General features: G+C 43.6%; 2 protein-coding genes across 3 annotated transcripts; both read left to right on the top strand.

The window, feature by feature from the left end:
* Positions 1–52,765: 52,765 nt before the first annotated feature.
* SCYL2 (SCY1 like pseudokinase 2) lies at positions 52,766–88,802 on the top strand. The gene is made up of 18 exons (XM_080354228.1): positions 52,766–52,915; positions 57,192–57,396; positions 66,001–66,158; positions 69,745–69,889; positions 70,474–70,623; positions 71,198–71,419; positions 72,192–72,308; positions 74,545–74,670; positions 76,149–76,325; positions 79,948–80,070; positions 81,305–81,418; positions 81,900–82,032; positions 83,866–83,984; positions 84,662–84,762; positions 85,516–85,582; positions 85,714–85,803; positions 86,860–86,979; positions 88,023–88,802. The coding sequence occupies exons 2-18, from the start codon at positions 57,220–57,222 to the stop codon at positions 88,671–88,673; spliced, it is 2,790 nt and encodes a 929-aa protein (XP_080210354.1). The 5' UTR covers positions 52,766–52,915; positions 57,192–57,219; the 3' UTR covers positions 88,674–88,802.
* Positions 88,803–102,437: 13,635 nt separating this feature from the next.
* On the top strand, positions 102,438–134,207 carry SLC17A8 (solute carrier family 17 member 8; the record flags this gene model as incomplete). 2 transcript variants are annotated; one of them, XM_080363244.1, is made up of 13 exons in its annotated part: positions 102,438–102,464; positions 105,221–105,447; positions 112,663–112,915; positions 115,944–116,062; positions 121,215–121,329; positions 121,802–121,889; positions 124,715–124,801; positions 125,697–125,833; positions 127,399–127,548; positions 130,250–130,382; positions 131,661–131,771; positions 133,123–133,250; positions 133,869–134,207. In XM_080363244.1, the coding sequence occupies exons 2-13, from the start codon at positions 105,305–105,307 to the stop codon at positions 134,205–134,207; spliced, it is 1,803 nt and encodes a 600-aa protein (XP_080219370.1). In that variant the 5' UTR covers positions 102,438–102,464; positions 105,221–105,304. The 2 variants fall into 2 exon arrangements, with proteins under 2 accessions (XP_080219370.1, XP_080219369.1); XM_080363243.1 differs by lacking the exon at positions 102,438–102,464 and having other exon boundaries at positions 104,874–105,447.
* Positions 134,208–144,179: the final 9,972 nt, after the last annotated feature.

The raw sequence follows: 144,179 nt of genomic DNA, 5'->3' as shown, positions 1-144,179 counted from the left end.
CTTTAGAGGACCTGTCCAACCCAAACCATTCTATGCTTCTATGACTCATGAATTCCAAGACGAGAGACTTTGGCCACCACCAGCAGGCACCTGCTGGCACCTTTCTCAGCTGAGCACATCCAAACGACTGGCAGGTCTGAAATAGACTTCAGGTCCCAATTCAAAAACTGCCTTTCAGCAGTACTCCAAAAGGAAACTCAGTAGCACAAACAGGTCTCCTTAAACTGACGGGCTTGATTTACAGATATGTGCATCAGGCCCCAAGAGTCACCTGAGCGTCGCCTTGACCATTGGTTTGTGTTGAAGCCTCCTTCTTGAGCGGAAGCTCTTCTCTCTCCAGTGCAAAATCCTGAGCGAGCAAGAACACAGACCAACAGACAGTGAGGAGAGGAATCCGCAGCAACACTGCAGCATCACACTGCCTTTCAGCAGCTGGGCTTAAGAAGCGGAACAATTCCGTTAGCTCGGGAAGACAAAGTACCTCATCCAAAGAAGATAAGTCAAAATCATCTTCTTCTAGTGCTGCTCCTGCTGCTGGCAACACACCTACAATGAGGTAAGAAGCGCCATGCTGCTGTCAGTGCTTATTTCACTCTGCTTTTCCCCATCCGCTTCTCTCCAGAGAGGCTTACAAAGGGAACCATTTAAGTCCGTCAGGAAATTACCATTGCGGCGCTCCTCTGCAACAGGATGCGCACACGCTCCTTGTTGTTTTGCATCTGGAAGCAGCACGGCATCCAGAATTTCTGTTAGACCTTCAGAATCCGTCTGTATAAACAGAAAGATATGTGTTAGAACTGGCTCTTCCAAAGAAGGGCAGCGAAGCTGGTAGAGGATCGAGAGAAGAAGTTCTCTGAGGAGCGGCTGAGGAAAGCGGGGCTGTTAGTCAGAAGATAAGGAGGCCGACGAGAGACCTTCTCATTCCCTACAACTACGAGAAAGGAGGTTGTGGCAAGGTGGGTGTCGGTATCTTTTGCCAAATATGCAGTAATAGGACTAGAAGAAAGGGTCTTACGTAGTTCCAGGAAATGTTTAGATGGGATATCAGTAAAAATTTCTTCACTGAGTGAGTTATCAAGCACTGCAGCAGGCTGCCCAGGGGAAGTGGTTGAGTCACCCCTCAACCATACGCTTGGACTCGATGATTTAAGGATCTCTTCCAACCTAAGTGATGCTAGGATTGTACCTCAGAATCAAAAGAGGACTCATCGTCGTCTTCTTGTGCTGCTCCTGCTGCTGGCAACACACCTACAAAGAGGTAAGAAGCGCCACGCTGCCGTCAGTGCTTATTTCACTCTGCTTTTCCCCATCCGCTTCACTCCAGAGAAGCTTACAAAGGGAACCTTTTAAGTCCGTCAGGAGATTACCATTGCGGCGCTCCTCTGCAACAGGATGCGCACACGCCCCTTGTTGTTTTGCACCTGGAAGCAGGACGGCATCCAGAATTTCTGTTAGACCTTCGGAATCCGTCTGTGTAAATGAAAAGACATGAGTTAGAAGTGGCACAGACTCCTTCTGGACCCGTCTCCACGCACAAAGCTCCCGCTTCAGCCAACATGCGTAATGTGGTATCAGGTGATGGAAAGATCAAAAATGCCAAACACAGCCAGCGTGTCAGGCATCTGTGTCGGTCTCTTTTGCCAAATATGCAGTAATAGGCCAAGAAGAAAGAGTCTTACGTTGTTCCAGGAAAGGTTTAGATGGGATATCAGTAAAAATTTCTTCACTGAGTTATCAAGCACTGCAACAGGCTGCCCAGGGGAAGCGGTTGAGTCACCTTTCAACCATACGCTTGGACTCGATGATTTAAGGATCTCTTCCAACCTAAGTAATGCCAGGATTGTACCTCAGAATCAAAAGAGGACTCATCGTCGTCTTCTTGTGCTGCTCCTGCTGCTGGCAACACACCTACAAAGAGGTAAGAAGCGCCACGCTGCCGTCAGTGCTTATTTCACTCTGCTTTTCCCCATCCGCTTCTCTCCAGAGAAACTTACAAAGGGAACCATTTAAGTGCGTCAGGAAATTACCATTGTGGCGCTTCTCTGCAAAAGGACACGCACAGGCTCCTTGTTGTTTTGCATCTGGAAGCAGCACGGCATCCAGAATTTCTGTTACAACTTCAGAATCCGTCTGTGTAAATAGAAAGATATGTGTTAGAACTGGCACTTCCAAAGAAGGGCAGAGAAGCTGGTGGAGGATCCAGAGAAGAAGTCCTCTGAGGAGCGGCTGAGGAAAGTGGGGCTGCTAGTCAGAAGATAAGGAGGCCGACGAGAGACCTTCTCATTCCCTACAACTACGAGAAAGGAGGTTGTGGCAAGGTAGGTGTCGGTATCTTTTGCCAAATATGCAGTAATAGGACTAGAAGAAAGAGTCTTACGTTGTTCCAGGAAAGGTTTAGATGGAATATCAGTAAAAATTTCTTCACTGAGTGAGTTATCAAGCACTGCAGCAGGCTGCCCAGGGGAAGTGGTTGAGTCACCCCTCAACCATACGCTTGGACTCGATGATTTAAGGATCTCTTCCAACCTAAGTGATGCTAGGATTGTACCTCAGAATCAAAAGAGGACTCATTGTCGTCTTCTTGTGCTGCTCCTGCTGCTGGCAACACACCTACAAAGAGGTAAGAAGCGCCACGCTGCCGTCAGTGCTTATTTCACTCTGCTTTTCCCCATCCGCTTCACTCCAGAGAAGCTTACAAAGGGAACCTTTTAAGTCCGTCAGGAGATTACCATTGCGGCGCTCCTCTGCAACAGGATGTGCACACGCTCCTGGTTGTTTTGCACCTGGAAGCAGGACGGCATCCAGCAGTTCCATTGGACTTTCGGAATCCGTCTGTGTAAATGAAAAGACATGAGTGAGAAGTGGCACAGACTCCTTCTGGACCCGTCTCCACGAACAAAGCTCCCGCTTCAGCCAACATGCGTAATGTGGTATCAGGTGATGGAAAGATCAAAAATGCCAAACACAGCCAGCGTGTCAGGCATCTGTGTCGGTCTCTTTTGCCAAATATGCAGTAATAGGACAAGAAGAAAGAGCCTTACGTTGTTCCAGGAAAGGTTTAGATGGAATATTAGAAAAATCTTTTCACTGCAACGGTTATCAAGCACTGGAACAGTCTGGCGAGGGATGTGGCTGTGTCACCATTCCTGGTGGTATTTAGAGGACGTGTACATGTGGTCCTTAAGGACGTGGTTTAATTGTGGAGAGCCAAAAAGTAAACACTCCCAGTCGGACCCCACCTTCAGAGAAGGTACCTCAAAATCGAACAGGGAATCAAAGTCTTCCTCTTGCTCTGCTCCAGCTTCTGGCAAGACACCTTAAAACGAAAGAAGAGGCACAATGCAGCTGTGAGTGATTCTTTTACTGTGCCCTCTCCCATCCCACGGGCCCTGCATTTAACAAAGGGCTCTCATTCTCCTTCAGGCCACAGCGATTTGTCCTCATCACCTCCTCCATGGTGGGGGATCCTACCTGCTCCACTCCGCGCAGGTGCTCCCACGGGAGGGGCAGCAGTCGTCCCGGAGGAAGAGATCTCACGTACTGCTGCACCTCCTGCACCTCCTACAGAGCATTCTCCTGTCCTTTTACTTCTGCCGTATTCCTGCAGTGTCTTAGAAAAACTGCATACAAAAAGGAAGGAAATGAAATTGCTGACCGTACCCCCACACTTGCATACGCTCTCTACTGGAAGCGCAACAGCCATTCAGGAGCCATCGTTCACATATTCAGAGCCAGGTGCACATGGCAACACACACACACACACACGCGCGCAGAGAACTGACTGCAGTCTTATTGCAGACTGAAGTACTCACTACAGGCATGTTCACAGTACAGGTGCCTGTTCTTATTGATGGGGTAACTCACCCCTGCTGGCTACAGTCTCATGTTATAAACCCCCCTGTCCATTTTGGGGGCCAGTGAGACTGACATCTAACTACAAGGCTTCTACCTCAGCGGGATGCTATACTAATGCTGCAGCCACTCTTCATGCCACGCTAGGGTAACATCTCCTGAAACTCCTTCTGGACTTGGAAGGGTTTCAGAAATTCCCGTCCCTATTCTGAGGCCCTGAGAGTGTAGAGAGCTCCTAAGTGGGATGTCAAGAGGCCAACAAAGATTGTGGTTGCATTCCAAGCACTGCAGGGGTTAACTACATTGCACAGGTGCCATCTTCTAACAGCCCTGGCAGAGGGTCAGTTTGGGCTCTGGAGAGAGACCACTTCAGGGTTGCTTCATAAGCACAAGTACAAACAAAACAAAAAACCCCCAAAGAAACAAGAAAATAGTAAAAACGTGCTCCAGGCCAAGACTGCTGTGCAAAATGGTGCATTAGCACAAGACTGATACTGTGCCAGAAGCCTGCAGGGAAGGAACCAAGCTCTTGTTTTGCCAGGGCAATCCCCAAGAATGCTTTGTTCCTAAAGGGGTTTTTACTCCACAGTTTACCATCGCTAGGAGAAAGGGCTATTTCCTTCAGCCTAGCTGTTAAGGACACGTAGCTGACAATGCAGCTGCTCTTAACAAGGATGTAAAACACTTACCCAGGAGTAAAGGCATCAAGATAACCCATATCTGTGAAGCCGTTCTCATCTCGAAGAGAAAGAACAGCACCGTGCTGAAGCAGGAGCCGTGCTACGTTTGTATTCCCGGCATAATCAGCAATCTTAAGAGGGGTCCTAAAGCGTCCAAGAAGTGATAGGAAATGCATCAGCTTCTGCAGACATTGCCTTGCCATTACTTGAGTCCTTCTTTGCTCCTCAAACAATTCATTTCCCCTCCTACTGGCAGAGCGAAATTACAGCAAAACACATGGATGCGTCGGAAAATTGAGAGTAGTTGGACCTCAGGAGGTCTCCAGGCCAAGAGTCTCTCTCCCCAAAGCAGACTCAGGAGGTCTGTGTGTGCCTGTGTTTCTGTGTGCACGTGTGTGCACGCTCACACACGTGTGTGTGTGTTGGCGCCACAGCCACCGCTTGCTTGCAGTCCTCAGTGCAGAGATCATCCCCCGAGGTAAGAGAGCAGCGGAGCGCGGGTCTGCTCTCACCAGTGGCACAGAAGGAGCTCCTTCTGGGCAGCTCCTGGGTCTTTTTCAAAGCTCATTCCTATGGCTCCCATCCAGCCCATCTGAACAACGCTCAGCAGTCCCACGCACGCTTTTGACAAAACTTCACCTTTGATGAATATCTGGAGCGTTCACGTCGGCGCCTTTTTGAAGGAGGAACTCGACCATCTCTTCACGGCGCTCGACGATCGCGACGGCAAGCGGAGTGTATCCTAACTGAAAGGAGAAATCGTCTCCCTTAGAAGGACACGGGAAAGTCCAGCGAGTTTGGGGAAGAGAAGCTTACCCAAAGCCCAAGCTTACGTCATTCCGAGCCTCAATCTGGGCATTGTGCTCGAGTAAGAGCTCCACCATCGCTTTGCTGGGCACGAGGGCAGCCATGTGAAGGGCAGTGTTGCCGCCGGCACCTTTGTGGTCAGGGTCGGCACCGTGCTCCAGCAGAGCCGTCACGCAGTCCTTGTGCTGGTGCTGTACTGCCTGGAAACAAGCCACAAGGGAGGAGCAACTTGCAACGTGTACGTTTCTCTCTGTCAGAACTTCTGCAACTTTGCAACACGGGAAAGTACGAGCGTCTTCCATGATTAGGCCCCTTCCCCGCGGACTGCAACATACCTGTTTCTAGGCAGGCCTGCGTAAAGAATCACGCAAGGCAGGTATCGCTCTGTGCATAATTGACAAGCCCCATGTGCAACAGCGTAACATATTCCACGTACCAGCATCAGTGGTGTTTTCTTAAACATGCCACGAGGGTTCAGCTTGCACTTCTTTCCTGCCAGAAAGCGAACGACATCTGCGTGGCCGTTCGCACAAGCAAGATGCAGAGGCGTCCTACAAATGAAATACATGCAGTTAGCACAGACAAGACGGCTGAAGACATCGTGTCAGGCTGTGGTGCCTACCACCTAGGGGCACAATGCTCAACTGCCAAAAAGCAGCCAAAAGCAAGCTTTCTGGTGCCAGAGCCGGTGGCAGCAGTTGCCCACCCAAAGCCCGGGGCTGGCTAGGCACCATCCTCAGCACATCTGTTTGAGCCAGGAGGCATCTCCTTAGCTGTGACAATGAACAAGCGGACTCCTGTGCCCAGGCACTGGTCCCTGCCTCCAGCCAGGCCTGCCCGGCCACCCAGCACAGCAAAGGATACGGCGTCTTGGCAGCCTGGAGCCTCTGGAGGTGCAAGCCCTCTCTGCTTGCACGAAGGCCTGCGGAGCTCCACAGAAGGCTCACTACAGGGAGCAGGCTGGCAGAGCAGGGCAGAGTGGCGCATCCGCTGGCCGCGCTGTGGAGCCGGCCTGTCCCTAGGGCGCTTGCGATGGTGCTGGGCTTCGCCGGCTCTTCCAGCCAGAGCACGCGGATCTTCGCTATGGGCAGTGCCCGCCTCTTACTGCTTGTTGGCATCCCGTGAGTTGATGCGGAATCTCTTCCACCACCAGATTCCTTGCAGCCGCGCCAGGTCTCCGCGGGCGGCCGCGCTGTGCAGCCCGCCCCGGCCCTTCTCCCGGAGCACCGAGGTCCCGGCGGTGCTGGGCGCGGAAGCGCCGTCGGACGGCGGCCGCTCCCGCACCCTCCTGAGCAGCGCCATGAAGCTCTGCATGCTTCGCGGCGACTGGGCACAGCCCGCTCCGGGGTGAGCTGCTGCAGGAGGCGCCTGGCGGACTCTGCCGAGCCCCGGATGGCAAGGGGAGTGGGCGTGGAGAGGGCAAAAAGAGTCCAGAACCAAGTCCCTGGCGGACGAGGGTAGAGGGCACAGAGAGGGCAAGAGCAGCCCAGAACTGAGCCCCAGGTGAGCAAGGATATAGGGCACGGAGAGGGCGAGAAGAGCCCAGAACCGAGCCCCGGGCGAGCAAAGGTAGAGGGCGTTGAGAAGGCGAGAAGAGCCGAGATGAGGCGAGTCCCGAGCTGGGTCGCAGCTCCCGACGCTCCGAGCCACACACGCACTGCCGGTCCCGCTGCGGCGGCGACAGCACTGAGAGCCGGCGCCTGCAGGGGGCGGCTTAAAAGCGTCAGCTCGGGGCGTCACAGCGGGAGGGCCGGGGGCGTCACAGCGGGCGGGGTGACGCCGGCCCGGGGCGAGCGGGCTGCGGCTCCGGCGCTGGGGCTCCCGCGGGGCCGGGCGGCCGGGGAATGCGTCTGCGAATGTGCCCTTTGCACAGCTGCGGTTGAGGAGCGCAATTGGCGGCCGTGTGCAGGCCGGTGAAGGATGCGTCCGTCTGCGTCGGGCGCGGTTCTGGGGAGAATAGAGCGGCGGTGGCCGCAGCCTGGCTGCTGAGGATGCGCTGAGCGCGCAGCAAAGCTTCACCCTGTCCCACTGTTGCTAGACAGCCCAAAAGACCTGACCGTGAGGCTTACGCGAAAGTTCATGTTCCACTAAGAAGAAATGAGCAGTCCAGCAGTTACTAAGTTCCAATTGCAGAGCCAAGCCTATCGCGGAATTGAGAAGTCAACCGTGGACTAAGGCCTGCTGAGCTGCACGGACGTGTCACTGCAGGGAGCAGGCTGGCAGAGCCGGGCAGGACAGGGCAGAGCGGAGCATCCGCCCGCTCCACCCTAAGGGTGGCCCGCGGGGGGGTGGGTGGCTGGAGGCTGCGGCAGGGGCTGTAGCACCCTGGCCTCAGCAGCTCCCTGTTATCCCTCAGCGCGGGGTCGCGGAGCCTGGTGATGCGGGTCCCCAAAAGTGGAGCTGCAGGCAGCCAGCGCTTCTCTCGGGTGGGCAGGGACCTCGGGAGGTCTCTCGCCCAGCTCTCACTGTCACTCGCAGTGACACCCCCTTGGGACTACTGTGAATGCGCATCATGCTGGTTGGAGTCTCGTGTTTGCATGGCCAGATTTCCTCCAGTGATCTCTTCTGCAAGGCTGCTCAGCTCCTGTGACCCAGAAGAGAATGTGCCTCAGCTGCTCTGTGAATGGTGCTGGGCACGTGAGAAGCGTGACCCCTGCCCAGAAACCGAGGGGGCAGCAGAGGCTCAGAAGGACGGCAAGGCAGGAGCTGGGGAGCTGTCGGCCTGCTCCACGGGCTGAAGTGCTGGCACACCAGCCTGGGGCCCACAGCTGGTCCTGCTGGTTGGCTCCTTTTTGCTGGCGCGTTAGGGTAGCTGTGCCCCGGCAGGCTGCAAGCAGCCAAGTGACTTCTGTGGGAATCTCGAGGTCCGTTGCCACCTGGTTTCCGCCTCCTTGCTTGCCTTGCTTCACCAGATTGTGTCGTGCTGCAACAGTTGGCTCTGACTGTGCTCAGTGCCACCTGAAGGCAAAACCCCAAGCAAGCCTGACCGTAGAAACTGAAGGGCAGGTAGATTTGCAGCCTGCTCCGTTTTGCATGCAAGAGGGGGTGGGCTATTGAGAGGGAGGCCAAGCTCTGTCTTGGCAAACGTGCCATTTACAGCATATGTGCTGTTTAGGAGCTCTATTTGCCTCCCCCTTAGGAACAAAAAGTTGAAGGATGCGTCCCCCTGTGCAGTAAAATGCAGTAGGCGTGGAAACAGAGGGGCTTGTTGACAGCCGCTGTACAGGCAGAAACCCACTTGGTCTGGATACGCCATTCTTTCAATTCCTGCAGCTGTCAAACCACAGCAAGAATCCCCAGTAGCCAGCTTAGGTTGGATAAAAAGGAGTGGCCTGCTTTGACTCTCATGTCAACTCTCACAAGCCGTGTTACTTCTTCATCTTTTCTACTGGTCCCCCTCCTACGTCTGCAGTGATTTCCTACAGCCTTTCTTCAACGCTGCCACAGCACTCGTCCTCACTCTCCAGGACTCCAGACACTCATTTGGTGAAGGATCTGGGAAGGACAGCGGTTGTCCCAGAGCAAGAGCTGTCAAGCACTGCTGGGCCTTGTGTGCCTCCCACAGGATAATCTCCTGTCCTTTTGCAGCCCGCATATTGCTGCAGCTGCTTAGGAAGGCTACACAGAGAAAGGAAGGAAATGCATTTGGTAAAGATACTGTTAACAGGAACAAAAATCTTTTAGAAACCCCTAGGCATAATGTAACAAGACTAGGCCTGGTGTACCAACAGTAGGCATAATGTAGCATACACCTAACGGAGAAACAATAGCTCTATAGAGACTGGACATGAGGCAAAGCAGGATGTCCTTGGCTTGCGAGCTGGGAAAGTGGAAAATTCCACTAAATGAAGAGCGGGGTACCTGACTTTTGCTGGGTAGCAGCACAAAATGACAATATGCTTGCTGAAGAAATTAGGTGAAGAGGCTGACACCGGGGCGGGGAGCCACACCAGCTGCCAAGGCCACTGGGAAGCACTAGAGACCCCTGATGAAGACTCTCCAATACCAAAGATGGACTTCCGGGAATGGGTGAGGTTATGTAAATAATTTGTGTGTAATGTATTAACTAAGCGGTAGAGACAAATGAATATGCAACAGGTAAGTGGAATAAATAGCAAAAAGCGGAAGTCACACGCACACTCGATTAGAGCAGCAATCCTGCGAGCGTCTGGCGTACTGTAATAAAAGTGCCTGCTTTTTAGCACTTTCAAAAGAGTGTGAAAGAGACTTTTTTGCCGACTTTTTGGTATCAGTACCCCCACACTTGCATGCACCTTGTACTGGAAGAGCAACAGCCGTTCATGAGCCATCCTACACATCTTCAGAGCCAGCTGATGAAGAGCGAGGCACACACATGCACACGCAGAACTTACTGCACTCCTGCTGGAGACTGAAGCGCTTGCTACAGGCATGTTCACGGTGCAGGTGCTACTTTCCAAGCACCGCAGGGTTTATCTGGGTTGTGTAGCTGCCTCGCCTCGTGCTAAGGGCAGCTCGGGCCTCTCTCCTCTGCGAAGGAGCGATCCGCTTTCGTCTGGAGCGCTGAGGTGGAGGCAGCAGTCCCACGTCTGTGGGAGAGAGAGAGCTGGCAGCAGCTGTGGGGTGGACAGGATAGCAAGCAAACAAAAGATTCCCTTGCGCTTGATTGCTGTGCTCTCGTCAGCTGTTGCTGCCAAACATGGAGGGTGGCCGGGGCAGGGATGGGCCCAGAGAGTCTCTCGTGTGGAGGAAAGACCCATGTGCACCCTTTCAGTGGGTGCTTCCAGCACTGACGCTCGCACACTGCGGGGAACCAGTGCAAGACATGCAGGAATGAACAGAATTGCATTCGGTCAGATGGGCTGCGTTCCCTGACGCTACCTATTGCCAACTAGAGAAGAGATGCTGAGTCAGGCTTTTTGTAATGCCGGTGCTGGAGTTCAGAAGCTACATACCGCCTAGCAGCGACCTGGTGGTGGACAGGAGGAGGGAGGGCCAGACCGGTTCTGGTGCTGTCTAGTGCTCTCTGTCACTGGAGCTGTCTCTCTCCCTGCACACCCCCAACATCAGGGCAAGTGCTGTGCTCAGCTGTTGCAGAGCGGTCGAGCGGACTGCTAAGCAGCCAGATTTCCTCTGCCTACACATCACCACAGAGCTTACTGCTGCTGTGTCCTTGGCCTTCATGGGGAGTTCACAGGACTGTTCCTGGGTGGAGGTCCCGTTGCCAGTTATGTGAAGAGGGGGTGCTGTTTCCATTTGGAAGATACATTTGGTATCTTCTAAAGGCTGGTTTTGTTTTAGAGCCAGGAGATCCCTTAACATTCACCAACGTGAAAGGTTCTTGCCTGGAGGGGAAATGGAACCTAATTTCAGTCTTGTTTTGCCAAGTGTGCTTCGGCATCTTTGTGAAGGGTGGCTTCTCCAACTTGTAATGCCTAGCTGTCTGTCTGCTTGCACTTGAAGTGATGAGGCCTGGGCCAGGTGGACCTCCAGAGCTGGCTGCTTCCACTGCTGCCCAGCCGGACCTGGAGCACGATGGTTCGTCTGCACTTGCAGGTCTCAAAGTGGGGGTTACAAATCAAGATTCCCTTGGCTAACTCTACGGCTGTTCTTCACTGGTAGCCAGCATCTCCAGGAACAAAAATGGCAACAGCATCCTCAGACACCAAGTCATGTTTTAAGGAGAGCCACAATGTAGGAGTTTAGATAACCACTCTCAGCCTTGGCACAGAGTATCTATCACAAGAAAAAAATACAACAGTGTTTACCAATGTTCAGTACAACCAAGTGCCTCCTGTGTCATGGCTGTGAATTAAAGAATGTTTGTTCCATCAGCTCCCTCAAACGCTCCTCATCAGACTTGTGCTCCAGGCCCCTCACCAGCTCCGTCACCCTCTCTAGTACTTCAATGTTCTTTATAGGTTGAGGGGCCCAAAAGTGAACACAGTGTTCACAGTATCACAGTATCACAGTATGTTCTGGATTGGAAGGGACCTCAAAAGATCATCTAGTCCAATCCCCCTGCTGGAGCAGGAACGCCTAAGTGAGGTTGCACAGGAACATGTCCAGGTGGGTCTTGAATGTCTCCAGAGAAGGAGACTCCAGAACCCCCCTGGGCAGCCTGTTCCAGTGCTCTGTCACCCTTACTGAGAAGAAGTTTTTTCTCAAATTTAAGTGGAACCTCTTGTGTTCCAGCTTGATCCCATTGCCCCTTGTCCTATCATTGTTTGCCAATGAGAAGAGCCTGGCTCCATCCTCATGGCACTCACCTTTTATATATTTATAAACATTAATAAGGTCACCCCTCAGTCTCCTCTTCTCCAAACTAAAGAGACCCAGCTCCCTCAGCCTTTCCTCATAAGGAAGGTGCTCCACTCCCTTAATCATCTTGGTTGCCCTACGCTGGACCCTCTCCAGCAGTTCCTTGTCCTTCTTAAACTGAGGGGCCCAGAACTGGACACAATATTCCAGATGGGGTCTCACCAGGGCAGAGTAGAGGGGAAGGAGGACCTCTCTTGATCTACTAACCACCCCCCTTCTAATACATCCCAGGATGCCATTGGCCTTCCTGGCCACAAGGGCACAGTGCTGGCTCATGGTCATCCTGTTGTCCACCAGGATCCCCAGGTCCCTTTCCCCTACACTGCTCTCTAATATGTAATTTCCCAACCGATACTGGAACCTGGGGTTGTTCCTGCCCAGATGCAGGACTCTACACTTTTCCTTGTTAAATTTCATTAGGTTATTCCCCGCCCAACTCTCCAGCCTGTCTAGGTCTCGCTGGATGGCAGCACAGCCTTCTGGCGTGTCAGCCACTCCTCCCAGCTTAGTGTCATCAGCAAACTTGCTGATAGTACACTCTATTCCCTCGTCTAAGTCGTTAATGAATATATTGAATAATACTGGCCCCAGTACTGACCCCTGAGGTACTCCACTAGATACTGGTCTCCAACTAGTCTCCACACCATTGACTACCACTCTCTGGCTTCTCTCCTTAAGCCAGTTTGTAACCCACCTCACTACTCTATTGTCTAGACCACACCTCTGCAACTTAGCAACTAGGATGCTGTGGGAGACTGTGTCAAAGGCTTTACTGAAGTCAAGGTAGACCACATCCACAGCTCTGCCATCATCCATCCACCTTGTAACATTCTCATAAAAGGCTATGAGGTTGGTCAAGCATGACTTACCCTTGGTAAAGCCATGCTGACTGCCCCTAATAACCTTCTTATCCCTGATATGCCTTGAGATAGCACCAAGGATAAGTTGTTCCATTACTTTCCCAGGGACAGAGGTGAGGCTGACCGGTCTATAGTTACCCGGGTCCTCCTTCTTGCCCTTTTTGAAGATTGGAGTGACATTTGCTTTCCTCCAATCCTCGGGCACCTCTCCCGTTTCCCAAGACTTGGCAAAGATGATGGAGAGCGGTCCAGCAATGACCTCAGCCAGCTCCCTCAGCACCCGCGGATGCATCCCATCTGGACCCATGGATTTATGGATGTCCAGTCTATTTAATTGCTCCTTAACCCAGTCCTCATCAACTAAAGCAAGCTCCTCCATTGACCTGGCTTCATCTGGGGTCTCAGGGGTACAGGGCTCCCCAGGACAGCCTCCGGCAGAGTAGACAGAGACAAAGAAGGCATTCCCTAATTCTGCCTTCTCTGTATCTTCCGCCACCAGGGCACCCACCCCATTCCTCAGTGGGCCTACATTGCCTCTGGTATTAGTTTTATCCGCTATGTATTTGAAAAAGTTCTTTTTGCTGTCCTTGACCCCTCTCGCCAGCTGTAATTCTAAGGAGGCCTTGGCTATCCTAGCTGCCTTCCTACATCCTCTAACAGCAGCCTTATATTCTTCCCAAGTGGCCAGCCCCTGCTTCCATGACCTGTAAACTCTCCTCTTCTGCTTGAGCATACCCAATAGATTCCTATTCAACCACGCAGGCCTCCTGGCTCCCTTCCTTGACTTCCTACGTGTGGGGATGCTCGGATCCTGAGCGCGGAAGAAGCAATCTCTGAATGCAATCCAGCTCTCTTGGGCCCCTTTTCCTTCAAGCAGTCTTGCCCATGGGATTTCCCCCAGCAATTGCTTGAAAAGGCCAAAGTTAGTCCTGCTAAAGTCCAGGGTTGCAATTCTACTTGCTATTCTGTTCCTGCCACACAAGATGCTGAACTCCACCATCTCGTGGTCACTGTAACCCAGGCAGCCCTCAACCTTTACTGCTTCGACCAGACCCTCCTTGTTAGTGAGGATGAGATCCAGCAGTGCACCTCTCCTAGTCGGCTCCTCCACCATCTGCATGAGGAAGTTATCATCAATGCACTGGAGGAACCTCCTGGACTGTGGCTGGCTGGCTGAATGGTCCTTCCAGCAAACATCAGGGAAGTTAAAATCACCCACAACAACCAGGGCCTGTGACTGCGAGGCCACTCTCAGCTGCCCATAGAAGGCCTCATCAACTTCCTCAGCCTGATCTGGTGGCCTGTAACAGACACCCACAACAGTGTCACCCCTGCCAGCCTGCCCCTTGATCCTGACCCATACACTCTCAACTCGCTCATCATCCACTCCTGGGCAGAATTTAGTACATTGTAGTTGCTCTCTCACATAGAGAGCAACTCCACCACCACGCCTGGCTGGCCTGTCTTTTCTGAAAAGGGCATAGCCATCCATGACCACATTCCAGTCATGTGAACTGTCCCACCATGTTTCTGTAATTGCCACCAGGTCATAATCTCCCGATGGAACATAGGATTCTAACTCCTCCTGCTTATTCCCCATGCTGCGCGCATTGGTGTACAGGCATTTCAAGGAGCAAGCAGAGCACTCCCATTTCTCCCTAGGAGCATAGGAGGCCACCTGGTCCTCATCAGTTCTAGAATGCTGCCCCACTGGGACAAGCCCAGCTACAACCCCATCCCCCTTCGAGCCTAGTTTAAAGCTCTCCAAATGAGCCCAGCTAATTCCTGCCCCAGCATTCTTTTGCCCCTCTGAGATAAACCTTTCCCACGTGACACTGTCCGGACTGGTGTCTTATAGAACCAACCATTATCAAAAAATCCAAAGCCCTGCCTGTAGCACCACTCTTGGAGCCAACCATTTAGAGAATGAATTTTCCTATTCCATCCCACATCGTCACTTGAAGATGGAAGGAGTGAAGAAAAGATCACTTGAGCCCCTGAGTCTTTCACCATCCTTCCCAAGACCTTGAAATCGTTCTTCATTGCCCTCAGACTACGGGAAGCAGCTTCCTCCCCATCTGTCTGGAAGACCAGCAGCGGGTAGTAGTCTGTCGGTTGCACCAGTCTTGGGAGCTCTCTAGCAATATCCTTGATCCGGGCTCCAGGTAGACTACAAACTTCTCTAAGATGAGGGTCAACTCTGCATATCGGGCCCTCTGTTCCTTTCAGAAGGGAATTTCCTATTACTATCACCCTTCTTTCTTTCTTAATAGAGGCAGTCTTAAGTTGTGGAGTCAACCGCCTCTTCCTATGTGATCTTGTAGGCAGGCTTGGCACTGCCTCCTCACCTACCTCTTCTTCCAGATCCAAGGCCTCAAACCTATTATGGAGGGGCACCTGAGGAGACAAAGCAGGCAGGGAGGGGGGCTGCCCGTGACGCCAAATTGGAATACGCTTCCAACCCTCGTCGTCTTTTAGGTCCCCTACCTCTGCCCGACAGCAACAAGGGTGGGGCCGTCTCAGGACTTCCGCCTCTTTCCGAGAGGGCAGGAGGTCCATCTCCTTTTGGGGGGTACCTCCCTGGGACCTTTCCGACTGGCACGTCAGGGTGTTACTCCACCAGTCAATCTCCCTTTCGCACTCCCTGTGTTCAAGGTGGGGCCTCACCAGTGCCGAGTACAGCGGCACAATCGCTTTTCTAGTCCTGCTGGCCACACTATTCCTGATACCAGTCAGGGTGCTGTTGGCCTTTTGGCCACCTGGGCACACTGCTGGCTCATGTTCAGCCGGCTGTCAATCAACACCCCCAAGACATTTTCCACCAGGCAGTTTCCAGCCACTCTTCCCTGAGCCTGTAGAGCTGCCTGGGGTTGTTGTGACCCAAGTGCAGGACCTGGCACTTGGCCTTGTTGATCCTCATGCAGTTGGCCTCAGCCCCACGGTCCAGCCGGTCCAGATCCCTCTTTAGAGCCTTCCTACCCTTCAGCAAACCAACACTCCCACCCAACTTGGTGTCATCTGCAGACTTACTACGGGTGCACTCAAGCCCCTTGTCCAGATGATTGATAAAAGACATTAAACAGAACTGGCCCCAATACTGAGCCCTGGGGAACACCACTCGTGACCAGCTGCCAACTGGGTTTGACTCCATTCACCACAACTCTTTGGGTCCAGCCCTCCAGCCAGTTCATTATCCATTGCGGAGTACACCCATCCAGGCCATGAGCTGCCAGCTTCTCCAGGAGATTGCTGTGGGATACGGTGCCAAAGGCCTTACTGAAGTCGAAGCACACAACATCCACAGCCTTTCCTTCATCTACTAGGTGGATCATCTCGTCGTAGAAGGAGTTCAGGTTGATCGAACAGGACCTGCCTTTCATAAACACAGGTTGACTGGGCCTGACCGCACGGTTCTCTTGTACGTGCCGGAAGGAGAAGGGAGGAGGCCTCGTCCTTCCCTACCCAACCTGTGCCGTACTGCTGACTCCTGCACGCTGTGCCCACCCTTGAGAGCACACAGAGAACATCTGGGTACCCACCACCTCGCATTTCTAGGTCTTACAAGTTCAGGCTTCAAATTTTGAGATGTTTCCTGCTAAGGCTGGTGCTGGGAAGCAGCCTGGGAATTGCCAGGATGATTGTTTTGGGTACAGTTGGAAGTCGTCAGCCCAGCAAGTCAGGGTATATCTTTTCCACAGCTGTGACGTATTCAGTGTGAAACCTGTGGGGTTCATTATTCTATTATTATTTCTGTGGGGCTTGTTATTCTTCTGGCAACTGAGAGGGAGTGAGGGAACAGATCCTTGCTTGGCTAGGAGGTTAAAACAGCTGCAAGTCTAAAGGTTCTCCCTTCAGGTGGAGTGTGCAAAGGATGTACAAAAGCGGGTATATTGAGGTGGGGGGACAGTGGCAGCATTTAAATGGCACTTGAGGTTGCTCATGCAAATCCCATAGTCAATGCTGGGTTATGCCAGGGAAGGCCCACGTCAGTGGGAGAGATCAGAGTTGCGCGTGTCAGCTGGGAAATGCCCAGCAGGGGTTTCCTCCCAGAGCCCTGCTGAGCTCTGAACCCCACCCTCCGCTCCCAAACAGACCCGGGCCCACACACCAGAGTCAATGATGGTTCTTGCTTCCAACCGAATTTCAGCGTGGAGTCCAGGAAGGGGAGCGCTTTGCTGCACGCGGTGTCCCCAGCTGCCAGCAGGACCACGACCGTGACCACGCTCAGCCCACAGAGGATCTCAGAGCCCCTGGAGACTTCCCCTTTGCTGAGGAGCCAAAACAAGGTCTGGCCCTTTCCTTTCCTTATGTTTCTGAGTCACTTGAAGAATCCATTTCATTTCCTTGACACCGCTCTCTCGACACCCTCACAAGAGAAAAGTGATTGCGGGGTGACAATAGAACCCTGGCAGATGTATTGTTAACCCCCTCTCCCCCCACACTTCCCCCTTTTGCCCCTCTCTCTCCCCCCTTCCTAATCAGGACAGGCGATCGGGAGGGAAAGAAGGACAGAGAGAAGAGAGTTGTAAAAAATTAAAGACGTTTTACTAATGCTACTAATAAGAATAGAGAAAATAATAGAAAATATACAAAACCAATCTTGAAAGTCTCAGCAACTGCAGAGCCGGCAACCGAAGTCCTGGATTGGACTCTGCAGCCACCGGAGCTGGATTCAGTCTGTCACTAGGCCTCAGTTCTCAGGGACGACTAGCAAGGTCCTCTCCTAATGTCAGCCATAAGCAGAAGGGAAAAGGCAAAAAAGGGCCGAGATCCTCGTGATCTCCCACTTTTATATGAAGTATTCACGTGAATGGAATGTTATACACAGTTGGTCAGTTTCTTGGTCACTTGTTTCTCGTCGCCCCTCTCGCGAGATGTCCATCCATGCTTATCAATAAGTTTGCATTCCATTGCTAGGTTTACCAAAACATGTGTCTGGTTCTCCAGGAAAATGCAGTTAATATGAAGGCTTTAGCTGACAGGCAAATTACTAAAAGAGAAACTTCTTTTTAACAAAACCAGGACAAGGTGTTTTCCTTTGGCTGAGGTGCCATTCCTCCGTTCCAGCTTGTGCCCACTTCTTCGCACCTTTTCCCTCGGCGGGCTACACATCCATCAGATCCATCTGGGAACTGCAAAGGTTCCATGGCTACCAGAGGCTCAACCACCACCTTCTGCCCAGATCACCAGGAAGATTGGTCTAGGAAGGCAGGAAGAGTCTGGTAGCTGATTATTAGCAGTAGCTCAGCGCTAGTCCGCGATCAGAGCACAATTGTGGCTCAGGGCTCCCGAGAGGAAAAGGACACAGATGTGTGTTCCCTCTTGGAGACGTCTGCACGACTTCAGAGCTCCTTCAGAGCAAGGGCAGAGAGAGACGTGCTAAGTGCCTGCGTGGGTTGAGAGCCTGAGCGAGCCTTCAACCATAGGACTGTGCTCATCCAAACCAGCAAGGTCCCAAGCACTGCAATGGGGCAGCAAAACGAAGACACGGACTAGACAACACAGTTTATTAAACATCACGCTGCAACAGTACAACTGGAACTAGATGCAGGGCAATGGCTGCACAAGATGCAATGTCAAGGTTTGCAGGCTTCATTCCTCTCTCTTGTGACCACTCTGGTTTCTGGCGCCGGCACTTCCTCTGCTCTGGCATCTTCTCAGTGCTAATGGCGCTGGAGGCTCAGCAGTGGCTGCGGAAGGGTTAGTGTGGGGTGTTAGTTTATACAGCAGGCTGGGCCAAAGGTGGCACTGGAAACTGGATGCTGGAAGTACAGCAGTAATGGAAGGGCGCCAGAGCAGAGGCAACTGAAGAACTCCTGTCACAGTCTGACGATGCCAGTCAGGCCTTCAGGATGAAGCGCTCGGCACCACCAGAGCCCAAGGAACGTCTGCAGCTGAAGGTACCAAATGCCTCTACGGCACAACTGTCTGAAGTGCTGCCTGAGGTCTCAACCTCACAAGTGTTCTAAAGCAGAAAATACTGAAGCCAGTCCCTGAATGCCAAGTCCTTCACAAAGGCGGCATTAGGTGGGACGGAAGTAGGACTGGCTATAGTCTCATGGGGCGACTCTCAAAGCCAGAAGGCTGGGAAACGGGGCAGCAGGACTTGGAGGGCAGCCTCAAAGTAGTCAGTAGAACAGAGGAAATGGTCTCTCCCAGGCTCTCCAGGAAAACCTTCCAATTTTCCCACCTGAAGATGGAACTGGGCTCTGGTAGCTCATGAAAAGGGAAGGTTCTGATTAGCTTACTGAGGCAGAGGCTTGCAGGTCTTGCTGAAGGGCTTCCATGGTCTTGGCTTGTTGGCTTGCCGGGCTGTGGCTGCCAGCCTGGCCCTTCGAACTTGGAGCCTGAAAAAGAAGTACAGGTCTCACCACAGGAGTCCACAAGAGATCAAATCCCAAAGGAAGAGTGTGATAGAACCTCATCTAAAACAAAAGGATCTTTGAAAACCACGTAGTATTATCTGGCTGGGATGCGGGAAGACAGTCCAGCTGTTTTCCCACAATCGCAGAAAGAAAGCCTTGCCCCACTGCGTGACTTGCTTACTGCTGCACGCGTTCTTCCTGCTGTGGGACAGCCGCGGTTCCAAAAGATTTGACTAGAAGTCTCTGCAGGTTCTTGTAAGCAGCTAGCTCCCTCTCCTTATTCTTTATGGCACTCTCCAGGGACTCGGCATAACACTCGGTCTGGATAAGGTCTTTCAATTCCTGCAGCTGTCAAACCAAAGCAAGAATCCCCAGTAGTCAGCTTAGGCTTGATAAAAAGGAGTGGACCCCCAACTAAGACTCCGTTCCTCACTCTGGTTTGCAACAGAAAAGGCCTGGGCCCCCACCAAGAGACAAGAGACAAGAGACAAGCTTTCTCCCTACCTGAGCTTTAGAACTGTCCAGTTCCTTCTGCAGCTGCAGTTTCTGTTCCTGCAGGTCCCTGCTGTGGCGCTTCTCAGCTTCAAGTGAAGCTTCTGCCAGGGAGCACTTCCTGAGAGCGCTGGCAAGCTCCTGCTGCAGCCACCTGACCCATTCCTAAAAAAATGGTGTTCCGTGAGCATGGAGAAGACAGTAAGAAGATGACAACAGGACACATGGGATCATATCATTAGATTGATCTTCAGCATGGCCAGCAGGTGGAGGGAGGTGATTCTCCTCTTCTTCTCTGCTCTTGTGAGCCCCAGCTGGACTACTGCCTTCCGCTCTTGGGTCCCCAGCAGAAGGATGACACGGGCCTGTTTGAGTGGGTCCAGAGGAGGGCCACAGAAATGATCAGAGGGTTGGAACAAGGGTGGTGGGACATTGGAGCAGGCTGCCCAGAGAAGTTGTGGGTGCCCCATCCCTGGAATTGTTCAAGGTCAGGCTGGACAGCGTGTTGAGCAAGCTGACCTAGTGGAAGATGACCCTGCCCACAGCAGGGAGTTGCACTAAATGATCTTTAGAGGACCTGTCCAACCCAAACCATTCTATGCTTCTATGACTCATGAATTCCAAGACGAGAGACTTTGGCCACCACCAGCAGGCACCTGCTGGCACCTTTCTCAGCTGAGCACATCCAAACGACTGGCAGGTCTGAAATAGACGTCAGGTCCCAATTCAAAAACTGCCTTTCAGCAGTACTCCAAAAGGAAACTCAGTAGCACAAACAGGTCTCCTTAAACTGACGGGCTTGATTTACAGATATGTGCATCAGGCCCTAAGAGTCACCTGAGCGTCGCCTTGACCATTGGTTTGTGTTGAAGCCTCCTTCTTGAGCGGAAGCTCTTCTCTCTCCAGTGCAAAATCCTGAGCGAGCAAGAACACAGACCAACAGACAGTGAGGAGAGGAATCCGCAGCAACACTGCAGCATCACGCTGCCTTTCAGCAGCTGGGCTTAAGAAGCGGAACAATTCCGTTAGCTCGGGAAGACAAAGTACCTCATCCAAAGAAGATAAGTCAAAATCATCTTCTTCTAGTGCTGCTCCTGCTGCTGGCAACACACCTACAATGAGGTAAGAAGCGCCATGCTGCTGTCAGTGCTTATTTCACTCTGCTTTTCCCCATCCGCTTCTCTCCAGAGAGGCTTACAAAGGGAACCATTTAAGTCCGTCAGGAAATTACCATTGCGGCGCTGCTCTGCAACAGGATGCGCACACGCTCCTTGTTGTTTTGCATCTGGAAGCAGCAGGGCATCCAGAATTTCTGTTAGACCTTCAGAATCCGTCTGTGTAAACAGAAAGATATGTGTTAAAACTGGCTCTTCCAAAGAAGGGCAGCGAAGCTGGTGGAGGATCCAGAGAAGTTGTTCTCTGAGGAGCAGCTGAGGAAAGCGGGGCTGTTAGTCAGAAGGAGGCTGACGAGAGACCTTCTCATTCCCTACAACTACGAGAAAGGAGGTTGTGGCAAGGTGGGTGTCGGAATCTTTTGCCAAATATGCAGTAATAGGACTAGAAGAAAGGGTCTTACGTTGTTCCAGGAAAGGTTTAGATGGGATATAAGTAAAAATTTCTTCACTGAAAGAATTATCAAACACCGCAGCAGGCTGCCCAGGGAAGCGGTTGAGTCACCTTTCAACCATACGCTTGGACTCGATGATTTAAGGATCTCTTCCAACCTAAGTGATGCTAGGATTGTACCTCAGAATCAAAAGAGGACTCATCGTCGTCTTCTTGTGCTGCTCCTGCTGCTGGCAACACACCTACAAAGAGGTAAGAAGCGCCACGCTGCTGTCAGTGCTTATTTCACTCTGGTTTTCCCCATCCGCTTCACTCCAGAGAAGCTTACAAAGGGAACCATTTAAGTCCGTCAGGAGATTACCATTGTGGCGCTCCTCTGCAAAAGGACGCACACACGCTCCTTGTTGTTTTGCACCTGGAAGCAGGACGGCATCCAGAATTTCTGTTAGACCTTCGGAATCCGTCTGTGTAAATGAAAAGACATGAGTTAGAAGTGGCACAGACTCCTTCTGGACCCGTCTCCACGAACAAAGCTCCCGCTTCAGCCAACATGCGTAATGTGGTATCAGGTGATGGAAAGATCAAAAATGCCAAACACAGCCAGCGTGTCAGGCATCTGTGTCGGTCTCTTTTGCCAAATATGCAGTAATAGGCCAAGAAGAAAGAGTCTTACGTTGTTCCAGGAAAGGTTTAGATGGGATATCAGTAAAAATTTCTTCACTGAGTTATCAAGCACTGCAACAGGCTGCCCAGGGGAAGCGGTTGAGTCACCGTTCAACCATACACTTGGACTCGATGATTTAAGGATCTCTTCCAACCTAAGTAATGCCAGGATTGTACCTCAGAATCAAAAGAGGACTCATCGTCGTCTTCTTGTGCTGCTCCTGCTGCTGGCAACACACCTACAAAGAGGTAAGAAGCGCCACGCTGCCGTCAGTGCTTATTTCACTCTGCTTTTCCCCATCCGCTTCTCTCCAGAGAAGCTTACAAAGGGAACCTTTTAAGTGCGTCAGGAAATTACCATTGTGGCGCTTCTCTGCAAAAGGACATGCACAGCCTCCTTGTTGTTTTGCATCTGGAAGCAGCACGGCATCCAGAAGTTCTGTTAGAACTTCAGAATCCGTCTGTGTAAATAGAAAGATATGTGTTAGAACTGGCACTTCCAAAGAAGGACAGCGAAGCTGGTGGAGGATCCAGAGAAGAAGTCCTCTGAGGAGCGGCTGAGGAAAGCGGGGCTGCTAGTCAGAAGATAAGGAGGCCGACGAGAGACCTTCTCATTCCCTACAACTACGAGAAAGGAGGTTGTGGCAAGGTGGGTGTCGGTATCTTTTGCCAAATATGCAGTAATAGGACTAGAAGAAAGAGTCTTACGTTGTTCCAGGAAAGGTTTAGATGGAATATCAGTAAAAATTTCTTCACTGAGTGAGTTATCAAGCACGGCAGCAGGCTGCTCAGGGAAGTGATTGAGTCACCTTTCAACCATACGCTTGGACTCGATGATTTAAGGATCTCTTCCAACCTAAGTGATGCTAGGATTGTACCTCAGAATCAAAAGAGGACTCATCGTCGTCTTCTTGTGCTGCTCCTGCTGCTGGCAACACACCTACAAAGAGGTAAGAAGCGCCACGCTGCCGTCAGTGCTTATTTCACTCTGCTTTTCCCCATCCGCTTCTCTCCAGAGAAGCTTACAAAGGGAACCATTTAAGTCCGTCAGGAGATTACCATTGCGGCGCTCCTCTGCAAAAGGACGCACACACGCTCCTTGTTGTTTTGCACCTGGAAGCAGGACGGCATCCAGCAGTTCCATTGGACTTTCGGAATCCGTCTGTGTAAATGAAAAGACATGAGTTAGAAGTGGCACAGACTCCTTCTGGACCCGTCTCCACGCACAAAGCTCCCGCTTCAGCCAACATGCGTAATGTGGTATCAGGTGATGGAAAGATCAAAAATGCCAAACACAGCCAGCGTGTCAGGCATCTGTGTCGGTCTCTTTTGCCAAATATGCAGTAATAGGACAAGAAGAAAGAGCCTTACGTTGTTCCAGGAAAGGTTTAGATGGGATATTAGAAAAATCTTTTTACTGCAAGGGTTATCAAGCACTGGAACAGTCTGGCCAGAGATGTGGCTGTGTCACCATTCCTGGTGGTATTTAGGGGACGTGTACATGTGGTCCTTAAGGACGTGGTTTAATTGTGGACTTGGCAGTGCCAGGTGTGCAGTTGGACTTGATGATCTTAAGGGTCTATTTCAACCTAAGTGATGCTGGGATTCCAAGGCTGAGTCGGAAGCAGCAGCAGAAGGAAAAGAGCCAAACAGTAAACACGCCCAGTCGGACCCCACCTTCAGAGAAGGTACCTCAAAATCAGACAGGGAATCAAAGTCTTCCTCTTGCTCTGCTCCAGCTTCTGGCAAGACACCTTCAAACGAAAGAAGAGGCACAATGCAGCTGTGAGTGCTTCTTTTACTGTGCCCTCTCCCATCCCGCAGGCCCTGCATTTAACAAAGGGCTCTCATTCTCCTTCAGGCCACAGCGATTTGTCCTCATCACCTCCTCCACGGTGGGGGATCCTACCTGCTCCACTCCGCGCAGGTGCTCCCACGGGAGGGGCAGCAGTCGTCCCGGAGGAAGAGATCTCACGTACTGCTGCACCTCCTGCACCTCCTACAGAGCATTCTCCTGTCCTTTTACTTCTGCCGTATTCCTGCAGTGTCTTAGAAAAACTGCATACAAAAAGGAAGGAAATGAAATTGCTGACCGTACCCCCACACTTGCATACGCTCTCTACTGGAAGCGCAACAGCCATTCAGGAGCCATCGTTCACATATTCAGAGCCAGGTGCAAATGGCAACACACACACACGCGCGCAGAGAACTGACTGCAGTCTTATTGCAGACTGAAGTACTCACTACAGGCATGTTCACAGTACAGGTGCCTGTTCTTGTTGATGGGGTAACTCACCCCTGCTGGCTATAGTCTCATGTTATAAACCCCCCTGTCCATTTTGGGGGCCAGTGAGACTGACATCTAACTACAAGGCTTCTACCTCAGCGGGATGCTATACTAATGCTGCAGCCACTCTTCATGCCACGCTAGGGTAACGTGTCCTGAAACTCCTTCTGGACTTGGAAGGGTTTCAGAAATTCCCGTCCCTATTCTGAGGCCCTGAGAGTGTAGAGCGCTCCTAAGTGGGATGTCAAGAGGCCAACAAAGATTGTGGTTGCATTCCAAGCACTGCAGGGGTTAACTACATTGCACAGGTGCCATCTTCTAACAGCCCTGGCAGAGGGTCAGTTTGGGCTCTGGAGAGAGACCACTTTCAGGGTTGCTTCATAAGCACAAGTACAAACAAAACAAAAAACCCCCAAAGAAACAAGAAAATAGTAAAAACGTGCTCCAGGCCAAGACTGCTGTGCAAAATGGTGCATTAGCACAAGACTGATACTGTGCCAGAAGCCTGCAGGGAAGGAACCAAGCTCTTGTTTTGCTAGGGCAATCCCCAAGAATGCTTTGTTCCTAAAGGGGTTTTTACTCCACAGTTTACCATCGCTAGGAGAAAGGGCTATTTCCTTCAGCCTAGCTGTTAAGGACACGTAGCTGACAATGCAGCTGCTCTTAACAAGGATGTAAAACACTTACCCAGGAGTAAAGGCATCAAGATAACCCATATCTGTGAAGCCGTTCTCGTCTCGAAGAGAAAGAACAGCACCGTGCTGAAGCAGGAGCCGTGCTACGTTTGTATTCCCGGCATAACCAGCAATCTTAAGAGGGGTCCTAAAGCGTCCAAGAAGTGATAGGAAATGCATCAGCTTCTGCAGACATTGCCTTGCCATTACTTGAGTCCTTCTTTGCTCCTCAAACAATTCATTTCCCCTCCTACTGGCAGAGCGAAATTACAGCAAAACACGTGGATGCGTCGGAAAATTGAAGGTGGTGGGACCTCAGGAGGTCTCCAGGCCAAGAGTCTCTCTCCCCAAAGCAGACTCAGGAGGTCTGTGTGTGCCTGTGTTTCTGTGTGCACGTGTGTGCACGCTCGCACACGTGTGTGTGTGTTGGCGCCACAGCCACCGCTTGCTTGCAGTCCTCAGTGCAGAGATCATCCCCCGAGGTAAGAGAGCAGCCGAGCGCGGGTCTGCTCTCACAAGTGGCACAGAAGGAGCTCCTTCTGGGCAGCTCCTGGGTCTTTTTCAAAGCTCATTCCTATGGCTCCCATCCAGCCCATCTGAACAACGCTCAGCAGTCCCACGCACGCTTTTGACAAAACTTCACCTTTGATGAATATCTGGAGCGTTCACGTCGGCGCCTTTTTGAAGGAGGAACTCGACCATCTCTTCACGGCGCTCGACGATCGCGACGGCAAGCGGAGTGTATCCTAACTGAAAGGAGAAATCGTCTCCCTTAGAAGGACATGGGAAAGTCCAGCAAGTTTGGGGAAGAGAAGCTTACCCAAAGCCCAAGCTTACGTCATTCTTAGCCTCAATCTGGGCATTGTGCTCGAGTAAGAGCTCCACCATCGCTTTGCTGGGCACGAGGGCAGCCATGTGAAGGGCAGTGTTGCCGCCGGCACCTTTGTGGTCAGGGTCGGCACCGTGCTCCAGCAGAGCCGTCACGCAGTCCTTGTGCTGGTGCTGTACTGCCTGGAAACAAGCCACAAGGGAGGAGCAACTTGCAACGTGTACGTTTCTCTCTGTCAGAACTTCTGCAACTTTGCAACACGGGAAAGTACGAGCGTCTTCCATGATTAGGCCCCTTCCCCGCGGACTGCAACATACCTGTTTCTAGGCAGGCCTGCGTAAAGAATCACGCAAGGCAGGTATCGCTCTGTGCATAATTGACAAGCCCCACGTACAACAGCGTAACATATTCCACGTACCAGCATCAGTGGTGTTTTCTTAAACATGCCACGAGGGTTCAGCTTGCACTTCTTTCCCGCCAGAAAGCGAACGACATCTGCGTGGCCGTTCGCACAAGCAAGATGCAGAGGCGTCCTAGAAATGAAATACATCCAGTTAGCACAGACAGGACGGCTGAAGACATCGTGTCAGGCTGTGGTGCCTACCACCTAGGGGCACAATGCTCAACTGCCAAGAAAGCAGCCAAAAGCTGCCCGGCCACCCAGCACGGCAAAGGATACGGCGTCTTGGCAGCCTGGAGCCTCTGGAGGTACAAGCCCTCTCTGCTTGCACGAAGGCCTGCGGAGCTCCACAGAAGGCTCACTACAGGGAGCAGGCTGGCAGAGCAGGGCAGAGTGGCGCATCCGCTGGCTCCTGTCCCAGCTGAGGCAGGTAAGGGCAGCGCTGTGGAGCCGGCCTGTCCCTAGGGTGCTTGCGATGGTGCTGGGCTTCGCCGGCTCTTCCAGCCAGAGCACGCGGATCTTCGCTATGGGCAGTGCCCGCCTCTTACTGCTTGTTGGCATCCCGTGAGTTGATGCGGAATCTCTTCCACCACCAGATTCCTTGCAGCCGCGCCAGGTCTCCGCGGGCGGCCGCGCTGTGCAGCCCGCCCCGGCCCTTCTGCCGGAGCACCGAGGTCCCGGCGGTGCTGGGCGCGGAAGCGCCGTCGGACGGCGGCCGCTCCCGCACCCTCCTGAGCAGCGCCATGAAGCTCTGCATGCTTCGCGGCGACTGGGCACAGCCCGCTCCGGGGTGAGCAGCTGCAGGAGGCGCCTGGCGGACTCTGCCGAGCCTCGGAGGGCAAGGGGAGTGGGCGTGGAGAGGGCAAAAAGAGTCCAGAACCAAGTCCCTGGCGGACGAGGGTATAGGGCACGGAGAGGGTGAAAGCAGCCCAGAACCGAGCCCCAGGTGAGCAAGGATATAGGGCACGGAGAGGGCGAGAAGAGCCCAGAACCGAGCCCCGGGCGAGCAAAGGTAGAGGGCGTTGAGAAGGCGAGAAGGGCCGAGATGAGGCGAGTCCCGAGCTGGGTTCGCAGCTCCCGACGCTCCGAGCCACACACGCACTGCCGGTCCCGCTGCGGCGGCGACAGCACTGAGAGCCGGCGCCTGCAGGGGGCGGCTTAAAAGCCTCAGCTCGGGGCGTCACAGCGGGAGGGCCGGGGGCGTCACAGCGGGCGGGGTGACGCCGGCCCGGGGCGAGCGGGCTGCGGCTCCGGCGCTGGGGCTCCCGCGGGGCCGGGCGGCCGGGGAATGCGTCTGCGAATGTGCCATTTGCACAGCTGCGGTTCAGGAGCGCAATTGGCGGCCGTGTGCAGGCCGGTGAAGGATGCGTCCGTCTGCGTCGGGCGCGGTTCTGGGCAGAATAGAGCGGCGGTGGCCGCAGCCTGGCTGCTGGGGAAGCGCTGAGCGCGCAGCAAAGCTTCACCCTGTCCCACTGTTGCTAGACAGCCCAAAAGACCTGACCGTGAGGCTTACGCGAAAGTTCATGTTCCACTAAGAAGAAATGAGCAGTCCAGCAGTTACTAAGTTCCAATTGCAGAGCCAAGCCTATCGCGGAATTGAGAAGTCAACCGTGGACTAAGGCCTGCTGAGCTGCACGGACGTGTCACTGCAGGGAGCAGGCTGGCAGAGCCGGGCAGGACAGGGCAGAGCGGAGCATCCGCCCGCTCCACCCTAAGGGTGGCCCGCGGGGGGGTGGGTGGCTGGAGGCTGCGGCAGGGGCTGTAGCACCCTGGCCTCAGCAGCTCCCTGTTATCCCTCAGCGCGGGGTCGCGGAGCCTGGTGATGCGGGTCCCCAAAAGTGGAGCTGCAGGCAGCCAGCGCTTCTCTCGGGTGGGCAGGGACCTCGGGAGGTCTCTCGCCCAGCTCTCACTGTCACTTGCAGTGACACCCCCTCGGGACTACTGTGAATGCGCATCATGCTGGTTGGAGTCTCGTGTTTGCATGGCCAGATTTCCTCCAGTGATCTCTTCTGCAAGGCTGCTCAGCTCCTGTGACCCAGAAGAGAATGTGCCTCAGCTGCTCTGTGAATGGTGCTGGGCACGTGAGAAGCGTGACCCCTGCCCAGAAACCGAGGGGGCAGCAGAGGCTCAGAAGGATGGCAAGGCAGGAGCTGGGGAGCTGTAGGCCTGCTCCACGGGCTGAAGTGCTGGCACACCAGCCTGGGGCCCACAGCTGGTCCTGCTGGTTGGCTCCTTTTTGCTGGCGCGTTAGGGTAGCTGTGCCCCGGCAGGCTGCAAGCAGCCAAGTGACTTCTGTGGGAATCTCGAGGTCCGTTGCCACCTGGTTTCCGCCTCCTTGCTTGCCTTGCTTCACCAGATTGTGTCGTGCTGCAACAGTTGGCTCTGACTGTGCTCAGTGCCACCTGAAGGCAAAACCCCAAGCAAGCCTGACCTTAGAAACTGAAGGGCAGGTAGATTTGCAGCCTGCTCCGTTTTGCATGCAAGAGGGGGTGGGCTATTGAGAGGGAGGCCAAGCTCTGTCTTGGCAAACGTGCCATTTACAGCATATGTGCTGTTTAGGAGCTCTATTTGCCTCCCCCTTAGGAACAAAAAGTTGAAGGATGCGTCCCCCTGTGCAGTAAAATGCAGTAGGCGTGGAAACAGAGGGGCTTGTTGACAGCCGCTGTACAGGCAGAAACCCACTTGGTCTGGATACGCCATTCTTTCAATTCCTGCAGCTGTCAAACCACAGCAAGAATCCCCAGTAGCCAGCTTAGGTTGGATAAAAAGGAGTGGCCTGCTTTGACTCTCATGTCAACTCTCACAAGCCGTGTTACTTCTTCATCTTTTCTACTGGTCCCCCTCCTACGTCTGCAGTGATTTCCTACAGCCTTTCTTCAACGCTGCCACAGCACTCGTCCTCACTCTCCAGGACTCCAGACACTCATTTGGTGAAGGATCTGGGAAGGACAGCGGTTGTCCCAGAGCAAGAGCTGTCAAGCACTGCTGGGCCTTGTGTGCCTCCCACAGGATATTCTCCTGTCCTTTTGCAGCCCGCATATTGCTGCAGCTGCTTAGGAAGGCTACACAGAGAAAGGAAGGAAATGCATTTGGTAAAGATACTGTTAACAGGAACAAAAATCTTTTAGAAACCCCTAGGCATAATGTAACAAGACTAGGCCTGGTGTACCAACAGTAGGCATAATGTAGCATACACCTAACGGAGAAACAATAGCTCTATAGAGACTGGACATGAGGCAAAGCAGGATGTCCTTGGCTTGCGAGCTGGGAAAGTGGAAAATTCCACTAAATGAAGAGCGGGGTACCTGACTTTTGCTGGGTAGCAGCACAAAATGACAATATGCTTGCTGAAGAAATTAGGTGAAGAGGCTGACACCGGGGCGGGGAGCCACACCAGCTGCCAAGGCCACTGGGAAGCACTAGAGACCCCTGATGAAGACTCTCCAATACCAAAGATGGACTTCCGGGAATGGGTGAGGTTATGTAAATAATTTGTGTGTAATGTATTAACTAAGCGGTAGAGACAAATGAATATGCAACAGGTAAGTGGAATAAATAGCAAAAAGCGGAAGTCACACGCACACTCGATTAGAGCAGCAATCCTGCGAGCGTCTGGCGTACTGTAATAAAAGTGCCTGCTTTTTAGCACTTTCAAAAGAGTGTGAAAGAGACTTTTTTGCCGACTTTTTGGTATCAGTACCCCCACACTTGCATGCACCTTGTACTGGAAGAGCAACAGCCGTTCATGAGCCATCCTACACATCTTCACAGCCAGCTGATGAAGAGCGAGGCACACACATGCACACGCAGAACTTACTGCACTCCTGCTGGAGACTGAAGCGCTTGCTACAGGCATGTTCACGGTGCAGGTGCTACTTTCCAAGCACCGCAGGGTTTATCTGGGTTGTGTAGCTGCCTCGCCTCGTGCTAAGGGCAGCTCGAGCCTCTCTCCTCTGCGAAGGAGCGATCCGCTTTCGTCTGGAGCGCTGAGGTGGAGGCAGCAGTCCCACGTCTGTGGGAGAGAGAGAGCTGGCAGCAGCTGTGGGGTGGACAGGATAGCAAGCAAACAAAAGATTCCCTTGCGCTTGATTGCTGTGCTCTCGTCAGCTGTTGCTGCCAAACATGGAGGGTGGCCGGGGCAGGGATGGGCCCAGAGAGTCTCTCGTGTGGAGGAAAGACCCATGTGCACCCTTTCAGTGGGTGCTTCCAGCACTGACGCTTGCACACTGCGGGGAACCAGTGCAAGACATGCAGGAATGAACAGAATTGCATTCGGTCAGATGGACTGCGTTCCCTGACGCTACCTATTGCCAACTAGAGAAGAGATGCTGAGTCAGGCTTTTTGTAATGCCGGTGCTGGAGTTCAGAAGCTACATACCGCCTAGCAGCGACCTGGTGGTGGACAGGAGGAGGGAGGGCCAGACCGGTTCTGGTGCTGTCTAGTGCTCTCTGTCACTCGAGCTGTCTCTCTCCCTGCACACCCCCAACCTCAGGGCAAGTGCTGTGCTCAGCTGTTGCAGAGCGGTCGAGCGGACTGCTAAGCAGCCAGATTTCATCTGCCTACACATCACCACAGAGCTTACTGCTGCTGTGTCCTTGGCCTTTATGGGGAGTTCACAGGACTGTTCCTGGGTGGAGGTCCCGTTGCCAGTTATGTGAAGAGGGGGTGCTGTTTCCATTTGGAAGATACATTTGGTATCTTCTAAAGGCTGGTTTTGTTTTAGAGCCCGGAGATCCCTTAACATTCACCAACGTGAAAGGTTCTTGCCTGGAGGGGAAATGGAACCTAATTTCAGTCTTGTTTTGCCAAGTGTGCTTCGGCATCTTTGTGAAGGGTGGCTTCTCCAACTTGTAATGCCTAGCTGTCTGTCTGCTTGCACTTGAAGTGATGAGGCCTGGGCCAGGTGGACCTCCAGAGCTGGCTGCTTCCACTGCTGCCCAGCCGGACCTGGAGCACGATGGTTCGTCTGCACTTGCAGGTCTCAAAGCGGGGGTTACAAATCAAGATTCCCTTGGCTAACTCTACGGCTGTTCTTCACTGGTAGCCAGCATCTCCAGGAACAAAAATGGCAACAGCATCCTCAGACACCAAGTCATGTTTTAAGGAGAGCCACAATGTAGGAGTTTAGATAACCACTCTCAGCCTTGGCACAGAGTATCTATCACAAGAAAAAAATACAACAGTGTTTACCAATGTTCAGTACAACCAAGTGCCTCCTGTGTCATGGCTGTGAATTAAAGAATGTTTGTTCCATCAGCTCCCTCAAACGCTCCTCATCAGACTTGTGCTCCAGGCCCCTCACCAGCTCCGTCACCCTCTCTAGTACTTCAATGTTCTTTATAGGTTGAGGGGCCCAAAAGTGAACACAGTGTTCACAGTATCACAGTATCACAGTATGTTCTGGATTGGAAGGGACCTCAAAAGATCATCTAGTCCAATCCCCCTGCTGGAGCAGGAACGCCTAAGTGAGGTTGCACAGGAACATGTCCAGGTGGGTCTTGAATGTCTCCAGAGAAGGAGACTCCAGAACCCCCCTGGGCAGCCTGTTCCAGTGCTCTGTCACCCTTACTGAGAAGAAGTTTTTTCTCAAATTTAAGTGGAACCTCTTGTGTTCCAGCTTGATCCCATTGCCCCTTGTCCTATCATTGTTTGCCAATGAGAAGAGCCTGGCTCCATCCTCATGGCACTCACCTTTTATATATTTATAAACATTAATAAGGTCACCCCTCAGTCTCCTCTTCTCCAAACTAAAGAGACCCAGCTCCCTCAGCCTTTCCTCATAAGGAAGGTGCTCCACTCCCTTAATCATCTTGGTTGCCCTACGCTGGACCCTCTCCAGCAGTTCCTTGTCCTTCTTAAACTGAGGGGCCCAGAACTGGACACAATATTCCAGATGGGGTCTCACCAGGGCAGAGTAGAGGGGAAGGAGGACCTCTCTTGATCTACTAACCACCCCCCTTCTAATACATCCCAGGATGCCATTGGCCTTCCTGGCCACAAGGGCACAGTGCTGGCTCATGGTCATCCTGTTGTCCACCAGGATCCCCAGGTCCCTTTCCCCTACACTGCTCTCTAATATGTAATTTCCCAACCGATACTGGAACCTGGGGTTGTTCCTGCCCAGATGCAGGACTCTACACTTTTCCTTGTTAAATTTCATTAGGTTATTCCCCGCCCAACTCTCCAGCCTGTCTAGGTCTCGCTGGATGGCAGCACAGCCTTCTGGCCTGTCAGCCACTCCTCCCAGCTTAGTGTCATCAGCAAACTTGCTGATAGTACACTCTATTCCCTCGTCTAAGTCGTTAATGAATATATTGAATAATACTGGCCCCAGTACTGACCCCTGAGGTACTCCACTAGATACTGGTCTCCAACTAGTCTCCACACCATTGACTACCACTCTCTGGCTTCTCTCCTTAAGCCAGTTTGTAACCCACCTCACTACTCTATTGTCTAGACCACACCTCTGCAACTTAGCAACTAGGATGCTGTGGGAGACTGTGTCAAAGGCTTTACTGAAGTCAAGGTAGACCACATCTACGGCTCTGCCATCATCCATCCACCTTGTAACATTCTCATAAAAGGCTATGAGGTTGGTCAAGCATGACTTACCCTTGGTAAAGCCATGCTGACTGCCCCTAATAACCTTCTTATCCCTGATATGCCTTGAGATAGCACCAAGGATAAGTTGTTCCATTACTTTCCCAGGGACAGAGGTGAGGCTGACCGGTCTATAGTTACCCGGGTCCTCCTTCTTGCCCTTTTTGAAGATTGGAGTGACATTTGCTTTCCTCCAATCCTCGGGCACCTCTCCCGTTTCCCAAGACTTGGCAAAGATGATGGAGAGCGGTCCAGCAATGACCTCAGCCAGCTCCCTCAGCACCCGCGGATGCATCCCATCTGGACCCATGGATTTATGGATGTCCAGTCTATTTAATTGCTCCTTAACCCAGTCCTCATCAACTAAAGCAAGCTCCTCCATTGACCTGGCTTCATCTGGGGTCTCAGGGGTACAGGGCTCCCCAGGACAGCCTCCGGCAGAGTAGACAGAGACAAAGAAGGCATTCCCTAATTCTGCCTTCTCTGTATCTTCCGCCACCAGGGCACCCACCCCATTCCTCAGTGGGCCTACATTGCCTCTGGTATTAGTTTTATCCGCTATGTATTTGAAAAAGTTCTTTTTGCTGTCCTTGACCCCTCTCGCCAGCTGTAATTCTAAGGAGGCCTTGGCTATCCTAGCTGCCTTCCTACATCCTCTAACAGCAGCCTTATATTCTTCCCAAGTGGCCAGCCCCTGCTTCCATGACCTGTAAACTCTCCTCTTCTGCTTGAGCATACCCAATAGATTCCTATTCAACCACGCAGGCCTCCTGGCTCCCTTCCTTGACTTCCTACGTGTGGGGATGCTCGGATCCTGAGCGCGGAAGAAGCAATCTCTGAATGCAATCCAGCTCTCTTGGGCCCCTTTTCCTTCAAGCAGTCTTGCCCATGGGATTTCCCCCAGCAATTGCTTGAAAAGGCCAAAGTTAGCCCTGCTAAAGTCCAGGGTTGCAATTCTACTTGCTATTCTGTTCCTGCCACACAAGATGCTGAACTCCACCATCTCGTGGTCACTGTAACCCAGGCAGCCCTCAACCTTTACTGCTTCGACCAGACCCTCCTTGTTAGTGAGGATGAGATCCAGCAGTGCACCTCTCCTAGTCGGCTCCTCCACCATCTGCATGAGGAAGTTATCATCAATGCACTGGAGGAACCTCCTGGACTGTGGCTGGCTGGCTGAATGGTCCTTCCAGCAAACATCAGGGAAGTTAAAATCACCCACAACAACCAGGGCCTGTGACTGCGAGGCCACTCTCAGCTGCCCATAGAAGGCCTCATCAACTTCCTCAGCCTGATCTGGTGGCCTGTAACAGACACCCACAACAGTGTCACCCCTGCCAGCCTGCCCCTTGATCCTGACCCATACACTCTCAACTCGCTCATCATCCACTCCTGGGCAGAATTTAGTACATTGTAGTTGCTCTCTCACATAGAGAGCAACTCCACCACCACGCCTGGCTGGCCTGTCTTTTCTGAAAAGGGCATAGCCATCCATGACCACATTCCAGTCATGTGAACTGTCCCACCATGTTTCTGTAATTGCCACCAGGTCATAATCTCCCGATGGAACATAGGATTCTAACTCCTCCTGCTTATTCCCCATGCTGCGCGCATTGGTGTACAGGCATTTCAAGGAGCAAGCAGAGCACTCCCATTTCTCCCTAGGAGCATAGGAGGCCACCTGGTCCTCATCAGTTCTAGAATGCTGCCCCACTGGGACAAGCCCAGCTACAACCCCATCCCCCTTCGAGCCTAGTTTAAAGCTCTCCAAATGAGCCCAGCTAATTCCTGCCCCAGCATTCTTTTGCCCCTCTGAGATAAACCTTTCCCACGTGACACTGTCCGGACTGGTGTCTTATAGAACCAACCATTATCAAAAAATCCAAAGCCCTGCCTGTAGCACCACTCTTGGAGCCAACCATTTAGAGAATGAATTTTCCTATTCCATCCCACATCGTCACTTGAAGATGGAAGGAGTGAAGAAAAGATCACTTGAGCCCCTGAGTCTTTCACCATCCTTTCCAAGACCTTGAAATCGTTCTTCATTGCCCTCAGACTACGGGAAGCAGCTTCCTCCCCATCTGTCTGGAAGACCAGCAGCGGGTAGTAGTCTGTCGGTTGCACCAGTCTTGGGAGCTCTCTAGCAATATCCTTGATCCGGGCTCCAGGTAGACTACAAACTTCTCTAAGATGAGGGTCAACTCTGCATATTGGGCCCTCTGTTCCTTTCAGAAGGGAATTTCCTATTACTATCACCCTTCTTTCTTTCTTAATAGAGGCAGTCTTAAGTTGTGGAGTCAACCGCCTCTTCCTATGTGATCTTGTAGGCAGGCTTGGCACTGCCTCCTCACCTACCTCTTCTTCCAGATCCAAGGCCTCAAACCTATTATGGAGGGGCACCTGAGGAGACAAAGCAGGCAGGGAGGGGGGCTGCCCGTGACGCCAAATTGGAATACGCTTCCAACCCTCGTCGTCTTTTAGGTCCCCTACCTCTGCCCGACAGCAACAAGGGTGGGGCCGTCTCAGGACTTCCGCCTCTTTCCGAGAGGGCAGGAGGTCCATCTCCTTTTGGGGGGTACCTCCCTGGGACCTTTCCGACTGGCACGTCAGGGTGTTACTCCACCAGTCAATCTCCCTTTCGCACTCCCTGTGTTCAAGGTGGGGCCTCACCAGTGCCGAGTACAGCGGCACAATCGATTTTCTAGTCCTGCTGGCCACACTATTCCTGATACCAGTCAGGGTGCTGTTGGCCTTTTGGCCACCTGGGCACACTGCTGGCTCATGTTCAGCCGGCTGTCAATCAACACCCCCAAGACATTTTCCACCAGGCAGTTTCCAGCCACTCTTCCCTGAGCCTGTAGAGCTGCCTGGGGTTGTTGTGACCCAAGTGCAGGACCTGGCACTTGGCCTTGTTGATCCTCATGCAGTTGGCCTCAGCCCAAAGGTCCAGCCGGTCCAGATCCCTCTTTAGAGCCTTCCTACCCTTCAGCAAACCAACACTCCCACCCAACTTGGTGTCATCTGCAGACTTACTACGGGTGCACTCAAGCCCCTTGTCCAGATGATTGATAAAAGACATTAAACAGAACTGGCCCCAATACTGAGCCCTGGGGAACACCACTCGTGACCAGCTGCCAACTGGGTTTGACTCCATTCACCACAACTCTTTGGGTCCAGCCCTCCAGCCAGTTCATTATCCATTGCAGAGCACACCCATCCAGGCCATGAGCTGCCAGCTTCTCCAGGAGATTGCTGTGGGATACGGTGCCAAAGGCCTTACTGAAGTCGAAGCACACAACATCCACAGCCTTTCCTTCATCTACTAGGTGGATCATCTCGTCGTAGAAGGAGTTCAGGTTGATCGAACAGGACCTGCCTTTCATAAACACAGGTTGACTGGGCCTGACCGCACGGTTCTCTTGTACGTGCCGGAAGGAGAAGGGAGGAGGCCTTGTCCTTCCCTACCCAACCTGTGCCGTACTGCTGACTCCTGCACGCTGTGCCCACCCTTGAGAGCACACAGAGAACATCTGGGTACCCACCACCTCGCATTTCTAGGTCTTACAAGTTCAGGCTTCAAATTTTGAGATGTTTCCTGCTAAGGCTGGTGCTGGGAAGCAGTCTGGGAATTGCCAGGATGATTGTTTTGGGTACAGTTGGAAGTCGTCAGCCCAGCAAGTCAGGGTATATCTTTTCCACAGCTGTGACGTATTCAGTGTGAAACCTGTGGGGTTCATTATTCTATTATTATTTCTGTGGGGCTTGTTATTCTTCTGGCAACTGAGAGGGAGTGAGGGAACAGATCCTTGCTTGGCTAGGAGGTTAAAACAGCTGCAAGTCTAAAGGTTCTCCCTTCAGGTGGAGTGTGCAAAGGATGTACAAAAGCGGGTATATTGAGGTGGGGGGACAGTGGCAGCATTTAAATGGCACTTGAGGTTGCTCATGCAAATCCCATAGTCAATGCTGGGTTATGCCAGGGAAGGCCCACGTCAGTGGGAGAGATCAGAGTTGCGCGTGTCAGCTGGGAAATGCCCAGCAGGGGTTTCCTCCCAGAGCCCTGCTGAGCTCTGAACCCCACCCTCCACTCCCAAACAGACCCGGGCCCACACACCAGAGTCAATGATGGTTCTTGCTTCCAACCGAATTTCAGCGTGGAGTCCAGGAAGGGGAGCGCTTTGCTGCACGCGGTGTCCCCAGCTGCCAGCAGGACCACGACCGTGACCACGCTCAGCCCACAGAGGATCTCAGAGCCCCTGGAGACTTCCCCTTTGCTGAGGAGCCAAAACAAGGTCTGGCCCTTTCCTTTCCTTATGTTTCTGAGTCACTTGAAGAATCCATTTCATTTCCTTGACACCGCTCTCTCGACACCCTCACAAGAGAAAAGTGATTGCGGGGTGACAATAGAACCCTGGCAGATGTATTGTTAACCCCCTCTCCCCCCACACTTCCCCCTTTTGCCCCTCTCTCTCCCCCCTTCCTAATCAGGACAGGCGATCGGGAGGGAAAGAAGGACAGAGAGAAGAGAGTTGTAAAAAATTAAAGACGTTTTACTAATGCTACTAATAAGAATAGAGAAAATAATAGAAAATATACAAAACCAATCTTGAAAGTCTCAGCAACTGCAGAGCCGGCAACCAAAGTCCTGGATTGGACTCTGCAGCCAACCGGAGCTGGATTCAGTCTGTCACTAGGCCTCAGTTCTCAGGGACGACTAGCAAGGTCCTCTCCTAATGTCAGCCATAAGCAGAAGGGAAAAGGCAAAAAAGGGCCGAGATCCTTGTGATCTCCCACTTTTATATGAAGTATTCACGTGAATGGAATGTTATACACAGTTGGTCAGTTTCTTGGTCACTTGTTTCTCGTCGCCCCTCGCGCGAGATGTCCATCCATGCTTATCAATAAGTTTGCATTCCATTGCTAGGTTTACCAAAACATGTGTCTGGTTCTCCAGGAAAATGCAGTTAATATGAAGGCTTTAGCTGACAGGCAAATTACTAAAAGAGAAACTTCTTTTTAACAAAACCAGGACAAGGTGTTTTCCTTTGGCTGAGGTGCCATTCCTCCGTTCCAGCTTGTGCCCACTTCTTCGCACGTTTTCCCTCGGCGGGCTACACATCCATCAGATCCATCTGGGAACTGCAAAGGTTCCATGGCTACCAGAGGCTCAACCACCACCTTCTGCCCAGATCACCAGGAAGATTGGTCTAGGAAGGCAGGAAGAGTCTGGTAGCTGATTATTAGCAGTAGCTCAGCGCTAGTCCGCGATCAGAGCACAATTGTGGCTCAGGGCTCCCGAGAGGAAAAGGACACAGATGTGTGTTCCCTCTTGGAGACGTCTGCACGACTTCAGAGCTCCTTCAGAGCAAGGGCAGAGAGAGACGTGCTAAGTGCCTGTGTGGGTTGAGAGCCTGAGCGAGCCTTCAACCATAGGACTGTGCTCATCCAAACCAGCGAGGTCCCAAGCACTGCAATGGGGCAGCAAAACGAAGACACGGACTAGACAACACAGTTTATTAAACATCACGCTGCAACAGTACAACTGGAACTAGATGCAGGGCAATGGCTGCACAAGATGCAATGTCAAGGTTTGCAGGCTTCATTCCTCTCTCTTGTGACCACTCTGGTTTCTGGCGCCGGCACTTCCTCTGCTCTGGCATCTTCTCAGTGCTAATGGCGCTGGAGGCTCAGCAGTGGCTGCGGAAGGGTTAGTGTGGGGTGTTAGTTTATACAGCAGGCTGGGCCAAAGGTGGCACTGGAAACTGGATGCTGGAAGTACAGCAGTAATGGAAGGGCGCCAGAGCAGAGGCAACTGAAGAACTCCTGTCACAGTCTGACGATGCCAGTCAGGCCTTCAGGATGAAGCGCTCGGCACCACCAGAGCCCAAGGAACGTCTGCAGCTGAAGGTACCAAATGCCTCTATGGCACAACTGTCTGAAGTGCTGCCTGAGGTCTCAACCTCACAAGTGTTCTAAAGCAGAAAATACTGAAGCCAGTCCCTGAATGCCAAGTCCTTCACAAAGGCGGCATTAGGTGGGACGGAAGTAGGACTGGCTATAGTCTCATGGGGCGACTCTCAAAGCCAGAAGGCTGGGAAACGGGGCAGCAGGACTTGGAGGGCAGCCTCAAAGTAGTCAGTAGAACAGAGGAAATGGTCTCTCCCAGGCTCTCCAGGAAAACCTTCCAATTTTCCCACCTGAAGATGGAACTGGGCTCTGGTAGCTCATGAAAAGGGAAGGTTCTGATTAGCTTACTGAGGCAGAGGCTTGCAGGTCTTGCTGAAGGGCTTCCATGGTCTTGGCTTGTTGGCTTGCCGGGCTGTGGCTGCCAGCCTGGCCCTTCGAACTTGGAGCCTGAAAAAGAAGTACAGGTCTCACCACAGGAGTCCACAAGAGATCAAATCCCAAAGGAAGAGTGTGATAGAACCTCATCTAAAACAAAAGGATCTTTGAAAACCACGTAGTATTATCTGGCTGGGATGCGGGAAGACAGTCCAGCTGTTTTCCCACAATCGCAGAAAGCAAAGCCTTGCCCCACTGCGTGACTTGCTTACTGCTGCACGCGTTCTTCCTGCTGTGGGACAGCCGCGGTTCCAAAAGATTTGACTAGAAGTCTCTGCAGGTTCTTGTAAGCAGCTAGCTCCCTCTCCTTATTCTTTATGGCACTCTCCAGGGACTCGGCATAACACTCGGTCTGGATAAGGTCTTTCAATTCCTGCAGCTGTCAAACCAAAGCAAGAATCCCCAGTAGTCAGCTTAGGCTTGATAAAAAGGAGTGGACCCCCAACTAAGACTCCGTTCCTCACTCTGGTTTGCAACAGAAAAGGCCTGGGCCCCCACCAAGAGACAAGAGACAAGAGACAAGCTTTCTCCCTACCTGAGCTTTAGAACTGTCCAGTTCCTTCTGCAGCTGCAGTTTCTGTTCCTGCAGGTCCCTGCTGTGGCGCTTCTCAGCTTCAAGTGAAGCTTCTGCCAGGGAGCACTTCCTGAGAGCACTGGCAAGCTCCTGCTGCAGCCACCTGACCCATTCCTAAAAAAATGGTGTTCCGTGAGCATGGAGAAGACAGTAAGAAGATGACAACAGGACACATGGGATCATATCATTAGATTGATCTTCAGCATGGCCAGCAGGTGGAGGGAGGTGATTCTCCTCTTCTTCTCTGCTCTTGTGAGCCCCAGCTGGACTACTGCCTCCCGCTCTTGGGTCCCCAGCAGAAGGATGACACGGGCCTGTTTGAGTGGGTCCAGAGGAGGGCCACAGAAATGATCAGAGGGTTGGAACAAGGGTGGTGGGACATTGGAGCAGGCTGCCCAGAGAAGTTGTGGGTGCCCCATCCCTGGAATTGTTCAAGGTCAGGCTGGACAGCGTGTTGAGCAAGCTGATCTAGTGGAAGATGACCCTGCCCACAGCAGGGAGTTGCACTAAATGATCTTTAGAGGACCTGTCCAACCCAAACCATTCTATGCTTCTATGACTCATGAATTCCAAGACGAGAGACTTTGGCCACCACCAGCAGGCACCTGCTGGCACCTTTCTCAGCTGAGCACATCCAAACGACTGGCAGGTCTGAAATAGACGTCAGGTCCCAATTCAAAAACTGCCTTTCAGCAGCACTCCAAAAGGAAACTCAGTAGCACAAACAGGTCTCCTTAAACTGACGGGCTTGATTTACAGATATGTGCATCAGGCCCTAAGAGTCACCTGAGCGTCGCCTTGACCATTGGTTTGTGTTGAAGCCTCCTTCTTGAGCGGAAGCTCTTCGATCTCCAGTGCAAAATCCTGAGCGAGCAAGAACACAGACCAACAGACAGTGAGGAGAGGAATCCGCAGCAACACTGCAGCGTCACACTGCCTTTCAGCAGCTGGGCTGAAGAAGCGTAACAATTCCGTTAGCTCGGGAAGACAAAGTACCTCATCCAAAGAAGATAAGTCAAAATCATCTTCTTCTAGTGCTGCTCCTGCTGCTGGCAACACACCTACAATGAGGTAAGAAGCGCCATGCTGCTGTCAGTGCTTATTTCACTCTGCTTTTCCCCATCCGCTTCTCTCCAGAGAGGCTTACAAAGGGAACCATTTAAGTCCGTCAGGAAATTACCATTGCGGCGCTGCTCTGCAACAGGATGCGCACACGCTCCTTGTTGTTTTGCATCTGGAAGCAGCAGGGCATCCAGAATTTCTGTTAGACCTTCAGAATCCGTCTGTGTAAACAGAAAGATATGTGTTAAAACTGGCTCTTCCAAAGAAGGGCAGCGAAGCTGGTGGAGGATCCAGAGAAGTTGTTCTCTGAGGAGCAGCTGAGGAAAGCGGGGCTGTTAGTCAGAAGGAGGCTGACGAGAGACCTTCTCATTCCCTACAACTACGAGAAAGGAGGTTGTGGCAAGGTGGGTGTCGGTATCTTTTGCCAAATATGCAGTAATAGGACTAGAAGAAAGGGTCTTACGTTGTTCCAGGAAAGGTTTAGATGGAATATAAGTAAAAATTTCTTCACTGAAAGAATTATCAAACACCGCAGCAGGCTGCCCAGGGAAGCGGTTGAGTCACCTTTCAACCATACACTTGGACTCGATGATTTAAGGATCTCTTCCAACCTAAGTGATGCTAGGATTGTACCTCAGAATCAAAAGAGGACTCATCGTCGTCTTCTTGTGCTGCTCCTGCTGCTGGCAACACACCTACAAAGAGGTAAGAAGCGCCACGCTGCTGTCAGTGCTTATTTCACTCTGGTTTTCCCCATCCGCTTCACTCCAGAGAAGCTTACAAAGGGAACCATTTAAGTCCGTCAGGAGATTACCATTGTGGCGCTCCTCTGCAAAAGGACGCGCACAGGCTCCTTGTTGTTTTGCACCTGGAAGCAGCACGGCATCCAGAATTTCTGTTAGACCTTCGGAATCCGTCTGTGTAAATGAAAAGACATGAGTGAGAAGTGGCACAGACTCCTTCTGGACCCGTCTCCACGAACAAAGCTCCCGCTTCAGCCAACATGCGTAATGTGGTATCAGGTGATGGAAAGATCAAAAATGCCAAACACAGCCAGCGTGTCAGGCATCTGTGTCGGTCTCTTTTGCCAAATATGCAGTAATAGGCCAAGAAGAAAGAGTCTTACGTTGTTCCAGGAAAGGTTTAGATGGGATATCAGTAAAAATTTCTTCACTGAGTTATGAAGCGCTGCAACAGGCTGCCCAGGGGAAGCGGTTGAGTCACCGTTCAACCATACACTTGGACTCGATGATTTAAGGATCTCTTCCAACCTAAGTAATGCCAGGATTGTACCTCAGAATCAAAAGAGGACTCATCGTCGTCTTCTTGTGCTGCTCCTGCTGCTGGCAACACACCTACAAAGAGGTAAGAAGCGCCACGCTGCCGTCAGTGCTTATTTCACTCTGCTTTTCCCCATCCGCTTCTCTCCAGAGAAGCTTACAAAGGGAACCATTTAAGTGCGTCAGGAAATTACCATTGTGGCGCTTCTCTGCAAAAGGACATGCACAGCCTCCTTGTTGTTTTGCATCTGGAAGCAGCACGGCATCCAGAAGTTCTGTTAGAACTTCAGAATCCGTCTGTGTAAATAGAAAGATATGTGTTAGAACTGGCTCTTCCAAAGAAGGGCAGCGAAGCTGGTGGAGGATCCAGAGAAGAAGTCCTCTGAGGAGCGGCTGAGGAAAGCGGGGCTGCTAGTCAGAAGATAAGGAGGCCGACGAGAGACCTTCTCATTCACTACAACTACGAGAAAGGAGGTTGTGGCAAGGTGGGTGTCGGTATCTTTTGCCAAATATGCAGTAATAGGACTAGAAGAAAGAGTCTTACGTTGTTCCAGGAAAGGTTTAGATGGAATATCAGTAAAAATTTCTTCACTGAGTGAGTTATCAAGCACGGCAGCAGGCTGCTCAGGGAAGTGATTGAGTCACCTTTCAATCATACGCTTGGACTCGATGATTTAAGGATCTCTTCCAACCTAAGTGATGCTAGGATTGTACCTCAGAATCAAAAGAGGACTCATCGTCGTCTTCTTGTGCTGCTCCTGCTGCTGGCAACACACCTACAAAGAGGTAAGAAGCGCCACGCTGCCGTCAGTGCTTATTTCACTCTGCTTTTCCCCATCCGCTTCTCTCCAGAGAAGCTTACAAAGGGAAACATTTAAGTCCGTCAGGAGATTACCATTGCGGCGCTCCTCTGCAACAGGATGTGCACACGCTCCTTGTTGTTTTGCACCTGGAAGCAGGACGGCATCCAGAATTTCTGTTAGACCTTCGGAATCCGTCTGTGTAAATGAAAAGACATGAGTTAGAAGTGGCACAGACTCCTTCTGGACCCGTCTCCACGCACAAAGCTCCCGCTTCAGCCAACATGCGTAATGTGGTATCAGGTGATGGAAAGATCAAAAATGCCAAACACAGCCAGCGTGTCAGGCATCTGTGTCGGTCTCTTTTGCCAAATATGCAGTAATAGGACAAGAAGAAAGAGCCTTACGTTGTTCCAGGAAAGGTTTAGATGGGATATTAGAAAAATCTTTTCACTGCAAGGGTTATCAAGCACTGGAACAGTCTGGCCAGAGATGTGGCTGTGTCACCATTCCTGGTGGTATTTAGGGGACGTGTACATGTGGTCCTTAAGGACGTGGTTTAATTGTGGACTTGGCAGTGCCAGGTGTGCAGTTGGACTTGATGATCTTAAGGGTCTATTTCAACCTAAGTGATGCTGGGATTCCAAGGCTGAGTCGGAAGCAGCAGCAGAAGGAAAAGAGCCAAAAAGTAAACACGCCCAGTCGGACCCCACCTTCAGAGAAGGTACCTCAAAATCAGACCGGGAATCAAAGTCTTCCTCTTGCTCTGCTCCAGCTTCTGGCAAGACACCTTCAAACGAAAGAAGAGGCACAATGCAGCTGTGAGTGCTTCTTTTACTGTGCCCTCTCCCATCCCGCAGGCCCTGCATTTAACAAAGGGCTCTCATTCTCCTTCAGGCCACAGCGATTTGTCCTCATCACCTCCTCCACGGTGGGGGATCCTACCTGCTCCACTCCGCGCAGGTGCTCCCACGGGAGGGGCAGCAGTCGTCCCGGAGGAAGAGATCTCACGTACTGCTGCACCTCCTGCACCTCCTACAGAGCATTCTCCTGTCCTTTTACTTCTGCCGTATTCCTGCAGTGTCTTAGAAAAACTGCATACAAAAAGGAAGGAAATGAAATTGCTGACCGTACCCCCACACTTGCATACGCTCTCTACTGGAAGCGCAACAGCCATTCAGGAGCCATCGTTCACATATTCAGAGCCAGGTGCACATGGCAACACACACACACGCGCGCAGAGAACTGACTGCAGTCTTATTGCAGACTGAAGTACTCACTACAGGCATGTTCACAGTACAGGTGCCTGTTCTTGTTGATGGGGTAACTCACCCCTGCTGGCTACAGTCTCATGTTATAAACCCCCCTGTCCATTTTGGGGGCCAGTGAGACTGACATCTAACTACAAGGCTTCTACCTCAGCGGGATGCTATACTAATGCTGCAGCCACTCTTCATGCCACGCTAGGGTAACGTGTCCTGAAACTCCTTCTGGACTTGGAAGGGTTTCAGAAATTCCTGTCCCTATTCTGAGGCCCTGAGAGTGTAGAGCGCTCCTAAGTGGGATGTCAAGAGGCCAACAAAGATTGTGGTTGCATTCCAAGCACTGCAGGGGTTACCTACATCATTGCACAGGTGCCATCTTCTAACAGCCCTGGCAGAGGGTCAGTTTGGGCTCTGGAGAGAGACCACTTTCAGGGTTGCTTCATAAGCACAAGTACAAACAAAACAAAAAACCTCCAAAGAAACAAGAAAATAGTAAAAACGTGCTCCAGGCCAAGACTGCTGTGCAAAATGGTGCATTAGCACAAGACTGATACTGTGCCAGAAGCCTGCAGGGAAGGAACCAAGCTCTTGTTTTGCTAGGGCAATCCCCAAGAATGCTTTGTTCCTAAAGGGGTGTTTACTCCACAGTTTACCATCGCTAGGAGAAAGGGCTATTTCCTTCAGCCTAGCTGTTAAGGACATGTACCTTACAATGCAGCTGCTCTTAACAAGGATGTAAAACACTTACCCAGGAGTAAAGGCATCAAGATAACCCATATCTGTGAAGCCGTTCTCGTCTCGAAGAGAAAGAACAGCACCATGCTGAAGCAGGAGCCGTGCTACGTTTGTATTCCCGGCATAACCAGCAATCTTAAGAGGGGTCCTAAAGCGTCCAAGAAGTGATAGGAAATGCATCAGCTTCTGCAGACATTGCCTTGCCATTACTTGAGTCCTTCTTTGCTCCTCAAACAATTCATTTCCCCTCCTACTGGCAGAGCGAAATTACAGCAAAACACGTGGATGCGTCGGAAAATTGAGGGTGGTGGGACCTCAGGAGGTCTCCAGGCCAAGAGTCTCTCTCCCCAAAGCAGACTCAGGAGGTCTGTGTGTGCCTGTGTTTCTGTGTGCACGTGTGTGCACGCTCGCACACGTGTGTGTGTGTTGGCACCACAGCCACCGCTTGCTTGCAGTCCTCAGTGCAGAGATCATCCCCCGAGGTAAGAGAGCAGCCGAGCGCGGGTCTGCTCTCACCAGTGGCACAGAAGGAGCTCCTTCTGGGCAGCTCCTGGGTCTTTTTCAAAGCTCATTCCTATGGCTCCCATCCAGCCCATCTGAACAACGCTCAGCAGTCCCACGCACGCTTTTGACAAAACTTCACCTTTGATGAATATCTGGAGCGTTCACGTCGGCGCCTTTTTGAAGGAGGAACTCGACCATCTCTTCACGGCGCTCGACGATCGCGACGGCAAGCGGAGTGTATCCTAACTGAAAGGAGAAATCGTCTCCCTTAGAAGGACACGGGAAAGTCCAGCGAGTTTGGGGAAGAGAAGCTTACCCAAAGCCCAAGCTTACGTCATTCTTAGCCTCAATCTGGGCATTGTGCTCGAGTAAGAGCTCCACCATCGCTTTGCTGGGCACGAGGGCAGCCATGTGAAGGGCAGTGTTGCCGCCGGCACCTTTGTGGTCAGGGTCGGCACCGTGCTCCAGCAGAGCCGTCACGCAGTCCTTGTGCTGGTGCTGTACTGCCTGGAAACAAGCCACAAGGGAGGAGCAACTTGCAACGTGTACGTTTCTCTCTGTCAGAACTTCTGCAACTTTGCAACACGGGAAAGTACGAGCGTCTTCCATGATTAGGCCCCTTCCCCGCGGACTGCAACATACCTGTTTCTAGGCAGGCCTGCGTAAAGAATCACGCAAGGCAGGTATCGCTCTGTGCATAATTGACAAGCCCCATGTGCAACAGCGTAACATATTCCACGTACCAGCATCAGTGGTGTTTTCTTAAACATGCCACGAGGGTTCAGCTTGCACTTCTTTCCCGCCAGAAAGCGAACGACATCTGCGTGGCCGTTTGCACAAGCAAGATGCAGAGGCGTCCTACAAATGAAATACATGCAGTTAGCACAGACAAGACGGCTGAAGACATCGTGTCAGGCTGTGGTGCCTACCACCTAGGGGCACAATGCTCAACTGCCAAAAAGCAGCCAAAAGCAAGCTTTCTGGTGCCAGAGCCGGTGGCAGCAGTTGCCCACCCAAAGCCCGGGGCTGGCTAGGCACCATCCTCAGCACATCTGTTTGAGCCAGGAGGCATCTCCTCAGCTGTGACAGTGAACAACCGGACTCCTGTGCCCAGGCACTGGTCCCTGCCTCCAGCCAGGCCTGCCCGGCCACCCAGCACAGCAAAGGATACGGCATCTTGGCAGCCTGGAGCCTCTGGAGGTGCAAGCCCTCTCTGCTTGCACGAAGGCCTGCGGAGCTCCACAGAAGGCTCACTACAGGGAGCAGGCTGGCAGAGCAGGGCAGAGTGGCGCATCCGCTGGCCGCGCTGTGGAGCCGGCCTGTCCCTAGGGTGCTTGCGATGGTGCTGGGCTTCGCCGGCTCTTCCAGCCAGAGCACGCGGATCTTCACTATGGGCAGTGCCCGCCTCTTACTGCTTGTTGGCATCCCGTGAGTTGATGCGGAATCTCTTCCACCACCAGATCCCTTGCAGCCGCGCCAGGTCTCCGCGGGCGGCCGCGCTGTGCAGCCCGCCCCGGCCCTTCTGCCGGAGCACCGAGGTCCCGGCGGTGCTGGGCGCGGAAGCGCCGTCGGACGGCGGCCGCTCCCGCACCCTCCTGAGCAGCGCCATGAAGCTCTGCATGCTTCGCGGCGACTGGGCACAGCCCGCTCCGGGGTGAGCTGCTGCAGGAGGCGCCTGGCGGACTCTGCCGAGCCCCGGAGGGCAAGGGGAGTGGGCGTGGAGAGGGCAAAAAGAGTCCAGAACCAAGTCCCTGGCGGACGAGGGTAGAGGGCACAGAGAGGGCAAGAGCAGCCCAGAACTGAGCCCCAGGTGAGCAAGGATATAGGGCACGGAGAGGGCGAGAAGAGCCCAGAACCGAGCCTCGCGCGAGCAAAGGTAGAGGGCGTTGAGAAGGCGAGAAGGGCCGAGATGAGGCGAGTCCCGAGCTGGGTTCGCAGCTCCCGACGCTCCGAGCCACACACGCACTGCCGGTCCCGCTGCGGCGGCGACAGCACTGAGAGCCGGCGCCTGCAGGGGGCGGCTTAAAAGCGTCAGCTCGGGGCGTCACAGCGGCAGGGCCGGGGGCGTCACAGCGGGCGGGGTGACGCCGGCCCGGGGCGAGCGGGCTGCGGCTCCGGCGCTGGGGCTCCCGCGGGGCCGGGCGGCCGGGGAATGGGTCTGCGAATGTGCCCTTTGCACAGCTGCGGTTCAGGAGCGCAATTGGCGGCCGTGTGCAGGCCGGTGAAGGATGCGTCCGTCTGCGTCGGGCGCGGTTCTGGGGAGAATACGGCGGCGGTGGCCGCAGCCTGGCTGCTGAGGAAGCGCTGAGCGTGCAGCAAAGCTTCACCCTGTCCCACTGTTGCTAGACAGCCCAAAAGACCTGACCGTGAGGCTTACGCGAAAGTTCATATTCTACTAAGAAGAAATGAGCAGTCCAGCAGTTACTAAGTTCCAATTGCAGAGCCAAGCCTATCGCGGAATTGAGAAGTCAACCGTGGACTAAGGCCTGCTGAGCTGCACGGACGTGTCACTGCAGGGAGCAGGCTGGCAGAGCCGGGCAGGACAGGGCAGAGCGGAGCATCCGCCTGCTCCACCCTAAGGGTGGCCCGCGGGGGGGTGGGTGGCTGGAGGCTGCGGCAGGGGCTGTAGCACCCTGGCCTCAGCAGCTCCCTGTTATCCCTCAGCACGGGGTCATGGAGCCTGGTGATGCGGGTCCCCAAAAGTGGAGCTGCAGGCAGCCAGCGCTTCTCTCGGGTGGGCAGGGACCTCGGGAGGTCTCTCGCCCAGCTCTCACTGTCACTTGCAGTGACACCCCCTCGGGACTACTGTGAATGCGCATCATGCTGGTTGGAGTCTCGTGTTTGCACGGCCAGATTTCCTCCAGTGATCTCTTCTGCAAGGCTGCTCAGCTCCTGTGACCCAGAAGAGAATGTGCCTCAGCTGCTCTGTGAATGGTGCTGGGCACGTGAGAAGCGTGGCCCCTGCCCAGAAACCGAGGGGGCAGCAGAGGCTCAGAAGGACAGCAAGGCAGGAGCTGGGGAGCTGCAGGCCTGCTCCACGGGCTGCAGTGCTGGCTAAGGAGCTTTTACGCCACAATTTATCCCTGCACCCTTCTCTTCTCCTCCCCCTCCATATGGGGGCAGAAGACACAAAGTCAAGATCCAGCTACAGGAGGTCACAGGTACGGAGAGGGCAAGAGCAGCCCAGAACTGAGCCCCAGGTGAGCAAGGGTAGAGGGCACGGAGAGGGAAAGAACAGCCCCGAACCGAGCCCTCTTGACTAACCTATGGCTAGTCAAGGTAGGCTCGTAGGTATAATGCCATTCTTTCACCCATCCCTAGACTACCATCACTAGGAGAGAGGGCTAATTCCTTCAGCCTAGCTGTTAAGAACATGTAGCCACCTCACGGAAGGAACGGCCAGGGGAACAAAGCTACACTTGAGATGAGGAAAACCGCTGAAGGTTTTGATTCCTCGATGGACATTGGTTGGATCCCCTCTGCTCCTGAGCAGAGCAACAAAGCTCTGCACACTGCAGGGTGGAATGAGAGCACAGCCCACCCCATGGTGAGCAGCTGCGGGAGGTGCCCGGCAGACTCCGCCGAGCCCCGGGTGAGCAAAGGGAGTGGGTGCAGAGAGGGCAAGAAGAGCCCAGAACTGAGTCTGAGGTGGACAAGACAAGATGAGCCGAGAAGAGGCGAGTCCTGAGCAGGTCACAGCCCCTGACACTCCAAACCACACACATGGTGCCTGTCCCGCTGTGGCAGCGACAGCACTGAACAAATTTGTCCAGAAGAAATCTAAAATAATAGAACTGTAGGGGGTGGAGAGAGAATTGCCTTTGCCTGACTCTCTGGGTATAACGTAATTTGAACTGAATTTAGAAAATGCAAATATTATCTAAGATCCCCACAATCTTATTTTTATCATGGAAAGGTGAAATAAAGATTTTTGAAGTTGCTGCTGGACAGATATAAGTGGGATAATATAGTAAAGGCCAAATGGGATTATGACCTCCCTGTAGTTGTAATCCCATGAGCAGTGCAATCACACTGTCTTTAATTTTATCTTCCATAACAGAAAATTCCTAAAGAAAAAAAACTGGAAAATATTTTTATAAGTTATAACTTATGTAAAACTCAACACTTCTGTAACAATGTTAATATTTTCTCTGTCAAGGAAGAATACATAAAAACTGTAAGAAAAGAGTCTCTTTAGGTACACAGAATGACCTAAATCTCACAAATAGATAGAGACGGCACTGATTTGACAGAAATAAGCATTACTAAAACATACACGAGGAAGACATACCTTGACATATTCATTAAAAGTACATGCTAAGATGAACATCAGCCCAAATACAACCAACAGGAATACTACCAAAACAAGAGAACATTTAAGGAAAAATGCTGATGGAATTCAGCCTCTTTCATTTCTTTATTCTCATTATATAAGCAATCTTCAGTGCAACAACTTAATTTATCTTTTTCTGTTGCTAACAATAGATGCCTTATTGACTTGATATCTTCACAGCACCACCTTCAGAAACTGTGACAAATAAACAAAAAGTCTCAGTATAAATTTATTCAATTTCTAATATCTGTTATAGAGACCTAAGAGTTAAGTGTCTGGTCTAGAAACTAGGAGTGTTTTCAAAACCTGAAGTTAAAAATCTAATGCATACTTAAAATACTCAATGTCCCATCCTATATATGGACTTTTTGTGAATTCCTTTACTACTTCTGAAAAGAAGTCAAAGGGACAAACACTAATGTCACCCCTGCCTACAAGTGTAACAATGTCCATTTTGTTCACTTAACACAAAACTTTCATCAAGATTGAAATAAAGCATTTACTAACAAAAGTATTCTATAGATGTATAACTTATTCACACAAGTTTAAGGTACATGTAACATCTCTGTCCAGAAAAGTATTTGATATAATCAGGTCTTCTTTGCCAAAACAGTCAGTTATTCTCTTCACTGAAGACACCAAAACGTCTTCTAGAAATGGAACATCAATTAACTGCAGTAGTCACAACGGAGTTTGCTGTTTCCAGACATCTTCTATCACTGATGCCATAAACAAACAAAGAAAAACATCATCAGAAGTAAGATACTATGTAAAACACTAACCTTTGTTTTTACTCACTTGAGAATGTTTTAAACATTCAAAGGAAACAACGTAACAGCATAGTGTGAAGTCTCTGTGTTGGGGAAGAAGGGATCAAAATAGGAATGCTAAGAAAGAAGAAAACATCTGGCTTGCCCATCGTATTAGAATTAGTAGTAACCTACTCTAATTTGTATTACATACAAGAAAAGACAAACAAATAGCAAAGGAATCGTATAATACAGATGTATTTAATCTTAAAAACTATTTCCTCTTGAAGTGGTATTTGCCTTAATAGAATAGCACTATCGTGCAAAAACATAATCCTGTTTTGTTTCTTTCAGTTAACTTATTACAAACATTTACCCATTTAGTACTCATTCAGCTATTTTGTCATTAGTGACATATTAAATTTAGGACTCTGAGGGGCAGTGTTTAACAGAAACAAGGTACTCAACCCAAGCAGATACACTGAAGAATGATGAATTTTTAAAAAGAAAAATTCAGTCCTCACCTCCTTTTGAAAGCTGATGAGTTGGTTCATTAACCATGAGCTTTGGAGGTAAAGATGCGTGAACACGTATTGATTGAAGAAGCTCCTCTAACCTCTTTTTATTGGCTGCTTCTAATGCTAAGGGGTTTGAAAGTGTTGTTTCACACTTTTATGCCTAGGGGAAAAAAAAAATCAGATATGTAACAAATATGATCAGGACATATTTATCTTTCTGTCACTTCATAAATTTTTGTTAAATCAGGACTTTACAGCTTTCTTGTATCTACAGTCTATCCTGCTACTAGAAAACCAATCATCCACATCTGCTTTGTAGAAAGGGCAAGGATATCAATTCCAAATACTGTTTATGAGTTCCATTTCTTTTACCAGCTTCCACCAAGTAGGTCATTCACACTAATTCTCAAATTACAGCACAACTGATTGCAAACACAAATGATTCCTAGGCTTACGCTACTATGCCAGACTCTCTTCTAAGTAACAAAGGGCAGATCACAGCAGTTCAGCATTACCAAGAAATATTGAGTAGCACCTGTGATTTAGGCATGACATTTATCAAAACTGGCACACAGTTTTCAAAATTCTCCAATATCTGGGTTAGACAGACATAACTTCATCTACAGTTAACTCACCATAACTTTTAAAAAAGGAATCAGAATAGTTCAGAGTAACTCACTTGGAACGTCTTCTTGTCTTTGGATAGCAGAATTGCTCAAGAGACAAGCCCTGATTGTCTTTATTCTTTTTTGGAAGAAGAGGAGTAAGACTGCTCTTTACAAATTTATAGAGACTAGTGTTTGTATCTTCAAACTCCGTTTCTTTATCATTCTTGAATAAGTAAAGATTTGCTCCAACTGGCTCAAACACCTTGTGATCCATCAACGCTTGGCAAACACAGACTCCCTTCAGCCGAGAAATATTGTTGCAGCTTAGGTACATGCTTTGCATAAGACGGCTCAGTACCACATCAACAGCATTTGAGCCCATGAAACAGTTTTCATATGTTTTCGGATGTCGTCCACGTCCTTTGATTTCCACCTGACTGTGAAGAGCATGAATACTACTATTTCACAGTTGAGTTGCTTGAAAAGGACCATCGCAATCTGCAAAATATTTATATGAACATTTTACAGGTGTTTATAAAGTTTTACTTGAACATTTAAAAATTTTTACTCTAGGAAATCAGTTATATAAGTATATATATTTTAAAATTCTCCAGAAATCAGCTTAATTTTACAAAGACAGAGGAAGATAGTACTTCATAAATCAGTCCTTTTTCTAAGTGGACTCACACCCACTAGCATAGAATCAACAGAAAAGAACAAAAAGGCACTATAAACAGGTGAGGAAGGTCTTTTGCTATTACTATGCAGACTGTATGTATGTACACATATAGGTTAATTCATTACAGAATCAGAGAATGGCTGAGGTTTGCAGGGATCTCTGGGGTCCAGCTGGTTCAACCCCTCCCTGCTCAAACAGGGCCACCCAGATGGTAACCCAGCACCATGTCCAGACAGCTTTTTAATATGTCCAAAGGTGGAGGGCCCACAACCCCTCTGGGCACCGCTGAGAAGGTCCTGGCTCCATCCTTTTTCCACCCTCCCTGCAGATGTACCTGAAGACATTGATGAGAACCCACCCGAGCCTTCACTTCTCCAGGCTGAGCAGTCCCAGGTCTCTCAGCTCCTCCTCCACACATCCCTCCAAGCTCATTAGACAACAAACCAACATTTGCAGTACACTAAACGCGTCTGCCCGCCAGCCTTTCGCTCCCAACAACACAGCTCCACGCCCGGCCCTGGCTGCGGTGCCCCCTTAACCGCGGCCGCCGGGGCCAGGCCCGGGGCCAGCTCCTCTCCCCGCTGCGCAGCTGCTGCCCCCGCCCGCGGGCCCCCTCCCGCGGCACCAGCAGCCGGAGGCACCGGCACCACAGAGCCCACCCCACTCCCCGGCGAGACACGGAACCGCCACCGCCTCAAGCACTGCGGAGAGGAAGCAGCGGCAGCAGAGAGACGGAGACGCTTTCCCCCCCGCACGTCGCCACCCCAGCTCGCTCTGACCACGGAGCCTCCTGAACCGCGGAGTCAAACCCACCGCCAGAACGGCGTCTGGCGGAAGCCGGCAGAGTGCATCACTTCCCGCCCTCTGCCACCTCCTCCGGCCGCCGCCCCAGCACCGCCCCTCCGGGGCGGAAGTGAGGCGCTCCGGCCGCCCCCCGCTCTCGCCGCTGTGCCTGTCGCTATGGAGTAGCTGGAGCAAGACGTGGCCGAGTTGGGGCCGGAGCGAGAGACGGAGCCGGCGTGACAGGCGGCCCGCCGAGCTCCCAGGGCGACGGGCAGCCGGGCGCTGCGCCGGCAGCTTCCCGCGGGCTCAGGTGAGCGGCCTGTCCCCCCCCCGCGCCCCGGGGCAGGAGCGGCTGCCCGTGGCCTAGTGCCGCTGCGCGGGGCGGGCAGGGCCCGCTGGCTCCGCGGCGCGGCGGTCTGGCGTCCCGGGAGCGCGGCGCGGGGGCTGGAGGAGGAAGGGGCCGCCCTGCAGGCGCGGTCGTTGCGTGAGCGGGGCCTGGCGGGGAGCGTTGAGCTGCCCGAGCCGGCGGATCGCTCGCCCCTGGCCGTGGCCGCCGCTCGTCCCGGGCTGGCTCCCGCCTCCTGACCGAGCGCCCCGCGGGCCGGTGAGCGCAGCGACCGGCCCTTCGTGCAGCGGGGAGCTGGGAATGTCCTGCGCGCCGCCGGCAGAGCGCTGCGAGTCCCGCCACACGCTAAATAACAGTAAATAGTTGGTCCGGGAGGGCTGGCCCGCGAGAGACAGTCCCGGCGTTTGTGCGGCATGTGGGTCAGGTTTTTCCTGTCAGCAGGCGAAAAACAGATCCCCGTGCATGGATCTCGTTCTGCCGGGTTTTGGGAGGCTTGCAGCTGTAGCTCAGTACCAAAATGGGGAATAAAAATAATGAAGGTGACTTGCTTTGAGGGCAGCTGCACCGTGCACAGCTCATCAGTGCGTTTGATCCTCCTCTTGTTTTTGTAAAAGATGCAAAAACTTGGTTGTGCGCAATTTTTATTTTTTTTTTAATGTTTTGTTGTTGTGTTTCCTGAGACTTGGTTGTTCTAGCACCTGTTTCTTCTGTGAATTCATCATTATTTGGATCAGATCAGTGGGATGGGAGTTTGGGGTGGGTGGCATGAAGTACCCATGCACCTGCCTGCTGCTTTGGTTCGCAAAAGCGAATTGCTGTAAGTCAGAATTCTGTGTGTATGATGCACTGCTGTACAGTGTGCACCCATGTCCATACATCAGATAATGCTATGAATTAGTTTTAAGTATAAATTAATAGTTTTAAGTCATGTAGTTGTTTTATATGAGTGAGAACTGAAGGGTGGTGAGGAATCTTTGTTTTGGGTATAGTTTTATTTCAACACTTTGAGTATTTTGTCTCATTTCTTATTGCTGTATTGACTGTTACTTATTACCTTGCCAAATGATTAGGTTGTCATTGTGCTGAAGTCTTGTTGCTGATGTGCATCAGCATAAAGACAGTTGTCGATTGTGAGGGAAATAATTGAAATTGGTACACTGACCATACAGGTTTCTTTTTAGGATTGGTTCCAAGTTTCAAGGACTTGGTATCAGTAGCATTAATGTTACTCTTGAAATTAAAACAGACAGAAATCAAAGTTATTAAACATTTATTTCATGTCCTGTGTTGCTTGTCTGAACACTGTTGCTCTTAAGATCTTGTGCTTTTCTTATTTGTTACTTTTTAACTTGAAAGTTTCATTGTGGGTGATACTTACTTTATCATCACATGGTTGTTAATTTTTCTATAAATAGTAGTTTAGTTTGTTCTTTTAAGACTAGTTTTCCTACAGTTGAGAACTAAAGTTGCTTATTTCAGATATGGTTAAATCATCATGATTTGTGGTATTCTAGATACTACCCAGAATACATATATATTTTTTGTTATGGATTTTCTAGGTACATCGTTCCTGTCAACATATTAGATATTTAGATTACAGTCCAAATGCTGACATGAGAATTTCTACAAATTTAGAGTTAGATGACATAAACTTAAAACTGGAGCTGCTTATTGAGGTTTCTCAGTACTTCCTACTCTTAGCTAAATTCATCAGTAGTTTACTTTCTGTTAAGCTGGAGTGGAACAGGTTGGACAGGGCATACCAGGCTTGCCTTTTAAATCCTAACCCTTCAGACACTGGAATGCTGTTAACATTCTCACCTAGTGGCTTTGCCACCCTTCTCCCTGCAGTTAGTCTGTCTCCCACAGCAGAAGGCACTTCTGATGTAATCAATACTACACCATTTTTCCACAGCATGTATGGAGAAGCTTCCTTTTGAATTTATGCAAAGGAAATTGAACACGTGTGCACGTGCATTTTTCTTCTTACTAGCTCTGCAATTAATTTTGCAAAGCATTTCTCAAGTTTTGAGAATTGTAACACAAAGTTGTGTTGCATTGATCCTAGAGATTTGATGGGTGGAAGTGAAGGAAATGATACAAAATGCATAAGATTTAAAAATAAATAAATTAGGTTTTCAGTGAAGTTAAACTCATTAGGATTTATTTTATAGTTCTTCAGCATATAGAGTTTGTCCCATGGAACATCTGCAGAATAAAATCTCGGAGAGTTGGAAATACCTATAGCTCCCATTTAGAGTAATCCATGATCCTTGTTTCTACCTGTTTATCAGGTTAATAAAAAATTCCTTTATACAGGGATATTACACAGTGCTTAATATCTGTTTGTTTTGGGGCTGCACAGTTCAAAATTGCATGCCTTTTTTCCATAGCACAATTAATGAAGTAAAATTAATGGTAATAAAATGTGACATGCTGTAGTTAAATTGCTTAGTAAAGGAATTCCATGTTTCTGTAATTTACTTCCAGCTATGATCTCAATAAAACACAATGCATACTAAGCAAGTACATAATTATTTTTATCTCATTGTATTCAGACTCAGCTTCACATATCTAAAACTCATAGTCCCTGTAATGAAGACCGACTCTCCCCTGAATGTGCTTGTAGTCATATCTGGTTTTGCTCCTCGAGTAGCCCCACTGAAGCCGTAACTACTCTTTCTGAGCTGTGGAAAGGAAACAAACTCCATCTGTGTCTTGAATGTGGAAAAAGCTGTGGCATAAATGCATATATTAATAGATCAGATAATCTATGTAGATCAGACCATTGCCTTATAAATGTACATAATACAGTGGCAAGAGCTTTAATTTGTATAAGCAAGCACCTCACATCTGATGAGGACATTTGGGGTTATTAGTCCCAGTGCTTATAGGTTTATTTGTTAGTGCCTTCTGCTTCTTTTGTCCTTGTTACCATGACTTGGCAAACATGTTATTCATCACCATAGAATTTTGTCTCTTCCATTTGAATATGAACGACATCTCTATTTTTCAAAGAAGTGGTTTTACACAAATTATATGCCTGTGAGTTGAGTATAGAGCAAATAAGGCCATAAACGAAATTATTATTTCTGCAGATTTCACTACATGTGCTGTCTTAGGTTTATTTTACTCTAGGTTGAAGAAATATGCACTCTTCACACCTTGTTTGAAAGAGAGTATAAAGAAATATTGTTGTTTTTTAATATACCGCATGACACTGATTCCAAGAAATAATTTCTTATTGCATTTTCTCTCCATCTTCACTCACATTGATAAGGGAGATAAATGTTTCTTTCCTGTCTTCATTCTTTCTTGTGTATCTATTATCAGCAAGAGAGTTGTATAAATGGGACATAGGCTTCAGAACTTCTGTCTGGCAGAACAGGAAAGTCAATTTTTTTTTGGCACTGATTATGACAACTGTGGAAGTACACATTACAGGGGAAGATGAACTGAATTGTAAGCTACCACAGTCTTTTAGCTCTTAAATTTGGAAGATGTTGTGAAAAAACTTCCTTGTACAATTTTGTTAAAGCATAAAAAGATGTTTTCTTGTGTACTTCCTATCCAGCAGCAAATCAGCTCGTTAGTACTTATGTCATACAAATAGTAATGTCAGCAACCTGATGGGTAAAATACTGAATTTTGAGCTTGTATTTTAACAGGCGCAGTGTAGGAAAGAACAAATTTTTAAATTGACTTCTGTATAATACACATCTATCCTTTTGCTGGTCTGTGATCTTAAGCAGTCCTTCCCTCCAGAAAATAGGTAGTTCCGTGAGCAATGGAATAAAAGGAGCCTGGTTTCCTTCAGATTTGGTTCTCTTTGTTGATTGATATCCATATATGAGTTGCGATGCTTTCCCTTCATGGGAGCACTTTATAGATTTTCTGCTTTATTCAATAGCCTGTTTTCAAGAAATGGTTGAATTTCGCAGTCCTTAGTTGCTTTGTTAGATCTAAGGAAGAATGATAATCAGATTCAAAAGTTTTGGAAGAATAGTAGAAGCAATGACATATAATCCCCAGATACAAGTGCACAGAAATGTGTATGCAGTGTGAATATGTATAACTGAAAAGCCCTGGAAGTTTTATTTCAGTATCCTCTCTGTGGGTTACTCCTATACCCTATTGCATCCTTGGTTAGATGTCCTTTTTAACACTACAGTTTTCAACATGTGTCTTATGTTAATAGAAATTGTGAAAGGGCTGTGAAACTTTTTTCTTGTCTTTGTAGGATAATACATGGGCATACGGTTGCAACAATGGAGTCCATGCTGAATAAACTGAAGAGTACCGTTACAAAGGTAACGGCTGATGTCACCAGTGCGGTCATGGGAAACCCTGTCACCAGGGAATTTGATGTTGGCCGACATATTGCCAGTGGTGGTAATGGTCTTGCTTGGAAGATATTCAATGGAACTAAAAAATCAACAAAACAGGTGGGTTGTCAAGTAGAAACCTGAGTTTATAAGCATTAGGTAACAGACTTATGGGTAGCAGCTGGTAAGTGGCATTTAAAAACAAAATCCAGCTGAGCTGACTAATGCTAAGGGTAGTACTTTAAGTAAAATGAAACAAAGAACTCAAAATTACCTAAATATAGTGTTCTCAGCTACATAGGTGATAGTTGCTTTAAGCCTTCACTGCTGGAGAAAGAAGTGGTTCTGTATTCATAGCATACAACTTGAGAGCAAGACCAAGAGTTAAATCTGAGTTAAGACTGGTCTGACAAGAAGGAAGAAGTTTGTTTTAACGTGGATTGGTTCTCCAATTTGTTTCACCTTGCAGCTTTTCTTGGCAGGAGTACTGGCTTTTTACAGTTTAAAATATTCATGAAGTATGCCATCATTTGTTCTCAACGTAAGAGACTGTAGAATTTTTGCTCAGCTGCCATACAGAAGTTGAGAGGTTAGAAATGTTGAGAGAAGGAGGAGGAGGTTGTGGAGGAAGTTGTGCTTTCGCTGTGCTGCTTGCAGATCAGTATTGTTCGCTTTTAGTTTCCTTAAAATATTAGGGTTTAGAGAACTAGTATATAAACTTCTGACTCACTTGGAATTCACATGTATAAATGGAAGTATGATTGTGATGTTGGAAGAAGGTTTGCCAGAAACAGAGTTTAAGAACTGCTCTTATAGAAAATTATTTTGCTGTACTGGAGAAATGTCAAATCTCTTTTTTCAAACTTGGAGAGGAAATAGAATTTTTAGCGAGTAAACAGAAGAGTTAATTTATGGCCTTCAGTTAAACTTGGTGTTGAAGTGATGTAAAATCACTTAGACAATGAATCATCTTGCTACAGATGTGCCAAAAAGAAATGGGCACAGAGGAATAACTTTGGAAAACGTATAGACAATATGTTAAATGGTAGAAAATAAGCTGTAGCAAACAGAGAAGAAATAAACTATGCAGAATAAATAATCTGTGGAGAACGTGTGATCTGATTGTGACAGAATCTGAATAATGTCAAGTACATACTTTTTCTGTATTCTCCAGCATCTGTCTACCTGTTGCAGGAGTCTATACATCTGTTATTTACTGAGTGTACTAAATGTTCCAATTGTGTAGTTTTGGTTTTGTTGTGGTTTTTTTATTTGTTTGTTTGTTTTCCCCTATTCAACTATGCAAACAAGTGATAACATTGAAAGTATGGTACTTTTGAAAGGTTTTATACAGTCTCTGTGCCCTGTAAGCATTGGAGCAGGTGTAGCTTTGAGGATCTGGAGAATCATAGCAAGTTTCTTTCACTGCCTAATTGACAGAGTGTTTGTAACTGTGTTCCTGTCAATCCTGTTTTTCAAGCTTTGAATGGGTGTTCTGACCACTGATTTTGCAGTTTTAGTTCAGGTGTTACCACATGGGATCTCACGATATCTCTGTGTGTTTGTATGCCATCATTAGTCATTAAAAATACAGCAGCAGTTGTACTGCAGGGAATTTTAGTTGGCTGGAGATTTGACATGCAATTACCGTTCATTATTAATATTTTCAGTTGGGTATCATCATGTTAACATTCAGTTTGCTTATGCAAAATAAAACTACACAACAATACAACAATTAATGTTGTGTTGTATTGCAATGTATCTGTTCTTTAACACTATTTTTATTTCTTTTGCATGTACCTTTTGAATGTTGGCTGGGCAATATGGAAGTGGCTGTCTGTCATTTTCCAAGTGGTAGCAGTGACTTCTGTGAAGTGATGCACATATTTGCTGTATTGCAAGTGTGTATATCTGATGTGAAGCTACAAGCACTAAGAATCTTTTTACAGGAAATGTGTACTGTAATCAGACAAGCAGGATGTAAGGGCTTAATTGCCCATGTTTTTGTCACTTTACAACAACACAAGTAATAATTTAAATCATTGCAGCCAGATAAAATAGCTAAATTTTGAGTTTTAGCATTATGGCAGTAGAGCTGATCATAAATCTCTGTCTGAGAACAAATGGAAGTCAGTCTTACAGAAGCTGGTCAGCTGAAGTTAAGACTTCAAATATGGATTAATTTGGTTCCTATATAAAGTCAGTGGACAGTTACAAATATTCCATCTCTGGTGACAGTAGATATTTATGATTTTATTCCTCTTTTCAGAGTTCTGCCTGCTTCCTGCCTTGCTGGTTTCCCTGGATTTCTGAATATACATGAGGGGGGTTGCTTTGTTTGTTTGTTTGCTTGTTTTTAATATGTCTTGTTTTTTCTTGCTTACTTTGTAGGTGATTGAATAATAACCTAACAGAAAGTGAGGAAATTACTCACCTTTGTGAATATTTTTGTCTGGTGTTATGTGATAGCTGATTTGCTTCTGTTTAAAAGATTTATGAGTCTTTCTGGTTATACACTTATACATGAAGTTACATGTTGCTAATTTTATAGTAGGTACTTCTGCTCATCTTAGATTTGTTAACTTAGTCTTTATGCACTTTTTTTTTTTTCTGGCATAACATGGCATTTGTCCTTTTTTCTGCTTAGAAAGTGCAATCATAAAGAAGTAGATGGGGTAAGGTCACTGAATGTTCTTGTTGATGACAGCTCAGTCATAAAAGCTAGCAGAATTAAGAAGATAATGGTTTGCACTTCAAGCCTACTGTAGTCATAGTTAACTTTTACTGTGGTGGTAGTAAATATATACTAAGTATATACTAAATTTATTAATGTTAGGTAAGTCAGCTTTCTGTTGTTTTGGCTGTGTATACAGTAACTTTGAAATGAAAGCTTCCTACTATTCAAACTTTAAAGGCTAATTTATTTTAAAACTGAAATAGTTGTATTGGATACCTTATGACTAAAACAAACTGTTGGGAAAGTAGAGTTATAAAAAAAACATTGGCAAACTTTTAAAAATAAAACCCCCAAAAGCTGGAGGAAAATCTTTTTCTGGAAGAAGACCAGAGTAATAACTGGAATGCTTTCCAGTATTTTAGTTCAGACACTATTTTGCTTTGCACAGTGGGAGGCTTTGGTAAAACATCATGTGTTTTCATATTGAGTTACATTTGATTATTCATTAAAAAAATGCTTGAGTGCATATGGGTAAAATGAAAAGGAAAATAGGCATAATATTTCTAAAATCAAGCACTCTGCTACCTTAAAATATCTTTTGCTGTTATGTTCATGACTTAGTCTTTAACATGATTACATTTAAGTTTTTTCCACAAGAGCACTATATCTTTTCAGGACAGATAGTGAACTGTAGTTATTAAATATTTTGTGGTTGGTTTGTTTGCTTGTTGTTTTTTTCTTTTTCTTCCTTATTATTCTGTGCTTAGTCTCTGGCATTATTACTCCACACGGTTAAAAACATCATTGAAAAAAAGAAGGATTTGAGATTCTGTAGCATTCATAACTATAGTGCTTGAATGTTTTACAGGTGTTCTTAATGTGCTTTCTCAGTATGCAATGAGATGAATAGGAAGAGGCATTTCTATTTTCATTATTATTACGTTTCCACAGCTTTTAGTCTTTCATTTAGAAATACTTTCTAGTTTTGTTTGCATCTTTTCTGACATGCAAACCCAGTGTGTTTCAGAATTCTTGCCTTCCTCTTGGGGGCAGGAGAGAAAGCATGATATGCCTTGGTTGCCTACTTGCCTTTTTCTGGTTAGAGGCAAAGGACATCAGGAGCCAGAATGGAAGTGATGGGCACAGCTTGCTAGGAAGCACCAAGGCTGGGTGTACTATTACTGTTTCTTTCCCTTGGTCCTGGCCTTTGTTGATGGATATCAGCAGCACTTTTTTTTTCCTTGCATGAGAACAGAGTAGGATTTGCTTTTGATTTAGACTACCTGCTTTCTTAAGATCTGAGGGACTAGAGCGCACTGTCAGCAAGTTTGCTGATAACACCAAGCTGGGAGGAGTGGCTGACATGCCAGAAGGCCGTGCTGCCATCCAGCGAGACCTGGGCAGGCTGTTGAGTTAGGCAGGAAAAATTTTAATGAAATATAACAAGGGCAATTGTAGAGTCTTGCATCTGGTCAGGAACAACCCCAGGTTTCAGTATAAGTTGGGGAACAACCTGTTAGAGAGCAGTGTAGGGGAAAGGGACTTGGGAGTCCTGGTGGACAGCAGGATGACCATGAGCCAGCACTGTGCCCTTGTGGCCAGGAAGGCCAATGGCATCCTGGGGTGTATTAGAAGGGGGGTGGTTAGTAGGTCGAGAGAGGTTCTCCCTCTACTCTGCCCTGGTGAGACCACACCTGGAATATTGTGTCCAGTTCTGGGCTCAGTTTAAGAAGGACAGGGAACTGCTGGAGAGGGTCCAGCGCAGGACAACAAAGATGATTAAGAGAGTGGAACATCTCCCTTATGAGGAAAGGCTGAAGGAGCTGGGTCTCTTTAGTTTGGAGGAGACTGAGGGGTGACCTTATTAATGTTTATAAATATATAAAGGGTGAGTGTCATGAGGATGGAGCCAGGCTCTTCTCGGTGACAACCAGTGATAATACAAGGGGCAGTGGGTACAAACTGGAACACAGGAGATTCCATTTAAATTTGAGAAAAAACTTCTTCTCAGTGAGGGTGCCAGAGCACTGGAACAGGCTGCCCAGGGGGGTTGTGGAGTCTCCTACTCTGGAGACATTCAAAACCTGCCTGGACACCTTCCTGTGTAGCCTCATCTAGGTGTTCCTGCTCTGGCAGGGGGATTGGACTAGATGATCTTTCAAGGTCCCTTCCAGACCCTGACGTTCTGTGATTCTGTAATTATTATTTTCTCTCTTCCCCTCCCCCCCCCCCTTAATTTTTAGCATGTGCATTGGCAAAGATAGGAGGATTTTTGCATTCTCTTGGGTTTTTAAGGTCTTTACATGGACAACTAAAGACGTGTTTTAAACTGTCAGTGTGTGTTTCAAACTTGTATGTGTTTCTTAAGGAATGCAGGATTGCAAATGGACTATGTGGTGAGTTGACCCCGATCAGCAACCAAACACCCACACAGCTACTCACCCACTTCCCCACCCCCAGCAGGATAGGGGCAGAAAATAGGAAGAGGAAAAGCAAGAAAACTCATAGGTCAAGATCTGAAGAGTTTAATAGATGTGAGAAGAGAGGAGGGGAAAAAAGAATCAAAGCAAATGAAATTGCTGACCATGTCCCACAGGCAGAGGGATGCTCATCGAGTCTCCAAACAACAGCCACTTTGGAAGCCAAACCCTCTCCTTGTTATGCCCAAGTTTTTATCTGTGAGCATGATGCTGTATGATACGGAATAGCCCTTTGGCCAATCAGGATTAGCTGTCCTGGCCATGTCCCATCCCAGCTTCCTGCCCACCCACAGCCTACTCGTTGTGGGAAAACGAAAGCCTTGACACCGTGTAGGGGTTGTTACTCAACAGCCAAAAGATTTGTGTGTTATCAACACTGTTCTAGCCACAAGTCTAAAACACAGCATGGTATGGAATGCTATGGAGAAAGTGAGCTCTGTCTCAGCCAGACCCAGTACAAAGGAAAACTGTCCAAAGAAACTGAGAAAAGGAAATTGGGGCATTTAGTGATTAACACTACAAGGATATAAAGCCTTTATGAAGGGATATATTAGTGAATACCAGGTCTTTGAGACCATGGTCAGCAGGCTTCCCCTGAAGTACACGACCACAATCCAAGAGAGCTGATGTACACTTTCCTCCCAGTTAAACCATGTCCTGTGTCTTGCACGCTGTGACAATGCTTATTGCTGTTTGCACAGGTTGGCAAATTCCTTGGCAAAGGCACTGGAGAACTTAAACACTGATCTTTTCAGTGATTCACATTATAAGTTCTAAATTATTGACAGTAACAACAAATGTTTTCTGGGAAGATCTTCATCCCGGCACGTATTTACATGGTACACATCATAATATACAACTGTCTCAGTGTCATCCCTGAGCTTTACCTAACCACTTTGGAGTAAAGCACTTTGCTTAAACATGTGGCAGGTGAGACAAAAGGTGTCAAATAGCTTATGTTTGTGAACAGAACTGAGATTCAAACTTGGATCTCTTGAGTGCCCAATCTAGTCCCCTACATACTTGTGGATACTTTCAAACTCAGGTTCGTAGCGTTACCAGTGCCCTCAGACACATGGTGTCAACTGTGGGGTTGTCCTGTGCAGGGACAGGAGTTGGACTCAATGATCCTTGTGGGTCCCTTCCAACTCAGCACATGATTCAATATACTGTGCTGAGCAAGGTGTGTACGCTTCCTATCACATAATGAAAGAAAAATGGTGTTGTTAAAGATAAGGGTTGTTTTACCTCTACTTTTCTGGTTTCTTTGTGGAGAGCAGTCATTTTTTTTAATTCTAGTCCTTTTATGTTAAATTTATTTTTATATCACAAAATTGGAATTGTGACGCAAGTGCAGAACTAAATAACAAGTAGTCATCTGCAGGAAGAAGCTACTCTTCCTTCAAACCTATGAAATGGAATGAAAAAAAATAAAGTGGAAGCTCCCCTAGAGCTTCCTGTGGAAAGAAGTAGTAGACATGTAAGCCTTTGCAGGCTTTCATCTCAGTAAGTTTCCATGAAAGTATTATAGTTACAGGAAATGGAATCCCTATCAGCTACAGTCAGTAACACTCCTTTTTGGGTTTGAATATCAGTTCTTGCAAAACAGAAAAACAGGAATAACGTGATCGTAGTCAAAGTTTGACAGCGTTATTTGGTTCATGTGGCATAAAACCATTAAACACTTTTGAATGCTTCAAAGCACCGTGTGTGGTTTTAGTAGTTTTGATCCACTGAGAGTGTGTTCTATGGCCTGTGACTCAGCCATCTCTTCATTCTTCTGTACAATAATATCTGGTGACTTATCAGGGTTAAGATATTCTATTGTTGATATGGTATTCTGCATAAAAAAATCAATGTTGACTATGGAATTTAATTTCAGAATGCAATATTTTGAATTATTAATATCAGAACACATTTAATATTTTAGTGTCCATGACTTTCTTCTTGTATCAGATGTGTTACATGAAAATGACAAGTTGTCACACAGCCCAAATTATTTTGATTCTTGACATTCCACAATGTCTAGAAAATCAATGTGATAACAATCATTTTCACACTTGGAATATTACAATTTCATATGCATACTTACTTGTGAGCTAATTTTGGATATGTAAAAGTTCTGACAAACTTCAAACAAACCATGCAGGTTTGCAGCAAGCAGCAACAGAACTTATTTATACCCATCATAAAATATTGAAACTATAGCTGATGTTCCACACTCTCCAATTTAAACATTAACGTTCTGAATATTTTGACTTGTCATTAAACAGAAGTGCTGCATGAATTTGAAATTTTGTCATTGGTCACATACTGCTCAATACATTCACACTTTGTACTGGAAAATGTGTATTTTTTAAATAATTTGTATAGTGTATGCCTTCCATCCCCTATCATTGGTTCCTCCCTGCCTTGTGTCAATGTTAATGTTTGATCCATCACACTTAAGAGCTGGAGCAGGGAGCTGGTATGAATAGCAGCAGGAAAACTCTACTTAGTTGAGCTATTAATAGTTGTAGAGGTTCACCAGGTACCAGCTAAAAATATAAACCAATTTTTTTTGTATTTTACTGATATTTTTTTTTTTTTAATCAATAATGTAACTGTTTCTTTGAGATGTTAATTATAGTAGTGGTTGTAAAATACGCAGTAAAAGAGCACAGACATCTTCTTGGGACTGAAAACAGTATTTTCATATAATTTTATACTGGTTTCTAACCTTTATTATTATTCATAATGCTGTTGTAAGAGAATAAGAAAGTATCTATTTCATTATAAAGTTTTAAATTAATTTTTTCTTCAGTTGATTTATTTTTCTTTAATGACTTCCTAGATGGTGATGTAATCTCATTTTGTATTTCACATCCACCTCTGTAATTTCAGAGTTTCATATAAGTTTCTTCATTTTCTCCCACTCCATTTGCAGAGGTTGTCTGGAAGAACTATTTCATCTGGTTTTAACATCTATGACATTTCTGAGACTTCTTTTTATATATGTTTAAGCATTAACATTTTTTAATGTTTTATCACGTGAATGGTCTGCTAAGATTGATTGATTCCTGTGACTATGCATTATCTTTCGTGAATGTCAAGTTTAATATAGATCATACTAGTTTGGAGCAGATTGCTGAGACAGGGTCTGGTTTAATAAAGCACCACTGAAATATTTAATGCCAAATGAATGCATATGTGCACAGAATATTTTAATTCATAGCTGATGTAAATGCTTTCATCTACTGAAAATCAAGCTGAATTCTGTCCTGCAGATCTACTGCTTTTTCTCTGTATAGATAGTGGTTATAGTTTACATAAAACTGTTTATAAGCTGAGGAGCAGTAGTATGTTAGCTCTTAAAATATATATTTCAGAGGTTATATACAGTTACCTGTATGATTATAACTGGGGCAAAGTAAGGACAATATGTATATATACATATACGTTGAAATACTTATTGCATTGGTGGTATTGTACTGTTCGTTCAAAAAAGTGTGTGTGTGTATGTAATTGTGTATGGACATGTTTTTTGACTGTGTTACATACCAAGTGAGTTTTGTTACTTATTTCTAGGAAGTAGCAGTTTTTGTCTTTGATAAGAAGCTAATAGACAAGTATCAAAAATTTGAAAAGGATCAGATTATAGATTGTTTAAAACGAGGTGTTCAACAGCTAACCAGGCTTCGACACCCTCGACTACTCACCGTTCAACATCCGTTGGAAGAATCCAGGTAAGCTGGAGTAAAGTTGGGAACAGACTTTCTTAATAATTGTTTTGTTATTGGATGTAAAATACCTGGAAAATTCAACACTGCATCTGGTGAAATTCAAGTTTACTATATTTACTTATGTGAGAATGGTATTTATCCCATCCTTAGGGTATTTTTTTCCCCTCAAGCCGTAGGATGCATTTCTGCTGTGAATCTAGTGAATCCAATTAGTAATCTATTGCATGATCTTTGTCCAGTTGCGGCTATAAAGCTACATGTGACCCTTACAACATGAATATTTGGTAGTTAAATTAATTTCACTTTTAAAGAACTCTCTTCAAAATTGTTTTCTTTCAAAAGGTTGCTCATGCATTTGTTCCATTTATGAGATAGTATGTACTTCAGTACATATGAGACTGGAGATTTTTGGTAGATTGCATGTGTTGTGGCCACATACGTGTTTGAAAGATCCTCAAATGCCAGTCAAGGGAGACAAAATTCAGTGTGTTTTTGTAGTGCTTATTTGATTTGTGTAAGGTTGGTTGCTAGGAACAGTAATGGGTTAGTCTTATAGATTTATTGTTCAACTCTAGTGATAACAGCACACTAAAATCTAAAAAATAACATGAGGGTTTCACGTTAAAATAGAAAGCTCAGCCTGATCCTGCTGAGGAAGATCATAAAAGTTTTAGAGGTTTTTTGTTTTGTTTTTTTTTCCAAGGTAGTTTTCCTAAATGGTTGCCTAATAAAGACTCATGTACATTACCTTTCAAACTTCTACAGTTTTGATTGTGTCTGTTAACCTGCATTTTTCCAAATGTACTGGCTCCTAGAAGCTAAGAATACTCTAGGAAAGCTTCTTCATCTTTGTGATGCCTACTTTGGGAGACATTTCTTGGATTGAATGACACTTGCTTATTCATATATATCTTTCCCCCAGTCCTAAACACATCTCGCATTCACAAGGGTTCAAAGCTGTCATTGCCCCTGTGGTTCAGAATGCCTTTGCAAAAGCCTAAGGAAGATTAATTAGGTAACTGAAGACAGCTCTCCGTACTTTACATGAGTAAATAAACTATTACATGCTAAGGGGCCTGGGGTCATCTAAGTCCTAAGTGTCTGCAAGTGAATCCCAGAGTATATCCCGGGCTTCTTCCTAAAATTGTTACAGTATTTTGATTGACTTAGCAACTACATGTGTAATTATTTTGTTCTCTGAACTCTGCCCTTCAGAAGAAAAGGCCAAGTTTCATACCTTGGAGTGCAAAGAAAGCTGTGCTGTTTTCATGAAGAATTTAAGCCTTTTGAATAAAATTAACAGTGTAGTTATGTCAGAATTCTCATTCATGAGTTTTTAGTAATGCCTTAGGCTTTACTCCAGTTGATCTTTCCATACTCAGCACACTTACTTATTGGTAGAAACACCAGCAGCACAAAACCTGTCCAGTTGCTTGCTGTGCCAGAGAATGATGTCACAATTTCTGGAGGGGATTAATAAAAGTTTGCTTAGAATATTTGCATATGTGTCCTTGTGTAAGATTTCTTTAGAACTGCAAGTCTCTCCAGAGTGCTTGTTCTTGAAGAAATCTGTCATGGACAGTTGGTTGAACTACTTGCAAGTCACCTTTTATTCTTCCTTTGAAGCAAAGGGATACTTGGTGTACCTGCACAGCTGAAGTAGATATAGAAAAAAAAGCCATACCTCTCTGACCCTAGTGTGTTGGGAGCTTTTCCACTAATAATAGAATGTTTCTACTCCAAATTATTGGTATTCAGTACAATTGTATTTAATGTATACATCATAATACGTAATACATATTTATCATTTTACATTCATTTATATAATTAATAACTGTATTTATACTAAATATTTAATAGCGATACAAAACATAGAATATATCTACTTACAACTGGTCTTGAATTCCAGTAACAGCACAGATGAGTGATATTATTCTACATTTAACTTTTTACTGGAGAAAAGGATAAAAAAGCCAAATTATAAGTTCACTTATAGTGTCATTATTACCCATTAAAAATAGTAGTAGTGTGAAGAGTCCCAGATATTTAATTTTCTAGACATTCCATCTATTGCAGTTCTTCCAAAGCATATGCATTTTTGACCATCACTTTTATTTTTAACTTGTTTCCTTTTTATTACATTACTCTGAATTTCATTTTGCTATTGTTCAGGGAACTGTTAAAGAAGCTGCACTGCATGGCAGACATCAGCTCCTGCAATATTCAACTGCTTTGATTAAATTTGCTCCATCCTTCTGTTACTCTGGTTTGGGTCCTTATTTAACCTAAAGTAAAAAATGAACAGCCATCTTTTTATTTCCTTAAAACAACGGCAGTCAGAGAGTTTATGTTATGAAGAACAGTGAATAACTGTTCCCTAGATATTTTCTGTCATCTGTGCCTTAGCCGTAACTAAGTGTATAAGCCCTATAGAAAAGTTGAAGTCAGACTGAAAATGAAGGACTTTGTCTGTCTGTGTTCTGCTCCTTCCTTGTGATTACTGCAGAAACAAGTTCCATAGCCCTTGTTGTGTGAATAGAAACATGAAAGGGGTGGTGTTAACAAAGTGGTAGAGAGGAAAGAAAGCAAAAAAATTCTGTCGGGTTGGTTGACACTTAATGAATCTCTATACTTTAATTTTTGTTTGTTTTTACTTCAGAAAAGCGGTAGATAAAACCGAAGTAGAACTAAAATCTGGATGAGTAGTATTTTACTGCAAAGAGCAAGCATGTTAATTGTTGAGATACATGAAAACTGTGTGGTAGATTCATGGTGAGACATCATGTCTTCTGTGATATTTTTAAGGAATGAACACAAAGTTGGGCTTCTGTCTTGTTGCCTGTAAATTTATTATCCAAAAACGTATCTTTATGACTGTTACTCAGTCTTAGTTTTCTGTGTTCATAATGATGCAGTATTTATTGTGTTCATTAATTATTAATCCTTAAACTAGATGTGTGCTACTAGTCATGTCTCAAAAAAAACTTTAAAACAATTAAGAAGTGAGGTGCAGTGACTGTCCAGGGCCTCCAGCACTATGCAGATCACTATGAAGAATGTGGATATAAAGAATAACTATATTATGTCAAGTTTGTGAAGCGGAGACATACATTGTTTTCAGGACTTGGAAATTTGAAATTTTGAAGCACTGTTATAATGAGTAATTTCCACACTTTATGTGTAGAAGTTTGTTTCATCTGTGGTTTTCAAACATTGTTAACACAAAAATGCATAAACAAGACCTGTAGTTTTTTTGTGAAGAAAACAATAGATAAAATAATTTAGGAAGTAGTCATTTCACATGTGAACTGCAGTTCTTACAACAAGCATATTTGTCTTTGCACCTCTTATTTTCTATTCATTTGCTGATTTTTGTATTTGTATTTTTTTTTGATACTTCAGATATTTGTGTATTTTCCTGTAGTATAATATTACCTATAATGATTCAAAACTGGAACTATAACATGTTTTTCGGTAACACCAAGTGCACTGGTAATGTATAATATGGTGTATGTATGCTTCTTTATTTGTACTCAAGAGATTTATTACATTTATTTACAAACAATGTTTGTATGTATTTCCTCTATAGAGATTGTTTGGCATTCTGTACAGAACCAGTCTGTGCAAGTTTAGCTAATGTTCTTGGCAGCTGGGACAACCTACCTTCTCCTTTACCATCTGACATTAAAGAATACAAACTTTATGATGTGGAGACCAAATATGGTTTGCTTCAGGTATGACATAGGTTCTCCTTATAATTTTTGAGTGTTTTTAGTATTAATACTTGTTCTATGAAGTTTATAAACTGCCAAAGTTTTGACTGCCTGTTGTAAATCAAATAATTGGGAAGTGAGAGATGATAGTGCTCTAATCACCATAGGAGAGCGTGGACACTGGAGATTCTGAGTTGTTACTGTTTTTGCTTATTCAGACATGGAAAATAAGAAATGGAATGAATTTTTATTTTCCATATAAATGTCTGTGCTACAGCAGTCTGTCCCATGTGTGAATCTTTACCTTCTGTGGACGAACGGTACCTCGCAGGTTTTATTTGGTGAATATGTTGATCAATTTTGGAAAGCATTTTTGTCTTACGCTGTGATAGTTAATTGGCATTATTAATCTCATCTGCTGATTGACCATCTGTCTTTAATTTTGTCCATACATAATTTTTAAGACATAGCATAAATAGTGCTGAAATCTTGATTCTTAGTTAACTTACCAATTTAACTGTGATCACAGGAACAGAATTTTTGTAAATGTCTTACAGGATATTTGGGGAAATATTTAACTTGAAATAATAATCTTTTATTAACAGGTTTCTGAAGGCTTGTCATTTTTGCATAGCAGTGTGAAGATGGTCCATGGCAATATTACTCCTGAAAATATAATTTTGAATAAGAGTGGAGCATGGAAAATTATGGGCTTTGATTTTTGTATCCAGTCAACAAATCCATCTGAACAGGAGGTAATAGATATTTATATTTATCGTGATTAAATTTCAAATTCAGATCTTTGCCTGAAACCAGTTTCATGACCCTGCATTTCAGTACAGAATCATTCACCTCTGTATTTTTTTGGCAGGGATTTTGAACAGATCTGGACTGAAGCGATGCCTTCGGTCATCACAGAGGAGCCTGAGTTGACTCAGTGGAGTCAAAATAGACTAGTGATGATTTCAGACAGAGGCCAAAGCCTGTGCCGCTTCTGGTCACCTGCATGTTGGATGACATGCAAAGCTACATGATTTAGTCTGTTGCACCCACTCAGTGTCTGGTCGCTACCTCCTAAGATGAATTCCCATCATAGCCCGTGTTTCTCCCTTACAGCAGTGCTTTGATTTTATGTCACACTTCCCTGTCCTAATACTCAGCTGCATCAGCTAATCAGTTCAAGTTTCAAACACAAATTCTTAACAGTTTTGCTGTACTCTGTTTCATTCATAGTTGAATTTGAGTGGATTAATTATTTTTGCTGCTCAAGTTTCTTATATAAAATGTTCTTTAAAAATTCCTAATAAATGTACTTTCTTTTACTTGTAGCCAAAGTTCCCTTGTAAGGAATGGGATCCAAACTTGCCATCCTTGTGTCTTCCAAATCCCGAATACCTGGCACCAGAATATATTCTCTCTGTAAGCTGTGAGACAGCCAGTGATATGTACTCTTTAGGAGCTGTTATGTATGCAGTCTTTAATAAAGGGAAACCAATTTTTGAAGTCAACAAGCAGGATATTTACAAAAGCTTTAGCAGACAGCTGGATCAGGTATTTGTTCTATTTGTGACTATTATTCATTGATTTTCATATTTGAAAACGTAAACAATCTGATAATGGTGTCTTACCTTGCATGCTATCTTTATAACAAGAAGAATCCTAGCAAAATATGGGAAATAAAAATAGATGTAGAGAAGGTCACATATGCCAACTTTATAAACTACAGATTTGATTTTTCACCTGTTTTCTCTGTAAACCTGTTGAATGCTGGTCTTGTGCAATAAATACATGTTGAGGTGAATAGTGTGAAACCCAAGGCAGTGAATGACTTATGTAGAACTGCTGAAGATGGCTGAGTTTAGAGTGATTTGATCACTTGACATTGCAATTGGTAACCACTTGGCTATTTCACATGCTTTGTGGGCAATGAATATGAACAGAGGACAGTTACCTGGGTCAGCTGACATAATGTACATTCATATGCAAGTTTCCTTTGTTGTAACTTCTTTGGGTGCCCATTGCCTTAGTTGTGTGTACTTTATTTTAATGTGTGTAGGCAACACCTCAGATAATAACATGTACCTGTTTAAAAATGCTGAGTTTGTGTTGTCTGATGACCTGAACGAAATGAGAAGCTGGAAATAGGGGGATGTGACCTGGGCAGGTGGGCTGTTGGGAGACAGAGGGAAGACTAAGAGGGATAAGAAGCAAATGGGTTATAAAAAGGGAGAAGGGAGGGATGTAAAGTCCTATTGTATATTGGAAATATTTGTATGCAGGATTTTCTGACTTCATGGTGCATGTGCTTCAATTACTTACACAGCTGAGCCGTTTAAGCTCCAGTACTCTTCAGAATATACCAGAGGAGGTGCGTGAACATGTAAAGCTACTCTTAAATGTAGCTCCAGCAGTCAGACCAGACGCAGATCAAATGACTAAGGTCAGTTCATGGAAAATACAGTACTCGTAGGAAAGAGGGAATATAATATTTGATTTATGGAAACAACAGAGTTATTTTAAAGTGTTTTCCTGTTAATCATTTCTGTTGAAACGTTAAATATTTTTAAACTGTTTTGGAAATAATTATGTTAGTTGATGCTAAAAGTTGTCCTTATGCTGACCTCTCTTAGCATAGAAGAATTGGGTGCTGATACAGAATTTAGAATAATAATTCAGAGTGACACTATTTTATAGCTTTCCAATTCATCTGGAAGCATTTTCTGTGCTCTCTGTTTATTCAGTTCAGTCTTTAAAACTGTATTGGAAGGATTTTAAAGCCATAAAATGATAAAGGACAATATATGTAAGGATTAACTTTTGGCTTATGATTTTCAGTGTATTCATAAAAATGCAGACAAGTAGCTTAAAATATAGTTGGAGCTTACTTGCCATAATAAAGCAAAAATTAATTGCAAGTAAGATAATTTAAGTTTTAATTTGACAAACTCTTCCTTCGCTTTCCTATGTGAAAGCAGATTTTAAAAGCATGCTTCTTCCTTTGTCTTACACCCTATCTTCTCATATCTGATAGCCTTTCAGGTTTCTGCTTATAGATTTGCTTAGCTAAACAATTTTCTTCTTTTCATGTCATATAAAAAGATTATATGGAGAGAAATAAGTGTCTTAACAGTTGGAAGAAATAGTGAGTGAAGAAGGGAGGCAGAAACAGGTAATGGTTCTGCCAACGTACATGCTGAAAGATGGGAAGTGAGGAAATTGTCAAATATTATTCAGGTGTCTACTCACTTGTCTCAAGGACTGCAGCGAATTAATCTGTAAATGGTTGTATTAAGCAGCATAGATGTTAAGTCTCTTATACCATATCTGCACTGCAGACTGAATAGTATGGTAGAGTTATTAGAGCTTTAGTTCTAAAAGTGGTTTGTTATGGCCAGCGTGGCATGAACTGAAATGAAGCTTGACCGTTTACCATATTAGTTTTAACTAGTTTGTGTTAACCTGTGTAGAATTCCATGATCACGTGCATTTTTGTGTGTGATCTAGAAGACAGACTAGTGCAGACTAGCTTCAATTCTCTGCTGATAGTTTCTTTTCTTCTCTTCTCTATTACCCTACTCCAATCTGCTTTTCTGATTCTTTTCTTCTTTATTGCTCTACTCTTATCAGCTTCTCTTTCTGCCCTATAGCAGAGCTTTTTAAAATGCTTTTATATGCTTTCTTTTTGCACAAATTTTTCAACTGAAAACAAGTTTCTAAGTAATTCGAAAGACCATGCTTTGTCTTTAACTGTTGTGAGCCTGTGAGGTTTGATAGATCCCTCCGTAAAACTGAGAGCTAGCAGGAAGGAGGAATCTTACCGCTGCGAGTTTTCAAATGCAGAACTTTTCATTCCAGTCTGTGTAGATCTGGTGTAGGCACTCTTCTACTCTTTTTGTTCATTTGCTAACTCAAAGCTGAATATTTGGGGATGGATTTTTCTATAAACAATCTTTTTATAATTATGCATTTTTATCAGTCTTTCATTAATGATGCAGCAGCTCTATCAGTATTCGTGTCACGTTCCATAGCTATAGATGAAAGCCCCTGGTATTTTTTTGGTCCTGTTTTTGTAAGCCTGGTCTATGTATATATATTGTTACACAAAACTTAAGAAGGCCTGTGCCCTCTTTGCTGAAGTAATGCAAAGATGGGAGATCATGTGAGAAATCAGAGTGGACAGGATTTACAAGAGGATCTGAATACTGGAGAGAAATTTATATAATTACACATTTATTGCATATAAATGCTTGTTGATATGTTATATGTTCCCAGGGGTGGTAGCCAGATCTGGATGGCCTAGTAGGTGATGCCTTTTTGTAATAGTAAATAGCGTAATTATTCCTAGGAGAACTTTTATTCAAGATTTTTACTTCGAATTCAATTTTTTGTAGACAAAACATTATTTCATATACAGTGAATTAACTTAGTTGCACATAATGTGCACAGATTTCTTTAAAATGCTAGGAAAATTCTGTCTTCATAATCAAAGTTTACCTATGAATATTATGCTACTTAGTATGTAAAAATGTACTTTTCTAATTGTTAGTCACAGGTACATCATTGTAAAGGTTTGCTGTAGGGCATTGAGAAGGTAAATAGATGTCTATATTATGGATCTTTGTAACAGTGTCAGTGCTATCTCCCTCCAGGTCACAAGCTTTTAATCTTATTTTTAGATACCATTCTTCGATGATGTAGGAGCAATGACGCTTCAGTATTTTGATTCATTATTTCAAAGGGATAATCTTCAGAAATCACAGTTTTTTAAAGGACTACCAAAGGTTCTGCCGAAACTACCTAAGGTATGTCTGTATGATGTCTTGAAATAGTGGGGTTTAAAATAGGTGAATATCCGTTAGCGTTCTGAATCTGGGAACACTCGACTTTGTGTAGCATTGTACCATAACAGACTGCTGTGAGATTGTCAGAGTAGTAGGAAAGAAGGGGAGATTAGAAAATAATTGCTGCAGAAATATTCCTCAGCTACCAATAATTCTTTAAATGCAAGATGTCAAATTGTGCCACCAGGATGTGTAAGGAACCATCATTTGCATGTCCTCTTATAGTTCATCCCACTTTGAAAGGGAGTTGTTTTCTCTCCACTTACAAGTCTTTCTCTTTGTTTCCAGATGCTATCGTAGCTCTTTGAAGTCATCTCACCACCTTTTCTCCCAATAAGATTGCTTTAAGTTTTTTTTTTTTGTAGCAAGGCAGTTGGAGAGAGTTTAAAATGTTGAATAATGCAAAGCTTCCATCACTCAACAAACTAAGTGCTTTCTTGTGCTAGCCATGCCCAAACATCTCAAAGGCAAATGTCTGGCATTACAGATTTCTCCTGTGTAGTGTTAGACTCTATGTCTAGACTGACTTCCTTTCCTTTTGTGGTATTGTTTAATTTAAATAAGGCATAATACATATGTGATAGAAAAATAATATTAATTTATTACATAATAAAATAGCTGAGCTTCTCAACCATTACATTAAGCTTCTTTATTTTGAATTCTGTTTTCAACTACACAGTGCAGAATTCAGACTTCATGTTTAATATTCATTTTAATTTAGTAATTAGTAATTTAGTAATGATCAGAAATAATTGATGCTTTTAATTCGGAAATAGATGGGATGTATTTAATCTAACTTTAGACAGCCATTGACTGACCTAACCATCTTTAGGGCGTTCATTTTTTTTTTTTCTATCTTGAAAGTATATTTTATGAGGAAAGGGATTGTGCCCTTGAACTGTGTATTTCTCTTTATTGACTTTAAAAGCATTTAAGGATGTCTAGCTCTACAATACAGTGTAAATACCTGTTTTTCAGCAGAATCCCGTTTAGGGAATGTACCTGCAGTTTTACAGGGAGCTGTAGTAGGATCATGTGTTTGGTCAGTAAGTGATGTGGTACTGAAAAACTGATGACTTTTTGGGAGCGGTAGCGTCTTTTTTAAGGGTATTTTTTTTAAGAAAGCATATAGAATAAGGTTTTTGTAATTCAGATATGTGACTAGAAGTCCTATTTTCTGTACAGTTACTTGTTTTTTGTTGACCTTCGCAGTTGTTGCAGTCTCCAGTTATGTTTTGAGTGAAAACAGAGAAAAGTGAGCAAAGTAGCACAGTTTAAATTAGCTAGAGTATATGGTGAAAATAAGAGCTCAAACTTGAAAATTGTCTGTCTGGTTTTTTTGTAAATATCAGGTTAATACAGTAGCTGTTGAGCTGGCACAGTGGTGTGTTACTGCAATGCAGTGCGATGTCATGCGTGCTTGGTTTTTTTCCTTTTAGCGTGTTATAATTCAGCGAATTTTGCCTTGCTTGACTTCTGAATTTGTGAATCCCGATATGGTACCCTTTGTCTTGCCTAATGTTCTCCTAATCGCTGAGGAATGCACCAAAGAAGAATATATCAGGCTTATTCTGCCTGATCTTGGTCCTGTTTTCAAGCAGCAAGAACCAATCCAGGTATGCTAATATTTTTCAGATTACACTTTTTCTCTTCAGTATTTTTTTTTCCCTGAAAAATGACTAATTTTTTAATTTCCCTTTCCAGCTTCACACAGATTGTCCAACCTGCTCTGTAGTTATCGAAGCAGTCAGTCTTGATCCATACATTATTTTTTTTTTCCAGGAAATTCACTAGGCCTCTACCCCTGCATTTTTAGATGGGTTTTCTGAGGGTATTTTTGCTTTTATGGATGAGATTAGATTAGCAAAAAAAGGAAACATTTAATTTACCACTCAATTCTCATTTTGGGTTGGTTGTAGAAGGTGTATTTGTAAGCATTTTATCACTTACCTAGCCAATCTGAATAGGGTAGTACAGGACAATATTTGCACATATTCTACCAGTAGCTGAACCAATTATTTTTTTTTCTTGTATCCAGATTGCTGACTGGGATCATGAGGTGGAAAAGTCGTAACTTGGACACTCTCAGAAGTGCTGTTTATTGATTATAATAAAATAGTGTTTGATATTGTTTACATGCATAAAAGTAGTAAGACAGCGTTACTGTAGAGGAGCAAAACATTTGCATCGTTTAGTCAACAACATGTGCATGAGGATTCCTGAGAATTCTGTCACCAGGTTGGGCACTGTGCCTCCACAGACAAAAGGCAGCTACGCATTCCTTCTAGCTCACCTAGTTTTATTGCTGGATGCTGTTATTTCTCTGCAGAGCACTTCAGGGGCAGGATAGACATAGGAATGAACAAGTAGACCTTTTATTTTTGGGTTTCAGAAAACCAGATCAGAGAACTCTCATTATACTGGGGAGGGGAGAAAGGGGACAATTGTATAATTGAGTATACCTCAGAAATGTTCTTTACTTTTGGATCACTGAGGATTTCTGTTAGCTTTGTTGTTGTCTTGAAAAAATTAAACATCCAACTAACCAAAAGCCAGTGAACATCTTATTTGTGCTGTTTCACCCTACAAGGTAACATTGTCTTTTGCTACCTTTAACGTGAGGTTTGTGAGACAATCCTCACTGCAAAAAGTTTGTTTCAAAGTTATATCTGGAGCACAGTGGACACAAAAACTGTTTTATTTCTTGAGAAATGAGGGAAGCAAAATACAAACTTCGGGTCAGCTCATAAAGAGCGAGCTTTGTGAAGTTTTCCTGTAGCTTTCTAGGTACTGTATATTAAATTCTGATGTTGACAGTTTTAATGCGCACTAAGTACTAGATGACTTGTTCCACTAGTATTTCTGTGGTCTTTTTTGTATGGGAAAGTTTGCTTAAGTAATCTAGGACAGGGTTTCAAAGTTAATATACCAGGAATTGAGGAAAAAAAAAATAAAGGTTCAGAATGCCAGAGGACAGAATTCCATGTCTGACTGTTTTTATGCAAGACAAAAACATCCAGTTCCGCTGTGTTTCTAACTCATGGAGAGGCGCAGACAGGGAGGGTGTCAGTATTTCTTCCAAACACACTCTCAAGATGTTTTAGATTTGTTTGTGGCCTGTTACTTGGCTTTCGTAGGGTACTTAAGTTAGGAAGTAAATGTTTCATAGGGGGGCTCCTGTAATTTAGTATGAAAAAATTGTTATCCAGTGTTCATTATGTGTCTGTATGAGGGAATTTATAATATCAACATGGAATACTTAGGGAAACTACTCATTCTTCTTGTGCTGTTGGAGTTTGCATGGAGTAACTAGTGTACTGTAAATTACCATCCTTACTCTGACATGGTGTAGGCAAACCCTTAATTTAGGGGAATCCACAGAGAGTTAGCAATGAAGTACTGCAGATTCATATTCTAATTCAGTACACCAAAGTGTACCCTGACAAGTACTGTGTTCTGCATTAATGGATGAAGCACATCTTTAGCATTATTGTTGAGTGCATCTGCTGCTACTTGCTTATTAAATGGTGTGTTTGAATCTATGACTATGACATCCTACTGTCTACTTAAATAGATAAAAAAGCATCAAATATGATGTTAAAAAGCTAAAAATAAAAGGGGCTCATTGGAACACCATGAACTACATTCAAGTTAAAGACATGTCGAGAAAGAGATCAAAACCAATTCAGCTTTTATGTTATCTTAGTTTAAAAGCTTTGACAGCCAGTGGAAAACAGCTGAACTGCTTCTGTGAAATCTAAATGACTATACAGTACAGTGTTTAACTTAAAAGCAGTATGTTATATGTTCACATATCTGGTTCTTATTTTAAAGAAGCTTTTCTAGTTCTTAAACAGCAGGTTTTATTCATGTTCTTTTCAAATTTGCAAAAACGATCAAATGATCCTTCTCCAAAAATAGATATTTAGCTAACATAGAGACTGTCATGTATTACATGGTTGCCAGACAAGAGAAAAATGTTACAAGTACATGGATGTTTAAAAAAGCCAAGTTGAGGACAATTAAAAATTCTTTATCCAAGAATAACTATAAAATCTAAGTTTTAATCTCATCTGGTCCGTCTCACCCTAATTCTCCCAAATTTGAGTATATTGAATCAATGTTCATGGAATGAAAGAATGAATGAATGAGTTTCTTTGTGTGAGTGTGCTTACAGTTCAGGTAATTCTAAATATACAATAAGAAAGGTGCAGTTTAAAATAATTTCTTTATCTTCTCTGTAAATGAAGCAAATGAAAGGGGAAACCTGTGGTCTTGGTACACTTGTATTTCTACACTGAGGCTTCTGTTTTATTTGACACACAAGTACTGACTGATACATAATTTTAGACTTGAACATTGAAATATTTTCCTCCTGTGAAATACTTGGCTTTTTATTATGAATGTGATACATTCACCACTATTTATCCATCCAGTCTAACCTGTTTTCTAAAAGGAGTTCACATATCAATGGATAAGGTCACCTGTAGCAAGTTGTCTCAGCTGTCTGAGACGAGACCTGAGTCTTATGAGTTACATAGCTCTGTGTATTGGAGACTGAACCAGGACAGGTAATTTAGAATAGCACCTAACTTTTAGATGGCTGAGCCTAAGCAAGATGAATCTCACTATGTAAATGTGCTACTCTTGTGTTGCTTTTTAGGTTAATGTGATGAGGTTTTTTGTTTGGGATTTTTCATTGTATGATATGTGAAATATTAATAGAACAAAGCTATTTTGTGTCCCTGTAGTAGCTGTAATATTATTTTCATCGTGTCCCTATTTTGGTTCTAGATGCAGATGGAGTGCAGCTTTTATATATGGAATTGTGATCAAATGCTTTAGGGATGGCATTTGAGCCATAGTTTTAAAAGGTTAGCTTTTTCAATACTGATGTGTGTATAGAGATTTTTTGTGGGTGGATTTTAACAAAAAAACATGTTGTAAACAGAAACAAGACTTCCCTCCTTTGCCATTATGGTTTCTTATTTCAGAAGCATTAGCCTAGAACACCCATTATTTTGTTTTATTTGTATTCGCTGTTTTTAAAATGCAATAATATGTCAAAGTGTTTTTTGTCTTCCATGCCTTCAGGCAAGCAACATGGTAAGTGATCACATTTACTGAGTTACAAGAAAACTTCTGGAGTTTTTGTGATATGATAGAACACACTTTAATTTTAAGTGTGTATTTCTGGAGTTAAAACTTTTGGCTTCTGAATTGTCCTTCTTCTAATAGATCTTGTTGATCTTCCTCCAAAAAATGGACTTGCTTCTAACCAAAACTCCACCAGATGAAATAAAGAACAGTGTTCTACCGATGGTTTATAGAGCCTTGGAAGCACCTTCAATTCAGATCCAGGTATAGTAATTGCAGCCTTTATTTCAAACATTTTTTTTTAATGTTTTCTTTAAGCTGATGTGCCAACTTTTTGTATAACCCTGTGTTCGTTTACTTGGAAAAAAAGATAAAGCTGTGTAATATTCCTAAATGTTGAGATGAATATTATATTGAAGAAAATTTGTTTCAGTAAAGTAAAATTTAGTTCCCATATTTTCCCGGGAGAAACCATTAGATTGTTTTTCTAATGCTCTTACCTTAAATTCTGACTTGCCACCATAGCAAAAAGTAAGATGTGCATTTATAAAGCATTGCCTGTGCTGCAGAAACGATGCAGGCATGTGTGCTCTTATCAGCCAGTGAGAGGTGGCTTATTCTGAGGTCCCACTGGTAGGAACATGTGTGCTTGCAGTTACCTCAGAAGACTTGATTTGCTGTAAACTCCTATTAATATACCTTTTGGTGACATTTTCATGTACACATATTTTAATTTTCCTCTTTATCTGCTTTTCTAAGGTCCTTTTTTTTGGAAATCTTTCTTCCACTGGAATTAACTTCCAGTTAGCCAAAGGCATTCAAGAGTGGGAGGGGGGAGATAGACGAAATATTTCTTAAAGAAGGATTTGGATAATCAGATGTGACTTTCACCCTTGCAAAGTCTTTGCAGTATTACAGAGAAAAGTTTTTGTTTCTAAATACCTGCCTTGAGGATTTTCTGTTTGGTTACTCTGGTATTTACTTGCAACCTATACATAATATTGCTGTCTCTTATTTTTTGAGATGGGGCTGAAATTGTGTATTTTTATTTCTCTGTTGCTTATGGATGTTTAATCTTTATATGCTCTTGATATGCTTTCAGCCTATCATTGTGCTGCTGCAGTGTTGTTGATAGTACTCATTTGGATTTGCTTGACTTATGCAGGAAACTGTTACGGTTTGATGTAATAAAAGTTGTTTTTTATATAAAGATGTCTTGTGAAAATTCAAGATATTCTTGCTATCCAAATATTTTACTATGAATACTCTTTTTGAAATTAATTTTCCAGGTTTCTCTCTGCATGTGATGATGCTTTATTATTCCAGCTGTTTTTGAGTAACTTCTATAGATTAAGGTCAGCTTAGTTGAACATGGTATTTCCTTAAAAGGAAAGCTTAAGGAGACATTTTAAACTAATTTTGAGCTTGAGTAATATTAGTACTAATTTTATAAATGTGCATGTTTCTTTTAAACTTACGTGCAATTTTTTTTTTACAGGAGCTTTGCCTAAACATAATTCCCACATTTGCCAATTTGATAGATTACCCATCAATGAAAAATTCATTAATTCCAAGAATTAAAAATGCATGTTTGCAAACTTCTTCTCTTGCTGTAAGTATTCTAATAGTTCTATCTTTCTCAGTCCTCAAAAAATGTTGTTACCTATAATTACTTGGGCTTTTCTGCTGTTGTATCTTTAAAGAAAAACCCATTGGTGTACTTTAATTTCCTTTTGAGATTTTTTTTTTTACTTTTTAGAAATACAAACCCACATTTATTTTTTTTACTCTAACAATTTTTAAAGTTACTAGCAATTTATTGTTGTTAACAATACTGTAAAAATTGTTGAAGTGTGTTCCAGAATAACAGTGTTTGTCCTCCAGAAAAGCCAAGATTTTGTGAGCGGTGTGTAAATATATATGCTTTCCTTTCATTACACCAGAGGGGTTTTTATGATAACTTGTTTGAATTTTCAGATATGAGCATCATAGTTTTCAGCAGCACCTGTTTTCTCCTAAGTGTGGGTTTTGTGTGGGGTTTTCTACATCAGCAAAAAGATAGTAAAGAGTTTAATTCTTGTCGTAATTCACAGGTCCGGGTAAACTCATTAGTGTGCTTAGGCAAGATTTTGGAGTACTTGGATAAATGGTTTGTGCTTGATGATATTTTACCTTTCCTACAACAAATTCCATCCAAGGAACCTGCAGTGCTAATGGGAATTTTAGGTAATTAATATTTTCAACTTTCTCCTCTTTTACTTCGACACTGTAAGTCTGAGAGCTTTCTGTAGTATCATTGGTAATCTTTACATAGTGTGTTGCTACAATGGCCATTAAAAAGTTCCAGTTTCTGGTGCTTCAGTTTGTCCCTGTTCACGTACGTTATATATTGCTGTTACTTCTGAACACAAGTGCATATATTTGTAGCCTTCAAGGCCCAATGCAGTTCTGCATTTCTCATCGCAGTTTTTGGGCTGTGATGCTTTCCTGGGCTGTGTGGTCCCCACAGACAGAGAGGCTGTTTTCCTCAGAAGAGTGTGTGATCTGTCTTTCAGATGCTGCTGGAGCTTTTAAGATGTTACTATTGGCTTCTCTTACCACTCTTGTATGCCAGATGCTATAAATGATTATCTACTATTCTGCTGCTCTTCACAGCAGGTTTTGTTAGACTCGTTTTGTTGGACATTTAGGCAAACGTGGTTGCCCTTGCACTGAAATGGAGCATTGTCTGGGTGAGGTTTCACAAAACAGCTGACAAAACCTGATGGCTTGTTGCTTCTGGAATGGAAGGCTTCACTCCCAGTTGTGCTTTCCTAGTGCCACTCTGGCGTTTGCCTAACTCAGGAACTATGATTTTAACAACTTGAAGGTGACCAGATGACCGAAGTCACTGCCGAGAAAGAGGTGTGACTGCGTGGCCAAGTCCAGAAGACAGTGACCATTTCTCTTACTGATGGCAAAGTAGTAGACAGAAGACAACTTGTAGCAAGCTGAGCTCTACCAGCAAGCAGTCTTTGTTAAACACAGTAATAATATGTGATGGTAGCATTATTTTGATTTGCTGAAAATGAATAAGAGGACGTCTATCAGTACTAATTTAAAGCTGCCTGTTTCCTGTAATCCTTGCAGCTTTGACTTTTGTTTGCTGTCTGAGAATGAGGGACAGAGTATCTTTGACTTTAATTGTAATACTCCTGAATTCTAATTGGGTACAGTGGATAAGTGAAATGTAGTTTGGAAGTGACAGGCTGAAATAAATTTTGTGTGGTTGGTCTCTCCTTTTTTCTGGAATCGTAACACCTTCCATCATGTATGGTGTCTTCTGTGGCCAACTGATGGCTCTGGTTGAATACTAACCGTAGAAAGGAAGAAAAGCTGCTGTTTCTTTTATGCTAATGTGTTCAGCGCTTGTCACCACAGGTAGAATATTTAAGCAAAAAAATACTCCTGTCAGAAACACTATAGAACTTGTAGGCTTGACGCAGTATCCCTTGTGCTTGCCAGACTTCTTTTTTCAGTTATTTTAGAACAGATAAAAGACACTGCATGATTTCTGATCATCTGTGTAACACAGCCCAAAGCATTTGGGTAAGAATCTTTTAAAATGCAATCAGGGAGCAGTATGATAGTTACTCCTAGACACCTCCGTATACCGGGAGAGAATGCATCCTTACTTAACACAGCTTAATTTCTCAGTGACTGTTCATCAGTTTGTGGTACACAACTAAGTTTGCTAATGAGCAAACTAAGTTTGCTCATGATCTGTTCAAAGATGCATGTTCTCAGATAACTGACCAGGACAATACATCACCTCAGGTCAGGTTTCATAGCTGCAAAGTATTTCTTGGGACCTCCTCTTGTTCTGAACTTTAGCAAAGCCTCTTGCTATATGTTTGTGTTATGGATGAATATTTAGCTTTGATGATTCTGTTTGTCCCTCCTTGCTCACAGGGACAATGTCTGTTCAGATGATTTATAAATGTAGAGAGTGACACTTTGTTCACATTGTTTACTAACCTTTTTTTTTTTCTTTTTTTAATTTTTGATGTTCTGTATCAGGTATTTACAAATGTACATTTACTCATAAGAAGTTGGGAATCACCAAAGAACAACTTGCAGGAAAAGTATTGCCCCATCTGATTCCTCTTAGTATTGAGAACAATCTTAATCTCAATCAGGTAGGAACATGACTATATTGCATCCTTTTACTTGATAAACTGGCAGAGAATAGATCTAAGCAGTTGTCAGGGAAAAAATAATACATTACTGTCTTTGTCTGTTGTAAAGGCAAATAAATAAGACCAAAAAGCCATCCAGTATTACTCTATTTGCATTTTTAAAACTTGTTATTTTTCAGTGAATTTAACTAATCTAGTGTAAAGTTTCCAAATTAATACTGTCAGCTTCCAAATATCCTGCAAAAGCAGTTAGCTGCTAACATAATTACAATTCACATTAAAAGCTAAAGTATAATCCTAACATTTCTTCCTGTGCTCTTTTTTTTTGTAAATGTTGTAAATAATGTAGAAGTGCATTTGTAGAGGGTTTGGGTTTGTTTTTTTGTTGTTTGTTTGTTTTTTCATCTGGTGATATTAATCTATAGTTATTTTATCCAGATTGCCCTACATTTTGGATTTGTTGTTTTATAGTAATATAAATTTTTCACTGTTTCAGTATACACTCTACTTGTAGTTAGGTCTCTAATGGAAGATGGTGAAGGTAGTTTATATATTAGCTAAAAATCTGCAGTTTATCTGGCATTGTGTATTGTGAGTTTTATGAGATGCTACCTTTTAAATTATACATGTCTGAATTCCATCACTGCAAACCCCAAACTTGTATATTTCTTTTACAGTTCAATTCTTTTATTTGTGTTATAAAAGATATGCTTAATAGATTGGAGGCAGAGCATAAAACAAAACTTGAGCAACTTCATGTCATGCAAGAGCAACAGAAGTAAGTGTTTATTTACTTGTGTATTAGAGAAGGAGCAAGTGAACAGAGATAAAATGTTAATTAATTTTTTAGCAAATATGTAAAAACTCCAGCCATAGCAACAAAAAATCTAGGTAATTCTTACTTCACTACTTGAGAATTACCTCAAATAAGCACAGTGGTCAGCAAATATTTATTAGTCCTAGGATGATGATTATCTTGTGATGTCAATGGTTTTATAGAGTAAAATCTTCAGTCACAGTTCAGTCACAGTTTATTAATTTGAGTCACTAATTTTAAAATAATTCATTACATGTAAAAGTTATACTGAGCTCCACTAGTACAGTTTATGTCTTGCTTCTATATGCTAACTTTCTTTTCTGTAGTTGTTGCGAACATAAACCATATGGAAAAAAATGAACACTTCTGCCTTTTAGAAGGCAGTGATGTTTGAAGACATTTAGAGCAATTTTATGGAGTCTGATATGAGGTGACATTTCTGAGCCAAACTAACTTGGGCTACCCAAAGTCTTTGTCACCCTGTTCAAAAGGAAGAACTAAGACCATGTGCAATGATCATTAGGAAACTTTACAAGTTAGAATATTAACATTTTCCAGTTTCCTACAGGCATTCTATAAAAATGGCAGTGCTCTCATAATGCGGGGTTTTTCTTATTATTTAAATGCAGAAGAATAATCTGCACTGCTGAATTAGTGTGGTGGATGTGACTGTAAAGTTATCTTTTTGTAACCTGTATACCCTGTACCATATAGATCTTTGGATATAGCTAACCAAATGAGCGTATCTGAAGAGGCAAGATCTAGTAGTACAAGTAATCAGGTAAGCAGCAATATTTTAGTGAGTTACTTACATATAGAAATCTGAATTTTAAAATTGCTTAGTTGATCTTTATGTTACCTTAAATTGCAACATTTCATATAACTAAGTTTTGTTTCTCTGAACTTAAACAGATTGACAAGGTATTTAATACTAGTGGAACCGACCTTCTAACTAGTGGATCTGATAGTAAAGAGAACGAGATGTCATCAAAACAGAAAAAGGTGTGTTTTATGTTGTTTTGGAATCCTGTTACATCTGTCTAATACAACAAGGCTGGTAGGGTTGCATAATAAGAGTATGTGTAAATGTTTAAAGCTTTTAAAGAAAATCTGGTTTTGTGTAGCACAACACCATACATAGTCACATGTGAAGGTCCCCTGAAAAACACTCAAATCATAGCTTTGTACAAAGTAGGCAGCAATGAGGATTATAAATTTTTGGTCATTTTCTTTCTCCTTCATGATAGATTTCAATGAAACTGAAACTTCAGCAGTGGATTTAGATAGGAAAGTCAAAATAGGCAACTTTATGGTAAAATAACAACCAGAGATGAAGATAAAATGTAGAATTTTCATGTAGTAGCAGAGACTAACATATACTGCACAATTCAAAGTTAAGTGAAACTAAACAGTTAATGTGGGGATAAACACAGGAAGCAAAGAAAAAGTATGACCTGACATAGAATATTTAACATAAACATAAACTATTGTAAAATTATTTTAATGCTATTAATTATGTAAATGACTCCCTAGAATCTATACATGTTATCATTTCCATTTCTAGTTATCTGAACCCTCTCACTAATTTTAGACTGAGAGGGAATGATTTTATGATTTTATCCTTCATCATTAACAAAAGTAGAGTTAAAATCCTGAAAAGCCTCTTAAGCAATCTTAAAATAGAATTCCCTTTCTGACTCCGTGGTCACTTGCAGCTCTATATCAAGAGTTAGTTGGTAACCATATAAAAAGAAAAACTGTGAGGAACACTTTTGCTTATGACAAAGCTAAAATGGTTTCGTTGTGATACCTCTTTATTTGCGATCTGCTCAAGTTTCTCATTATGCTACTTTTAATATTGTTTTTATTTGCTGCAAGTACTTTTTGGTGATATGACAAACATAATAGATTTTATGCTTATCCACTTTCTCTTTTGTATAAAAAATATATGTATTGTTCTACCACATGCTGAAACTACAGTGCTATTTATGAAATAAAAATATAAATGTGAGAATAACCATTTCGTGCAACTTAGTGTCAGTGCTTTCCCTTTTAAAGGCATCGCTTACACTTGAAGAGAAACAAAAGTTAGCTAAAGAACAAGAACAGGCACAGAAACTGAAAAGCCAGCAACCTCTTAAACCACAAGCAACTGTAATAACACCTCCAGTGAAGCAGGTGAGAAAGAACAAACTGCTGCACAGTTTCCAGTGGAGCTGTGATGCTTTTTTCCTTTTAAGTGCTGCGTTTAGCATTTTTTTTTCGTCCTGTGACTCACCTTTGTTTTCACTGGTAGTACAATGACACAGCTGAAAAAAGTTAAATAAATTTTAATCTGCCTTCCATTCACATCATTAGCAATATTTCTCAATTTTTAAATTGCAGGAGTTTCCAAAAAAATAGTTATTATTGGAAGGCCATTGTTCTAGATAAGGAGAAAGGATGTATTAAAAAAGGTTTTGCTTGGAAGTGTTTATTAGCTAAATGTTTAAAAAGCTTGGGGATAGGATTGGGGCGTGTAAGCAAATGATCAGAGGGCTGGAACACCTTTACACCTTTCCTATGAGGACAAGCTGAGAGAGCTGGGCTTGTTCAGCCTGGAGAAGAGAAGGCTCCAGGGAGAAATTGCGGTGGCCTTTCAGTACTTAAAAGGGGCCTGTAGGAAAGATGGGGACAGACTTTTTAGCAGGGCCCATTGTGATAGGACAAGGGTTCATGGTTTTAAAGTAAAAGAGGGGAGATTCAGGCTGGACATGAGGAAGAAATTTTTTCCAATGGGCGTGGTAAAACACTGTGCCAGGTTGCCCAGAGAGGTGGTAGATGCCCCATCCCTGAAGATATTCCAGGCCAGGCTGGACGGGGCTCTGAGCAACCTGATCTAGTTGAAGATGTCCCTGCTCATTGCAGGGGGTTGGGCTAGATGACCTTTGAGGGTCCCTTCCAACCCAAAGTGTTCTATGATTCTATGAAGCAAATGTCACAGTAGCACTTTGTATATAGTCTGAGTTGTCAAATTAAAGCTACATAACAATTAGTTCTAAGTAGCAACGGACAAAAGTAAGCTAATTGTTTTTGTGTATAATTACAATTCATCTCCAGTTCCATGCAGTAGATTGTAATTTTTGAAAAATGAATGCCACTTCTGCAGGAGCAATGATGAAGGCTGTTGCTAGAGTATTTGTACAGAAAAAGCATTTAATTGCCTTTTTTGTATTTTGCAGACAAAAGACTTGACAGATACCTTGATAGACAATATGTCATCTTTGACTAGCCATTCTGTCAACAAAGCTAATGTCGCATCTTCGAACAGCTTCTCTTCTGTCCCTTCTATGGGCGTTGGAATGGGATTTTCATCACCTATTGATAACACAAAGAGAAATATCACGAATGGACTAAATACTAATATGGCTTTCCAGACTGCTGGATTCAGTATGGGAGCTGGCCCCACCACTCAGAATTTCTTCAGTGGTCCAACTGCAACAGCAGCAACCAAGATGAACATTGTACCGACTGCCAGTATGCCAAATTACAGTCCCATGAATGCTGCATCTGCAATCTCTCCACTGACACAACAGAACAGACCCCCAGATATGTCTGCTTTAGATAATCTTTTCGGTCCTCAAAAACCCAAAGTTAGCATGAAACAAATGGCTCAACAGAAATCCAGCCAGTGGGTTAATCAGTTTGTACCCCCACAAGGGTCCCCAAGCACAAGCAGTTCAGTCTTGGGACCACAGATGAACATGATAGGACAGCCTGGCTTTGGTATACAGGGTAATCCTTTCTTTGCTCCTCAGAACTTTGTACAACCAGCAAACACAATGACAAACAGCAGCTCGGCTAGTAATGACTTAAAAGATCTTTTTGGGTAAAATGTTTTGTCTCCTTCTTTCAAAGATCAATGAAATTTGGATCATGGGGAAGCTGATGGACATGTTTTTTTGATTAGTAAAAGCATGACTTGGAAACACTTTCAGCCCAGCAAAGTAAAGACTTTTGCACTGGAAAAAAACTTGATTTTGCATTCACCTAGTTCTGCAGCGGAATTGTGTAAGTGCAAAGTCATCTTACATGCTAAAGATTTCCTGTCTCTGTATCAAACAGCAGAGCACTGAAGGTGGGGTGCATATATTAAATTGAAAAAGAAGCAGCTAAGTATTTCAAAATTATTCAGAAGTTTGCTCAATCAACTTTTATGAAATTTCCTGCAAAATTTGGTTTCTTAAATTCTACAAAGATGCTTAAGGAGTAATAACTAGTGAATGCAATCCTGCAGCCCAGTCCTTTCAGTGTCTGCTGAATTCCTATTGACGATTTGTGTTTGGCACAAACTGTCGTTTTGCCATATGACAGTTTGCAAAAAGTAGATTCTTATGCTGCTTCAAAAAGTTTTGTTAGCCATGTTGCATAGAAAGATCTCTAACCAGTAACTGTGCAAGAGGCTAAGAAGAGAAAATATTTTGAATTTCTTCTCTTAAAATGAATGTGGTAGTAAACTACAAGAAGATTCAGGAGGCATAAGAAGTTGGATTAAAATTTTGAGCAAGTTTGGGATGGCCTAAGAACACTATTCCAATGGTCTTGCTGGTTTACAACCTGTTTTATAATGCCAGATCCTTGTTACCAGCCACATAGCAAAAGCAACATACGACTCGCAAGCAGCATTTTAAAATACATGTGGTGACATGATCACATTTATTATGTATTCCGGTGTTTTGGCTAATTTGATACTGCTTCTATCTGGTGGGTGGGAAAAAAAATACAAGTAGTTATGGGATCTCCTAAAAAGAATGTTTTCTCTAAAATTCAGATGTTGACTGCCCTGACTGTGTAACTAAGCAGTTCTGTGTAACTAAACACACACTGTTTACTTACACAGAAATATCTTAGATTACTTCATAGATTTTTGGCTCCATTGGGAAGATGGAAAAGGATTGCCAGGTTCAAGTTACACATGGTGGTATGAAAAAGGGCACTGCCATAAATTGCCTTGACTAGAATAAACTATTTCATTTTAATTTTATTTTAACTCATTATGAAGGATATGTGAATATGAAGCGAGTTCTCAAATACAGATTTTTAAGTTCTACAATATAGGGTAAATACAGAGGTATATCAGATCCTTTTTATTGTATTACCCCAAATTTAATAAAGCTCTCCAGAAAATCAAACAGTAGTTTCTTCTGCTTCCCAGAAGGTGTATGTTCAGCTTGCCCATGTTAGAATCTCTGCTCTGTCAGATACTACCGTTGGGTTTTAACTTTTTCTTTCCTAAGAATTTCGGGAGCTTTCTTACATGATATTTTGAAGACTATACCTGACTATTTTGAGAAGGAAAGAACTAGTTACCTTTTTATGGAAAGCCTACATGCTTTATTTTTCAAAGCCTTTCACTGAAGAAATTGTTCTTTCATTTGCTGCTTAAGAAACCAAAGGGCCTTATGCTGTAAATGTGACTTATATTTTGTTATATTTCCATGGTTCTAAGCGGTAATAGCATTAAGCATATTTCTTAAAGAATTATTTATGTATTATAGCTGCTGCCTTAGTCCTATGATTTTAAAATACCTGGGACCAGTGAAATTGTGGTTTAGAAAACAATACCTAACACATTGTGATGCTCTTGTGCTGTTAATATTCATGGAAAACATTGTAGGTTATGTTAAGATATCTGTGTAAACTTAAGTACAATACTAGAACTGTTAAACTATTTAAGTTCATTTGTGGTTACTAGTATTCTATACTCTCAATTACACTAATGTCTTCTTTTATGTCAACTTTTGAAAGCAACATTTTGTTAGGGTAGCAAGGTAAGCCTTTGAAGAATTATTTGAATCTGTATTCCTCTAAATTATTTCAAAAATGAGTTTATATTTAAAATAACATATCTTAGGACTATACAATGTATTAAATTAATACATCCATGGTGAAGGCAGTCTTAAATATCAGTGTCCTGATCTGGAGTTTCATTCACTGATCCCTCTGAACTGGAGGCTTTTCAGAACTGGATTTTAACTTAACCTATTGGAGGGAAAATTAACTGAAAAGTTTTGATCTGATTTTATATACTGGACCTCCTAAACTGTGGGATTTGGGGTGTGTGCTTTTGGCATGAGCTATCTGAGAAGATAATCTGGTTTGTAAGAACAAAGTAAAAAAAATCGTACAAGTTCAAATTAAGAGAGTCTCTTCTATGCAGTGGTAACGTGATGGAATAAGATCTTTATCTGGCTCAAGTAATATGGTTTGTTTTTTCTACTTATATTTGAGAACGTGATTTCCATTTCTCTCGTTTGCTGCAATTTTCACAATGACCGAAGTGGAAAAAAAGCAACAAAGAAAAACCGAAAAGAGTGCTTATGAAAATTGTAACAAAATTTCCCAGTTATTTAAGAATAAAAAAGAAAAATAACTTGTAGATTCTTCCTGCTTAGCATGTCAGGAAAATGGTGGGGGGTGAAGTTCTCTAATTATATTTCTTCTTAACTTAAAGGAAAGAGTAGTTGCCAGAGGTAAGTCACCAAGGCCATGTGTCACTTGGCTCCTGCTACAATAATTTTTCTTTAGGAACCTGTATCCAGTTGATTTCTCCACATACAAGTCATCATTCTGAGGCCCTGCAAGAGGCTTTTGTTGTGGCCAGAGCGGATACTGTTGTCTGAGAGCAACAGTTGTACTTCATGTCCACGATGTTGTTTGGGAAAGAGCAGGAGGAAGGGACAGCATTACAAAATGTGGCCATTCCGTGGGCCTTCTGTTCCTGAATGTGGGTGGAAAGCAGCGTTACATCTACCTTGGCCCAAAGCAGAGGGACTGTCTAGTCCTAGTGCAAAACAAAATGGAGAACACAAGTTTGAAATTGCTATCTGATTCAGAAATTGCAAATTTTGTTGCTGAAAAAGTAACCTGGTGTACAATAAGTTCTTATTACAATGCCTTGAACAATACTGTAAATTACACAGAATTTCTGCCCTTTGTATTCAACGTAATTTAAAGGAAAAACGATGGAAACCTGGCAGGTTATATCATCACCCTACAGCATCCACCCTGTGCACCTGCTGTGCTCACCCACTGCAAGCAGATCTCACCATGGAAATCAGAGCATGGTCTGGGCTCAACTGTCCAGCCCACCTGCTTTACTTCTCATTCATTTGAAAAGAAGGGGTAAAGAGGAGAAAGCAGTAATTTCCTATTCCTTGACTGATTTACTACAAAAGGAGAAAGGAAGAGAAGTGGAAATAGCTGCATATCTTAATGACAAGCACGAGTTGTCCTTTGGCTGCTCTGGTGTATGCTGAATGAGTGCTCTTGTGCCAAGACGGCAATCTTTTCCATCTTAGAACAGTTGGTTCCATTTGGTTTTAAATTTGAAAGTCTGAAGCATCCTCTGAAAACTTAGAAAACAAACTAATCCTGCCAGATGGAAGGACTGAATTAAAGAGGCTTGAAAAACCTTATCTACTGGAGCTAGTGGAGAGGGACCTTGAAAATCCTGAGTTACAGATTAGCTGAGAAGCCCCTGAGTCCGCCTCCCTCAAGAGGAGGGAAATGGGGAGCAAAATGACACAAGTGTCATTTTGAGGATGGAGGAGGGAGCGGATTTTCTGTTCCTTTTCATCACATGAGTGTCATGAATAAGGCACAGAACAGCCTGTGGAACCTACTTATGCAGGAGGACAGCAGTACCAGAGGCGTCTTTGGCAAGGGAAAGGGAATCCAGCAATTATCTGGGAGATGGGGACAGAAACTTTACAGAGAACATGCGTAGAATATGTAGTTTGTTCTAATGAAGATACTACGTCTTCCTCTCTTGATGGTGATGTGAATTAGAAATGTCCTGGGGGAGTTGTGGCCTTGCAGGTCTGCACAGATGCCCAAGTAAAAGGCTGAATTTTTGGATGGATGGGTGCAAAACATTTCAAGCCTTATTATTTAAAACTTCCTGTTAAGTTTTATCTTTTTAGCAAACCTCTTTCCTATTTATGTGGAACTTTAACAAGTGCCCTGATGGCCTTTTAAAGTAAGAAAAACGTGTGTTAACTTTTGTATCATAACCCCTCTTATAATATAATCTATGTCTGTAGATAGATAAGTAAGTGTGTATATAGAAGACAGGATTTTAGATTTTTCAGTTCAATTGCACCAAAAAAGCGCAATGATTAAATGAGAAGATAGATTTGAATCAAATTCCACATAGCTTCCATACAGGCTAACAGTTATATGATGCTTTTCTTATGTATTATAAATTCACATGCTTTGTCTGCTGATATCTATGTGACTTGAGCAGAACAGAAAGTTTTTAAAATGTAAGTATATGAACACTGGATCTCTCATTACAGATGAAGTTATTGGACTTTAGAGTGACCTTTGTTTATTGATTAGGAGTTTTTTATTGGGAGTGGGTGGGATATTGCTGATTTGTGCCATTTCCAATGAAAGAAATACAGGAAGGGGAAGTACAGGAAAAAACACCCTGTTGTATATGTGACCCTTTTATGTTCTTTGTTAAGAGATATGCTGCATTTTATATACTCGTTGTGAACTTTTACTCTGAAATAGCTGTGAGGAAACCTATCTGGAGAATTTCAGATGAGTTGGTTGATATTCAAGTGAGGTCCTGCCTCGTACCTGACTTTCCATTAGGTTTTGACTGCTTTACAAGGAAATTACACAAGGCAGTAAAACCTTGGATTCATACACCAAATCTTCTTGCCTTCCAGGCCTCACACTTTTATCAAGAGAACAAATAAGCTCCTGAAGTTGTATTGTCTTTTAAGTTCTTCAGAACAGTTCTAACTGCTGTACAGATTTCTGAGACGAAGTTGTAAATTAAAATGTGTTATAGTGAACTCAGGCCTTGTGCAGAATATTTAATACTTGTTTATTTGTCTAATCGTACAGTCTCTGTACTAGTGGCAGTTTTATGTTTTGATCGTAAAACATTAGAATTCTCATGAGATTTTTAAAGTGATGTTACTGTAGTGTCAGCTGTGATTCATAATTAGAACCGTCATAGCATGGCATTAGTGTGTAACTGGTTTATTGGACAGCTCTTCAAAAACAAATTTATTCTTGTATCAACTTTTAGATCAGCTACTTAAAAAATATGTAAAAGGTACGATGACAGTTTCAAGAAATCCATATCACTTTGTACTGTGAATGAGGTTGCCTATGGAAATAAATGAACTTTTCATATTTTCATGTTGGAAGATATTTTTATTTAAAATTTCCATAAAATTAACTAATGGTAACTAATTTAGGAAACTGTATCACTTTGTATTTTGTTCTAAATACGTTTTGTCTCGCATAATTTTGAGTCAATTTCTTAGGGTGGTTGCTGTCCAGACATCTGCAAAACACGATGACGTCTTGCTGTCATGCAAGGAATAAAAGTCCTGGGGAAAAACTAACGCACTATATGTCTTTAAAATTAGTGTTACTTTTTCTGAACGCACACTAAGCCCACGTCAGAACCTGAGTTTCTGATGTTGCAGTGATCTCAATTTGCATATTCACTCCTTGACCCAGAAACCAGGCCTTTCTCTAAGCCTCGGTGTCAGGCTGTGCTGCTTTGTCAGGCTTAAACTTTGCCAGCCCTCTGAAGGATGCTACAGCTCAGCTTTATGTAAGGTATAAATTGATCAAGTGTGAGACATCTGAGATCCTGATCTGCTTAGAAGCACCATTGTTGGCTGCAGGTGGTGTGGGAGAAGAGGGTAAAAGGAGAGATGGATTAGGACTTGAATGTCCTTTACTGTAGTAATGTTTTCTTTGTCCCCTCTGTCTCTGGACATGGGTAGGATCCACAACTGGTCCCTGTTTCTTAAGCAGGAAAGTCTAAGGTGCTGAAATCCAGATGTTCTGGATTGGTTTATTGTGGCTTAAAATTGACAAGTGTCTCATGAATCCAGATAACCTAAGACTTCAAACAGGAAAAGCTGGAGATCTTTGCAGTTGATTGTTCTTTGCCTGGAATACTTTGATATTGGCAGCTAATTGTCCCTGCTTCATCACTTAAATATCTTAATAGTCCGTCCTTTACATATGTCATACACCAGAGCTTTAGGTTAAGCCTTTTTATGTCAGTGTTGTAGAGCTGTTGTACCCTATTTAGTCTGCAGTTGTGAGGAACGCAGCTCAGTAGGTGCAGGAAAGGAGCTGTTTGTGGGCAGTTAACTATGAGAATTGGTTCATTCAAAGTTCTCTTCCTGTTGCCAGACACAAATGCATTTTTGGGAGCATCTCAGAAGCTGGAGAGCACTGCAGTTCCTCAATAGATTAGAAAACTCCCTCTTAGGGTGACAAGGTGGATTCCAATTTGTTGTGCCATACTTACGCCTAAACTTTTAAACTAGGAATTCAGAAATAAACTCCTATCCATACACAAACCCAAGAGCAGCTAAGTAAAAGTGGTTATTCAAGCTCTAAAATAATTTACTAAGTATTTTGGGCATAAATTTTAATCTATAAATTTAAAAACCATACAGCTTTCCTTTTTTACTCTTCAGGATATTTGCCTATGAACTATATTATTATGGCTCTAGTGCAGTTTTTTACTGCAAATTAAGGCAGTCGTAGATGTGGAACAACTTGGAACTCAGAAATGATAGAGATTTATAGCCTATATGTGCTTACCAATTTTTGAAGGGGTTTTTTTGGGGGGGTGGGTCAGGCATTTTGCTTTTGCCTCATTATTTGGCCTTTTTGAATGAGATTTCTTAAAATGCATCACCTTTTGCAGGACGTTCAAAAGACTAGGCTTTACACTGTTCTACAATAACTAGCCATGCAAATCAAGGATAATCAAAGCAGAAGCTCTATTTGAAACTACATCAGTGAAAACTTTGTTACCTTTAACCTGAAAACCGAGCGTTTTGTTTTTCGGAGCTGAAGTTATTAAACAGGCAGCATTCGTTCATGTCTGTCTCCATGTCTCCTCAGTGCTCGCTTCAGGCTATGGCTTGTAAGAGTGAACAAAACCAAAGCCTTGAAGAGGTTCTTTTTCAACAGTTGACTTAAGAACCAGGAATAACTGGCTTACCTTCTGAATGGAAAAAATCTAATACTAAAGAAGAGATAAACCAAAAAGTATAAAAGAGATTTCTGCCCCTGCCATGCTGATAAAATAAATGGTGACCTATGGCACAAAAGCTGTAAGTGCTTAACTGCTGTCACAGATATGACTTCAAGTAAGTGTAAATAAGTAAAAATGCTAATGAGGCAATCAAATACATGTGTAACTAGAACAATAAATTTATCTAAAGAATCTATACTAACATGACACCAGACAGATATTTTTCTAAAAAGAATTTCTAAAAATAATTTTATCTTACCGCGATTGTATCTTGCAATGATTTTATCTTACAAATTCAGAGCAAGAGAATGAGAAATAATAAAATTACACTAAAATGTAAATTTCATACAATGTAGTTGTTCCATAAAAGCATTTTGCTACAAACCTTGGCTTTACTTGGTTATGAAACAAACAAACAAAAAATCTCTAAAAAATTTAAAATATAATTTTAAATATTTGGAAGATACTACATACAATTTTGATACCAACTGTGTTCAAAGCCTTGATCTGTTGTATAAAACTATTAAGAGAAATAGGTTTTGGTGTGGATTTCTGACCTGTTAGATACTAAATACCATTTCTGAATCTGAGAGATTTCTATGTAAAGTACTAACGTGTTTTCATTGTTATGCTGTGCAGGATTAAGTTATTGATTAATCTGTTATTTTCTATTATTTGGCAAGCTGGAAACTCTTTAAATTAAAACTAGTTGAGTTTGTTGTAGTTTGATTGTGCATACATATTTTCAATTTCCTAAAGAATTCATTGCTTGATTTTTGCTGATTCACAACCATTATAAAAAAAAGAAAAAAAAAAAGGATTTGCAGTGAAATATCATCTCTACATTATTCTCACTGCTACATTTTGCAAACCAGACCCCTATAGTTGAAGCTCTTTGATTAAACAATCACTATAAATATTACTCAAGCTAATCAGCTCATTAACTGGCTGCTGGGTAGGATGTGTTTCTTTATTCTTTTCATGACATAGATAGTGTAAAGCCTTGATTTTCTGCACATTGGAGAAATTAATTTAAAATTAAATGAAAAAATGGAGGTCTCTTCATACATAACTGGCAGCTTAACTGAGCTCAATCTCATGTATAGCACTACTTTCTTGAGGATTTTTCTTGGGACTCTGTGCCTGCTACTTTTCCAGGCCCTTCCTGGTGCAGCCGTCTCTTGCAGCTCCTCTCTGATTTTCTCTCCTACATCAATGGCCACAGGCAGCACACGGCTGCGTAGACTGGTAGACGTGCAACAAAAATCACAGAGCTCTGATCATTTATTTTCTGGTGATACTCAGTGAGAGAACGCTGAATTTCAGACAGCGGCAGTCTGAACTTTGTGCCTGGTGCTCTTCAGGTGGAGATGGTTGCTTGGCCATCAGGAGCTACAGAAGGGAACCTGACCTGAGGCTCCGCTTCTCTGTGCGATGGTCCAGCTCTGGTGAGCTGCCAGGCTGGCCAGTGGTGATGGGTGATGAGTGGCGACATGTTGCAGTGTGAAACCAAAGGAAAGATGTTAAAAGCAGCCGCAAGTAAGTGATCTAGAGGAATTCTGAATCCAGATCCTAGAGTGATACAGTGAGGCAGATTTCAGGGAATGGATGAAAAAAAAAAAAGTAGTGAAAACTGTATTCTATCAAATGACAGAATATCCAGTGCCAGCCCCACAGGCATGGACCTGTTCTCTTTGAGACAGTGCCCCCCACCCACCCGCTCTGCTCCAATTCCTAATTTGCCTGTGCAGAGGGTGTTGGCTGCTGCTGCCTCATGAAGGAGTTTTAAGTTCTTCTGACAGCTACTGCTGCTGCTGAGCAGCTGCTTGAGCTCAGATTTAATTTAGCCATAACACACTTATTGGAATGTTTCATTTCTGTGTGTTTATTTTTATGGGAAATTACTATTTTTTTTTTTAGTTTGAATGACTGTGATTAGAAAGCTGAATAAATTACTCTTTTTTTCCCCTGTTTTGCTGTAGCACATTTTCAGGTGAAAGGCAGGTATAATATTCGGTATCTAAAACTACGTCAAGTTTATTTTCATTAAAAAAGTAACTTTATTAAACCTGTGTATTTTAACACAGATTTATTTGAACAAAAGTGTTAGTATTAACAATTACAAAGACTGTCTTACCTGTGCATTATCAGTCACCATGTCCTTCAAGATGCCACAGTTGATTAATGCATTCTTCAGTTCTTTTTTTATGCCTGCATTGTAAGGGAAGAGAGGGTTTTGCTTCTTCAGTGTTGCTCAGTTTCTTAACTTAAAAAAACCTAGTGTTTTTAAATGGAAATAGAGCTGATATCCTTTCCACTCTCTCAAAAAACCAGCAGCTGGTGCTTAGCCAGTGATTTCAGCTAGCTTAGCAATACAAGTATCTTTAAAAGTCTGGGAAAACTATGTGCTTTTTGAATTTTTTAGTTTATAGATTGTAAGAGATGACTATTTTTAGTCACTGACTTAGGTTGTCTGGACATAAATATTAATTTTAAACAGACTTATTTTGTTCAATGAAACAAAAAGTCGACTTACTGTTTTAAGCTGTCTCTATGCTACAATCATTTATTTAATGAGAAGGGGCTACGTAAAAAGTATTCTGGAGCTTATTTTATTCTGATATTGATATAAATAAGCTTTACCTGCAGTTCAGCATAAACACAACCCCCCCTTGCAAGGCCACAGTAGCATATGTGGATTTTCAGCTCTGTTTTTAAGATGAATGTGACTGCTCTGTCATCTTGCTCCTTCATTCCCTCTCAGGTCTGTGTAACCTTGAACCTATTGCCCACTTTCAGCTCTTGTTTGAAGAGTGTGAGTAAGATACTAAAGGTAAGGAATTCATGTAAGTTTTACAGAAACCATTGGCTCATTAGCAGGACCAACTTCACACTTCCAGTGAGGGCTGTAGAGTGAGATAGCTCCTATTAGACACTAGAAAATTCATGTAAGAGAAAGCCCCAGGAAGGCAGGCTTTATAAATTCTGATCTTCATGTAGGAGCTGTTTTGGATGTTTACTTATATATTCTACAGGGTTGAATTTCAACAGTATTTAAATGGGAATATTTTTTTCGTTAACTTCTATAATGATGTTTTATTTTAAAGAGTTCAGGCCTGGGATTAGAGGAACACGATGAACCACATGCTGTAATTTAGTGAATCAATCCAGTAAGAGACTGTGCTCACAAGGTGGGTATCACCACATATTGTTTTGAATAGCGTGTTATGCATGTACTGCCTGGGATAGATAGATTACCTGTTAAACATGGAGAGAAGTAAGTAGCAAAGACTATTCCCTTTTAAAATCTATTTTCCTAGTAAGACCAAAAGGGAAACCAGAAATAATTGAAAAGATGGAATGATCTTTAACTTCTAACAAAAATATCTCTGAAAACATCAAAGCAGTTCCTTGGTGATAGTGACAGGCTGTAAAAGGCTGTAAGAGATCTTAACTTTCACAATGATCTGTAAAATGTAATAAAACTACCATAAGGTGTCACTATAACCCAAGCAACTTCAAAATAAATTTCAAACATTATAGAAATGTTCTTATCCAGCTAAAAGATTATATTGCTTTCTGAAAGTAAAAAAAAAAGCAAAACTTATTTTTAAATCACATAGAGTCTTAGGAGAAGTGCAGTTATTACAAATCTTTTCCCCTGGTGTAGGATTTTTATTCATCATATTTAATGCTCTGCTTCCTGAGGTGAAGCGACCATTTCAGCTTTGAGTGACTTGAACGCTCCCTGAAACTTCAGAAAGGAAAAAGGTAAATAAACCCATTTAGAAAAGAACTCTCATGCTTTCTAAGCTGTAATCTTGTGATTTCTTAGGGTCTCAAATGTGATTTTAGCTTTGTGTCCTATTGATACAAAACAAACGTATTAATCCTGTCTCTTCCTTTGTGCCCTCTCTTAACTTTTGAGCCAATTTCAATCCTTTTTACAGGAGTAAAAATTTCTAGGATCCTAATTGGCTACATTTTATAAAAGAGAAGCAGCAAGGTAGCACATGCTTGACAAGACACCAACAAATCCACCAGAAAACTTTCACAAAGGTCTTGTCCAAGGGAAAAGCACTGTCAAACTCACTCTGCTGCAGATATTGAAGTCTGTCAATCGTATGGCCTATGTGCAGATGAAACCACTTCTGCTTCATTGCTTCGCTCCATTTGGAAGAGAAAGTAGGTATTTAAAACTTTCAGAGAGATTACATTTTGAAATATCAAAATGTTTTAATTCAATTTCATTTTAAGAAATCTTAAGTTAGGGAGACAGGACACCCAGGATTTTCTAGCCTTTGAGCTCTTGGTAAGAGCTGAAAGACAAAGTCACCTGGAAAGCCCAGAGCCATGGATAAGTAATTTGTTTTACCAAAAATACGGAATAACAAGAGGGATCAAACAAGCAGCTCCCAAGGACCAGGGATGTGATCACATGGCCTCCAACTGAAAAGAAACCAATAAAAAATTAACAAGATTGTTCTAGCCTGGCTGTTGCTGCCCAGGCTGTGAAAAGGCTTTTCGCTTGCGTGTGTTTCCACTGGAGGATCCAGCAGCCTCTGGTTGGTGTTAAGCTTGACTACACAGCATGAAATGAAGCAACTTTATGTTAGTTCAGCAGAGACACCAAAAAGGTTAAATTGACTTTCCCAGGATGTTACTATCAATGAGGAGGCTGAGGGGTGACCTTATTAGTGTTTATAAATATATAAAGGGTGAGTGTCACGAGGATGGAGCCAGGCTCTTCTTGGTGACAACCAATGGTAGGACAAGGGGTAATGGGTTCAAACTGGAACACAAGAGGTTCCACTTAAATTTGAGAAGAAACTTCTTCTCAGTGAGGGTGCCAGAGCACTGGAACAGGCTGCCCAGGGGGGTTGTGGAGTCTTCTTCTCTGGAGACATTCAAAACCCGCCTGGACGCCTTCCTGTGTAACCTCATCCAGGTATTCCTGCTCTGGCAGGGGGATTGGACTAGATGATCTTTCAAGGTCCCTTCCAATCCCTGACATTCTGTGATTCTGTGACTATGATGATTAAATTACGTAAAGAGTTCAAAACTGTATATTTTATAAACATTGGGAGAAGTGGTGGCTTGCAAGGCTCTTTCAGGAATTGTAGTTAACAGAAGCACACTGAATGGCACCTGCACATGAAATGTGTATGCCATCCAGCCTAAAAATTCTCCTCTCCAGTAGCAAAATTCTCCTTTAAATGTGGCAAAGACGTTACCCCAATCATTATTTTGAGGAATCAACAGCAACAACAACAACAAAAATAACTGTTACAAATTAGATAGCCTCTAGGTGTACATTTACTTGCACTTGTAGAAACTATTATTCCAGGTGAGAGTTATGTTTATGGCTAGCTCTGACATTTTGATGATTAGTTTTCTTAAGGGGATGCTGCAGCCCCACATCTTGCCCTGTGTCTGCAAGATACGGCTATTTTAGAACGGCACATATCCTATACCTGCCCTTGACCAGTTTCTAAGTTTTCTTACAAATAATTTTATTCTTGAGCACCTGAGGTAATAATAGTATATGAGCCCACAGCACTGGCTATCTGCATCCTTGGTTTGTGTCCACATTGGCTCTAAAATACAGTTTTAATACAGCCTTACTAGAGGTCTTTGGGCTTCAGTCTGTAGTTTCAGTGGTAGCTATGGGTTGTATGAGCCAGGAGTAGTTTTAATTTTGCAAAATATTTCTTTTCAAGTGCAGCCCTGAATCAGGCTGTGTCTCGGACTTAGATTACAACTTGTAAGCAGTAGGCTTACAGTGATTTGGTATAATAAAATGTGTTTTAAGGTCTGAGACATCAGAAGAGAATCACAATGGGGTGATTCAATTTCTGCAAAATAAAATTAAGGCATAGGGTTAAAAAAGGAAAGAACAAAGTAGAAACAATGACAGCTGGGTCCACCATGGCTATCACATTAGGTCTTGTTAAGGAAGAAAAAAAGATCTCCTCAGTTGATGCTCCCAAATGTGTACTGGGATTAGTCACATCTGGATTGCCACAGGCTCCTCAGTGCATCCTTGCTGGGAATTGCATGGTGCCCCTGCAGACAGTGGCACAGCAGGAGCAGGGCTCTGCAAAGCTGCTGTGACATTCTCTGCAGCAGCGCTTTGGAGTGCATGTGTTTTCCTACCCTGTGAACCTGGGGAGGAGGAAGCAGGGGAGCAGCACTGCTCCTGCCTAGCAGCCCTCCTGTAGAGAAGCCAGAGTGAGAAACACCCTTGAAGCCTTGGCAAAAGCCTCAGTCCGTTTTAAAAGAGGGCAGTGCTGCAACACAGGAGATCCGCAGGCAGCATTGCAAAAGACTAAAGAGGAGGTAGAGGTGAAACCTGCTGTGAGAAATGGACAATTCTGCTAATGGTGAGGCAGGCAATATTGCTATTTATTTTTTTTTTAATTGTTAATTGCTATTGCTAATTGCTAATATTGCCCTTCCATCTGTAAGGGGAACATACCCTGCCCAGTGCCACCCAAGACGTATGTCTGAGGGAGCTGCATGGAGGGTTCCCAGCTGCACAAAGTTGGAATTAGGACTTTCATACTGAATACAAGTATAGAATGTGTGGGTAAGTGAATAAAGCACTACATTTTGAGCATAGCTTCTTTCTTGTGTCTGCTCTGTGCTCTCTATAACTGAAGCGGGACCAGAAGCTCAGAAAGAAGGGCAAAGTAAAACCTCTGTTCCACAGCTGCTGGGAGATATGGATTTTGAACATCACTTTCTGACCTGAGCCCCAGTCTTCCAAGGTGAATTCCTTGCACTGGAATTTGCACCATTTCCAGTCTGGAGCTGGGCTCTTACATGGTTTCAGGTGTTTAGCTGCCTTAAGAGCATTCAGGAAACTATCTCAAGTGCTAGTAAATACATTTTTACTTAAATGGACGACAATTTCACCATATACTTTGATATGTATATATCCCTAAAAACATATACATCTTTGATGTTTGGCAGCCGGCCTGCTAGGCTTCATTTTCTGTGTGCCCTCTGAAAACTGGAGACCCAGTTTTAATGCATGAGTGTGATTTTGTCAGGCCTGTGCTCCTTTCCACAGTGGTGACCTTGCTGTCATCATGCCCTGGTGGGCCAGTGCTCTGGAGTGAGAAACCAGGAGGAATTGCCTCCTCTTGCTCAGACCGTGGAGATGGCCAGATTCAAACCTGAGCAGTGTGAGGAGGAGGAGGTGCACCTGCTCCCAGGGCAGCAAGGCGTGCTCCAGGGAGGGTTTACCAGGGAGTCCTTGAATTGACAGTGAGAGCATTTGCTGTTCAACCCGATAAGACAGACATACACGCTGAGAAGCCCTGCCATAGGTATAGGGGTGGTAGTGCTGGGAGCTGGCTGGCCCTGTGACCCTGGCTGCACCATGGGAGGACTCTCTGCTAGGGCAAATGTGTGAGTCAGCTGTGCTGAGCCTGGAGTTTTCCAATGCTGCTCTACAGCACATGAATTATTCAAAGAGGAGAAAGAAACTGTAACCAGTTCTGCAACAACAGAGACTCCAGCCAAGCAAGACTTCCAATTCTTGCTTCCTTCTCCTTCTCCTTCTCCTTCTCCTTCTCCTTCTCCTTCTCCTTCTCCTTCTCCTTCTCCTTCTCCCTTTCTCCTTCTCCTTCTCCCTTTCTCCTTCTCTCTCTCCCTCTCCTATCTTCTCTCTTTTCTAATTTATACTAGAAATAAAGGATTTCACTGCAGTCTGCCTCACCATGAGGGAGTGCTTTTTCCAATATTCCCTTCCTCATAGTGGAGCTGAGACAATTCAGACATTTGATACGCATATTATGGAGACATCTAAAACCTAGAGGTTGGTGGCCCAAGCAAGGGGCTAGAGGAGGGATGGAGGGTCAGATAGTTCTTGCCCTGCTTTGGCCCAGACTAACTTCCCACTCAATCCTGCTCCCTTGGTTGAAACACCCAAATGAGGAGCCGGTAAGTGCCCTAAGGCAGCTGAAAACAAATCAGATCCAGTTTGTTTCTCTAGAGGATTCACTGTCTCTTTTCCCCTCTCTCTGTAGAGTTTGGGTAGACCAAGCTCTGAATAGAAGTTAGAGGGAAAAGCATGATCCCTGTGCCTGGAAGCATAATGACAAGTATAGGGCAGGAGGACCAGAGCCCCAGCAGCTTGCTCAGGGGCACCAATTGGCTGGTGGCAAAGCAGGAGCCAGGGTTTGTGGGTGGCAGCTGCCCACTTGCCACACCTGCCCTCCACCTGACTCCCCGAAGCCATGGACTTCCAGGGGAAACCGGTTCTTCACCTGCTGGTGGCCTGAGAAGGCACTAACAGGCTCTTCATTTCGCTTACATTGGGAGAGCAAAAGGAAGGTGGCAAACGCAAAGCTCTCAGGTTTTCTAACAACCTGGAAGATTTCTGTCTTTCCTTCCACCCAGGGAACAGTGAAGGGCTGACAGGAGCCCAAAGACAATATCAAATGGGGATTCTTTTTTTCTTTTCTTGTCATCCATAGCCCAAACCCAATAACTCAGGCCCTGCCAAAAGTAGAATTTCTTTATTTGATTCCAGCCGACATGCAGGCTTGACAAATGTCCCGTCAGGCTGCATTTCCTCAAGTGTTTCTGTTAAATACTTTCCACCATGCAAGGAAAAGTGTGTTGTTTTCATGAAGTTACATTAGTTTGGACCAGTTCACCTCTTTCAGCCACTTTGTGTTTCAAAAATGCAATGCATTTAATTTGTAGCCAGTCTTTCATCAGTTATTCAAGCAGCATCACACCAATGCACCTCTGTGTATGTCTGCCCAAGGGCCCAGGAGCATCAATAATAAATGACCAGGCTGGGGAAGGTGGCTCTGGGTTCAAACCAGCAGGTGCATTGGGGTAGGGGGGCTCATTTGGACAAGGACTACATAGTGAATGGGAACTTTAGCTTGCATTAATTCCCTCCCTACAGAAAAGACTGATAAATGTTTAATAAACTTCTTGCCCTTGCCACAGATGAGGTCTTATTAGCGAACTGGAGTGGCGGGAGGACAGGTATTGTGTCCGTTACTATAGCAGCACCTTGCACGGGATCTGGAGAGGCGGAGGAGGGAGGGAAGAAGGAGGATGAGCCCCAGCCAGCCAGCCTGAGGTTTGCCCGTGGAGCTGGCACTGGCAGCTGTGTCCTGCCCGGGGACACCAGCCCTGGCAGCACCCCCAGCTCATCCACTGCAGCTGTGGGACCAGCCGCCCCGGCACAGGTACCCGACCCTGCACAGAGCTGCTGCAAGTGCATCCCCGGGTCCCTGAGCGCTTCCAGAGCTCACCCCGACTGACTTACTGGCTTCGGAAGATTATTTTTTCTTTTATTTTTTCTCCTTTCTCGAGCAACTGGTTGTTATTGCAGAGGTCACTGAGGGGACTGGCGGTGGCTCCTGAGTCTGGCATCGGGAAATATGACAGCAGAAGTGAATGCTTGTTAACATAAGGGATTTACTGAAGAAGAAAGAGAAAATGCCTTTCGAGGGATTCGGTTCACTGAAGGAAAGATTTTTTAACCCAGGAAAGGAAGAGGTGAAGAACACCATTAGTGACTCGCTGGGGAATCTGAGAAGGTAAAATCCAACCGAAAATTCCCAGACAGGTCCATTGGTTCAGTTTATTAAAGAGAAATGAAGTATAGAAAAATGCATAAACATAAAACAGAATTTAGACTTGCAAAATTAATATCTGAGTTTAGACAGTGAGAGACACCTTGCTGCAAGACAGAAGATGTATAAGGAGCACTCTTACAACAGCATATGACTTTAAATGATAGAATATTTATATTGAACAAAAAAATGTGAAAATAAGTTTTAAAATAGAGTTCTAACACTACAAAGAGCATAGAAAAGTGTTTTAATTTAAAAACTTTTCAATAATTGAATGTGAATAATTCTGTGGTTTAACTTGCATAAGAAAAACTGATGATTTCACGGGAATTAACACTCCCAATTGATGCCACTCTTGAAATTAGACTTAATGTTCCTAAATCACAGGGGCTTTTTTGAAAATCTTGTTCTGAATCAGTAAAAGAAAATGTATTAAGTAGAGGTGTGTATGTGTGTGTTTACTGAGACTAGCAAATTAGAAAGACAAAAAGGAGAAGCAGCTGTTTGCCAGCAAACAGAGAAGAAAAGATTAAAGATTTTTATCTTAACCTGAGAGTTTATGAAGTAGCAAATGGAAATATTTTTATTTTTTAATAAATGAAAATACGTTATAACAAATGGTCAGTTTCATACAGGGGAAGAGATTTCTCATTTAAATGGAAGATTATTTCTATTAGTAATGGCCACTGACAACATTAACTCGTGTAATCAATAGATGAGAGACAGAGGGTTCAGTGATGTTTCTTGCACTCTTGATATTAATGTTTCAAATCTTTGTATGGATCAGGCCAGCATTTTAACAGAATGTGTTTTTAGTGACTGAATTGTATTTACTTTCATATCTGGCCCTTTACCTTCTTTTGGGAACGCTATTTTGAGTCAAGATACAGTTCTTGGCATATCTGAAAAAGCCTTTCATCTCAAGAAAATGTATAATATTTTACACGTGTTATACTACAGCACATATATGTGAGAAAATGAGCATGTATACTTTTAAAGAAGTTACTGAGATGCACTGATACATTGCCAGTTACACTGTTTCTATACCATGTGAACAGTGTCAGTGTTCCACACAGTTTCAACTTAACTTTATTTACAGTGCCATCAATGGAGTCCAACTTGTTTCGTTTTGGTTTGGTTTGTTTTTACTTTTAAGATATTCTACAGTGATTCCAGTTATTCAATCTGTCTTTCAAAACATCAAGTTAAATCATTTATTCAATGAGAAATTCTCTTTGCTGTGGGCTCTTCTGGTGAATGTGCCCCAATACATGTAGGGTTTGTACACAGTGAGTATGTAATGTGGCATTACACTGGGTTTGCTCTGTGGAAATGCTATGCAAACTTTAGATTACCTGAATTACTGTCCCTTTGTAGCCACATATCAAGGAAGGCATGCTGGCTCCTATGCAGATGATAGTACAGGCACCCAACTTCAGTTACATCATTACTGAATCAAACCAAACCAACTCTGACTTGTGATACAAGAAAATTTGCTGGGCTTCATTATTTTCTGTTTTAAACACATGTGTACCGGTGCCTTTCTTGGATGTACTAGCCAGTGGAAGAAACAATCCGAACAAGGAAAGTATTTTTTGCTATGTCTGCAATCAGATCTAAGTAAGAATTCCTGCAAGTTTAGCAGTTTCGTGGGAAATGTATAGTCATATATGAAGGTTTCTGTAAGGAATGAAACACGCATGTTTTGAATTTCATTCTCTACAGCTTAGCCTACAAATGAGAGTGTAGAATTTATTTTTTTTTACATAATGTACATATGTGTATGTATCACCTGCAACCCTGACTTTGCGCTTCACTCAATACAATTGGCTTTAATATATTGCAAATCAGCAAAGAATTTGGTTTCTCTTCTAGCGTTTGATAGGTGAGTAATTATATTAATGCACAGTCTTGCCTTATATTAATGCACATGCTTCATTAGATCTGTAAGTATGATGCTAGTGACTGCCATGTGTTGGTATGGGATCTAAACTAGCAAAGTGGGCAGAAAAATACTTTATGGCTTTGATAAATATGATGAGTCTATGCCTTTCTATCACATTTCTGTCTTACAAACAACAGCACAGATCCAGAAGATCAGCTGTCAGATACTGGCTGCTCCATAGCATTTACCCATAGACAAGTTCTAGTGCTAAAGCACAAGCAGCATGAAGTGACTTATGGCCTCTTCACAGGTGGGTAGCAACCTCAAATTATTTTGTGGGTCTGCCCACAGGAGATAACTTAAGGTAACTGGATGGTGGAGGTGAGACAAGCAGGTCTGAACTGACCCGAAAGGTGTCCTCTCTCTAGGCTGTTGCCAATGGTTTCATTTGTGACACCTTAGGAAAAGACACCTTTATTTTTAGCTTATCATCAGATGGAATAAATTCATTAGGTATTTTAGAAAACAACCATGTACAAAATAATTTTTAATGCAAAATTGGGTTTGTTCTTGACTAGGAAAATAGAGTGAGGCAGCAAAAAGCAATTTAGAGGATTCAAGGCCTGGGTCAATGGATATCAGACCTGAGGCTCTTCAACTCTCCTAAGTTTCTCAGAAAACAAAGCTTTTCCTGCAGAGCTTCTTGGCCGGCACAAACACTTTGGGCCTTCTGTGGACTTAGTGTTTTCAAAGAAAAATTCATGAACTAAAGTAAAATCTCAGGCTCTGCCTCTCTGAGGATTTTATTCATAGGAGTCTTGATACAGCTAACAGCAACTGTGGGCTTATTGATAAAGTGGGAAGTGACTAAGTGGGTTTGCAACTCAGTAATGTCACTGTTAATGCAAAAAGCTGTATGGGCCATGTCACATAGCTGCTGTGTGTAGTCTGGGTCCCGACAGGTGTGGCTCTGCCTGCTGCAGGTGTCCCTTGATGAATTAGATGGCCTAAACTGCTAAAACCCGCACCTTGAAGCTGGGTGATATGCCCTTGCACTGGACAAGGCTTGTCCACCTGCGTTGGGTCATAGCCCGAGTCTTCTCAAATTTTTCCTTTGCACACAAGTACGGAGAGTTCAGTGCAGCCCATGCAGCCCTGTGAACACAGTGGGGGTGTCGGGATTCAGCAGGTCTATGAGTCGTGCGAGGTTCCCTTGCACAACAGCATCAGTGCAAGGGCACAGTACACACGTGCAGCACTGCGCTGCAGCACCCACAGGGCATCACCCCTCCAGAGCATTGGGGCTGTGCTGAGGAGAAACTGTGAGCCTGTCCTGCAGCCTGGGAGTGCAGCACCTGTGAGATGCAGCCCCATGGTGTGTACATTGAGACATGCCATGAGTTTAATGCAAATACCACGCAGGAACCGGCTGGAGGGGGTCTCATGCACTGAGCAACTTAAGAGGGTTTGCCGGTCTGTACTGAGATTTTGTGCCAGTGCATCGATTGCAGGATTTGGTGTGGACAGTTATCACCTGGGCAAATCCCCAGAGAGTAAACGAGATCTCAGAAAATTGTATCTGCTTTTGGATAAATGAATTTTTTCCATAGTCAGTGTATACACTTCTGAAGTTATGGCAGGATAATCAAAAATTGTTGCATGGGGTAACTGATGCTGGATTTGTAGGTGTGAGGCTTGAACATCGTGCATGATTGTGCTGCAGCTGTCTGTGAAAGACCATAATATCTGTTAAAAGTCATTCTAGAGTGTGTTCTAACATGTGACAACTATTAACATTTGCTCCTTGTTGTAGAATCTACATGTTTGTAATCAAATGAAAAGAACGGTATGATTCCTGTTCACCCACTAAATCATTTGAAGAAATAACTAATTTCTATGCTAAAATCCCATGCATACAGATTGATGAATATGTATCTATTCTAGTGTTTTTATTTATTACCGATGTGAATTTTTGAAATTTCTTTAATTCTTCCAAAATTCTGTATATGCCAACATAAAGTAATTCAATAAAGAAGAGAAATTTTGCATAGAGTTATTATAACATTCGGGCACAAAACATGGACACAGGTATCTTCAAACAGCTTTGCTCTTCTTACTTACCACGTGTTGTATATTTGCTGAAAAAACAAGATTGATGTAAGGACTGAACATTTCCCATGCAGCAAAATGCTCTCCTGTGTTAGTCAGTTAATTAGAGGAGAGCCCTGGCTCTGAAACCGTTTCCTTCTAACTCATTGGTGTATAACAAGTGAAAATTTTCAGTGGTGCTGCAACTATATGGATCATTTGGAAGATATATTTCTTACCTTTTAATGAAGTTGCCATACATTTGTTATATACCTTTTCAATAAAATAAAGCCAAAAATCTAGGTTAAACACTGGCTCTGTGAACGTCTGCACTGCTAATGTTTCAGCCCAGCTCCATGTTTGGAATGCTGTTGCAAAATAATTTTCTCTAAAACAAATCTGTTATGGACGGGTTCAAGTAAGTTTTGGGGGTATGAGACAAACTGTGTGTATTTGGGGTTGTGGATCAGTCCTCAACTTGCTTTTATTAATGAGTAGTTGAATACAATAGCAAAACAATTAATTGCACTGCAGTGGCAATGTTGGCTAATCATGCTCGTCCTGGCTCACCGCTTTTAAAAGTGAATTTGGAGCAGGCTGATATTTTCATGCCTATGTGAATTGACAGGCAGCTGAAAATGTCCAAATCAGAACAGATGTTTTGGCTTTGCATGATGTGTTTTAACTTTGCCAGCTGTCCAAAATCATGCATCAATTAAAATCTAGTGTCTCTCTTATAAATAGAGAGTGTGGTAAAGGTATAAATATTTGAGGAGTCGTACTTTGAGTTAATTCAATCAGTATCCTAGATTAAGTTGGAGGAAGACAATTAAATTACTTGTTTTGGTTTGTTAACGACTCTTTTAAGATGACAGAGGTTCTAAAAAATAATTTTTCAATTATTTTTTTACTTCCTGAGATCTTTATTTTTGATATTTTATTCAGTTTAAACCTACCTATATTAGCACACAGAGCATGGAATATATGGTATCTTCTTTTTAAAGTGGCTGACTGCATTACTCTCTGTACTCTCATTTCACTAAAAAATGCTGTTTCCCTGCTAGTGAATCATAAGATCTCAATCACCTTCAATAATACCACAGTAATATCACATTTCCAGTGTTACCTTGCTGTAATGCAAAGTCTTCCCTCCAGCCTGTCAATGAGCTAGTGATCTAACTTTGCAGTTGGCACTGCTTTGAGCAAGGGGTTAAATCAAATAACCCCCGGTGTTCCCCTCTGGCCCCAAACACTCCAGTTCTAGAATTTCTTGGAAATACGAGCTGGTGGACTGTAACATACTTTTTTTCTTATTGTTTAGAATACGGCTGGAGTAATGCTTTGGTTCTACAATGTAAAGAGGAGTAATATCGTAAAAAATGCACTAATCAGGCTGTAGCTCTAAAGACTAGGAATACTGAGATTTTTAATTGAAATTTAATATTGGAAAGATATCTTTAAGTCCCAAGGAAGCACCCCAGAAAGCCATACATACCACCTATAGTTGCAAAACCTTTAGTATAGGATACTATCTGTTAGATTATGGGCAGTACATTAGATTAAAAGCAACTGGAGAAAACTGTGATTAAACCAACACCTTTATCCCCAGAAAACCTAACCAGCTACTGAGTAGACCACCCATATGTAGGCCATCCCTATAAGCTCTGGCAACATTTCTTTATAGCCAGTTTTTATACAGAAAACCAACGGGCATTAGATTTCAGATGCATTCAGACAGATGTGTGAAAGAGGGAAATAGGTTACTCCTTATCAGAAATGAGTGAATGAAATCATTTCATCATCTTATATGGCAAGCTGGGCTTCTTTTAGATTTAGTAACTGTTCATATTTTCACAGTACTGAGAGTAACTCCATGGCAGACACAAGAGGAGCTGGATCCTGAGCTCACTGCTTCAGAGCAATGCCAAAACTGAGAGGCTTCTTAAATAGCTGCTGATCGTGGTCTCCCTTTAGTGAACACTTAACCTTAAGCTTGCGAATAGTGTTCAGTGGGCTAGTCATGTATTCACAGCTAACCATCTGCTTAAGTGTTTTAACATGTCAGCAAACCCATATTCTGCATTTACAACAAAGGCATGGGAAGTTAATGTTAGGAAAGGAACTATTTAGCTCTGGTCCAGGGGTGCGTGTGCAGTTGTTTCTGATCTCACCTTTTCTCCCAGAGACATTCCATGGTCCTGCAGAACAGGATGTTAATACCTCCAATCGGAACAGGAGACCAAATTAATTTTAATTGCATTATTGTGCAATTCCAGATTACGTGGAAGTGCCATTTTGATTAATATGAATCTCTCAACTGGGGTGCTTGTAGGAAAAAGGCAGAATGCACAAAGCCAAAGGAGCTGTGCTCCTGCATTAACCAGAGCTGGTGGGCAGCCTCTCGCAGACTGAAGTGGCTGGGTACCATTTGCTCCTATCCCAAATAAATGAGAGAGCCAGCATCTGTGGCTACTTCACTCCCAGTTCCTCTCCAGACCACTGCAGTTGTCACACTAAATTTGATCCCAGGCCAAGCCCTTTCAACCTCTCCTGCTGAGGAGTGGTGAATTGACAGCCCAGAATGTCAGTGTTCTCCTTCAGATCTCATTTAATATTAAGTATTTTACACAATGGGCAACACGTTCAACAATAGGATTTGTGGAAGTTCACTTTGCAATGACCTAAGTCCTTGTGGCAGGAGGATGTTTCTGAGAAGACTGGACACCAGGCTTCAAGTCCCTTCAGGCAAAGAAAGTCTGGGCCTGGCTCTTTTACAACTTAAATATGTACTTTTGGCACTAGAGCCTCTTCTGTTCGGTATAGTCCTTATTTTTGTCTCACAGGTGAAAATATAACACAGGGAGTACTGGGCTAAGCAAAACCATGCTTTGTGCTGTATTTGCCCATTTCTTGAAACCTACTGCCAGCTCTGCTTAGTGGATCTAATTAGAAATGATGATTAATTTCTTCATATGTATATTTTCCTAACAATCAGTAGAATTAATCACAACAGAGCTCAATAGAGCTCTTCTAATTATACTCATGAATAACCAGTGAATGTTTTTCCAGCTAGCTGTCTGGCTGGGTGGCTTGGATTTACAAATTTCAGAGGTTGTTGATGAAAAAGCGTGGGCTACGCTAACCTTTCACAGCCTGCCCAGGATTAACCCATCACACCATCATTTTCTCTTTCTGCACCCATTCAGGAAAATCGATGGCACCAACGCAGAGGAGGATCACATTGAGCTGACAGAAGAGGGTCGGCCAGTGCAGGCGAGCACCCGCAAGCCGGCACCGTGTGACTGCCACTGCTGCGGCCTGCCCAAGCGCTACATCATCGCCATCATGAGCGGCCTGGGCTTCTGCATCTCCTTCGGGATTAGGTGCAACCTGGGTGTGGCCATTGTGGAGATGGTGAACAATAACACCGTTTATGTCAATGGAAAACCAGAGCTGCGGGTGAGAAATCACCTTCCTTGCACTATTCTGAACAGATCCCATTGCAAAATCATCAAAGTCATACATATTGAAGTACTGTATATACACAGATCAAAAGTGGAGGCAGGGAGATACGTGAGTCTGGATTCATATAATCGTGCAGGTGCTTAATCGCTATTTAGGCTTCTAAGTCACATTAAAAATCTGTAAAATCTGAGGATTTGCAATGTCATACAGGATGTAAGTGGCAGAAATGAGAACTGAACTGGCTTGCATGTCTATCAGGTCCATGGTCTTTCAGTTGTAGACAGATTTTGTTGCAGTAGCAGAAGCTTTTACTATTTATTGTCTCTCAGGGAAGCATGGTCCGATGCTGCTGCAGAGGGAATGATTAATTGCTGTATGTAGTTCTTCACTCTTCAGAGCAGTGGATGACTTCCAAGACCTTAACGTAGTCACTGACAATAAGGCAACAGGTTTTTACAGATTATTAACAATGTGGATTGCTGTCTAGAGGTATTGGGAGCTACGTGCCAAGCTATTTTCAAATTTGTGGTAGATGGCATGTGGTTTACAGCAGATACCTACAAACATTTAACAATGCACCCAAGAAACTGCAGGTCCAATGCATACTTTAGTTTTCTCAGTCCTGCCTTGGTAATAGCTGTGATATCATGAGTCCCCTTAGGGACTTTATGAACTTGAACCTCATTTACATTTGCTCTACCTGTTGACATATATTTTGGTTATTTTTGTCCTAACAAACTAGTCACAGGAATATTGAGTCTTACCTGATGGTTCCTCATGTGCTGAGGTCCAGGAGGAAAGACACTGCAGAAAGGACAAAGGTATCATCAAACCCTCCAAGGGAGCAGAGGCTTCCCCTAGATCATGAATATCCTTTGTCAGCACATTCCCTAAAACAAAACACCAGAGAGGCAGATACCTTCTGTCATGTTTCTAGGTATGAATGAAAAGCTGTGCAATTATTCATCAGCTTTTCTTCCAAGTATTTTAACTTATTAACAAGAATTGCAGACGGTGTCTATAGCAGATCTCCAAAGTTAAAATTATGCCTGTCTGCGTGCCTCATGGTCACAGGTGTTATTGATCCGCAAAGACCCAGAGATGATGCTTATGATTCTAGGTCTGTGGGTTAAATAAATCTTCCTTCCCTTTCCACATTATGCCATAGCCAGTCCTTCACTCTTTTACTCTCACGTTCCTACTTACCAAGCAGAGTGTTTCTAATCAGACTCAATAAACCACAGAAAGATTTACCAAAGCAAATGAAGAGCTTCCTGTTTTTTCCTCATCTGCAATCTGCTCTGACCAGCTCCTGCTGCTTAGACTTCCTGAGTTTGTATTTATTCAGCTTAATTCCTGCTCCCTGGGGTCCTGCTGCGACTTCTTGGTCCTGCTCTTCACCCTGGAGCAAGAGAAAGGATGTGTCTGCATGTGTTGTGAAGTGCAGAAGAGGTAGTTTGAGGAAATTAGGACAAACTCATCTTGTGAATCTGAAATTCTTCTCTTTGGGCATGAGCACCACTTGATACAGGAAGTTTTCCCATGTTTTATGGTATTTCTGCCTTCAGAAATTAACACTACCTAGAAACTAAGCTGAAAACCACTAGTAGAAAATAATGTATTTAAAACAGAAATGTAACTCAGCACAGGAAATTGGGTCTCTTGTCAGAAGGTGTATGGATGGGGAGGAATACCGTTTAGCCCTCTGTAAACATGCCTGGTAATTAATGTAATCTCTCTCTCTACACATCAAATGATGATCTATCTCTTAATTTACTTGTTTCGGAAAAAAAATCAACCTACTGAGGAAAACTGGTTCTTCCATATACACACAGAAAGCAGTACAGAAAAAATAAATGTTAAGGTTTATCATTCTAGTGTTCATTTTTCTGTGGTGTTTTAGTGACTGTTTTAATTCAGAGTCTAAAAGACAGCTGTGCCGCTTCCTCATATGATGCTTAGCCACCTTTCCTTACTGTGTGATTAGCATAACAATGATCATGAAGCACAGCCTCAGAGTTTCTCTTGGCTTCAAAACAGCTTTTCTGAAATGAGGGTTCAAGAGGAAAAGTTGACACTGACCTTAACGTCAGTGTGATTAAATGGAGCCAGGCCCTGTCTGGCCTCCCAGAGGGGAGGGCAAGAGGGACACCTTGGATCACCTTTCTTTTCTTTGCTTCCTGTATGTTTTTCCATGAGCTTTTGCTGTCCCTCCTCTTAACAAGAGATGTTGAACAGGCTCATCAGAGAACAGGAATGTCCTTGTTCAGGAAGAGCCTTGAGAAGACTGAAACTGCTTGGTATCCAAGGATGAGGTGTATGGTGAAAGCATTTCTCTTGGCTGCAGCCATTTGTGGCTAGGAACCATCTACAACCAGCCTGCGGGTGGCCTTCTGTATCCAAATCCAGCCCTACAACTGGCATTACTTTTAATAAAAGATAAACCAGTCAGCTAGCTAGTGTTACCAAGCCTTATTTCCAGATTGTCTTGTCTTTAGGTATTACCTCCCCATCACCCCACTCCCCCTTTTCTGCTCCCATATTACTTCATTCAGATGGTGGATGGTCAGAGTTTGGCTCTGACAAGGAGAACTGTGGTTAATACAAGACCAGTCATCTGATCAACCCAAAGGACTTGAGCAACCTTAGTAATCGTGGATAAATATATATGGCCAATGAAAGGCATCAGGCCCCTGCTGTAACAGGAAGCACATTTCAGGACTAAGCAGTTCAAGGGGAAGCAGTGACAAGCGACAAAGACGGAGTTCCAGCACTAGTTGCCTTCTGGCTGAAACCTTTTCCCACTCCTATCCACCCATCTGAAAGCTAAGAGCCAATGCAGTAATCTCACATGAGAATTTGATACCCTTTTACCTTTACTGCAGGGGATTCAAGCTCATCAACACCAGTGTAAAGACTGCCTTGATTTGGAGGATGAGTGATTTCTGTGTAACTTCCAAATAGTGGCTATCTTACAATGAACATGCTTCATCTTACAGCATTTTTTCTGATTCCTTTACAGAAAGCCCAGTTCAACTGGGATCCAGAGACAGTGGGACTCATTCATGGCTCTTTTTTCTGGGGTTACATTGTGACACAAATTCCAGGAGGGTTCATCTCAAACAAATTGGCTGCTAACAGGTAAGAAAACAATAAGCAAAAGAATTAAGCTTTATAGCCTGATGACTCTTTTACACTGTTTAAATCATGATTACCAACATAGTGAATTAATGTGTTTCAGGAATGCACATCTAAAACAAAACTTGTAGTACTTTCGTGCATAATTAAAAATGGGACTAGATTTCCATTATAGGTCTATTGCTGATTCTCTCAATTTAGCTTTCTCATCTCAAATACTTACACATTTCTTATTCTCTAACCAATAATTCTTTCTGGACACTGTTAGGAAAATCACACTTAATGCTTCAGATGATGATTGTAGCATTTGTCTTCTAGAAGTTGCCTTAGTGCTTTTTAGCTCAACCTAACACCAAACTAAAATTTTCCAAGAAAATTTGTCTTTTCTCCTTTAAAAATTTCCTGTTGACTGAAGCTGGGCATATAGGCATTACAGCACCATTTATATTCTGAAGACACAAATCCATCCTCCTGCACATGGATAGCCTCACCATGACTGGATACTATACTGACATTTGCAATTAGAATTGCCTAGAACTTCTAATAGAGCTTCATGATTTCTTTTTGGCAAACTCTGAGCATCTATACAGATTTCTTACATGCTCATTGTGTTTGTGGGCTGATTTTTTTTTTTTTTTTTTTAATTCAGCAGCTTTTGAAAATGAAAGTAAGAAAAGTAGATAGTATTGCCAAAGTTAACTTTGATTTTGGGCTTTACTTCAAAAAGTCTTCAGAACTTGGAATATGGTCACAACAGAGAGAGGGAGATTGTCTGAAAAAAAGCTCTTTGTAAATGAACTCATGAGATGTACGTCTTAAGGGCATTTGGGATCTATAGACAAAAATGATGACTGGTATTAATTTCATTTTCTGAAAATGACATGTGACTTATCTAGAAACACTTCCAGAATTGGAAAAGGTCTTTAAGACTAGTTGGGTATTGTTTTGTCCCAAATCAAAGCACTTTGCTCTCTGCATTCTGCAAATGGCTTGTAGGGGTACAGACTGCCTGGGAGTTCTTCCCACCTATATGCCCTTATGGAAATCACTCCAGGACAGAGTCATGCCATAGAATTGCCTAGAAGTGCAGTCCCAAGTCCCCTCTGTCCATAACCAGAAGTTACTCAGAATTCAGTTTGCACTGCTTCTTCAACACTGCTCACATTCCCAATTATTCATTTCTCTATCACACAAAAGTGCGTAAGCAGAGTATTTTGCCATCTGCTGAATAAACCAAACAAATTAGCTAAGCTTAATCATTTCCACAGCCTTTCTGGTCTTGCCACCAGCTTTTGCAGCAGAAGGGTCTCAAAACACAGATGTGCACACTGTTGGCTGAATAATTCAGCATATTATTAGTTTGGCTTTTTTTTTCCTTAATTTTCTTGCAAACAGTAAAATCAACTCTGTTGACACTGTAACTCAATGCATTCTGTCAGCTGACTATTTCCTTAGGTATGTGTTGTGCATATGGGCAGAAAGCTGTATTTTTGTTCCCATGGGACTTTCAGACTCAATCTAATACTATAATACAACATAAAATTATCTATTTGACTATCATAACTGGGTTTAGGACTAGAATTTGTTGAGAAGCGACAACATCCCAAAGGCTGGGCTTGAAAAGAATTTCTCTTTGCAGTAATCTGGCTAACACGATGTTTTTCCTTTATTTGTTGTTCACCCAACCAACTTCAGCTTGGGTAGATTCAACAGCACTTTGCTGTTTCAAAGGGGTTGCTTGCTAAGACACAGAGCAGGAGATGTGGGGCCAGTCTGTGAACCCACCACCCTTAGAAAGACAAATGTTTTCTTTTGTCCCAACAGCACTCTGGCAATGAGATGTATTATTCTATCCTATTATTGACATTCCAGATTTATGTACAGACTCTTTTGTGACCTGTTTAAATCTTGCTCAGCACTGTGCAACCTTGAGCGTACGTGGATGCCTCCACCTCAGGCACTTATCTAATGCAAATAGTTATCTGTAATGATGAGGGATTCAAATGGATCTCAGAACAGCTGAAAATAATGAGGGCTTTACAGCTTTGTACCAAAACCATCTAACACTGTGAAATTTCCTTTATACATTTGTCTAAATTTGTGTAGGTCTGCATTCCACCAAAAAGTTCATGAACCATTTAGTGATAATGTCCCTTTAATTCATTGTTTATCCTCAAACATAATTTCATCATTGTTTGGTGGTGACAAGGATACGTGAAACATGAGGCATCTCCTGATATCGGTTTTCAGTAACAGCACCCTGCTGGGCAGGGGAGTCTGTCACTGAAGAAGTCTGTTTTGATCCCAAAGTGACAGCTGGCCTGGGATCATGGCAGAGAGGAGAGAAGAATGCGTGAATTAATTGAGCAGAACTGGGACATTTTTAGTCATGGTGGAGATCAACATATTTGGGACGAATGGCAGTGAACTGCTGGAAAGATGCTGGCTCCTTGTGGAGACGTTACTCACCCTCTTAAATATTAGCAGTAGACTTACTGGTTCTACCTCAGTATAAATGATGCATTTACAACCTATGCATATTAAGAGTGGATGCTAAACGGAGTAGCACAGATTGGAAACTCAGTCTTCAGAGCTAGCTGCTTGGATAATTAAACATGTTATCTTTCTTGCACATTATTCTTTCATGTGCTTATTAATTTACATAACATGCTGTAGTTGCCTGAGACTGCCAATAGCATTATGATCTGATATTTCTATCAGTGGCAAGGAAACGAGGTGCAAAACTTTCCCTCACTGATCATAAGAGAGCACTAAATAATAGTTATTTTTCAGCTAAATGTTTACTTGACTTTGAAAGCAGTCTCTTAAATGTAATGATACAATCACAGGCTTTGTATACCAGTTCAGATTTTTGGACTGCTTTCTATATAAATCCGTTCCTTTGTCACATCCCTCCACTAGCATACCCAGCCTCTTTGCTTTTGTGTTCATCTGCTCAGTGCTTTCTTGTCATTCAGATTATGAGCTGTCAGGGCATGGATGGTTGGTTTCATCAGTAGGTGTATAGACTTTAGATAAAAGAGTGTCAATCTCTGACATTAGATTCTTTGCGCTATACTACTGCCACTAATACTACTGTGGATAATTAGCCTACATTCAAAAAATGAGATGACATATATTTCCTGTGAATAATTTTCAAAAAGAGATTGGAACATAAACAGTTGAAATCATTATTAAAAAAAATAATAATAATGGCAACAAAAGGTTTTAAAACTTTATAAATATTTTCAAGTGGAGCATGATAAATAGCTATAAGATGTGTGGATGTCTTTGGCAGAAAAATCAAAAGGGAGAAAAATACTGCTGTTGTCCAAATCATATGATTTCAAATCAAATGTCTATCTAATGCCATTCATAAATCAGAATGAAGTTTAATGTGTCTTTCTGAAATACCACATGCATAACAAGACAATTCAAAATTTTGTTAAATGAACGTGGATAGTGGTCCACAAAGAGCATCATGCTGCTGGCTAACATCAGTGTAAACATGAGTTGAGAGTCTGGAACAAAAGGGGCTGCTTTATTTTCAGGGTGTCACCTTGTGTCTCGGAGCAAGACAGGGCAGCTTTGGGCTCCTAAGTGCTGTGGTCTGCAGGGCCATCAGCCACTGCAGCTTTCTATCTGCAGAAAGAAAGATCTCCCACACAAAGGCAGTCCGCAAGGAGACAGATATGGCTGCTTTGAATTGCAGACAACACAAAGAAGACAGTAAACTATTGAGGATTAGCAGTTATCCATTCAATTTAGATGGTGCTTGACAGTTGTGGAGAACTACTACCTGTTCTGATATTTTTAAGTACTGTTATAGAATCTTAGAGGGGATCCTCATGTACATCAGTTTCCACAGATGCTGGAGTAACTCTTGATATTTGGAGACTGCATGATGCAGCTATTGAACCCCTTTCATTGCATAGAAAGGAAACCTGAGACTTCAGTCAGCCTGATGTGAAGATATATGAAATCTAATAAATCAAGTACAGCTCACTCCTCCTAATGGTAGTAATTCCATCGATAGTGGCAGCTGGTTATTCCCGGTCTCTTTCTTTATTTCCAGTTGTGTTTTTCTTGATGCAGCAGCCTCAGTTTTCAAATGAGCCCCCCAGATGTCCTTTCAAGAGCTGGGCACACAGGAATGCTTTTTCCTTGCACTACAGCATCAGTGCCTGACAAACCTGCAGCCCATGCCATACTGAAGTGACTGTCCTGTAGCCCAGCTGCCTTTCAACTCTAGTGTCTCGTTTATTATTGATAGAGGAAGGTAATTGTGCACCATTCTTCAGATAAACATAGGAAAGCCTGTGCCCATGCTGGGAAAAGCTCTCACAGGCTGCGTTGAGTGATGCAGACATGGCTTTGAGTGCTCCTTCAGGGTCTCTGAGTGGCCTGGACTTTCTGGGATACTGCTTGGATCCATTACCACTACAGAGAGGCTTCTGCTGCCTGTTTCTTTAGTGGGTTCTAACATTTGGGAGGCTGCAAATGATTTCCCAAAGGCACTGGGCCTCAGATGCATTTAGAACCTCAACTGGCTTGTGCCAAGCTGTTACCAAGGGATCTTTCCCATCAGGGTAGACAAACATTTATATCATGTTTTTCGCAGAAGTTGCCTTCCAGAAATGCCCCTTCTATGTCATAGTAACAAAAGGCACAGCTGAGAGGTGCCATTGGAAAGGAGTTGATCTTAAGCAGCCACGTTAGGCATAATAGCAGCAGCAACTGAAACTAACCAGCACATGCCCATGTTAGAGAGGCACTTAAACCAATATTTACCTAATTTAAGTTAAACCCTATTGATAAAGCAGAGTTTCAGTGCTTCCCAGGCTAGGAATACTTTTCTCAGGTTAGGACTCATATAAACAGCTTAGCCTCCACTACCAACATCCATATCAATTCCTCTGATACAAATGAAAATCCAGCAACTTTGTTTAAGTAGATATAAAACTTCTGTTCTGAGAAGCAAACGTATTTATCATATGGGGATTTATCCCTTTTTGCCAGTTAAGGGACTTTACAAATATGTGGGTTGGTAAGACTGTGGTATGTGTTATTGTCTCTGTGACTGTACCCAAGAACAGCATTGCTTCTGAAAAGTAAACTATAACTATATACCTTTCCATGTTACTTTTTTACATAGGGTATTTGGAGCAGCTATCTTTCTAACATCTACACTGAACATGTTCATCCCCTCTGCAGCAAGAGTGCATTATGGTTGTGTGATGTTTGTAAGGATTCTGCAAGGTCTGGTGGAGGTAGGAGCACTCACCATTTTAGTCCTTCCATACATCATTTGGTTTTGGAGATTTGGCTCTAAAAAATCATAAGATCTTTAGGTCAATTTTTCTAATCAATCTATATTTTTACTTGTTACTAATATTTAGGATAATAATTTTTTCACCATATGGATTTATATTTTAAAGTTTGCTTAAGAAGAAATATAAAGTTTAGGTTTCTGATGTTGCAGTTTGATCTATTTTAGCTTACTTTTGCTATCCACTGCATGTACAAAACAGCATTTTTAGCCCAGAACATATTACCAAGTATTAGTGATTATGCAAATTAGTATGATAACTTCGTACCCAGACAGAGCTCTTCCAGGCTTACCAAACCTTTCCTACATCATGCCACTGAGACAAAGAGCTAGACAGGTCGGACAGTGTCAGCGACTGACTGAAGTAGGAATGCAGTGAAAGCAACTCACATGATGTGTGAAATGTCTCCCAGGGTGTCACCTACCCAGCCTGCCACGGGATGTGGAGTAAGTGGGCTCCTCCGCTGGAGAGAAGTAGGTTGGCCACCACATCGTTCTGTGGTAAGTTGACAGGTTTATATGGTTTATGTAAGCACATATTCCTATTAGATGTGATTAGACATGATTTAAAAGAGAAATGCAAACCCTCTGCCCTTTACTGCACCTGCTCACATATCCATTGGGCTTGTACTCTGAGCTCAGGAGCCTGAGAGTCTTTTTGTTTAATATGTCATCAGTTTATCATTTAAAGTCAACCCTCAGAATGGCTCTCATAGGAAATAAAACGGGTCTAAAAGTTTCACATGAGAGAAATCACACTTCTTTTATCATTTTTTTTTTTTCTTTTCCATTTGCTCCATCCTTAGAGATTCCATGTATTATACACATTGAACTGACCATCCTTAACAAGCATGCACTTTAAAACTATCTTAAAAGTACTGGAGTACTTTAGGCTGACTGCTCAATATATCGCAGCGAAGGTGAAGTAACTTATTGCCACTGGCTGTTCTGCTTCACTCTGCTTTGAATTATGATCAGCCCTCTGCTTTGCTCTCTTCTCCGGCTCCCTTTCCAATGCCGACAGCTGGCTTTCTGGAAGATGGCTTGTGGGAAATTTCAGATGACTTAGGTGAGAGGAACCCAGTGGAAAGATGGGAGAAATCAAACTCTCTCATTATGTTTGGAGTGTTTGTAGCCTCTGGCAAGAGTTTTAAACCTCATTGTGAAGCAGGGAGCAGGAAAAATACTGAGGTTTTACACCTTGTTCTTCAAGGAAGAAAACCTCTTTTTGCTTGCAGCAACACTAATGAGAAGGAGGGAAAAAAGGGATTTTCTACTTTTAATTTAATTCTCCAGGCTGCAGCTTTTGCTGCAGGTCACTCTGTGCTACTACAGTTTCTTTCCAGAAAAGATTGTTGTGAGTGTCACACCTGTCTGGTCCTTTCCCGGGTCTAGCCTGAGCTGTCTCCACCTCATACACTCTCCTACCTAATGTCTTCATCTTCTTTCTGTAACCCTGTAATCTTCAATTAGCTGCTAATTCCAGGGAAAATAATCAATGTTAATATCTCTTTACCAGCTCCAGGCTTGGTTTAGGTATATGGCTAAACATAATGAAGGTAAGGCATAATCCAAGTATACTCCCTCTGCATTGTTACCCTAAAAAGTCCAGATATGCAGAGTACAGTGTAGGAATGATTCTGCTGTAGTTTCAGATGCACTGTATTGGCAGTGAAGGAAAAGGCACTGCTCACTACTTCACTCTCTCATTTCCCTCTAATACACTTTCATAATCTGTATTGGGTGTATCCTTTTCTAACATGGGAATTGGAACAGTGAGTGGATGTCTAATAACACTGGAGAAAAGTCAGAAACAGTAGGACTTTGAAGACTAAGTAATTCAGAAAGGTGGAAGAGAAAATAATGAAAATAAAGGCAGGTGGTGGGGTAAAGGCAGCTAACACTGAATGTCTGTGAGAGAGAATATTTAATAGAAACTGTAACAGCCAGAGGAAAAATGAATCTGTCCATTGGCAGTGGAACTGGAAGTCTAGGGAAAACACAGCACTAAAATACAGGAGAAGGGGTAAAAGGAGTGAAAGAGGAGAAAGAAAAGCAACTTTTCATATTATGGGAATTTGATTTTTACTATAGATTGCTCCAGGATTTAGTGCTTACTTAGGTATTTCCATTTTCCGTAGAAGAACAGATCAAAAGAGAAGCCCCTCCACCCTCAATGCTCTGCCCTCAAAATTCTAGCACTGGGTAGACAAAGATCCATTATGCAGTGAAGCACCTTTTTTAGTGGCTACAGATTGCAATACTTGCACTCGAAAGGTGCACAGGAACAGTGGAAAAAATAGGAAACCCCATGTTAACCAGGTTCCTGATTTCTCTGCCTGTTTTCTTGCCTGGGGCTTTGCTGTTGCTGTAGGAAAAATGAATTACGCAGAGAGGAGTGAGAAGGATCACTCTGAACCATTGCAGAGCAGTATTTGCTAATGAGTAGAGCATTACCAAATGTTCGTTAACAAAGTGTGTTATACTCTCAAAACTACAAGTACCTAATTTCCTAGAATAATTCGAAGCAACACTTCTCGTATGTGAAGCCACTGGCACCTTCTTGCACTGAAACCAAATCTCCATATTGCAGGAATTCTCACTAAGCTCCTAATGGAAATTCCTTTCTAAGCACTTAGGTGCTCATCTCTTTGTACAAGTCACCTGGAAACATCTTTCTTCAGCATTATATGTTTCCCAATAAGAAACTTTGGCACAGATCACTTTTTAATGCTTTTTTCCCAGTCAACTTTTGGCTGTTTATTCCAGCTGTTGTTCATCCCGTTGATAGGAGCTAAACATGGTTAAACAGACTCAGGATTGGTCTGAACAACCCCTCCACTAGCAGCACTTGTGGGATCATGGGGCTAGAGCCATGACAAAGCCTCCCAGAATATCTACAACCATCAGGATGTCTGAACATGAAGAAAGATTCTGCAATTTGGGACATTAGCTTCTCTGGAGTTCACCTCAGATGCACAGGGTTAGGAGGGATTCTCCACTTCAGTGCATATAGCTTATGTTTCCGTGGTGGTTTACCATCAGCTTCAGCTTTACAAATCCCATTTACCTACAGAGCACAGCCCTTCTAGCTGCAAAATGAGACTCGTAATCCCACACCAATGAGGGCCAGTTCTTCCCACCACCCCAAGATAAATTTGACAGTTGCCATCCCATTGCCCATGTTCACAAGAAAGCATCGTGCCAATCAGCCAGAGGTGTCCCTCCAGTTCTTCCCCCATGAGCACCTGCCTGGATCATCTGCACTGGAGGCTGGGCTTGCCTGTCATAGCTGACATGTTTTCTTAATCCTTTTTTCTCCTCAGGGTCTTATGCTGGTGCAGTGGTTGCCATGCCACTGGCAGGTGTGCTAGTACAGTATATAGGATGGTCATCAGTCTTCTATATTTATGGTGAGTTGCTTAACCTGCCAGCAGTTTTGTTAAACCTGTACAGTGAGTATGGAACAAAGTTGTTTTGAGTAATGAACATCTTGCAAATTCATATTCAAATTTATTCCCTACTTATTGCAGCTTCTGAAAGCTGTTATTTTGTAATCATCTGTTGTAAAATGTTTTAAAATTGTAATGACCAGGCTACAGCCCACGGTCACCCAGTGGCAGGGTCGGATGCAGTTGCAAAGGTTGCTCTGTAGCACTAATACTCACGTAGTAAGTGTCCTGGAGTGCACACTGATAGCAAATACTACAGCATATGCTGCTGATGGGGAGCCGAATGCCTCTAAAACCTTCTGCCCTGAGACATCTGCCCCATCCTGCCCACCCTCGGTAAGAGCAGTGCCACCTCTACAACTGCTCCCATCACATGGGTACAACCTCATGCCTGATCTGTGGTGCCTTGTGCTTTCCCTCCCCATACATGGCAGAGCTGGCTCAAACCCGGCCTTAAGCAGCAGCAACCCTGTTAAGATGGGATTTCTCTGGAGATGCAGAACGCACCATAAGATTTGCCATTGCAAGCTGATTTTGAAGTTCTTCTATGCAGATTGTGAGCATGTTTTGACAAATATGGTATTTTCCTTCTCTAGGTCACACATAAAGCTTTGTTTATGCCTTATCTCTGCCCCATATATATCATGTAATACAGGTGACACAATGTTCAAATGATTTGCAAGCAGGCATACAATATACAAAGAGTTACTTAATCGTATTTTCTTACTTTCCTGGACATATTTTCCCCACAGATTTGGTTTAACTGACTCTTGAAACAAACTTCAAGGCCTGTAGATACTGAAGTGTGACTGTATTGGTTTTTAAAAACTGAGCTTTGCTTCTCCTGCCTCTCCAGGAATGTTTGGGATTGTTTGGTACATGTTCTGGCTGCTTCATGCCTATGAGAGCCCTGCTGCACATCCAACAATAACCAATGAAGAAAGGATATATATAGAAACAAGTATTGGAGAAGGAGCCAGTGCTAGTGCAAGTGTAAGTAAAAAAGGCTTTTCTGATTATGATTCGTGAGCTTTTTAGACAAGATCAGCATATGACTGGATGTATACTATCAGCTGCAGAAGAGCAGCAGAACTATTTGTTGTTGACGTTCAGGGGCTTTTCCTTTCATGAAAGTTACAGGATCAGGCTCACGAATCTGGACAGGACAAGTTCAACAACAGGCAAAACACATCATGCTGTGTCAGCTTTCAGTTTATGGGGCATGTCTAATCTAGGGAGGGGAAGGAATTGAGGAGAGAGAGAACCACACACTGATCTGCTTCTCTTGAGTAACTATCATGTTTGTTTTTAAAAATATTAATGGCAATAGCTAAAGAAGAAACTGCCTACAGATGTTAAATTATCCAGCTGTATTTTGAAATCTTATTAAGGATGATTGATATTCTGAAAGCTTAAGGACAGGGTTTCTGCTCTGCTCGCTCTCACAGCAGCTCAGCTCATTGTTTTAGGATTTCGCTCTCTGAGATGATCCTGGAAGATCCTGGAAACTTAAAACTAAAACCTATTTTCCCATCAAACTTCTCCTAATTTCCTTAGATAACTTGTTTTCACTAGTGGTGAAAACTAGATCTGTTTCTTGTTAAAATATTCCTTCTTGGCTTTTACTCTAGAACATTCTGGAGTAACATAACTCCAAACTCTTTTCTCTACATGTTTTGTGTAATAGCCTTACTGAGAGTATAAAGTACCCATCTCTCCTTCTGGGCATGCTCTTCAAGTTTGGCTGGAGACACTCAGATCTTGGCTGGAGACACACTCAGTTGTTCCAAGCCATGGTTTTCCCCTTGCTGTACAGTGGTTTTATTACGTAGGACACTAGTACCACCACTGTGTTCACGCACAACCACAGGCATGCACTCGCCTGTAGAACACAACTACCGTTTTTTTTTAAAAAGTAGAATGTCAATGTATATTGCCGCAGTGACATATTTTGGCTTCTGATTTGAAGTCTATTATAAGTGAAAAGGACACTGAAACTTTTTTTAATTTTTTTTTCTTGCTGTATGGAGTATTGAGGCATAAATAAAAACTGAAAATGCCAATAGCAAGTTGTAGAAATTAAATCTTCTACTATAAGGATTTTATTTTGGCTGACTGAAATGAATTGGGTAGCTGCCTGTTGCTGCGCTACCACATATTTCTTAACTTGGATAATCCTTTTCTCACAATCCTTTCAGCAGAATATCTAAAACTGCATCATGCCAAAAAGTGGAGAATGGTACAAACTTTTCTCTAGTTTTCTTTGCTTCTGTTACTGATTCTGTTATCCCAGTAGCAAGATTCCAGAAGACCTTGTGTAATTTCAGTAAGTAGAGTAATAATAGTAGAGTAGGCATCTTAAGAATCCTGAATATCCTAAGAATGTTTTTTTACTTGTCTTTTGCCAGTAATCCAGGAGATACCTTTCACTTGCATTGTAAGTGTTTTCAGTACAAATCAGATGCAATGTACTGGATAGTCAGATACTAAAAGGTACTGGGATCTTTACTCTGCTATTTGCCTACTCATTTTTTTTTTTCTTTTTTTTTTTCCCCCAGAAATTTAGTACACCCTGGAAGAGATTTTTCACTTCAATGCCAGTTTATGCAATCATTGTGGCAAACTTTTGCAGAAGTTGGACCTTCTACTTGCTCCTTATAAGTCAACCTGCTTACTTTGAAGAAGTCTTTGGGTTTGCGATAAGTAAGGTAAATGTCTGAGATGAAGCAGCAATATCCAGACCTCACCCTAGGACGTGCAGGGTGCTTAAAGATTCCCAGATCTCTCTGGAGTAATTACAGTAGATTATTCACTGTAGTTGGCATGACATGCTTCTGGTGATCTGACAGAGGGAAAAGTTTGTTAGCATCAAATTATTAGCAAAAAGAAAGAACTGAAAAGTTGTTTTGGGAAAGTTGATTTAAAAACCACATATAATGAAAAGCACAATGTAAGTAAATAGAAATGCATGTCTTGTTTCGTGCCAGCAGATTAGCATTACTTTCCAGGTAATTTTTATCCCTTTTTTAATTTTTTTTTTTTTTTTTTTTTTTTTAATTACTTTCCATTGACAATGAGAGGTCAAATTCTGTATGAACTTATATTGCCTTCCACTGCCACTTCTTCATTAAAGCCAGTATTATTGCACTCCCGCTTCAGAGCATGAACGAGGACTTCAGAATATTTGTTCCAGAAAAGTTTTCCCAAAATTACTTTAAAGAAACCTTCTTGCTGTATTGTGAATTATTTTCAAGCAAGTGTAATCCTGCAAGCTGAAAACAAACAACATCATGGTCTGGGAGCACTAGTGTGTCCAGGTTCTGTAATGCTGTCATGATAGCAATGATACTCTGAATGGCCAAGAGCAGCATGGAGGTGAAGAACATGGCTATTAAGACAAAACAGGTTTGTTTATTCTGAATTGCCTTTCATACATCTGAGGGTTTCACCTCTGTGTGACTCACTAGTTAAAAATTTATGTAAAACTAACTCAGTGTCAATGTAAGGAGGTAGCATGTCCTAAAAAATAAACTCAAACTTCTCACTAAATTACTTCTTCAAAGAAAAGCTTCTGGAAAATGACATGCTGATCACTGGAACTCCACCAAATAGTCTTTTTGCATATCTGGGATAAGTACCAGAGCTAACAGAAACAGTAATAACCCTTTGGTGGAAAATCCATCAAGGGGAAGTCACACTTGACCAACTTGATAAACTTCTACAATGAAATGACTGGCCTGGTAGACAAGGAGAGAGCAGAGGATATTGTCTATCTAGTCTTTGATAAGGTCTTTAACACCATTAGGGGAACAAAGATGATTAAGGGGGTGGAACATCTCCCTTATGAGGAAAGGCTGAGGGAACTGGGTCTCTTCAGTGTGGAGAAGAGGAGACTGAGGGGTGCCCTTATTAATGTTTACAAATATATAAAGGGTGAGTGTCATGAGGATGGAGCCAGGCTCTTCTCTGTAACAACCAATGGTAAGACAAGGGGTAATGGCTTCAAACTGGAACACAGGAGGTTCCACTTAAATTTGAGAAGAAACTTCTTCTCAGCGAGGGTAACAGAACACTGGAACAGGCTGCCCAGGGGTGTTGTGGAGTCTCCTTCTCTGGAGACATTCAAAACCCTCCTGGACACCTTCCTGTGTAACCTCATCTAGGTGTTCGTGCTCTGGCAGGGGGATTGGACTAGATGATCTTTCGAGGTCCTTTCCAATCCCTAACGTTCTGTGATTCTGTGATCTCCCATAAGATCCTCATAGACAAGATGTTGATATATGGGCTGGTTAAGCAGTGAGGTGGATTGAAAACTGACTGAATTGCTGGGTCCAGAGGGTAGTGATCACTAGCACAAAGTCTAGCTGGAGGCCAGTAGCTAGCAGTGTGCCCCAGGGGTCAATACTGCATCTGATCCTGTTTGACATCTTCATTAATGATGTGGATGATGGAGCAGAGTGCACCCTCAGCAAGGTTGCAGATGACACAAAACTGGGAGGAGAGGCTGATATGCCAGAGAGTTGTATTGCCATCCTGACGGATCTTGACAGGGTGTAGGAACCTCATGGAATTCACCAAGGGGAAGTGAAAAGTCCTCCACCAGGGGAGGAACAAACCCATGCACCAGTACATGCAGAAGGGCCACCCAGCTGGAAAGCAGCTTTGTAGAAGAGTTCCTGGGGCTCCTGGTGGACACTGGGTTGAACATGAGCCAGCCATGTGCCTCTGCAGTAAAGACAGTGAATGGTATCCTGTGCTTCATTAGGCAAAGTATTGCCAGCAGGTGGAGGAAGATGATCTTTCCCCTCTACAGAGCACTGATGAGGCCATACCTGGAGTACCGTGTTCCAAGCTCTCTGGTACAAGAGAGACATGGATATACTGGAGAGAGTCTAATGAAGGTCCTCAAAGATGATTAAGGAACTGGAGCCTCTCTGGTTCCTATGAGGAAAGGCTGAGAGAACTGGGACTACTTAGCCTGGAGAAGGCTCAGGGGGATCTCAGTGGTATTTACAAATACCTCATGGAAGGGTGCAAAGAAGACAGAGCCAGGCTTTTCTCAGTAGTGCTCAGTGACAGGACCAGAGGCAACAGGAACTTTCAAAAACACAGGAGGTCCCATCTGAACATTAGTAAACACTTTTTTACTCTGAGGGTGACCAAGCACTTGCAGAGGTTGCCAAGAGAGGTTGTGCCTAAAGTCACCCCATCCTAAGGTCACCCAGGTCTTGGTTGCAGGTTCTATTGGAGGAAAAGTTGACAATCCTCCCACACAAGATCCAGAATAAATATGTGTCCAGTGGGAGGCGTGGAGAAAGAAGAGGTGAAGAAGAAGAATGGTTCCTGTTCTCCTCCCCCTAACCCTTGAGGGTGAACACAAACCCTAAACACTCATTTGTCTAATTGCAGGTTGGCCTTTTGTCAGCAGTTCCCCACATGGTCATGACAATCATCGTACCTATTGGAGGGCAGCTAGCTGACTTCTTACGTAGCAGGAAGATTTTAACCACTACCACTGTAAGGAAGGTCATGAACTGTGGAGGTACTATTGGTTTCTGAAAATTTGATTTTTCAATTGTGTGTTGCAGTTGATGCAAATATCATAGTTTGGTCCATGTTTAATTGTAACAAGAGGCAAATTACTTTAGATTGCATCTGCAGCTGGTTAATCTGAAGCATTTGATGGAGAGCTGATGGTAAATGTTCTCATGGTATAAATCCTTGCTCATATAAGCATGTTTTAAACAGAGAGAAGGTGAGAAGCCTGGTTAAAAATTAAAAGAGCAATAGGGGGCCCAGAAGACTAGTGTGATCAAATGGGCTTCATTCTGTGAACTTTTACAGAAAAAGTTAACCATGTACTGTGGTGCTGGGGAGACCCTTTCCCAGTGGATACAGCCTTGCAGTAACTGGCACATGGGAAGGTGCTACTTTCAGCAGAACCCACTGGCAAGTTTAGGCTGGAAGGGTTGGGTAAAAAAAACAGCCACCAGACAGGGCAGACAGACTCATTTTTACTTAGCACAAAATAATTAGTTTCCAATTCAGTCACTAAACTCAAAAATCAATAACATCTACATGTAAGGAAGATACTAAATTAGAGCAAAAATTTCAAGGCAGATATCCTATGGAGTTGCTGTCTTCTGCCAGTTCCTGGCTTACATAATTTATGGATGGCATAGGCTGCCTGAAACAGAGATGCCTGCAGTCAGAGATGCCATGCAGCTTGGCTACGCAGATACAACAGATACTCAAGGCAATTGTGCTTTCAGGGTGCATTTACAGTGCCATTAAAAACAAAACAAAACAAAACAAAAGGATTGTAATGTTACATACTAGAAAACACTGTCTTGCAGTAATGGCAGGGACTGGAACTTCCCTGTGATACCTAGGGCTGTCCTATTGTGTTGGTGGCACCCTTGTCTGAAAAATGGTCTTTTGCTCCATTTGCCAAGAACATCTCAAATCACTGCAACCACAAAAAACTGGAAGCAAAAAGTATTTTCTCCTTTCCCTACCACATTTATGTGTTTGTGAATTTTTCAGTACTTTGCATAGAGTCACTTTCTCACAATTTTCCTGTGTTGCTCAGTGAGTTAATGCCACCAGTTTTTTGGGTCACTTACACAGCAATGAGGAGAAAAAAAGCATATTCTCAAACATGTGAATCCACAAAGCTGCCAAATATGTTCAAGAATAACTGTAAGATATGAAAGGGATTTTGTCTCATTTTAAGTTGCTACTCTGGCTAGACCTTATTGGTATCTCTGTGACTAATAGTAATTCAAGTGTAATTTATTTCCATGTGTTTAATTTGAAGGCTTTGGGATGGAAGCAACCTTGCTTTTGGTGGTTGGTTATTCTCACACAAAAGTTGTGGCTATTTCTTTTCTGGTGTTAGCAGTAGGCTTCAGTGGCTTCGCAATTTCAGGTAAGAGTTATTCTTATTATTGGTTTTACTATTAGTGATAAAAGTGATGTTACTATCCTCGCTGTTGTTACTCATAATTTCAATTATTCTGTTTGCTCTTAAAGTGGCTGTTTATGAGGTATTCCCTATTTCTTCCCCTATCAGAAATAATTTACTTCAGTGTCTATGAAACATGTTGCACACAGGACACGAAGCTTTTAAAGAACCTGCTCTTTATTGATTCTGGTTTACATCAGTTTTGTGTTGTTATTTTCTAATATATTTTACAGTACGAGCCACTTTTTCTTCTTGCATAAACAGTATCCCTAAAAGGAGAGGGAATTACTCTGGAATGATTAGTTGCTAAAAGGCTATCAGTTGCAACCCTGCTCCCAGCACTAGCTGACAGTTTCTGCTTTCTAGGTCAGTTCTCTCTGTCATGTGCTGTAACCAGCCCTTCTCCAGAACTGCCATTTCTAACACTTTCTAACACTCACCAATTTCAGATTGACTTTTGTAGCTCCAAGAGTGCCATTATTATTAAAAAAAAAACACTTTTTTTTTTTTTTTTATGAAGATGGAAAGCTATCAGCTAGCAGACTGCCAAGAAGATGGATCTATTGAGCAAAATTGACTAGCGGAATAACTGCTAGTCTTCAGTTGTTTCAGGATTATGCAGATGGGAAATAGTTTTGCTACTCACTTATGAGGTGCTTGCATTGATTCCTATCAATCAATTTTTGTTGCAGTATTTTCCCAGTACTCAGCTTTTTACTGTATTTAATCCTATGGACTTGGAATTCATCATCATACTTTCTTGTGGTCATCCATAGCTCACATGACTAGTTTTCATTACCTAAGGCAAGATGTGATTTTCACTATTTGTTTTTATTTCTTAATGAAATATATGCCCAGATGACCTGCTACTGTAAGGGTAATTATTTTTTCTAATGCTTTATATATATCTATAGATAGATATATACATAATGTCATTAAACTGCTACTTAAAGTACTGGAAAACATGTATTAAAAAACACTACTACCTAGATAAAAATATATCAGATATCTGACAAACATGAGGCATTCATTCAATAATTGCAAATGTTTGCTGAACAGATACTTTAAACGAGCCCAGAGCAAGCTGTATGTTCTATGCAACATCATCCCCACAGGTGGGGAAAAAGGAGGTTTTAAAAAGGAATAGAGAGTTGCAACATATCTTCCATCTTTATCACAAATAACATACTACACTTCTTTCTCATATAGATGGTAATGGCTTCTTGAAGCTTCTTTGGCCAGAACAGATGTTGAAAGCGCAGTTGCCTGCTAGCGCAAATCTGTAGAGCTGACCATTGTCTGTCATTTGCTGTAGGATTCAATGTGAATCACTTGGACATAGCCCCACGTTATGCCAGCATTCTGATGGGGATCTCCAACGGCGTGGGGACACTGTCGGGCATGGTTTGCCCACTCATCGTTGGTGCAATGACAAAACATAAGGTAAGCTTTCTTCATGTTTTCTAGGAGAAGGATTAGGTAATGCAACAAAAGTTAAGACATTCCAAAGCTTTCTTGTAACTCCATCTCATAACTGATCTCTGCAGCTGTTTTCAGGTGTTGTTTGTTCCGAACATTCAGTTTTACAATATCACGGGGTCAGATTCTTAGCTATTATAAACTAATTATCTGTGTAGGGAGATACTATTTTATACCACCAGAGGCTGGGTCTCTGCAGTATCTCCGTACTACTGGGTAATGCTTATAGGACTTGGGAAACCCTCTACAATGCATCTTTGGTAGGGTTCCTAAGCAATCACTTATTTACAACAAGATTAACTTAGTTGTTAAAGGAATTCCTGCATTTCCAGCTCATGAATATTTCAAATGCAAGAGAGAAACTTCAACATGAGAAAAAAAAATATCCCATGTTTTATTTTATTAGGCATTGTTAGGAAAAAAAAAAAAATCTTCACAATGACTCATAAATTATTATATCTGTAACATCAGGAATAAAACACTGATGACAGTCATTGTTCAATATGTGCTAATTCATGGTCTGTTTCAGAGATAATATTTCTTTTTATTGCAAACTTAATGAGACCTACATGGTTCTTTCAGACCCGGGAAGAATGGCAAAACGTCTTTCTAATCGCAGCACTGGTGCATTACAGTGGAGTGATATTCTATGCTATCTTTGCTTCTGGGGAGAAACAGGAATGGGCTGACCCTGAAAACCTCAATGAAGAGAAATGTGGCATAATTGATCAGGATGAATTAGCTGAAGAAACAGAGATGAACAATGAAACTTTTTTAAGTCCAAAGAAAACGTATGGTGCTACCAGTCAAAACAGTGAAATACAGAGAAGGGAATGGAGAAAGCAAAAGCAAGTAACTCAAGACATGGAAGAACAGACTTCTTACCATTATGAAAATGGAAATTTTCAAGATTTGTCATAATACTTGAAATTGTAAGGTTTGTATAGCAGCTACTCCCATCCCCCCATTCTGCCTAGCTGCCCCAGATCATCTGGTATCCATATTTATTTTCTTATTCAATTGCGTAACACCTGGCCGTGTGGCTAAATGCAAGGAGTGGTAGTTCCCTTCTAATAGTGTGGTAGAGGGTTAACAACAATGAGACTGGGAGAAGTGATACTGAATCCTTGCTCAGCCATCGTATCGCCTTGGGAGGACCCATTAGGAGACAACCAGCCCTGGCAGAGATCCTGCTTGGTGCAAACCTATGGCTGTAGGAGCAATGAGTGCCCTCATCTTCTCGCCTGAACAGAGAAAGGACAAGATTGTATCAGGTGGTGGTTTCACAGTGATATGTGTTATTATGATGGCTCCAGTGGCATGAAAAGTCTGCCCTGAGTGGCCTTGCTTTGCCTTTTTAGGCTTTTGAGACTCTTAACCCATGTGAAATTGTAAGCTCATGCTGAAAGAAAAGTAGTTTTATGGCAGTAGGCTATAATGAATCACTAGTGGTCACTCAACAACAGGAAGAGGAACATGTAGCAGAGATGGCACAGTATTGCTTCAACAGTTCCTTCAAACTGATTGACAATCTGCTTTATATGTGTAGCCCACAGAGTCTGGATAAGGCAATAAAATGGATACTTGTGAGATTTCTTCCCCTACAAAGATTTTGTGCTGGCATGAAATAATTTTGAATACAAAATCATCGTTAGTGATGCAATATTATTAATCCTTATGAAAGGAAATCAGTCATGTCGGGATTAAGTTTCTCATTCAATTCATTATTGTGAAGTAACTTAAATATATTTTTCTAGTATTATACAGATAGAGTTACTGGTCTCAACACCAACAGTCCTCATCTAGGTAAACGAGCTTACTTACAGGAGTAAAGTCTTTAGTTCTGGATCTGTAACTTTTCAATGCCTCAAGTCTTGCTGTTGCTACAAATGACGTACTGTACTATTTGAGAGTTAACAGACTACCTATGTCTGAAAGTAATTTTCTTTTGCCATTGTTAAATGTTTGACAGTATAAAGTGGATTTAGCCTTTTTCTACCATTTTTAGAATCAAACAGTGGAGCATGCTGTATGACCTCAAGCAGCTGCAACTCAGAGACTCGTTGTGGCATTAACACTCTTTTCAGAATAGAGAATTTCAGTAAGCTGTGATTTAATTTGTCTTTCATTATGTTTACTGCCTCATTAAATTCAAGTGAATTTAAACCTAGACTAGCCTACGTTGTGCTTTGTGATGTTTCAGTATTATTGTTCTCAGGTACCATATGTAGCCACTGTGATGCACAGGAGATTTGAACATTTATAATATGTTTTGCTATTTTGTTGAAATGCAATTGAATACCATGAGTGGCATTACACTTGTACATTCGTTTGAATCCATGGATGACTTATCTTCCCTACAAATGTAATTAAACAGGGAGACCAGGAAGTTAGCTCATTCTCTTTTCACGTCTCTGGTTCCTTCTCTACCTAGCAAAATCCAACCTACAACTATATATGGATGGGAAGTAAGGTGAATGGATACATGCATAGTTTGACTCCAATGAGAATATTTAATTGCTATCAATCAGCAGATAATTTCATTATATGGGTATTATTATGGTACAGCTTAATCCTAACTCGACCCAATACAGTTTATTAATAAGCCAGCCACAAAAAAAATCATCACTTTATTATGTTAGGACAGATTTTTTTTTTTTTTAATGTAAACTTCAGTTTAGATTAGATTTGCTTATTTCACTACTGGCATTTAGAACATGTATAAGAAAACTTCTTATTTCTTGCAGATTATAGTCAACATTTGGGGATTTAAGTGGCAGAAGCCTGAGTCAAATGTTCTCACCAGTTTATCAAAAAAGCTGGACCAGCTGCTGTGAAATTATTTTGCAATGTTCACAGTTTCTGGAAGAGAGAGGGCCACTTCTTTGCATATGGAAAAATCAATCAGCTTCTTCCTCCATCTCCAATCACATGTAGTTACTATAGAAAATAGGGAAAATTGTATTATGAAAGGACTTAATGTAATAATTCCTGTATATATAATCTGGTAAAGAGGAAAGAGTAAGAGAATCAGCTGGCCTTACTAAAGAGAGGATCAGACAACAGACTGTTCCAGAAACAGCAATGTTTTCTGAGAAGAATCATCGCTTTTCCAGTAATGATAAAAGATAGATAACTTTCCTGTCTCACTAAGAGGAAGACAAAGGGAGTGAATGTTATTGTTATGACAAAGAACTACAAACATCCTGGAAGTTTGGGAGATGGCCAGCCGGCACATGAGAGCTTGATTGCCTCTGTGGTTAACATAGCTGCTGTTTCTTACTGTTACAGACATGTGCCACAGCTGTCACAAGTGACACAGTGGACTTCAATGGATACTTGGGCATTATTTAATGCCCTGAAATAAATGTTTCAAAAATATTTAGATGAGCTTTTGCATTTAAATAAGCACTTCCTTCTCTAAATTTAACTGCTTTCAGAGGCAGAATGTAATCTCTGACAAAACGAAGCTATGCACAGACCACAATGCTTTTCCAGGCAATCACATTCAGATGTTTGGGCTTTCTCCCTTTCCTTTTCATCTATTTAAAACTGTTCAGGTGCATTGCATGAAGTGTAAATATCAGCACTGGTCGGAAGTTAGTTTTAGTTTCCTTTCCTGGAAATATTTGTTACTTACTCAACTCTTTGATCTACACAGTGGCTTCCACAATGCTGTCTGACCAAAAATAAAGCCAAGTTTATTGATCAAGCAAGCTTTGTAACTCCAGTTTTGCTGGATGTATCTATCTGCAATCTGCTCCAACAGCCTTTTCTTGTGAGATGTGAGATAACACAATCACTGAAGGTGTTTCTGATAAAACTGTCTTCTTAAAATACATTATAATTTGAAACATTTAAACAATCAGGCAAACAGCTGGCATGTCCCAACCTGACTCCAAAAAAGTCATAGATCTGACTCCAAAAAAGTCACAGATCTACCTTAAAAAAAGTCACAGCTATAATGATGGTGAATGCCAATAACTCAAGTTATGTTTTCTAAGGAGAAATATTACCTTGATTAAACTTCATTTATTATATTATTTGCATATTTTTCTGTCTCCATGTCCAAAACAGCTTTTGCATGTTTTCAAATATAAGGCAGTGCTCATACACTCAGAGTTTGACTTGCAAATGGCTTTCTTATTGCAGAAGGAAGCAAAATTTGGTTTATATTGGAAAAGACACCTTAAGCAAGCTAGAGGAAGAGTCAGCTCTCCATAATGTGAAATGGTAGGACAGACCACAGAATATTAAGTCAAGTCTGAGGAGGAAAAAAGCAGGACAGTAAGTCCTGGATGCATGTTGTTCAGTGTTGTTATTCATTGATCTCTCTTAACAAAGAAAGCTGAAGCTTTTATTTCCTTGACATTTGACAATTGATACTCCTCTTTTATTTATGTAAGAGTCAAACAAAATTTTCCTTGTAGTGAGAAAGGAAAAATTAATGACAGAAACAATGGGAATTCACCTGAGTAGAAACTTACCCAAGGAAATAATCACTTGGTCCAAAAGAATATACAGACTTCTGGGTAAAAAAGGGCATCCAGATGTTAATAAAGTGCCAGAAGGAGTCTCATGTGTGTAACATAATTATTTTGAAAGTAGCAAGGCAAAAATTAATTCAAAGTCTAGCAAAATGTGACATGGTTTCACATTAATGTTTCTAATTGACTCCTGTCCTGAGATAGTTACAGAGATCTTTAAGTTTGGTCATTATTTTGAGGATTTTTAAAGGAAAACTTTGTAAAAACCTGTTATCTTATTTTTCTTCCTATTTTCCATTAAATACCTTAATGTGAGACTCCTTTTTAATTATTAATATTTTTTAGAGAGAGTGAGTACTTCTTGTGGTTTAAAGAACAGAAAGTGGAAAAGAGAAAAAGAAAAAGCAAGTCGAAGATGAGAGTCAATACAGATAGAGGGCTGAGAATGGACAAGAAATCAGCTTCCCAGATCTGGAAACAGAACTTGGAGTTCTCTAGGTTTTTGAGCTAAAAACCTACAAGATGGGTCAAGACCTGTTATTCTGCATCATCCCAAGGTTCAGGGAGTTCACTCAGGTCTCATTTTAAAGCTTAACTCTCATGAAATCAGGAATAAATAAATGCAGAGATGAAAACCTCCACTTTCTTATGTAACCCAAATTCTTATGTTGGATTAAATAACGCTACTAGTTAGAAAACACCACTAACACTGCTGCAGCTCTATGTGTACATACAGAAGACAGTCTGGTAAGCATCTTAGTAAAAATGCTTTTAATTACTCACATACTGATATCAGTTATTTCTTAACTTCCATTTGATAACAGTGTTTAGCTGTGACAGGAAATATTGTCCCTTTTTTATCTCAACATTTTTTGTTTTTAGTGTTTATGCTGCTTATCATTTTTACAGCTCTTCTATATGCAAAATTCCATAAGTAAAGAAGAAAAAATTATGTAAGAAATGTAGTAAGATTCTACTTCTTTGTGCTGACTTATCATTAAAAATAGTGTAATAAAAGCCAACCCATATATCCGCAAGACCATATCATTTGGATATTTTAAGTCTCCATCAAATAAAAAGCTTGACTTAACTTTTTTCTTGCCCTCATTTAATTAGTGTATTGCGTATCTGCAGCAGCCAACAGACTACATTTGTTTATAAATAACCTCATTTTTCTGCTCAATGAAGTCAGTGCCCAGACTCTTGCTGTACAAACTTTTGGCATCTACTTTGCTTCTTGTTTTAGGCTTAGTTCTACCTGCACAATAAATTCAGAGCTCCTTTGAGCAGGCCACGGCTGTTTTATTAAATATGTGTTAGGAAAACACTGGAACTAATTAAAAATAAACCTCTGTTAGATCGTAGCTGTGGTTGCCCAGAGGTGTCTCATGAATCTTTGGAGCACCGGCCTCAGGAAAACAAAAACTTTTGTAAACAAGGAAATATTTAAGATACCAAATAATGAAAGCTCTGTTTTCAGGAGCTGGCAGTCACCACCAGAAGCACCATGCCAGGTACTCTCTCTCTGCTGGGCATAGCTGTAATGAACAGCAAGGGAATTAGTCAGAGAAACTTACTGATTAAGATAAGGGAAATAGGACTTCCTCTTGTTTTAGGGAGGGGACTTTGACCCCATTCACTTGCTCCCTGTCCCCTCCCAATGCATGGAATCAGAAGAAAGATTTCTGTGTGTCTTGAGAGTCCCAGTGTACGCCCTGACCGTGTTCATTTCTGTGGCTCATGCTGGTAGAAGTCTGCAGGGAGATTGGTAGCAGCTTATGTGTCCCTGCTAATACATGGTGGGAAAAGGCAAATCATAATACTAACATGTAACCTGAATTTAGAAGTGAAAGACATTAACACCAAGGACAAAAACAAGTGAACAACAATTAACCTGAATGGGTGCAATGTTACTCCTGTGGAATAACATGGGACAGGCAGGGCCAGATTGGAGCAAGCCCAGCAGGTAAGTTTTCCCTTAGCACCGGAATGCGATATCTTCTGTCCTGCACTTTTTACTTCCCGTTTCCCATTGCTTTGTCCTGGCTGCAGCTTTACCTGTTACAGCACTTTGGGCATGGTACAGAAAAAAGCTGCAGTTGCACTGGACCCTTATCTTTAATCTGTATTTTCTTGTTTTCACATGTGGCTTCTCCTGACCCTTGCTAACTCACGGAATGGTTCACGAGACCTTGAGGCAACACAGAGTCAATAATAGCAAGGGTTTGTTTTTTCAGCAAATGTCCTATTTTTTTATTCAGACCAGAAAGAGGGATGTTTTGGGCCGAGGTTCCTGGTCACAGCAGCAGCTGCAGCAGCTGGGCTGTGGCAGGTATCTGAGGTGTTCCCCTGGCTGGCCAAAGGTCAAGGCCACACTGAGCTGCTCTGCACCCTCTGGTCTACCAGAGCACAAGGGGAAACGTCACACTGGGACAGAGCTGGAGGGCAAAGTCACTGACACAGCTGGGAGGGAAACTGCAGTCAGGATCCCTGTCCTTCATCCTTGTTGACTGCATCAGTTACAGGAACTGTCAGAACACGAGAAGCACCCAGTGTTTCTAAGTCGTTTTCTGCATTCCTTATCCACAGGTTTAGTATTTCCAAGCAACCACTTCTATCTCAATTTCATTAAAAGCTGTGAGCAGCTGAAAATGCCCCTTGCAACCTCTGCTGTTATATTTATGACAAGGGCCAGCTCACAGTTGATTCCTCCTGTCTCCTAAACTGTGTCCCAAGCTGAACACCCATTCACCCCAGTGCTCCCAGTCCATCCCTCCCTCGGCACTCTTGAGCTGTACCTTTGGCCCATGCACTGCTCTGCACCTAGCCCCCTCCATATGTGGAAGGGAAGGACATACTTTTAACCCCTGTTATGCAGGAGGTTGATTGACTTGAGCCAGCTCTGGTAGCTCTTCTCCTCCTTAACACTGCAGGGTCTCCAAAAATTGCAGAGTGCATAGGGCAAGGGTGAGGGCAGGCCCAAAGCCCACTGACCTGCTGGCTCTCTCATGCCATGGTTCAGGCAGGAGGATTATCTAGAAGTTGTTCTTGGGCAATTTTATGTCTTTCAGCGAAGAGATGATGATGACTTGTGCCAAGTATTGAGAAAGACTTCCTCAAAGTTTAACAAAAGAATCTGCCTCTTCAAAAAAAGCATGTAGGATAAGTTTTCTAACAGGCTGTTCTCTGATTTGTGTCAATGGTTGGGGTTGGTTTTAGAGGATAGAGGCCCGTGTTAGTTTGAAAAAATCACAGGATGTTTCCTGGAGCCATCAAATTACTGCAGCAGCTGAAGCTCAGCAAACCCTCCAACCCAATGCACTATACATGCAGATTTCATAATCAGGAATGCTTGGTACGAATCCTTCTAGGAAGCATAGCATTTCCTTCATTAATATTTTCATTAGTGCTTCCCTCAAGAAAGTATGAAATAGCTAAACATAAGCAACTAAAATATGTCAAATTTGTGGATAGTTTGAGTTTCTGCACCTGGTTTGCTTCCCATAGCATGAGTAGGCTTAACATTTTAAATTATTTTCTGATGCTACATTTCCTATCAGGGAGCTGGATTTCTGTACTTAGTGTCTTAGTGAAAAGTGCCCAGTTTAATTTGGTTACTCCACAACACATAACTTCTTACAGCATCACAGAATAGTTAAGGTAGGAAGGGACCTCTGGGGATCATCTAGTCCAACCCCCTGCAAGGTCAGCTAGAGCCATTTGTCCAGAACTGTGTCCAGCCACATTTTGAATATTGCCAAATGTGGAGACTACACAATCACTCTGGGCAACTTGGTCCAGTGTTTGGCCACTCTCACAGTGGAAAAAGTTTTTCTTACGTTTAGATGTTGTTTCCTGTATTTCAATTAATGCGTGCTGCCTCTTGTACTGTAATTGAGAAGAGTCTGGCTCCATTTTCTTCCCCCCCATCAGATATTCATACACATCAATGAGATCCCTCTCGAGCCTTCTCCAGGCTGAACAATCTCAGCTCTCCGAGCCTTTCCTCAGATGCCAGGTGCTTCAACTCCTTAAACATTCATGGCTCTTTCCAGTAAGTCCACATCCTACTTGCACTTGGGAGCCCAGAACTGGACCCAGAAGTCCAGAGGGGTCTCACCAGGGCTGAGCAATGGGGAGGGATCACTCCCCTCGACCTTTTGGCAATGCTCTTCCTAATACAGCCCAAGGAGCTGCATTGAAGGCAGATTGCTGGCTCATGTTCAACTTGTTGCGCACCAAGATCACACAGAATCACAGAATCACAGAATCGACTGGGTTGGAAAAGACCTCAGAGATCATTGAGTCCAACCCTTGGTCCAACTCTAGTCTGTTTACTAGATCATGGCACTAAGTGCCATGTCCAATCTCAGTTTAAAAACCTCCAGGGATGGTGAATCCACCACCTCCCTGGGCAGGCCGTTCCAATGCCTGACCACTCTCTCTGTAAATAATTTCTTTCTAATATCCAGCCTAAATTTCCCCTGGCAGAGTTTAAGCCCATGCCCCCTTGTCCTCTTGTTGACTGCCTGGGAGAAGAGACCAATCCCCACCTGGCTATAACTTCCCTTCAGGTAGTTATAGAGAGTGATGAGGTCACCTCTAAGCCTTCTCTTGTCCAGACTAAACAACCCCAGCTCCCTCAGCCTCTCCCCATAGGTCTTATGTTCAAGTCCCTTCACCAGTCTTGTTGCTCTTCTCTGGACCCGCTCCAGCACTTCAATGTCTTTCCTGAACTGAGGGGCCCAGAACTGAACACAATACTCCAGGTGTGGCCTCACCAATGCAGAGTACAGGGGAAGGATCACTTTACTTGTCCTGCTGACCATGCTATTTTTGATACAGGACAGGATACCGATGGCCTTCTTGGCCACCTGGGCACATTGTTGGCTCATGTTGAGCTTCCTGTCAATTAGTACCCCCAGGTCCCTTTCTGTCTGACTGCTCTCCAGCCACTCTGCGCCCAGCCTGTAGCGCTGCAGGGGGTTGTTGTGACCAAAGTGCAGCACCTGGCACTTGGCCTTATTGAACTTCATCCCATTGGAATCAGCCCATTTTTCCAGTCTATCCAGATCCCTCTGCAGAGCCCTCCTGCCATCCAGTGCCTTCCCTGCTAAGCTGCTTTCCAGCCCACCAGTGTCTACCGATGCAAAGCATTATTCCTCCCCAGGTGTCTTCACAGTGACACCAGCAGCTCCCTCAGCAGTCTTGGTACATCTCATCAGGACCCATGGACTTGTGCATGTCCAATCTGTTTAGATGTTCCCTATTGATTCTCTTCCACGGACGGTAAATCTTTCTTGCTCTGGACTTTCATACTGGTCTCAGAGACTTGGGTTTCCTGGAGGCTGGTCTCACTGGTAGAAGACTGAGGAAAGGAGGCATCAAACACCTTGGCTTTCTTAATATCCTTCATCAGCCAGTCCCCTGCCCCATTCAGCAGCAAGCCCAGATTTTCCCTAGTTTTCTTTTTGCTGCTGGTACACCTGAAGAAGCCTTTCTTGTTGCCCTTCACATCTCTTACCAAATGCAATGTAGGGTAAGCTTTGGCTTTTGGCATGTTTTGCATGCTCTGTATTCCTCCTGAGTCATCTGATGCTGCTTCTACCACCTGTATGCTTATTTTCTGTTTGATTTTGTTGGAAACTCCTTGATCATCCATGTGTGCCTCCTGATGCCTTTGTTTAATTTCCTGCTTTTCAGAATGGACTGTTCTGTAGCTTGAAGGAGGTGATTTTTGAATGCAACCCAGCTCTTCTCCTCTACAGGACCATATTCTATGAGATTCTCCCAAGCAAGTTCTCAACATATCAAAGTATGCCCTCCTGATGTAAGGTTATAATCCTGCTTTTTGCCTTGTTTCTGCCTCTTCAGATTTTACACTTCACTATCCCATTGTCACTGCAACCAAAGCTGCCCATGATCTTCACACTCCCAAGCAGTTCTTCCTTGTTTTAAAGACTCAGATCCAGCAGAGCATGTCCTCTTTTCAGCTCCTTTGTCACTTGATATCAGCCATAGTTAGTTACCAGTTATCAACAATGCCCTCCAGAAACTATCCAGATTGCTTGTCCCTGTTGTGCTGTCCCTCCAGTGGATACTGGAGTTGTTCAAGCTGCTCATGAGGACCACAGGCTGCACACAAGAGACTTTGTCCAGTTGTCTGAATAAGGTCTCATCTACTTCTTTCTCTTCAGACAGTTTGTAGGAGACAAGCACCACAACATTGCCCTCGTTGGTCTGCCTCTAATCCTGACCTGTAAACTCTCAGCTGGCTCAAACTCCATCCTAAGGCAGAGCTCCATGCATCCCTGCTGCTCCTGTGTACAGGGCAATTCCACCTCCTTGCTGACCTGGTCTGTCCTTCTTAAAGCGCCTATATCCACCCAAGGCAGCACTCCAGTAG

The sequence above is a fragment of the Nesoenas mayeri genome (genome assembly GCF_963082525.1).
Source record: "Nesoenas mayeri genome assembly, chromosome: 1".
NCBI classification, from domain to species: domain Eukaryota; kingdom Metazoa; phylum Chordata; class Aves; order Columbiformes; family Columbidae; genus Nesoenas; species Nesoenas mayeri.
This window is presented reverse-complemented; position numbering and strand designations above follow the sequence as displayed.

Coding starts and splice junctions, on each gene's coding strand:
- SCYL2 (XM_080354228.1), top strand. CDS start 57,220: ATGGAGTCCATGCTGAATAAACTGAAGAGTACCGTTACAAAGGTAACG. Junction 70,624..71,197: donor CAAATCCATCTGAACAGGAG/GTAATAGATATT, acceptor TTTTACTTGTAG/CCAAAGTTCCCTTGTAAGGA. Junction 74,671..76,148: donor TTCTGCCGAAACTACCTAAG/GTATGTCTGTAT, acceptor TTTTCCTTTTAG/CGTGTTATAATTCAGCGAAT.